Source organism: Hemitrygon akajei, unplaced genomic scaffold (assembly GCF_048418815.1).
Source record: "Hemitrygon akajei unplaced genomic scaffold, sHemAka1.3 Scf000047, whole genome shotgun sequence".
Classification (NCBI taxonomy): Eukaryota; Metazoa; Chordata; class Chondrichthyes; order Myliobatiformes; family Dasyatidae; genus Hemitrygon; species Hemitrygon akajei.
Window position 1 is genome coordinate 5,562,307 of NW_027331933.1, and position 144,179 is coordinate 5,706,485.

Sequence of the window (144,179 nt, forward strand, 5' to 3'; positions counted from 1 at the left end):
CTGATCACCTGAACCAGTGTTCACGGCTCTGCTAGCGTGTGTGTCGAATTGAACTGCCCTATCGAATTAATCAATGAACGGGGGCAACTCAACCTTTGGTTACTGAATTGTACCTGCTTTCCCTTTGAGACCCGTCGTAAAATGGAGCACAGCTTCGACCTGGAGAAAGGTCTCGACCCGAAACGTTTTGTTAATCTCCATGGATGCTGCCTGATCTGCCGAGATCCTCCAGCATTTTACCTGCTTTGGTTCCCTTTGGACGTGGATCGCTCCTCGGCCCCGTCAGATGTTGAGTTTCCAGATGCCTGGTCAGTCACGGTTAAATCAGTGAAACCGGTTCCACCAGTGACTGGAATGGGATTAGCGCCGATCATTGTTGTCCATGCGGTTTATTTTTATCCCTGATGATCCCCCACACATCATCTTATCTGCACACTGAAAACGGCAGGTCAGTGACAGTGCGACCCGTGTCAGACGTTGCATTAGCAGCCGTTCACCGGCTCCAGCACTGCTGATCTTTAGCTGAAACCCGATCCCGTGTTAACTCCCTGAAGATATGTTCGGTATGTCCAGTGTGTGTACTCCTCTCTCTATCTCTTACCAGTGAACTTCGTGGCGATTGTGATCCTGTCCCGGGGAAAGTGCGGCCTCTCCACCTGCACCACTCGCTACCTGGTAGCCATGGCAGCGGCGGATCTATCGACCATTGTCACCGAGGTGATTTTTGTTCCTATCAAATACTATTACTTTCTGTGGAGCTTTGTGAGCGTTACCCCCGCTTGTAAGACTATCGAGGTACTGAGGTACACAGCCACAGACTGTTCTGTCTGGTTCACCGTCACTTTCACCTTCGATCGGTTTGTCGCCATTTGCTGCCGGAATCTGAAAACAAAATATTGCACCGGGAAAACTGCGGCTGTGATTCTAACGATAACCTGCGTACTGTCGTGTCTGAAAAACCTTGCCCGCTACTTCGCCCAAGAACCCTTAGTGATCATCGACAATATACCATGGCTCTGCAAACCTATAGACAATTATTTCACTGACCCAGAGTGGGTAGGATATGATTGGCTCGATACCGTTTTGACTCCGTTCCTCCCTTTCACTGTGATTCTGCTGCTCAACGCTCTGACGGTCAGGCACATTGTTGTGGCCAGTCGTGTCCGTAAGGGCCTGAAGGGTCAGAGCAAAGCGGAGAACCGCAGTGACCCGGAGATGGAGAGCAGGAGGAGGTCTGTGATTTTACTCTTCACCCTCTCCGGCAGCTTCATCCTCCTGTGGATGACAATGGTTGTTAACGTCATATATTATCAGGTCACAGGAGAAGGATTCGATTTCAATGATTCTGAATGGATCTTTCACTACGTCGGGTATTTGCTGAGGAATTTCAGCTGCTGCACAAACACATTTATTTACGCGGTGACTCAGTCGAAATTCAGGGAGCAGGTGATCAGCGCGGTGAAATATCCGGTCATCTCGGTGTTTCAGTTCATTAATAAAGCCACGGCCTGAGCATAACCCAGAGGCGACCACAGTGTCGCCATTCCGGGCTCCAGCTCCCTACATTCATCGCCTGATCTCCTGGGTATTCCCTGGTCGATTCTCCTATGGGCCCGGCATCTCCGGGACGATAAAAACAGCAGGGATGAGGACAGCAAGACGATAGACGATGGAGGATAGAGGATCGTGTGTGTGTGTATGCGCGTATGTGTGAGAGAGAGAGAGTGACAGAGAGCCATTGAGATAAAGAGAGAGACAGAGAGAAAGAGAAAGTGTGAGTGGCAAATTGCTTTCCGAAAAATGAGAATATCACGCCAAAGATTTATCTGAAGTAATGAAACAAGAAACAATGAGCAATCTGAAGCAATGAATCAATGGGCAATGTGGGCGGAAGATGGGCTGCGTTTACCAGTGTTCATCTGTGGGGAAGATAGCGCTGTCAGACTTACATGCCTATAACACTGTACTAAGCTCTCGGAACAGGACCTCTCGCACTTAATTGCCTACTCCTACAGACCTGCACCGTGAGCAAAACCCTCCAGAGCCCGATCAACTATGCACTTAACAAACCTCACTGAAATCCAGTTCGTGTACAGCACCTCTGCTCGCAGCTCGGTCACACTCTCACGACCCTCCGAGTGAAGAGGTTTCCCCTGATGCGCCCCTGAAACCTTTCAACTTTCACCTTTAACCCATGCCTCTGGTTGTAGTCCCACCAAACCTCAGTAGAAAAAGCCTGCTTGTATTTACCCTATCTAGATCCCTCATAGTCAAGTATGGTCCCATCAAATGTCCTCTCAACCTTCAGACAACACGAGTGAATCTGCAGATGCTGCAAATAAATAGAAACACAAAATGCTGACAGAACTCAGCAGGCCAGACAACATCTATGCGAGGAGGTAGTGACGAAGTTTCGGGCCCTTCATCAGGAGTGAAGTAACATGGGATGCGAGGCGGGATAAGAAGGGGGGGGAGGGATGAAGTAAAGAACTGGGAAGTGATAGGCTGACGGGAAATGGGCTAGGGGTATCAACGGAGGTCTGTGAGTTGAACGTTCATGCCGGCAGGTAGGAGGCTACCTAGGCGGGAGATAAGGTGCTGCTCCATTAACCTGCGTGTGGCCTCATCTTGACGGTGGAGGAGGCCATGGATAGACATATCGGAGTTGGAGTGGTCTGTGGAATTGAAGTGTGTGGCCACAGCCTATCCAGCCTATGTCAACTACAAACCTACAGACTCTCACAGCTACCTGGACTATTCCTCCTCCCACCCTGTCTCCTGCAAAAATGCTATCCGTTTCTCTCAATTCCTACGCCTCCGCCGCATCTGCTCTCAGGATGAGGCCTTTCATTCTAGGACAAAGCAGATGTCTTCCTTCTTTAAAGAAAGGGGCTTCCCTTCGTCCACTATCAACACTGCCCTCCATCGCATCTCCCGTATTTCACGCACCTCTGCCCTCACCCCCATCCCCCCGCCAGCCCACTAGGGATAGAGTCCCCCTAGTCCTCACCTATCACCCCACCAGCCTACAGCTCCAACGTATAATCCTCCGTAACTTCCGCCACCTCCTACGGGATCCCACCACAAGACACATCTTCCCCCCCCCCCCACTCTCGGCTTTCCGCAGGGATCGCTCCGTTTGAGGCTCCCTTGTCCATTCATCCCACCCCATCCCTCCCCACCGACCTCCCTCCAGGCACTTATCGCTGCAAACGGAAGAAGTGCTACACCTGCCCCCACACTTCTTCCCTCACCACCATCCTAGGCTCCAGGCAGTCCTTTCAGGTGAGGCACCACTTCACCTGCGAGTCAACTGGGGTGATATACTGTATCCGGTGCTCCCGATGTGGTCATTTATACATTGGGGAGACCCGCCGCAGACTGCGAGACCGTTTCGCTGAACACCGGCGCTCAGTCCTCCAGCAGTGGCGGGATCTCCCTGTGGCCACACACTTCAATTCCACAGACCACTCCCACTCCGATATGTCGGTCAATGGCCTCCTCCACCGTCAAGATGAGGCCACACGCAGGTTAATGGAGCAACATCTTATCTCCCCCCTAGGTAGCCTCCTACCTGCCGGCATGAACATTCAACTCACAGACCTCCGTTGATACCCCTGCCCCCCCTTACCCCATCCCTATCTATAATTTTAGTCTGGTTCTCTTTCTCTCTCTCTTTTTCTCCCCTCACTATAATCTCCCCCAGGCCTACCTTTCTTTCTCGTTTATTTCCCATAATTCTCCACCTTCCCCCTAGCCCATTTCCCTTCAGCCTACCACTTCCCAACTCTCTACTTCATTCCTCCCCCCACTTCTTATCCCCCCTCAATCATCCCATATTACTTCACTCCTGATGAAGGGCTTTAGCCCGAAACGTCCTCAGTACCTCTTCGCATAGATGCCGTCTGGCCTGCTGAGTTCTGCCAGCATTTTCTGTTTTTATTTACTGTTCTCAATCTTGTTCGCTCGAAGCACTACAGTCCGAACCTATTCAATCTTCCCTTGATACTCGGGTCCTCCGGAGCCTGTATTATCCTTCTGAATTTTCTCTGTCCTCTTTAAAACATAATATCCCATCTCTTGCACTCAGTATTTTGATTGAGGGAGGCCAATGTGCCAAATAAAAAAATATTTCTGACTCCATTTACCTGTGACACACTTTAGCGCATTATGCACCTGTATCCCCAGGTCTCTTTGTTCTACTACACTTCTCAACACCCTACCGTTGACTGTGTAAGACCTAGCCTACTTGCTCCTACCTAACTGAAAATCGTCGTTTTCGTCTGCATTAAATTCCGTCTTCCCCTTTTCAACCCATTTTCCAGTTTTATCCCGATCCCTTCATTTGCATTTAAAACACGTGAAGTCAAGAAACGACTCTGGGCACGAAGCAGAATAAAGTTAATGGGAACGAAACAAATGCGGGTGTGGACAAGAATTTCTTCCATCTAACTTCCTCAATACAGATACAGTACTGGCTTCTTGTCAGTAATATATACATTGCCCTAGTGGAACGAACATGAGCAAAGTAATTTGACTGATGAAAAACAAAGATTTTCTGATTTGAATAGGCAGCGACGGGTTTGAAGGCGTCTTCAGCTGTGTTATCAGCAACAGATGACCTGAAACGCCCCAGTGCCGATACGACCGGGACCACTCGGCTTCAGTCCTCATCACAGCGATGGTCTGAACATGAACGACAACGTTGAAATCCCCCTTTGCAGAGATAGTCACCGGCTCTGAGAACATCCCAGCCACTGTAACGTTGATCAGCACATTCTACTGGCTGTCTTAGTGCAGGGGCGCTTCAGTCTGCTTCCCCACAGTCTGAGAATGTTGGAATCTGAGCTCTGAAAGTGATTGACAGCACACTCGGCAATGACAACCAAAGCCTTCATAAAATGTACCTTCAACTTCTCTTCCCTTACACAGAATAGATTCTTATCAACTGGATCGCGGCAAAGGTGCAGCGCGGAAGAAGGCCATTCGGCTGTTCCACCGTTCTGCTGCATAGCAGTTTTCTATAAGATAAGTCATGTACTTGGATTATTGCGTGCTGTTCTCGGGCTCTTATATGAGAAATCACCTGTGGCATTGGATGAGGTCTGAAGGAGCTTCACCAGGAATGTTCCCGGGAATAAAAAGGTTACCATACATTGAGTGTTTTATGGCTCTAGGAATGTATTCATTCGAGTTTAGTACAGTGTAAATGGGGAGGGGGTTAATCTCAATGAAACATATCGACTCTTGAAAGGCCTACATAGAGTGGACGTGGAGCACGTTTCGATAGTTGCACTCGAGTAACAGAGGTCGCAGCCTCAGAATTCAAGGACGGAGTTTGGGACTGAAATGAGGAAGAGTGTCATTAGCCGGAAGGTGATGGATTTGAGAAATCCATTGCCAGAAACGGCTATGGGAGCCAAGTCTTTGGGTCCATTGAAAGCGGTGATTGGTATGTGCTTGATTAGTCATCTGGCTAATGGTTATAGGGGGAACACATGGAAATGAGATGGAGACGCATATTAAGATCGGCCATGATTGAAGGGAAGTCCGCCATGCACGGTTCTAAGCCAGGCTGCAAAAAGAGGAGAGTTGGGCATGGAGATATCAACGCAATCCTGTTCGAAACAGAGCCAATGAAACGTCAAAGGAAATCACTAAGATGTTCTTCCCCTGGAAAAGAAGAATCATTGAAGATGGGTTGCAGATGAGTACAATTTGAAAGGAGGAAGAGGAAGAAGAAGAGGAAGGAGGGTGACGGAACAACTCTGGAGGCCGAATGGATTCATTCTTCTCATGGTATCGTCTTACAGTCTATAAGGGCCTACACTGTGCTATAATCCTCTAGGTGGCGGTCTGAGATGAATGGTGTTCCGCAGGGATCTCTACCGGGGTCTCTGCAGTTTGTCTTAAATGACGTGGTGAAGACGCAGACGGCTGGTTTAACGCTGGTGGAGTGAACAGCACAGAAGACTAGCAAGGAAAACACTGGGATACCCTGTCAATCATTTGCAGATATGGGCGGAGAAATAGCAGATGGAGTTTAACCATGCCAAATGTGAGGTGTTGCAACTTGGCAGGTCAAATGTAGAGAGGAAGTACATTGTTAAATGCAAAACCCTGAACAGTGTTAATGAGCAGAACGATCTTGGGGTCAAAGCTCACAGCGCCCTAAAAGTGTCTCTGCAGGATTATTGGGTGGTTGAGATGGCAAATGGCACGTTTTCCCTTATTAGTTAGAAACATAGACATAGAAACATAGACAATAGGTGCAGGAGTAGGCCATTGGGCGCTTCGAGCCTGCACCGCCATTCAGTATGATCATGGCTGATCATCCAACACAGAACCCTGTACCTGCTTTCTCTCCATATCCCCGATCCCTTTAGCCACAAGGGCCATATCTAACTCCCTCTTAAATATAGCCAATGAACCGTCCTCAACTGTTTCCTGTGGCAGAGAATTCCACAGATTCACCACTCTCTGTGTGAAGAGGTTTTTCCTCATCTCGGATCTAAAAGGCCTCCGCTTTATCCTTAAACAGTGACCCCTCGTTCTGGACTCCCCCAACATCGGAAACAATCTTCCTGCATCTAGCCATTCCAATCCCTTTAGAATTTTATACGTTTCAATAAGATTCCCCTTCAATCTTCTAAATTCCAGCCAGTATAAGCCTAGTCGATCCAGCCTTTCTTAATATGAAAGTCCTGCCATCCCAGGAATCAATCTGGTGAACCTTCTTTGTACTCCCTTTATGGCAAGAATGTTTTTCCTCAGATTACGGGACCAAAACAGCACACATTATACTAGGTGCGGTCTCACCAAGGTCTTGTACAACTGCAGTAGAACCTCCCTGCACCTGTCATTCAAATCCTTTTGCTATGAATGCCAACATACCATTTGCCTTTTTCACCACCTGTTGTACCTGCATGCCCACCTTCAATGACTGGTGTACAATGACACCTAGTTGAAGCATTGAATCCAAAAGTCAGGAGGTTATGTTGCAGCTTTATAAAACTCTAGCGAGGCCTCATCTGGAGAATTGTATACAACTGTATTAACCCTATTATATATATATGTGTGTGTGTGTGTGTGTGTGTGTGTGTGTGTGTGTGTGTGTGTGTGTGTGTGTGTGTGTGTGTGTGTGTGTGTGTGTGTGTGTGTGTGTGTGTGTGTGTGTGTGTGTACACGATAAGGATCTGGAGAGGGTGCAGAAGAGGATCACCAGGGCATCGACTGGATTAGAGTGCACGTGATATAATGAGTGGTTGGCCAAACTTGTTATTAACTGGGGAGAGGCGGAGGCTGAGGGTAGATCTGATAGGGGTTTATAAGATTATAGGAGGCATAGGGAGATTGGACACACAGTATCATTTTCCCAGTGTTGAAATACAGTATCTAACACCAGAGGCCATGCATTTACTGTGAGAGCAGATCAGCTCAAAGGAAATTTGCCAGGCAAGTTCTTTCACAAAGAGTGTTGGGTAGCAGGAATGCGTATCTGTGGCGGTGGTAGAGGCAGATACATCAGAGACTTTTAAGAAGTGCTTAGATAGACAGATGATTCTGAAGAGACGGGAGGGATATGGACATTATGTAGTTATAAGGGATCAGTTTAGTAGCCATTGGTTACTAATTTATTTGGTTCAGCACAACATTTTGTGTCGAAGACTCTGTTCCTGTGCTCTACATTCTATGTTCTCTGTCTATGTTCTATGTCTATGTTCTACGTCTATGTTCTGTCTATGTTCTCTGTCTATGTTCTATGTCTATGTTCTACGTCTATGTTCTGTCTATGTTCTCTGTCTATGCTTTACAACATTGTTAAGCCCACAATATTTCAAAGTGATTTCCAATTTAGAGTCTTGCTTTACCATACCGAGCACCAAAACTTCTTTCAGCATTTTGTCCAACTTTTTCTACCCATTCCTCATTTTCACAAAGGATTCCCATATTGCTCACTGGGACTGCGAGCCTTTGCCCATCACCAGGCTGAGGAAGAGCGGGGAATCCACTGACGGGGTTCTCTTCTCTGTGAGTTCTGTGATGTCTTGTAGACAATGAATTTGTTGAGTGGCCGACTGAGTGAAAAAGAATGGGAAGACAATGCCGGCTCAGTGGTGGGTCGTCCCAGCGACTTTGAGCACAGGAACAGTCACTGGGCAGCCACTTCTCCCATTCCGTAAATTTCTGGACTCAGTCATTAGCAGAAAAGCACTGACTGTGGAAATTACAAATCAGAATATGATGAATTAATTATTAATAGTATAAATTGGTCAGTTCTGCTAAACCAATGGCAATTGATGAAGTTCCAGTGCCTTCTTTAATTAATCTTGCTACCTTACGCCAAAGCTAACCCTCTCACTGTTTCAGAATCGCTGATTAAATCCGGCGCAAAAACGCTGTTCTTTTATCCCTGCGCATTGTAACTTGAAGCATCTCACTGAGGGTCTGATGGAGACACAACCCCTGTCCTCTGCACATGGGATCACATCTCCCCTGCGTCTGACATTTCAAGTACCCTCAGAATGGTTTTCTGATTCAGTCTGAAGGTTATGGTACATTCAGCTCGTCGTCAGACCTGACAAACCATGTCTTCCCACAGCTGGTTCCACCTGTTGGTGTGTCCTCTTTCCTCCACCTCCAGGGAAGCTGCATCTCCACACAAACTCCTCACTTGCAAAGATTGCTTATACTCTTAACCATATCATTGTCACTTTCCCGTTACCTTGTCTGACTTGCTCATCTCCGGATGTTCTCCCGCTCACTCTCCTCCTCAACACGCCTCTGTCCTCAGTCACCATCTATAGAAGGAATAATAGAAAATCAGATCATTATTTAAATGGTGAAATATTTCACCATACTTTTGTGCAGCGGGACTTTGGAGTGTTTGGTCATGAAAAGCAAAAAGTTGGCTTGAAGTTACTACAGTTTATTAAGAAGACAAACGGAATGTTGATCTTCATTGCTCGAGGGATTGAATTCAGGAGCAGGAAGGTCATGCTGCAACTATACAGGGTACTGGTGAGGCCGCGCCTGGAGTACTGTGTGCAGTTCTAGTGTCCATACTTGACGAAGCATATACTGGCTTTGGAGGCAGTGCAGAGAAGGATCACCAGGTTGATTCCAGGGATGAAGGGGTTAACCTATGAGGAGCGATTGAGTCCCCTGATACTATACTCTCTGGAGTTCAGAAGAATGAGAGGCGATCTTATAGAAACAGACAGAATTTAGAAAGGGATAGATAAGATAGAAGTAGGAAAGTTGCATCCATTGGTAGGTGAGCCTAGAAGTAGGAGACATCGTCTCAAGGTTCAGGGGAAAAGATTTAGGGCGCAGGTGAGGAGAAACTGTTGTTTGCCAGAGAGTGTCTATGGACTCTGTGGAATTCTCTGCCCAGGGAAGCAGTTGAGGCTTCCTCACTAAATATGTTTAGTTAAGGTTAGATAGTTTTTTACATAGTAAGGGAATTAAGGGTTATGGGGGAAAGGCAGGTAGATGGAGCTGAGTTTACGGACAGATCGTCCATGATCTTATTGAATGGCGGGACAGTCGCAGCATTTGGTCTCAATGGGCGACTTTGTATTCTGACAGGATCTTTTTGTTCCGGTTTCCCAGCGCCTGCCGCCTATTCAGCATCGCAGCACTAGCGGTTCGATTACTGTCATGCCCAGCCCGAGCTCCAGACACCCCCTGGCGATCCCCAGGCAGCGGCCGTGTCAGTCTGCTCCATTGACATCCCTCCATTTCTAAAGCCAAAGGGTATTCCCTTTTATACCGACAGACGGGATTTAGTTTCAGCCACCCCGAACATGGAGAACAGACGCTGACCGGAGCACCGCCTAATCTGGGGACATACGGGTCTGGATTTGCTTCAGGACCGGAGGGATGGTAGTGGAGGTGGAGGGGTGCCGGGCTGGATTTACCCCAGTGGATATCTTCTCCCCGGACCCGATGCCCCTGAACCCAGACCTCACTGCAGAGCTGGAAACCGAGCCCCGGCTCCTCACCTGTCCTCAGAGTCGATGCGGCTGAGAGGCTCACCGTCCGAAAACTGCCTCCGGATGCCGTTCCCAGTCTTTGTCACTTCGGCTGTTTATTCGTCTGTTCTTTTTGTTCTTATTGATTCTGTTATAATTCTTTGTATCTACTGTGAGTGGCCGGAAGATAATGAACCGGAGACTCATATTGCGGTGATATAGACGTACTTTGATGGAGAATTGATTCTGACCTTTGAAGTCTGAACATGATTTCCCTTTAGTCTTCCCCTCACTCGGCAGATCAAGCGGACACCCTCCCGCATACAAAAACCCTACCCGTGAACTCCAGTTCGTCCAACTGACGAGCACAATCCATCCTCCGTCTCTTCAGGCTCCCCCTTGAATCTTCGTGTTGGTGGTAAACCGAATCCATCTAAACAAGCGAATGCCGGACCGCTCCACGTCATCATTCCCAGCGATTTATTCCTTTATCTTTCCCGTCAGTCTGTGCGACTCAGCGCACCACACGCAGGGGAACGGGTTATTGGTCGGACAATGAGAAGAATGGGATAGACCTATGGGGGCGGGCAGCAGGCCGGTGGGGGAAATGCCCACATCTGTGCGGTAACAATTCGTGGATGTGAAAGGAAACAGTTCAGCCAGGAGAGTCTGCGCACAATGCAGACGGGAGCCGGCACGGACCAAACAGGACAGTGGGACCAGCAATGACAGAATTCCTATGAGAGAGAGAAAAAGAATGACTGGATCATAGAGTACTTTCTGTTTAAGATATCCATTTCCCTGACTTGGGTGTCATTGCTGAGGCCCGTGTATATTCACCTTAACTAAGCCTGAGCCGTTCTGCTAGATTTATGAAGCAGGCCAGCCCTACTGAAAGGGGAAGGCTCCATCGCTGTCCAGCCGATAACTCTCTGAATCTAAAGTAGTGATGACAAAATAATGCGAACGTAGTCTGTTCTGTGAGATTGGGGGGAGCCCAGTAGATGGAGGAGTTCTCATGAAACTTCAGCGCGCTGGAGGCTGCGGATAAGGGAGGCGTTGTCTGACCAGTCGGGGTTTAGCGCTGGAGTCTGCAGATACTGGAGGCGTTGGGTGAGCTATGGGAGCCAAGATCTGGAGGCTGCAGATACTGGAGGCGTTGTCTGAGCAGTCGGTGCTGGAGTCTGCAGATACTGGAGGCGTTGTCTGAGCAGTCGGTGCTGGAGTCTGCAGATACTGGAGGCGTTGGCTGAGCAGTCGGTGCTGGAGTCTGCAGATACTGGAGGCATTGGCTGAGCTATGGGAGCCAAGATCTGGAGGCTGCGGATTTGGGAGGCTTTGTCTGAGCAGTCGTTGCTGGAGTCTGCAGATACTGGAGGCGTTGGCTGAGCAGTCGGTGCTGGAGTCTGCAGATACTGGAGGCATTGGCTGAGCTATGGGAGCCATGATCTGGAGGCTGCAGATACTGGAGGCGTTGGGTGAGCAGTCGGTGCTGGAGTCTGCAGATACTGGAGGCGTTGGGTGAGCTATGGGAGCCAAGATCTGGAGGCTGCAGATACTGGAGGCGTTGTCTGAGCAGTCGGTGCTGGAGTCTGCAGATACTGGAGGCGTTGGCTGAGCTGTGGAAGCCCCGAGCGTGAAGCTGCCGATATGGGAGGCGCCTGAGCAGTCTGGACGCCGTTTTACCGAATCAATTGGACGGAAGTCAGAAAAAAGCGAAGTAGAAAATAGACGAAAGCCTGAGGCCGGTGGCGCACGCAATGGGCGGCCGTGAGACTCAGCGGCCAGAAAACCCGGGTGAGGCGAGCAGCAAAGTACGTGGCGCTTCGATCCCACTGACTCCAATGATGCGATCCGAAGGAAGTCAACAGCTTGAAGGACGAGACAAATGATTGGGAGGCAAATTTAGCAATCCAGCGGGCGGCCGAGTGGGGTTAATAATAATTTTTGTGTTTTTAAGAATTTATTCTAAGACTGTAAGCTGCTCTTTCGACCAAAGTAACAGAGAGTCAGACGGCAGGAAAAGTGATGTATTTTTGGCTCAGTGTCAGTGACGGCCGATACTGCGGGCATTGTCTCCATGGCGACAGACGTTAAGAGTTGACATCAGATGAAATAAACAAGGACAAGCCTCTGTCAGAAACAGTATATGAAGCGTCACATCCACAGGGAGGAGTGGATGGAGCGTCACGGCCACCGGGAACAACTGATGAAAGGTCAAATCCTGCAGGAGCAATGGATGTAGGGACACACAACAGGGAGACAAGGATGGTTAGTAACCACACATCCCCCCCCCCCTCCCCGGGTTCAATGGATGGAGGGGTAACTTCCATCGGCAACAATAGATGTCCGGTCACCCCACCCCCTCCACAGGGATCAATGACGTTGGGTCTTCCCCACCGGGTACTTTGGATGGACGCTTAACAAATATCCGGCACCGGCGAAAATAATTTCCGAGTCATTCCCCTGTGTCCCTATCCCCGTGATGTGATAGTACATACATTCTGTAACATTCGTCAGCCACAGGAGGATGAAGCTACCGGAGAGGGTGAAGAGCAAAACCACAGACCTCTTCCGGCTCTCCATCTTCGGGTCACTGCTGTTTCCCCACTTGCTCTGACCCCTCAGCCCCCTACGGACCCGACTGGCCACTAAAATGTGCCTGACTGTCAGATCGTTCAGCAGCAGAATTACGCCGAATGGGAGGAGCGGAGTCAAAACGATGTCAAACCAGTCATACGCCACCCACGCCGGTTCAGTGAAGTAATTTGGCTTCGGATAACAGAACCATTGTACATTGTTAATAATCTTTCTGTAAGTGAAGTAGAGTGAGCCGTTTTGCAGACAGAGCAGACCGCTAGATGGCGCTAGAACCACGGCCGCCGTTCTCCCCGTGCAGTACTTTGTTTTCGGTTTCTGACAGTAAATGGCAACAAACCGATCGAAGGTGAAAGTGACGGTGAACCAGACGGAACAGTTCACGGCAATGCGGGGCAGGACACGGACAACAGTGCACACAGAGGTGACGTTCAGGAAACAAACGGGAAAATAATGATAATGGAGTTGATACAAAACGACATCAGTGATAATGACCAGTAGATCCGCCGCTGCCATGGCCACCAGGTACCGCGTGTTTCAGAAGAGGCCGCACTTTCCCAGGGACAGGATGACAATCGCCACTAAATTCACTGGAGAAAGAGAACGGAATGACTTTTAATAATATGATTCGCAATCAGGCACCCGCTACTTAATCGCCCTCCACTACCCATAAAGGGTAAGGTTGAGTTACAGTTAACCTCAGATTCACTGCTATCGGATTCCAATGATTCTCCACTCACGAGCGGTAAAGAATTTCATTTGATATCCGTTGTGAAGAGTGTATTCATTCTTCTGAAATTTTGCCTCCTAGGCCTCGACTGGACGGTACAGGATACATATTCCCTGCACCCAGACTGTCAATCATAGAATCATAGAAATCTACAGCGCATTACAGGCCCTTCGGCCCACAATGTTGTGCCGACCATGTAAACTCAGACAGAGATTATTGGCTAATTTTGCAAATATTTTATCTTGCTCAGTGTGAATGAATGCACAAGTCATTGTTTGAAAAAGGAAGCTCGGTGACAGAGCGTCCAGTCCACGTAATCCAATCCCCGTCACTGTACAGCCACGTCAGAAGCCAAGATGGTGAACCTACTCTATTGAGAGTAGGTATCTCTTAAGCAAGGAGCACAGGCTGCATGCGACACAAGAATTTTTATCTCATAAGGTCGAGACTAAGTTGGAGTAGGAAAACATGTCTCTGACAGGGGGATAAAAGTTAGTTGGATACATTTATCCACGTTATTATTTTTTTAATTGTCATGGATTTTTGCACACATCGAGATTCACTAAATGGCACTGAATCATCCCGGCGTCCTCATAATTCTCCACATCGTCCAATTTCACATCGCCGGAAATGCCAGACAAATATATATATATATATATATTCTGACCTCATAATTCCCCACATCGCCTAAGTTCACATCGCCAGAAACGCCAGTAAAAATAAAAACCGTCCTCATAATTCTCACATCGCCCAATTTCACCTCGCCGGGAACAATAAAACCCGTCCTCATAATTCTCACATCGCCCAATTTCACCTCGCCGGGAACAATAAAACCTGTCCTCATAATTCCCCACATCGCCCAATTTCACCTCGCCGGGAACAATAAAATACGTCCTCATAATTCTCACATCACCCAATTTCACCTCGCCGGGAACAATAAAACCCGTCCTCATAATTCCCCACATCACCCAATTTCAACTCGCCGGGAACAATAAAACCCGTCCTCATAATTCCCCACATCACCCAATTTCACCTCGCCGGGAACAATAAAACCCGTCCTCATAATTCCCCACATCACCCAATTTCACCTCGCCGGGAACAATAAAACCCGTCCTCATAATTCCCCACATCACCCAATTTCACCTCGGCGGGAACAATAAAACCCGTCCTCATAATTCTCACATCGCCCAATTTCACCTCACCGGGAACAATAAAACCCGTCCTCATGATTCTCACATCACCCAATTTCACCTCGGCGGGAACAATAAAACCCGTCCTCATAATTCTCACATCGCCCAATTTCACCTCGCCGGGAACAATAAAACCCGTCCTCCTAACTCTCCACATCATCCAATTTCACCTCGCCGGGAACAATAAAACCCGTCCTCATAATTCCCCACATCGCCCAATTTCACCTCGCCGGGAACAATGAAACCCGTCCTCATAATTCTCCACATCGCCCAATTTCACCTCACCGGGAACAATAAAACCCGTCCTCATAATTCTCACATCGCCCAATTTCACCTCACCGGGAACAATAAAACCCGTCCTCATAATTCCCCACATCGCCCAATTTCACCTCGCCGGGAACAATAAAACCCGTCCTCATAATTCCCCACATCGCCCAATTTCACCTCGCCGGGAACAATAAAACCCGTCCTCATAATTCTCACATCGCCCAATTTCACCTCACCGGGAACAATAAAACCCGTCCTCATAATTCCCCACATCGCCCAATTTCACCTCGCCGGGAACAATAAAACCCGTCCTCATAATTCCCCACATCGCCCAATTTCACCTCGCCGGGAACAATAAAACCCGTCCTCATAATTCTCACATCGCCCAATTTCACATCGCCGGGAACAATAAAACCCGTCCTCATAATTCCCCACATCACCCAATTTCACCTCGCCGGGAACAATAAAACCCGTCCTCATAATTCTCACATCGCCCAATTTCACCTCACCGGGAACAATAAAACCCGTCCTCATAATTCTCACATCGCTCAATTTCACATCGCTGCGAACGCCAGAAAAGAATAAAACGCCCGGTCCCGACTTAATTGACACAATCGATCCAGTCTATATCATGACAGACGGGTTCCATTCTGTCCGGTACCGCACATGTGATTGCCTGCTACCCTAAAACGGAATAATTTATTGCCAACATCTGTATTTTTCGTCTGACAACGATTGTTCAAATGCAAACTGGCACATCACTGTCTTTTCCACGGGGGAATTTATCGGAGATAATACTTATAATTTCATACTTTATAGGGGATTAGAGAATCGTTCCTGTTATTGCTGATGGAATAGACAGTTCAGAGAGATGGGGCAGAAAAGGAATAAAAGGGTGAGGAGAGGGGTGGAGAGAGGAGGATAGGGTGGGGAGAGAGAGCTGGGGGAAAGAGATGGAGAGAGAAGAGGGGACAGAGGGAGGGAGAGAGCGGACTGGGGGAGAGACAAGTTCAGGGAGTGGGTAGTAATTCTCGTCTCCGTTCCTCACCTCTTTAACCCCTCCCCTCCTCAATCTGATTCACAACTCACGAGCGGTAAAGAATTTCATCTGATATCCGTCGTGAACAGTGAATTCATTCTTCTGAAATTTTGCCTCCTCGGCCTCGACGGCACGGTGCAGGATACATATTCCTTGCAACCAGACTGTCAATCACAAAACCATAGAAATCTGCAGCGCATTACAGGTCCTTCGGCTCGCAATGTTGTGCCGAGCATGTAAACTCAGACAGAGATTATTGGCTATTTTTGCAAATATTTTATCTTGCTCAGTGTGACTGAATGCACAGGTCATTGTTTGAAAGAGGAAGCTTGGTGACAGAGCGTCCAGTCCACGTAATCCAATCACAGTCCCAGTACAGCCACGTCAGAAGCCAACACCCTTCACCAACCCCTGCAGAAAATGGTGGTGATCCACGCCAACCAGCACCGCCAGACCTCACCTCCGTCTTCTCCGGCAAGCCGGCGCCCACTTCTGCCTTTGACGGGCCCCAGTGACGACAGGTCCCACTACTCCATGGGACAGCCTGAAGGATTCGGGCCGAGCGAACTGAGGCTCGGCCTGAAAGAAAAATCAAGGCGGGATTTTGGAGACGGAGGGGGAAGGAGTATAACGGTGCTAGTCACATTCCTCTCTGTGGGAACCCCCCAGTTCCAGCTCCCTTGTTACGAGTGGCACCCTCCCACCCTCCGCTCCCGTCACTCCTGAAACACTCCGCTCCCTGTCCCCTCGCTCTCCCCTCTATCACCGCACATCGTACCCAGGCTGGCGGCCATTTTGTGATGGTTACCATTGACAACCGCTCTCCACGCATCATAGAATGGGGCAAACCCTTTTCCTCATTTTCCACTCACTTCCGTCCCTGTTTATCCAATCTGAACTCCTCATCCCTCCTCTCAATTCTCCCTCCTCGCTCTCCCAACTCTCCATTTAACCTTCTGCCGACAGCCATTTTGTGATAGTGTAAGCACACCCCTCCCCTTTCTTGCCGTCCGTCTTATTTACGAAGGAAATGTCACCACCCACCCTTCCTCCTCTATTGATTAAGTATTCCCCCACACTTCCCATCCTGTTCCTCCCCACCCTGTCCCATTATTCTCCCTCCCTCCCCGTCCCATCACTTCCCCTCCCTCCCCATCCCATCACTCCTGCTCCGTTTCTCTCGTTACACTTTTTCCTCACCCCGTCTTTATCTTCTCCATGTCGGCCGCCAGTTTGTGACAGGAACTTCCGCCCCTCCCCTTTTCGTCCCCTATTGAGTCAGTGACTTCGCCACGCTCACCGTCTCATCAGTCCACTCCTCGTCCCGTCACTCCTCTTCCTCCCAAACCCCTCACCCCTCCTCCCCAAAACCCACATGTATATGTGTATGTGTGAATATCTGAGATATATACATTAGTTTATTCAATGAAAAATTATTAGAATTAAAACATATATACAATACGCAAGACTATATAAAACACAAATTAAAATACTGTTATTACAATCAATAACACACTCGATCCCGGGATTATATCCATGGGCACCGCATGTTCCTTCGCCATAGATTCTGTGTGCGACAGTGGCCATTGTAAGTCAGTGTCTCACTCCATCCCTGGCGGCCACATTAACCAAGGATTCCCCCATTTTAAATCCGCGCGTCCCTCCCTCTCTTGTGCTCACTTCTACCAAAGCCGTCACTCCCTCCCCAGCGGCCATTTCAAGTGAAGCGTCTGATATCCCACCTCTCCCGGAAATTCCGCGAGTCTCCCCCATAATGATAGCGGCTCCCTGAAGCCCGCGAATTATATACAATATGCCGGAAATCGATTTTTTGAGAACGAGAGCGAGAGAGAGACGGAGAGGGAGAGGGAGAGGGAGAGGGAGAGGGAGAGGGAGAGGGAGAGGGAGAGAGAGAGAGAGAGAGAGAGAGAGAGAGAGAGAGAGAGAGAGAGAGAGAGAGAGAGAGAGAGAGAGAGAGAGAGAGAGAGAGAGAGAGAGAGACATGGTAGATTGTTCCAAAAAAGAAATACAAAACGTACTTCACCCCAGACTACACTGAAGTGTTCCCCTGCCTAATAGGGGTCAGGAATACTGACAGTGTTGCTCGCTGCACTGTTTGCAACAGTGACTTTTCTATTGCCGATGGGGGGTTAAATCACTATTGAGGTGAGTTTAACGGGTGTCATTCGTTCATTAGCATAGCTAATGCTATTTATACTAGCTGGCTGGTTGCTAAGGAGCTACTCTATTGCAGACATCCCACCTCTCCCGAGAGTTCCGGGAGTCTCCCGAAAATTGATGGTGCTACCTCCCTTAAATGAGTTTTTGCAGGGTGGGATTAATTGAATTAAACGTGTTCTTCACTCCTTCTCTGCCGTTCATTTTATCCACGGCGTCGCTCCCTCCTTGGTCCCGTTTCAACCTGGCCGAATGGGGTCTCCTCCAGTCGATACATCTCTCCCTTTTTATCAACAAAAATAACGATGCTGACGGCCGTATTTAATCGCCGTCTCAACCCCTCCCTTCCCGGCGCTCACTTTAACCAAGATATCACATGCGGAAACTGCCCCGTCAGACAGTTTAAGCGAAGCAGCGGCCATTTTATGTCAGAGCAATAGGTCATTTTACATCGACCCATTACCCCCTCTCTCTTCTCAATGTGCCACTGTCTCCATTTCGGCCATTTTACCCGGTGCGTCTCTTCCTCTCTGTTGTCTGTTCATCGCTCTCTCTCCCTGTCGGCCATTGTAACACAGGTATCAGGGACTATTTCAGATCTGCCCGCCACTCACTGATTTGTCACCTCCTGGCGTCCATTTTCTGTCAATGCCTCCCTCCCTTCCTCTCTGGAAACCATTTTCAAAGCGCGAGTCACTCCCTCCTTATTGGCAATGTTATACTGGCGCGTCACTTTTTCCCTGGTATTAATTTTATATTCTGGTTTTAATGCAAAATCCTATATTCAATCAGCACATAACTACCCTCCCCCGTGATAATCTTCAATCAGCGCCTCATCCCCACCCTGTCGGTCATTTTAACTCTGCCTGTCACTCCCACTCTCTTGTCAGTGTATCACACCCTCCCCGCCGGCCATGAGGAACAAGGTGACCACGGCCATCTTAATTCCGCCCATCGCCCCCTCCCTGGCGCCCATTGTCACTCAGTCCAATACTTTCTCCCTGGAGACCATTTTCAGTCAACCTTTCACTCCCTCGCTCGTGACCACTTGATGTGAATGGGAAAGTCTGGGAGTGCGGAAGATGGGAGGGAACGAGAAGGGGTGGGGACCATTGGGAATTCAGGCGACGGGAATGAATGGGAAAGGTTGGAGATTGATTCGGAGCGGCCCGGGAAGGGACGGCGTTCTCTCAAGAGTGCCGACGCTGGGATGAGGAGTCCCGTTTTTGCAAGATTATCCTCATCTTCGATTTCATCCTTGGCTGCTTCCCGATCAAAGAAATCAATTGTGCGCCCTCCCACCCTGGCCCACTCTGTGCATCTTGTAACACTCTACGTCGTTCCACTACTTTTCTCCATGTCTCTTTGATCTCCTCTACAGAGATTCAACTCGTGCCTCTGTGTGTGTGGGGGGGTGGGGGGGGGGCTGGCTGTGCTACAGCTTCAACTCGAGAATTTAGCTACAGACACATTTTCTCCGGGTCTGGGCACGAGACGGCTTGATTGGGCAGCGCAGAGGGAGATTCTCTCTGTGTCTGACTCGCGGAGTGTGTGATGGGACAGTGTGGAGGGTGCTTCACTCTCTGTGTAACGTCATATTCCATCGCCCAACCCTCGAATACTCGGGACCTCCGTGGACTGACGTGTGATATTACAGTCGATTTTAACCGTCTTCGGGGGGGGGGGGGGGGAGGAGAGGAGGGTGTCATTTAGCCAGGAAGGGGCTTTGGTGGAGATGAGATCCTGGGCATCCGACCTCGCTCAGCCTGGAGCTGAGACGCTACTGTGTCAGTGTGAGGAGCTCCGACCCACTGTTGCAGTGCACAGTGTGCGGGGGGCAGCAGAAACCTCAAATAAAACTCGAGTCCGGCACCAGGGCAGGAAGTTACAGCGGTTTATTGATTTCGTCAAGACAAATGTATATTAAACAATCAGTGAGCTGCTCACATGCGGAATAAATAAACTGCTCTCGACTCACTCACAGTCACACACAATTAACTGACCGGCGACAACGAGTGACCGGTTGAATAATCAGTCCCGTTTCTCACCGTCACTCTGCATCGGGGAACCGATGGTTATAAAATCACACTTCAGGGTCGTGCCCGAGATCGCTGCAGATCCAGGGTCACTGCCGAGGGATTTGTCAATTTAACATCATTATATCGGCCAGACTGCCGAATGCGCCGTCCTCAGCAAAGGGAGCAAAAGGATTATCTCCCGGGATACTGGTGTCCCAGACTGTGCCCTGGACCCCGGGCTTTTCATGTCTGTGTAATTCCCCGGGGTTTCACGTGGGGGAGTCTCGGACCCGCACAGCCAGTGGAGCTGCGCCGCTGGACAACAGGCGGAAATTGGAGCAACACACACAAAATGCTGGTGGAACACAGCAGGCCAGGCAGCATCTATAGGGAGAGCACTTTCGACGTTTCGGGCCGAGACCCTTCGTCAGGACTAACAGAAAGGAAAGATACTAAGAGATTTGAAAGTAGGAGGGGCATATTATTCCTATGCGAATTGATAGGAGACGACCGGAGGGTGTGGAATGAAGCTGAGCTGGAAAAGTGATTCGCAAAAGGGATACCGAGCTGGAGAAGGGAAAGAAGCAAGGGGAGGGTGGGGAGTCGGCCAAATGACCCATCCCGAGGGCGGGGATTTCCACACATTCAGATGTTCACACGGTCACTGTCAGTCCGGGTCTGGGTTCCTGCAGAGATCTCAGTTCCTTCCTCCCGGTCTCACTGAAGTGATTCCCCCCCAGCCTGAAACAGATGAGAGAATCAAGATGAAATAAACAGATTACACAACAGTGTCAGTAACAGGGGACTGCGGTTAATGAGATGAACATTCACAGACAAATATCACCAGTAAACCCGCGGGTCCGCTGATATTTTATTGCATTGAACATTAACACAAACACTCACCAGATCCGCTTCAGACTCGGGAGGGTCAGTATGAGGCGGCGGAGAGCGGGGACAGATCGATCCGTCAGCGGGTTTAATGCCAGGTTCAGCACCGTCAGTGATGGGTTTGTACTGAGAGCGGAGACGAGATCCTCGGCACCAGAATCTGTGAGACCGACACCCCTCAGCCTGAAGATGAGAGAGAGTGAAGGTGAAGTACACAGAGAGACAGGAGACAGAACAAATCCCCAGTGTTTATCAGTAACACAATTACTAATCACATTAATGTTCAGTGTCAGGAACCCAGTGACTGTAAACACAGTCTCCTACAGTCTAGTACTTACCCCAGTTCCTGCATTTTACACTCCGGATTCCTCAGAGCCGCAGACACCAGTTTCACTCCTGAATCTCCCAGTTCATTACCACTCAGGTCCAGCTCCGTCAGTGATGGGTTTGTGCTGAGAGCGGAGACGAGATCCTCGGCACCAGAATCTGTGAGACCGACATTGTCCAGCCTGGAGATGAGAGAGAGGGAGGGTGAAGGACACAGAGAGACAGGAGACGGTACAAATCCCCAGTGTTTATCAGTAACACAATTACTGATTTTTTTTCAGCACGACTGCGCAAGTCGGACAGTGAGAACAGCGAGAAGAGTTTAAAAGGAAGACAGATTTACAGAGCGAGCATCAGAGGAGCGGGAGACAGAGTAGGAAGGCTTTTGCTCAACGGGGCTTCGGTGATAAAGGGTCGAGGCGAGGTAGGTTATCTGTTTACAACACAGACAGAGAGTATGTGTGTGAGGCTGGTTTTCAGTGCTCGGTGTCAGATGTGGGAAATCCTGGAGACTCCCAGCCTCCTGGACGGCAACATCTGCACCCGGTGTGTCGAGCTGCAGCTCCTTAGGGACCGAGTTAGGGAACTGGAGATACAGCTCGATGACCTTCCTCTCGTCAGGGAGAGGGAGGAGGTGATAGAGAGGAGTTACAGGCAGGTGGTCACACCGGGGCCACGGGAGGCTGAAGAAGTGGGTCACAGTCAGGAGAGGGAAGGGCAAGAAGCAGGCACTAGTGAGTACCCCTTGACAATAAGTACTCCTGTTCGAGTACAGCTGGAGGGGGGACGGCCTGGGTGGAGGGGGAGGTGGTGGAGAACAGCAGTGGCCGTGCCTCTGGCACAGTCGGGTTCAGAAGGGCAGGGAAAGGAAGCGTATGGCATTAGTGATAGGGGACTCTATAGTTAGGGGGTCAGACAGACGATTCTGTGGACGCAGGTAAGGAACTCGGATGGTAGTTTGCCTCCCAGGTGCCGGAGTCCGGGATATTTCAGATGCGTGCAAGATATCCTGCAGTGAGATGGAGAACAGCCAGAGGTCGTGGTACATATTGGTACTAATAACATCGGTCAGAAAAGGGAAGAGGTCCTAAAAACAGACTACATGGAGTTAGGAAGGAAGCTGACGAGCAGGAACGCAAAGGAAGTCATCTCGGGATTATTGCCTGTGCCACGCGACAGTGAGAATAGGAATAGGATGAGGTCGAGGATAAATGCGTGGCTCAGGGATTGGAGCAGGTGACACGGATTCAGATTTCTGGATCATTGGAACCTCCTCTGGAGCAGGTGTGACCTGTACAAAAAGGACGGGTTGCACTTGAATCCCAGGGGACAATATCCTGGCGGGGATGTTTGCTAAAGCTACTGGGAAGAGTTTAAACTAGGATTGCTGAGGGGTGGTAACTGAACTGATGTGACAGAGGAACGGGAGGTTGGCTCACAAATAGAGAAAATTTGGAGAAAGGGAGGATAGACAGGTGATAGAGAATGTATGCGCTCAGTCCGATGGTTTGAGATGTGTCTATTTTAATGAGAGGAGTATTATGAATAAAGCGGATGAGCTTAGAGCATGGATCACTACTTGGAGATATGATAATGTGGCCATTACAGAGACTTGGATGGTGCAGGGGCAGGAGTGGCTACTTCAAGTTCCAGGCTTTAGATGTTTCAGAAAGGACAGGGAGGGAGGCAAAAGAGGTGGGGGTGTGGAACTGTTGATCAGAGATAGTGTCACGGCTGCAGAAAAGGAGGAAGTCATGGAGGGATTGTCTGTGGAGTCTCTGTGGGTGGAAGTTAAGAACAGGAAGGGGTCAATAACTCCACTGGCTGTTTTTCTAGAACATCCAACAGTAACAGCGACATTGAAGAGCAGATAGGTAGACATATTCTGGAAAGGAGTAATAATAACAGGTTTGTTGAAGTGTGAGATTTTAATTTCTCAAGTATTGATTAGCATCTCCCTTGAGTGAGGGTTTAGATGGGGTAGAGTCTGTTAGGTGTTTTCAGGAAGGTTTCTTGACACAATATGTTGATAAGCCTACAGAAGGAGAGGTTGTACTTGATCTGGTATTGGGAAATGAACTTGCTCAGGTGTCAGCTCTCTGTGGGAGGGCATTTTGGAGATAGTGATCACAATTCTATCTCTTTTACCATAGCATTAGAGAGGGATAGGAACAGGGAAGTTAGGGAAACCTTTAATTGCAGTAAGGGGAAGCATGAGCCTATCAGGCTGGAACTTGTAAGCATAAATTGGAAACAGATGTTCTCGGAAACGTGCTGAAGAAATGTAGAAAATGTTCAGGGGATATTTGTGTGGGGTTCTGAGTAGGTTCATTACAAAGAGACATGGAAAGGATGGTAGGGTACAAGATCCGTGCACAAAGGCTGTTGTAAATCTAGTCAAGAAGAAAAGCAAAGCTTAGGAAAGGTTAAAAAAAAACTAGGTAATGATATGGATCTGGAAGATTATAAGTCTTGCAGGAAGGAACTTACGAATGAAATTAGGAGAGCTAGAAAGGGCCACGAGAAGGCCTTGTTGGACAGGATTAAGAAAAACCCCAAGGCATTCTGTAAGTATGTGAAGAGCAAGAGGATAAGACGTGAGAGAATAGGACCAATCAAGTGTGATAATGGAAAAGTGCGTATGGAACCGGAGGAAATAGCGGAGGTATTTACTGAAATATTTGCTTCAGTACTCATGACGGAAAAGGATTTTAACGATTGTAGGGATGGGTTGCAGTGGACTGAAAAGCTTGAGAATGTAGATATTAAGAAAGAGGATGTGCTGGATGTTTTGGAAAGCATCCAGTTGGATAAGTCACCGGGACATGATGGGATGTATCCCAGGCTACTGTGGGAAGCGAGTGAGGAGATTGCTGAGCCTCTGGAAATGATCTTTGCATCATCAGTGAGGATGGGAGAGGTTGCAGAGGATTGGAGGGTTGCGGATGTGTTGTTATTCAAGAAAGGGAGTAGGGATAGCCTAGGAAATTATAGGCTAGTGAATCTTACTTCAGTGGTTGGTAAGTTGATGGAGAAGACGCTGAGATGTAGGATTTATGAACATCTGGAGAGGCAAAATATGATTAGGAATAGTCAGCATGGCTTTGTCAAAGGCAGGTCGTGCCTTTCGAGCCTGTTTGAATTTTTTGAGAATGTGACTAAGCACATTGATGAACGTAGAGCAGTAGATGTCGTGTATATCGAGTTCAGCAAGGCATTTGATAAGGTACCCCATATAAGGTTTATTGAAAAAGTAAGGAGGCATGGGATCCAAGGGGACATTGCTTTGTGGATCTAGAACTGGCTTGCCCACAGAAGGCAAAGAGTGGTTGTAGTTGGGTCTTATTCTGCATGGAGGCCGGTGACCAGTGGTGTGCCTCAGGGAAACCTCGTCTTTATGATTTTTATAAATGACCTGGATGAGGAGATGGAGGGATGGGTTAGTCAATTTGCTGATGACACAAAGGCTGGGGGTGTTGTGGATAGTGTGGAGGGCTGTCAGAGGTTACAACGGGACATTAATAGAATGCAAAACTGAGCTGAGAAATGGCAGATGGAGTTCAACCCAAATAAGTGTGAGGTGTTTCAATTTGGTAGGTCAAATATGATGGCAGAATATAGTATTAATGGTATGACTTGGAGGATCAGAGGGTTCTTGCGGTCCGAGTCCGTAGGACACTCAAAGATCCTACGCATGTCTATACTGTGTTTAAGAAGGCATACAGTGTATTGGCCTTCATCAGCCGTGGGATTGAGTTTAAGAGCCGAGTGGTAATGTTGCAGCTATACAGGACCCCGGCCAGACCCCACTTGGAGTACTGTGCTCAATTCTGGTCGCCTGACTATAGGATTGATGTGGAAACTATAGAAAGGGTGCAGAGGAGATTTTCAAGGATCTTGTCTGGATTGGGGAGCATGCCTTATGAGAATAGGTTGAGTGAACTCAGCCTTTTCTCCTTGGAGCAACGGAGGATGAGAGGTGACCTGATAGAGGTGTACAAGATAATGAGAGCCATTGATTGTGTGGATAGTCAGAAGCTTTTTCCCAGGGCTGAAATGGCTAGCACGAGGAGGCATATTTTTAAGGTGCTTGGGAGTAGGTACAGAGGAGTAAGTTTCTTTACAGAGAGAGTGGTAAGTGTGTGGGTTGGGTTGCCGGCAAAGATACGACAGGGTCTTTAAGAGACTCCTGGATGGCTGCGTTGAGCTCAGAAAAATAGAGGGCTAAGGTTATAGCCTAGGTATTCTAAGGCACGGACATGTTCGGCACAGGTTTGTGGGCCGAAGGGCCTGCATTGTGCTGTGGGTTTTCTATGTTTCTTTGTTTCTACAGATCACATTAATGTTCAGTGTCAGACACCCAGTGACTGTAAACACAATCTCCCTCAGTCTGGTACTTACCACAGTTTCTGTATTTTACACTCCGGGTTCCTCAGAGCCGCAGACACCAGTTTCACTCCTGAATCTCCCAGTTTATTACTACTCAGGTGCAGCTCCGTCAGTGATGGGTTTGTACTGAGAGCGGAGGCGAGATCCTCGGCACCAAAATCTGTAAGACCGACACGGTACAGCCTGGAAATGAGAGAGTGAGGGTGAAGGACACAGAGAGACAGGAGACGGTACAAATCCCCAGTGTTTATCAGTAACACAATTACTGATCACATTAGTGTTCAGTGTCAGACACCAGTGACTGTAAACACAATCTCCCACAGTCTGGTACTTACTCCAGTTTCTGTATTTTACACTCTGGATTCCTCAGAGCTGCAGACACCAGTTTCACTCCTGAATCTTGTAGTTCATTACCACTCAGTCTAAACACAAACAGACAAATTGATGAACAAAGTGATTCAAACCGTGCGTCTGAGGGAATTTCTCTCACTCGGATATTTCGGGAAACATTAAACCCTTCAGTAAATCACTGATCTGAGTTCCCATCACTGTCAATGTCCCTCACTGCCCAGCTCCAGGGTATTCGCCGAATGTCAGTAATTTAGTCTGTCGGTGGGGCCCTGTAAACTCGACATATTCTGTCTCATTCCCCGTTGGTTAGAAAGGTGTTCCTGACGTGAAATGGTCGGAAGAGGCAGTGATGAAGGATGAGAAACTCCCACAGTAAGGAAGATTTGTGAATGGGGAAATGTCGATGGGAGACAGTGGAAGAGACTTCACCTGAGGAAAAGGGATAGGAAGACAGAATCTGAAGGGGAAGAGAGATCCCTCAGTATGAAGGGGAATGGGGATGAGAAGTCCCACAGCAGTATACCGATGGAAAAAAATAGACCAATAAGATGAAATGATCCAGAAATGCACTGTACGGGAACTGAGGCCCACAATTGGAAGAGGATGTGGGGGTTTGGGTAACTGGTAGAGAGCACAGTCACACAGGTGGACTGATGGTGATAGTCACAGACGGGGAAGGGGAGGACAATCTCACAATGGTATTTCTTTCCTTCTGCTGATGGTTTCTTTTCCCTCACCGGGAAGGGGATGTGAATCACTGACACACCTGCTGCTGTCAATGTCGGTCTGGGTGTCAGTAACAGTGAGAAGTAACGTTGTTAATGGACGTGTCACAGGCGGTGAGAACCACAGAACCCTCCTGTCCTTGGGAATTACTGTCACAATTCTTCACAATCCGATTTACTACAGTTTTCCCCAAACTCCTTTACATTGAAACAACGCAATGGAACAGTTCCAAAGTTCAGAGTGAGAGATAAATCAAGTTACCTCAACTCCTGGCACTTGTGCAGCCCGGGTCCCAGCCGCTGGATCCCTTCACACTGAATGTGGCAGTTCTCCAGGTTGAGGTGTTTTATAGTATCACAGAGTCCGATGACATGAGACAGGACCGCGCAGTCAATCGGGGTCAGTGGTATGTAACTGAATGAAAGTGTTTCCAATGATCCCAGTGCGGCCTGAGCCAGTCCACGATTCTGAGACTCAAACAGGTAGTGCAATGTGTTCAGGAGGCTCCTTTTACCAGCTTCATTCCATGTGTTTCCACTCTGGCGTTTAACCTTTTCCTTCACCCAGTCAATCACCCGGCAGGTTGTTTGATGAGGAAATGGACCCAGAAACTCCTCCAGGCTCCGAGCTGTCATTGGGGAGGAGAGACCAGCAACAAAACGGAGAAATACCTCAAATCGCCCATCTGTCGTGTTGTGGGCTTCAGTGAGGAATTTCAGGATATCCCCGGGATGTGGATTCTGGAATTGTGCGACTGCAGCTACAAACTCTTGGATGGTGAGGTGTGGGAATGTGTACACCACGCTCCGGGCAGATTTCTCTCTCTCCAAAAGCTCCATCAGGAACCCGGACAGGAACTGGGAAGGCTGCAGATTGTACTTGATCAAATCTCCATCTGTAAACACAATCTTCCTCTCGGACACTCCTCTGAAGGCCATCTGACCAACCCTGAGTAACACATCACGGGGGTTCTCAATCTCACGGCCGTGGTTTTTCAGGATGTTGTAAATATAGTAGGAGTAGAGTTGGGTGACGGTCTTGGGAACTCGCTGTGTGTCACTGACCCTTTGTGTGAAGAAGGGGCCCAGTGCCAGAGCGAGGATCCAGCAGTAGGAGGGGTTGTAGCTCATGGTGTACAGGATCTCGTTCTCCTTCACGTGTTTGAAAACAGCTTCCGCCACCGTCTGATCTTCAAAATACCTGATGAAATATTCCTTCCGTTCATCACCAACAAATCCCAGGATTTCAGCCCAGACACTGATGTCTGCCCTTTCCAATAAATGTAACGCAGTGGGACGGGTGGTCACCAGCACTGAACACCCTGGGAGCAGCTTGCCCTGGATTAAACTGTACACAATGTCAGACACTTCACACCACCATTCGGGATCTGGGCACTGGTGCTTGGGTTCTGTATCTCTCCGACTGTCAGCAAAATCGATTCTGTGTTTGAATTCATCTAAACTATCGAATATAAACAGCAATCCCTCTGGGTTCTTCCAGACCTCTCTCAGTAAAATCCCAAAGTAAGGATATTGATCCAGAATCAGTTCCCTCAGGCTTATTCTGCAGTTAATGGAGTTTAAATCCCGGAACTTGAAACTGAAGACAAATTGGAATTGTTGGTATATCTTCCCAGTGGCCCAGTCATAAACAATCTTTTGTACCATTGTAGTTTTCCCGATCCCTGGGACTCCAGCCACTGCTGCCGACATCCCGGATTTGTTTCCAAAGACAGATCTTTTCAATTTTTGAACAAAACTCCTCTTCAATAACTGATCAGTCCGAATTTTTTCCAGCTTACCCCGGAGATGTTTTTCTCTCCACTCCTCGTGGTCTCTGCCTCTTGCCAGCAGCTCATGTTCCACCAGTCTCCGATCACGAACAGTAGAAATGACCGTGAGCTCAGCGTATCGATCAACCAACTGGAAAACCTTCACCTTCTCCCTCATCAGGATCGTGTTCACTCTCAGTTTTTCAGTCTGTGTCCGCAGAGTCTCCTTGTGTTTCCTTCGAACATCTTTGGACATACAGAAATAGGTTGTCAATGTCTGATCTGATGAACATGGATCTCACGACATATTTTCTTTAATACAAAAAAATACTTGTCAAAGACATTGTTTGGGTGAAATCGGGAGATCAGAGATAAGAATGTCTGAAAATGAACGATGGCCCAGAAACATTTCTGATCTGATTCAGATCCGCTGTTAAAGTCTCCACTCTCCCCTCTGTCGGTAGTTTGCAGATTCCCCGGTGTTCCAGCGAGCACCGAGTGCTCACGTGATTCTGGAGAGGAGAGTGTTGTGTGGAGCGGGTGGTTTCACTGCTTTCACTGCTCAGCTTCTGCTGAACTGTGCAACCCTGCAGAGGGTAACAGTGGGGGGGTGAGGGGGCATTTACTTGCTCTACTGACTTTTACTTCTCTCACAATGGACCCCATGTTCTTGACATTCCTTTAGGATTAAGCTGTCGGTACTGAGCCACAGAAAAGGAACATAATTTCAGTTTCCTTTTGCAGGCTGAGCCAGTCACGATGTAACACACCCCGCACTGGTCTACAGTCTCTTATTCTCCGAGGAGCCGGTACATGAACCCAGGCAATTCCCCGATGATACGCGGAAGAGCAGGAAGCTGAAGAGGACGGCAGCGGTAATAGGGAACTCTAAAGTCAGGAGGACAGGTAGCCGATTCTGTGGACACCGATGGTACTTTGCCTCTCAGGTGCCATTGACTGAAATGTTTCTGGTCGCGTCCACAATATCCTGAAAAGGGAGGTTGAGCAGCCGGAAGTCGTGGCAAACATTGGTAACAACGACATAGGAAAAGCAAAGGGAGGAGGTCTGGAAAACAGAACGCAGGAGGTTAGGAAAAAAGCTGAGGAACAGGGCCTCAAAAGTAGTGATCTCAGGATTGCTGCCTGTGCCACCCGACAGTGGCAATAGGAGTAGAATGAGGTGGCAGAGAAATGAAGGGACAGGCAGGAAGGCATAGGCGGTGGTGGTGTGGCTGTGCTGGTACCAGATGGAATCAAATCTTGATAAAGATGTTACATAGGGTTAGAGAATGTTGAATCTTTGTGGGTGGAGATAAGAAACTACAGGGGTTAAAAAAAGCTTTATGGGAATCTTATATTGGCCTGCAAATAGCAGCGAAGGTGTTGGGTTGAGATTGCAAAGTGAGCTGGGAAAGGCGTGTCATCAAGGTGATGACATAATTCAATTTGCACGGGGAATTAGAAAATCAAACAAACTTCAGGAGTCGGATCGCAAGAGAGGGAATTTATTGAATACCTACGAGAGAGCGTTTTAGAGCAGCTTGTGCTTGAGACAACTCATGAAAATTATATCTTTGATTGAGTGTTATGTAATAGCCCGGATCTTATAAGGAAGCTTAATGCAAAAGAACCCTCAGCTGGTAGTGATCATAATATGAGTTAATTCATACTGCAGTTTCAGATGGAGAAGCATAACTTAACGTATCAGTATCGTAATGGAATAAAGTGAATTACAGAGACACCAGAGAGAAGCTTTCCCAGGTAGATTGGAGAAGGATACCAGTGGAGATGACGGCACAGCAGAGATGGCTGAAGCTTCCGGGAATGGGGCACAAGTGGAAGGATAGATACGGCCCACGGAGGATTAAGTTCTCAAGTGTCACGTGCAGGCAACCATGGTTGACAAAGGAAGTTAAGGATTGCATAAAATCCAAGGAACGGGCTTACAAGATAACAAAAGTGAGGGGAAATTAGATGAATATAAAACTTATATAATCCAACAAAAGGCAACTAAAAAAGCTATAAGAAGGGAAAAGATGAAATATGAGGGCAGAAAAGCCAATAATATAAAGCAGGATAATAAACACTTTTTTCAGTTATATGAAGAGTTGAAGGGAGGTGAGAGTTGATACTGGAACACTGGAAAATGATGTTGGTGAGATAGTAATGGTGGACAAACAACTGGCAGAATAACCTAATGTGTACTTTGCGTATATCTTCACTGTGAAAGACGCTAGCAGCATGCAGTGGTCTGCGAGTGACAGGCAGTAGGAGAGAGTGCCTTTGCTATTTCCAAAGAAAAAGTTCTTAGCATACTGAACACTCCTAAGTTGATAAATCTCCTAGGCCAGATGGACTACATCCCAGAGTCCTGAGAGAGGTTGCTGAAGAGATGACGGATGGATTGGTCATGATCTTTGAAGAATCACTTGATTCGGTCATGGTCCCAGAGGACTGGAAGATTGCAATTCTCACTCTGCTCTTTAGGAAGGGAGGAAGGCAAAGAAGGAAAATTATAGGTCAGTTAGCCAAACCTCAGTGATTGGGAAAGAATTGGAGTATCTTATTAAGGTTGAGATATCAAGGTACTGCGAGACTAATGACCAAACAAGTTAACATGGTTTCTGTTAGAATTCATCGTGGGAGTAAGAAGCAGGGCGGACAACGGAGTCAGTGGATACCATTTACTTGGATTTTCAGAAGGCATTTGATAAGGTGCCGCACATGAGTCTGTTTAACCAGATAAAGGTGTAGATACTGACACGTGTAACGGAATGGCTGACAGGCAGCAGGCAGCGAGTGGGAATAAAAGGGGCCTTTTCTGATTGGCTCCCAGTGACTGGTGGTGTTCCGCAGGGATCAGTATTGGGACCACTGACTTTCAGATTGTTTGTCAATGATTTAGATGATGGAATGAAAGTATTTTTGGCAAAGTTTGCAGATTATACAAAGATAGGTAGTGAGATTGCAACAGGACTGAGACAAATTGGAAGAATGGGCAATAAAGTGGTAGATGGAATATAGTGTTGGAAATGTATGATAATGCATTTTGGTAAAAGGAGCAGAATATTATCTAAACGGGAAGACGGTCCAAGAATCAGAGGTGCAGAGGGACTTCGGAGTCTCGAGCAAGACTCCCAGAATATTAATTTAAAGGTTGATTCTGTGGTAAAGGCGGCAAATGCAACGTTGGCATTTATTTAGAAGAGAATTGAATATAGATAGATAGATAGATAGATAGATAGATAGATAGATAGATAGATAGATAGATAGATAGATAGATAGATAGATAGATAGATAGATAGATACTTTATTCATCCCCATGGGGAAATTCAACTTTTTTTTCCAATGTCCCATACACTTGTTGTAGCAAAACTAATTACATACAATACTTAACTCAGTAAAAATATGATCTGCATCTAAATCACTATCTCAAAAAGCATTAATAATAGCTTTTAAAAGTTCTTAAGTCCTGGCGGTTGAATTGTAAAGCCTAATGGCATTGGGGAGTATTGACCTCTTCATCCTGTCTGAGGTGCATTGCATCGATAGTAACCTGTCGCTGAAACTGCTTCTCTGTCTCTGGATGGTGCTATGTAGAGGATGTTCAGAGTTTTCCATAATTGACCGTAGCCTACTCAGCGCCCTTCGCTCAGCTACCGATGTTAAACTCTCCAGTACTTTGCCCACGACAGAGCCCGCCTTCCTTACCAGCTTATTAAGACGTGAGGCGTCCCTCTTCTTAATGCTTCCTCCCCAACACGCCACCACAAAGAAGAGGGCGCTCTCCACAACTGACCTATAGAACATCTTCAGCATCTCACTACAGACATTGAATGACGCCAACCTTCTAAGGAAGTACAGTCGACTCTGTGCCTTCCTGCACAAGGCATCTGTGTTGGCAGTCCAGTCTAGCTTCTCGTCTAACTGTACTCCCAGATACTTGTAGGTCTTAACCTGCTCCACACATTCTCCATTAATGATCACTGGCTCCATATGAGGCCTAGATCTCCTAAAGTCCACCGCCATCTCCTTGGTCTTGGTGATATTGAGACGCAGGTAGTTTGAGTTGCACCATATCACAAAGTCCTGTATCAGTTTCCTATACTCCTCCTCCTGTCCATTCTTGACACACCCCACTATGGCCGTGTCATCAGCGAACTTCTGCACATGGCAGGACTCCGAGTTATATTGGAAGTCTGATGTGTACAGGGTGAACAGGACCGGAGAGAGTACGGTTCCCTGCAGCGCTCCTGTGCTGCTGACCACCGTGTCAGACCTACAGTCTCCCAACTAGTCAGGCCGCACTTGAAGTATTGTCAACAGTTTTGCATCGCGCACCTCTGAAAAGATATGTTGTCATTTGAGATAATCCAAAGGAGATTCAAGAGGATGATTCCAGGAATGAAGGGGTTAACATACGAGGTGCGTCTTGGCAACTTTGAGCCTATACTCACTGGAATTCTGAGGAATGCGAGGGAATCTTTGAAAAATAACGAATGTTGAAAGGACCAGATAGAGTGGATGTAGAAACGATGTTTCCCATGGTGGGTGTATCCAGAACTTGAGGACACAGCCTCAGGATTTAGGGTCGATCCTTTAGAACAGGTAAGGAGGATTTTATTTAGCTAGAGAGTAGTGAATCTCTGGAATGCTCTGTCACAGACTGCAGTGGAGGCCAAATCCATGGGTATATTTAAGGCAAATCTCATGATCTGTCAGGGCATCAAATGATATGGCGGGAAGGTAGGTGTATGGGGCTGAGTGGGATCCGGAATCAGAAATGATGGAATGGCGGAGCAGACCTGATGGGCTGAATGGCCAAATTCTGCTCCCATGTCTTGTGGTCTTATGGAGGAATAACAATGAATCGCAGCTCCACTTTGGATCGGAGGTGTGAGATTTCCCTTGCTGAAGTTGGATGTTACAGTTGGAATGGTTTGGCTTGTTTTGTTAGTGTGGTAAACTATGTATACCTGTCTGGACACGCCCCTCTGCTGACTGCTCCTGTGGCTCCTGCCACAGACCTCTGTATAAAGGCGATTGGAGGCACTGTTCCTCTCTCAGTCTCCGAGATGTCGTGCTCCCTTTTTGCTGCTAATAAAAGCCTATCGTTCACTTCCAGTCTCCGAGACTTATTGATGGTGCATCAATTTTATTAGCAGCAATTTTAAAACATGTAGAGCATTTTACGACCCGACAGATTGGATCTCGACCCTCAATCCCAGGAAGCCAGCGACGCTTTCGGACTCTGGCTAATATGCTTCGAATCGTACCTGCAGGAGATTCATGTGACTGACCAGGCCACGATCAGCAGGGTTCTCCTCTCCAAGTCAGTGCAAGGGTCTATTCCATGATCAGAGACCAAACGGACTACCGGGGTGCGATGGGTGCCCTGAAAAGGTAATACCGGCGGCCGGTGAACACCGTCTACGCAAGACATCGCTTAGCGACACGGCGGCAGCGGGCTGGAGAGTCGAGCGCTGAGTTTCTCCGGGCCCTTACAGACACTCGTGCGGGCCTGTGACTGCAGGGTACTGTCGGCGGAACATCATGCGGAGCTTCTAGTAGAGACGCCATTGTTACGGGATCAGGTCAGTGTACGTGCGCCAACGGCTGCTGGAACACGCCGATCTTACCTTACATTCGGCGATTGAGCTGGCCGACACGCTGGAGGCCGCTCCGCACAACGCTGACGCTGTGCAGGCGCGCGATCTCCCGCCGGCCCCGTGGACGCTGCAAACCCCGCAACCCGCCGGCAAATCGACCTCGGCTGCTGCCAGTCGCGAGTCCGTGATGTTCCCGCAACCCGCCGGTGAGTCGACCACGGCTGCTGCCAGTCGCGAGTCCGTGATGTTCCCGCAACCCGCCGGAGAGTCGACCACGGCTGCTGCCAGTCGCGAGTCCGTGATGTTCCCGCAAACCGCCGGCGAGTCAACCACGGCTGCTGCCAGTCGCGAGTCTGTGATGTTCCCGCAACTTGCCGGCTAGTCGACCACGGCTGCTGCCAGCCACAAGTCCGCGCAGTGTTACTTCTGCGGACTTGAAAAGCACCCCCGAAACCGCTGCCCGGCCTGAGACGCGACCTGCTCCAGCTGCGGAAAGAAGGGCCACTTCGCCAAGGCTTGTATGTCCAAACTGCGAGCGGGGTCAAGCAGTGCCGCATGCGAGGCATGGCGGTCGCCATCTTGGTCGCCGCCATCTTGCCTGTCCGACGCGTGCGAGGCATGGGGGCGGCCATCTTTGTCGGCGCCACTTCGCCGGCCTCCGACCCAACGGTGCTTACCAGGCACCAAGACAGCGATTCAACTCTGGCCTCCGTAACCCTCAAACAAAGCGCTCCACACCAGCTCACAAGGTCAATGATGGACATCCTGGTGGAGGGGATCAGGACTAGCTGCCTGTTCGACCGGGTAGCACTGAGAGTTTTATTCACCCGGACACAGTGCAACGCTGTGGACTCGTGACACAGCCGGTAAGCCAGAGGGTCACCATGGCTTCTGGATCGCATTCCACAGACATCCGGGGGGGGGGGGGGGAGGTTTGTGAAGCGACACTGGTGGTGCAGTGCACAGAATATTGGGACTTTGCGTCACTGGTCATGCCTCAACTGTGTGCCCCTGTGCTATTGGGGCTCGACTTCCAGAGCCACCTGAAAAGCGTGACAATGGAGTATGATGGGCCCCTCCCACCAATCTCTGTCAGAAATCTTCAGTTCTGTGGGACTTCGTCACATGCCCCGCTACTGACCACACACACACACCGACCCGCACATCCCACCCAGCACCATGCCTACAGCCGCGCTACAGACACCACTTGCAGCCTCTCCACCCTCAAGATCCCTCCCCCACCGCTGTTCGCCAACCTGACCCCCAACTGTAAACCTGTGGCAACTAAAAGCAGGAGGTACAGCGCGGGGGACAGGGCCTTCATTCTGTCGGAGGTGCAGCGGCTGCTCAGGGAGGGGATCATTGAACCAAGACAAGTCCTTGGAGGGCCCAGATGGTCATTGTTCGGACCGGGCAGAAAAACAGGATGGTCATGGACTATAGTCAAACCATCAATAGGTTCACGCAGCTTGATGCGTACCCGCTACCCCGCATCGCGGATATGGTCAATCAGATAGCTCAGTATAAGGTGTACTCGACCATAGATCTGAAATCAACTTATCACCAGCTCCCCATCCACCCAGAGGACCGCCCCTACACCGCCTTCGAGGCGGGCGAAAGGCTCTATCACTTTCTGCGCGTCCCCTTCGGAGTCACGAATGGTGTCTCAGTCTTCCAGAGGGAAATGGACCGGATGGTGGACCAGTGCCAACTGAAGGCCACGTTCCCATATCTGGATAACATCACCATCTGCGGTCACGACTGGCAGGATCACAACACCAACCTCCAACGATTTTTCCAAGCGGCCAAAGCTCTTAACCTTACCTATAACAGGGACAACTGTGTGTTCGGTACCACCCCGAATTGCTATCCATGGGTATTTCGTGGAGAACGGAGTCATTGGCCCCGACCCCGACCGTATGCGCCCCCTGTTGGAACCCTCTTCCCACCACCCTCAGAGTCCTCAAACAGTGCCTGGGCTCCTTTTCCTATTACGCCCAAGGGGTCCCTCACTACGCAGACAAGGCCCGCCACCGGTCAAATCCACCGCATTTCCCCTCTCAGCTGAGGCCCGCGAGGCCTTCAGCCGCATTAAAATCAACGATGCGTGTGGTGGACGAGACCATTCCCTTCCAAGTAGAGAGTGATGCCTCCCACATTGCGCTGGCTGCTACACTCAATCAGGCAGGAAGGCCGGTAGCATTCTTCTCTCGTACCCTTCAAGGCCCTGAAATTCGGCACTCCGCGGTGGAGAAAGAAGCCCAGGCCATAGTGGAAGCTATTAGGCACTGAAGGCACTATCTCACCGGCAATAGGTTCACCTTGCTGACTGACCAGCGCTCGGTTGCGTTCATGTTCAGCAACCAACAGCGGGGCAAAATCAAAAATGATAACATTTTGAGGTGAAGAATAGAACTCTCCACCTACAACTATGACATCCTGTACCGGCCTGGAAGGCTCAATGAGCCCCCTGATGCCCTATCCCGGGGAACATGTGCCAGCGCACAGCTCGACCGTCTATACGCCCTCCATGCAGATCTTTGCCACCCAGGGCTCACCTGGCTTTTCCATTTCGTGAAAGCCCGGATCCTGCCTTACTCCCTTGAGGTGATCAGGACGATGACCAGGGACTGTCAAACCGCACATCTACCGTCCTGAAAAGGCACAACTTATCAAGGCCACCCCTTTGAGCGACTGACTGTCGACTTTAAGGGCCCCCTTTCCTCCACCAACCGCAATGTGTACTTTCCTAACATAATCGACGAGTACTCGCGGGTCCCTTTTGCCATCCCCTGCCCCGATATTACTGCTTCATCCATCATAAAAGCCTTGTGCCAGCTCTTCACTCTGTTCGGATATCACTGCTATATCCACAGTGATAGAGGGTCCTCGTTTATGAGTAATGAGCTGTGCCAGTACCTACTGACTAGGGGTATTGCTACTAGTAGGACCACGAGCTATAATCCCCGGGAGAATGGACAGGTGGAGAGGGAGAATGCCACGGTGTGGAAGGCCACACTCTTAGCCCTTAGGTCAAAGGGGTTGCCGATCTCTCGCTGGCAGGAGGTTATCCCCGAGGCGCTCCACTCCATCCGCTCCCTGTTATGCACGTCCACCAATGCCACCCCTCATGAGCGACTCTTTTCTTTTCCCAGGAAGTCTGCCACTGGGACCACCCTATTGGCCTGGCTGAAGTCCCCAGGACCGGTGCAGCCCTGGCAACATGCGAGGAGCAATAAATAGTCCCCGCTGGTCAAGAGAGTTGACCTGCTTCATGCGAAACCCCAGTATGCCTACGTGGTCTTACATGATGGGTGGGAGGACATGGTCTCCGTCAGCAACCTGGCGCCTGCAGGAGCACCAGACCCCTACCCCGAACCCTCCACGGTGACTATGAACCCCGTACCCACCATTGACACCCAAAGACACCACGCACGCCAAGCCCTACACAGACTCCTCACGACATTCCCATACCAGGCGCCGCGCACACGCATGAGGGATTACTGATGCCTAACGGGTTGACACCTCAAGTCAGGCCAGAGCCAGCACAACCACCATCACTGGTGTAATCACCACCGGTGCTACATAGATCGCAGCGACAGACTTGACCGCCAGATAGACTTGACCTGTAAATATACTTGTAAGAACCGTCGCCCGTGGGGACTCTGTTTTAAAAGAAAGGGGGGAAGGTGGATGTGTCCTGTCAGGACACACCCCTCTGCTGACTGCTCCTGTGGGGGCTCCTCCCACAGACCTCTGTATAAAGGCAATTGGAGGCACTGCTCCGCCCTCAGTCTCCGAGATGTCGTGCTCCCTTTTTGCTGCTAATAAAAGCTTATCGTTCACTTCCTGTCTCCGAGAGCTATTGACGGTGCATCAGTCAGATCTCCAGATATTCGGCCCTACAGAAAGGAGAACAACGAGGCTTCTTCTCTGAGCGACGTGAATGTCTGTTTATCAAACTCATAGAGGTCGCTGGCTACACAGCCCGAGAGCCGGAAGGTGCATGGGGTTGTGACGAACGCAAATTGCTTCCTGTCCTCCAGCCACAACAAAAAAAAACCTATCTCCCAAACTCTGACAGTCTCTAAACAGTCGGCCAAAGACAGGTATTCAGACTCTCAGAGTGAAATAAAGACATTCAAGATTTCTGTTCCATCGCTTACCTTGCAGATGCGCGGGCACTTCAGATAAACCCCGCTCAGTGTCCATGTAGGCGAACTGGCCGTCACCTGTTCAAACAGATTAACCTGCATGAAGTCTGTTCTGTGTAATACTGTAAATTCATCAGCAATTACATCTGTAACACATAGTGTATTGTTCACCGTACCTCGTTCCCGTATTTCATTCAATATTCTGCTCAGCTTTGGTAAATGGTGATGTAGTTTCACAAAGGATTCCCACATCACCCTCCGGGCCCCGGAGCCCTTCTCCATCACCAGATCCAGGAGGAGTTTGGAAGCGCCCGCTCGGTTTCCCTTCTCCGCGAGCTCAGTCACGCTCTGTAATGAACAATGGGGAATATATTGAGGAGCGGAGGGATGGGTACAAATCTACCCTGAACATGGACTGACCCAGCACGTTCTGCTCGCCACAGATCACTAACAGCCATTGAAGTGTTCTTAGGAGCAGAGAAATTAACAAAAAAGTGAGTAGCGTCAGTCACGACCTTCTGAACGCCACGGCCTTTGGGGCAATTATCCACTTGACAAGCATTAAGTGCAGCACACATCGTGTGAGTGAGCCAGAGATAGAGTGGGGAGTTGAGGCTTTGTGTCAGAGAGAGGCGAAGGTTTTAGTTGGATTTTGGGTAATATTTTCCCTCTCTTTTCCACAGTTAGAACAGGAATGCTAAGCAGTATAGTGGAATTTTCTTCCTACGGGGTATGGCAAGACAGGGTCCCTGGCATCTGCACATTCCAGAATTGCATCCAACTGCAGATAAGACTGTTCTAAGGAATTGGAACTGGAGCTGGAGCTGGATGAATTTGGGATTATTCAGGAGGCTGAGAGGTTGACTGACAGGCTGTACAGGGAGGGAATGTACACAAAGTGCAGGACACAGAAAACTGGGTCACCGTCAGCGAGGGGTAGAGTAGATAGGCAGCCACTGCAGGAAACTCCTCTATAGCAGGTATATGGCTTTCAGTTTCAGCGTGTGACCTAGCAGAGTAAAACCACAGCGATTATGGCTCTGCCACTGAGACTCGTTTTGTGACTCAGAGGGGGTGTGAGAGTGAACTGCACTGACAGGGGTATTTCAATGGCTAGAAAAACAGACAGGAGATTCTGTTGACGAGAACAAGGTTTCTGGATGGTATATTGCCAAGGTCAGGATATCTCACATCGAGATTGAAATATTCTCAGGGCAGGGGGGTCAGTCAGATGTCGTGGTCCACGTTGATACCAATGACAAGAGAGGGAAGTGTGATGAGGTCCTGCAAAGTAAGTTCACGGAGCTGGATAATAAACTAAAAGGCAGGACCTCCAGGGTTGTGTTCTCAGGATTGGTTCCCATACCACGTGCTAGTGAGACCTCAAATAGGACGTTAATAGAGTTTAATGTGTGGCTGATGAAACGGTGCATGACCGAGGACTTCAGACGTTTAGATGATTGGGCTCTCTTCTGAAGAAGATGGGACCTGGACGGACATGATTGTTTTCCACCCGAACAAGAGAGGGACTGATACCCTTGGGGGGAATGGTTATTAGCGCTGCATGGGGAAAGGGAATGTGTTAAACTTGAGTTGCAGGAGGATGAAGAACTAGAGTGGATAATAGAGTGGTTGTGTGTGAAAGACGTTGTTAAGCCGACATACAAAGTCAGAAAACTAAAGGATTAGTTTCATGGTGAAACTAATGATTCAAAATGCGTATTATGTCAATGGAAGGAGTATTGTAGGAAAGGTAGATGAGCTTAGAGCATGGATCAGTTACCTGAATCAGCATTGTAACCAATAATGTGATTTGGTTGGAAGACGTGACAATAGACTTTAGACTAGACAGTAGGTGCAGGAGTAGGCCATTCGGCCCTTCTAGCCAGCACCGCCATCCACTGTGATCATGGCTGATCATACACAATCAGTACCCTGTTCCATATAACCATATAACATATAACAATCACAACACGGAAACAGGCCATTCCGGCTCTCCTAGTCCGCGCCGAACTCTTAATCTCGCCTAGTCCCTCCTACCCGCACTCAGCCCATAACCCTCCATTCCTTTCCTGTCCATATACCAATCCAATTTTACCTTAAATGACACAACTGAACTGGCCTCTACTACTTCTACAGGAAGCTCATTCCACACAGCTATCACTCTCTGAGTAAATAAATACCCGCTCGTGTTTCCCTTAAACTTTTGCGCCCTAACTCTCAAATCATGTCCTCTCGTTTGAATCTCCCCTACTCTCAATGGAAACAGCCTATTCACGTCAACTCTATCTATCCCTCTCAAAATTTTAAATACCTCGATCAAATCCCCCCTCAACCTTCTACGCTCCAATGAACAGAGGCCTAACTTGTTCAACCTTTCTCTGTAACTTAAGTGCTGAAACCCAGGTAACATCCTAGTAAATCGTCTCTGCACTCTCTCTAATTTGTTGATATCTTTCCTATAATTCGGTGACCAGAACTGTACACAATATTCCAAATTTGGCCTTACCAATGCCTTGCACAATTTTAACATTACATCCCAACTTCTGTATTCAATGCTCTGATTTATAAAGGCCAGCGTTCCAAAAGCCTTCTTCACCACCCTATCTACATGAGACTCCACCTTCAGGGAACTATGCACTGTTATTCCTAGATCTCTCTGTTCCACTGCATTCCTCAATGCCCTACCATTTACCCTGTATGTTCTATTTGGATTATTCCTGCCAAAATGTAGAACAACACACTTCTCAGCATTAAACTCCATCTGCCAAAGTTCAGCCCATTCTTCTAACCGGCATAAATCTCCCTGCAAGCTTTGAAAACCCACCTCATTATCCACAACACCTCCTACCTTAGTATCATCAGCATACATACTAATCCAATTTACCACCCCATCATCCAGATCATTTATGTATATTACAAACAACATTGGGCCCAAAACAAATCTTTGAGGCACCCCGCTAGTCACCGGCCTCCATCCCGATAAACAATTATCCACCACTACACTCTGGCATCGCCCATCTAGCCACTGTTGAATCCATTTTATTACTCCAGCATTAATACCTAACGACTGAACCTTCTTAACTAACCTTCCATGTGGAACTTTGTCAAAGGCCTTGCTGAAGTCCATATAGACTACATCCACTGCCTTACCCTTGTCAACATTCCTCGTAACTTCTTCAAAAAATTCAATAAGGTTTGTCAAACATGACCTTCCACGCACAAATCCATGCTGGCTACTCCTAATCAGATCCTGTCTATCCAGATAATTATAAATACTACCTGTAAGAATACTTTCCATTAATTTACCCACCACTGATGTCAAACTGACAGGTCTATAATTGCCAGGCTTACTTCTAGAACCCTTTTTAAACAATGGAACAAGATCTCCGTCAGAGCTCCTGCTATCTCTACACAAACTTCCCTCAAAGTCCTGGGGAATATCCTGTCAGGATCCGGAGATTTATCCACTTTTAAATTTCTTAAAAGCGCCAGTACTTCCACCACTTTAATTGTCATAGGTTCCATAACTTCCTTACTTGTTTCCCACACCTTACACCATTCAATATCCTTCTCCTTAGTGAATACCGAAGAGAAGAAATCGTTCAAAATCTCTCCCATCTCCCTCGGCTCCACACATAGCTGACCACCCTGATTCTCTAAGGGACCAATTTTATCCCTCACTATCCTCTTGCTTTTAATGTAACTGTAGAAGCCTTTCGGATTTACTTCCACCTTATTTGCCAAACCAAACTCGTAACTTCTTTTAGCTTTTCTAATCTCTTTCTTAAGATTCCTTTTACATTCTTTATATTCCTCGAGCAATTCCTTTACTCCATGCTGCCTATATCTATCGTACACATCCCTCTTTTTACGAACCAAGTTTCTAATATCCCTTGAAAACCATGGCGCTTTCAAACCTTTAACCTTTCCTTTCAACCTAACAGGAACATAAAGATTCTGCACCCTCATAATTTCACCCTTAAATGACCTCCATTTCTCTGTTACATCCTTCCCATAAAACAACTTGACCCAATCCACTCTCTCTAAATCCCTGCGCATCTCCTCAAAGTTAGCCTTTCTCCAATCAAAAATCTCAACTCTAGGTCCAGTCCTGTCCTTCTCCATAATTATATTGAATCTAATGCTATTGTGATCACTGGACCCGAAGTGCTCACCAACACATACATCTGTCAGCTGACCTATCGCATTCCCTAACAGGAGATCCAACACTGCCCCATCTGTAGTTGGTACTTCTATGTATTGTTGCAAAAAACTATCCTGCACACATTTCACAAACTCTAAACCATCCAGCCCTTTTACAGAATGAGCTTCCCAATCTATGTGTGGAAAGTTAAAATCTCCCACAATCACCACCTTGTGTTTACTACAAATATCTGCTATCTCCTTACACATTTGCTCTTCCAACTCAAGCTCCCCATTAGGTGGCCTATAATACACTCCTATCAGTGTTACTACACCTTTCCCATTCCTCAATTCCATCAAATAGCCTCCCTAGAGGAGCTCTCTAATCTATCCTTCCAAAGCACCGCTATAAGATTTTCTCGGACAAGCAATGCAACACCTCATCCGCTGGCCCCTCCTACTCTATCACACCTGAAGCAACTAAATCCAGGAATATTTAGTTGCCAATCACACACCTCCCGCAACCACGTCTCACTAACAGCTACAACATCACAATTCCAGGTATCAATCCACGCTTTAAGCTCATTCACCTTTCTTACAATGCTCCTAGCATTAAAATAGATACATTTAAGATACTCTCCACCTCCTCCTCTCTTTTCATCCCTAGCAATGCATTCAAATTTATTATCCTTTTCTTTCTTCTCCCCTACATCTTCGGGCTGACCGCATCCCTTCTCCATCACCTGCCTTTCCTCCCTCACACACTGTCTACTTACTTGCTCTACTGGTGAACTAACCTCCTCTCTCATAGTTTCCTCAAATTGATTTCCGCCCCCCCCCCATCTTTAAAGTCTGCCCTGTAGCCCTAGCAAACCTCCCCGCTAGGATATTGGTCCCCCCAGGATTCAAGTGTAACCCGTCCTTCTTGACCAGGTCACGCCTGCCCCAGAAGAGGTCCCAATGATCCAGAAACTTGAATCCCTGCCCCCTGCTCCAATCCCTCAGCCACGCATTCATCCTCCACCTAATTCCATTCCTACTCTCACTGTCGCATGGCACAGGCAGTAATCCCGAGATTACTACCTTTGCGGTCCTTCTTCTTAACTGCCTTCCTAACTCCCTATACTCTCGTTTCAGGAACTCTTCCTCTTTCCTACCTATGTCATTGGTACCTACATGTACCAAGACCTCTGGCTCCTCACCGTCCCACTTCAGGATATCTTGGACGCGATCAGAAACGTCCCGGACCCTGGCACCAGGGAGGCAAACTACCATCCGGGACTCCCGATCACCTCCACAGAACCGCCTGTCTGAACCCCTGACTATCGAGTCCCCTATTACTATGGTCCTCTTTCTTCTATCCCTACCCTTCTGAGCTACAGGACCGTCCTCTGTGCCGGAGGCCCAGCCACTGTCACTTCCTCCAGGTAGGCTGTCCCCCCTAACAGTACTCAAACATGAGTACTTATTGTCAAGGGGTACAGCCACTGGGGTACTCTCTAGTACCTGCCCCTTCCCCTTCCTGACCGTGACCCACCTATCTGCCTCCCGTGGCCCCGGAGTGACCACCTGCCTATAACTCCTCTCTATCACCTCCTCACTCTCCCTGACCAGGCGAAGGTCATCGAGCTGCAGCTCCAGTTCCTTAACTCGGTCCCTCAGGAGCTGCAGTTCGGCGCACCTGGCGCAGATGTGGACGTCCGGGAGGCTTGGAGACTCCAGGATCTCCCACATCCGACACCGAGAACAACAAGCTGCCCTCACACTCATACTTCCTGAATAACTGAAAATAACAAGGAGAACTAAAAGATAAGCCTACTGTGCCCTCTTCCGCCTAAGCCCTCTGAGCCCAAGCCCTACACTCTGCTCCCGGCTCACTCCGCTGCCCGCAAACGAAGCTGCCCGCTGCTTAATGCTGCGTTCTTTTTATATCTTCCCTCCTTCCCAGGCCTCCTTCACGCGCCTGCGCAGTCCCGCCTCTCAGAACTCCGATCTGAGAAGCAATTTGAAAATGGCCGCCGCCGCACTTCTTCTCAAAGCCTCGCTGTCCTCTTCCAAAAGAGAACTACCTCACTCTTTCTCTCCTTTTTATATCTTCCCTCCTTCCCAGGCCTCCTTCACGCGCCTGCGCAGTCCCGCCTCTCAGAACTCCGATCTGAGAAGCAATTTCAAAATGGCCGCCGCCTCACTTCTTCTCAAAGCCTCGTTGTCCTCTTCCAAAAGAGAACTACCTCACTCTTTCTCTCCTTTTTATATCTTCCCTCCTTCCCAGGCCTCCTTCACGCGCCTGCGCAGTCCCGCCTCTCAGAACTCCGATCTGAGAAGCAATTTGAAAATGGCCGCCGCCGCACTTCTTCTCAAAGCCTCGTTGTCCTCTTCCAAAAGAGCTGTTCCTGCCCTCTCCCCATATCCCTTGTCCCAGCTATCTATAAGAGCTCTATCTACCTCTCTCTTGAATACATCCAGAGACTTGGCCTCCACTGCCTTCTGGGGCAGAGCATTCCACATATCCACCACTCTCTGGGTGAAAAGGTTTTTCCGCATCTCTATTCAAAATGGCCTACCCCTTATTCTTAAACTGTGGCCTTTAGTTCTGGACTCGCCCATCAGCGGGAACATGCTTCCTGCCTCCAGTGTGTCCAATCCCTTAATAATCTTATGTTTCAATCAGATCCCCTCTCATCCTAAATTCCTGTATATACAAGCCCAGTTGCTCCAATCTTTCAACATATGACAGTCCCGCCATTCTGGGAATTAACCTTGTGAACCTACGCTGCAGTCCCTCAATAGCAAGAATGTCCTTCCTCAAATTTGGAGATCAGAACTGCACACAATACTCCAGGTGGGGTCTCACCAGGGCCCAGTACAGCTGCAGAAGGACCTCTTTACTCCTATATTCAATTCCTCTTGTTATAAAGGCCAGCATGCCATTAGCTTTCTTCACTGCCTGCTGTACCTGCATGCTTGCTTTCATTGACTAATGTAGAAGAACACCTAGATCTCTTTGTAATTCCCCTTTTCCTAACTTGACTCCATTTAGATAGTAATCTCCCTTCCTGTTCTTGCCACCAAAGTGGATAACCTCACATTTATCCACATTAAACTGCATCTGCGATACATTTGCCCACGCACCCAACCTGTTCAAGTCACCCTGCATTCTCATAACATCCTCCTGACATTTCACACTGTCACCCAGCTTTGTGTCATCAGCAAATTTGCTAATGTTACTTTTAATCCCTTCATCTAAATCATTAATGTATATTATAAACAGCTGTGATCCCAGCACCGAACCTTGCGGTACCCCACTGGTCTCAGCCTACCATTCTGAAATGGACCCGTTAATCACTACTCTTTGTTTCCTGTCAGCCAGCCAATTTTCAATCCATGTCAGTACTCTGGCCCCCATACCATGTGCCCTAATTTTGCCCACTAATCTCCAATGTGGGATTTTATTAAAAGCTTTCTGGAAGTCCAGGTACACTACATCCACTGGCTCTCCCATGTCCATATTCATAGGTGCTGGACTGGCAGCTCAATCTTCTAGGGTTCCATTGCGTTAGACACGATTCGATAGAGCGGCAGGGATTACAGAAGGAGGGTTGGCATAACTATTCATAAAAAATGTCACTGCATTGCTCATACAGGACAAACTGGATAGCTGGTCCAATGAGACGCCATGGGTGAAACTACAGAATAAGTAATGGATGACCATGATTATGGGATTATATTATAGAGCACCAAATAGCCAATGGGATTTAGAGGATTAAATTTGTTGAAAGTTCATAGACAGTTGCAAAATACACAAGGTTTTCATGGTACACAATTCTAACTTTCCTTTTATTGACTGGGTGGGAGCGTGATGGTCAAAGATGTCCAGGGAGGTTTCTGTAATCAATATATTGAAGTCATAACTATGGGCAGTGCGTACTGGAATTCTATTAAGGAACAAGACAGGGCAGGTGACAGATATATGTGCACGGGAGCACTTTGGAACTATAGTCATTAGTTTGACGATCATTATGGAAAAGGATAGGTATGGTCCTCAGGTTAAGATTCTTAATTGGAGAAATGTCAATTTTAATGGCATCAGAAAGGATCTGCCGAAAGTGGATTGGGACAGGTTGTTTCCTGGTACAGATGTACTCGGTAAGTGTGCGACATCCAAAACTGAAATTTTGAGAGCACAGAGTTCGAATGCATAAATGAACACAAGTACAGAGTTTGAATGTTCCTGAAAGAATAAAAGGCAAGGGTAAGATCTTTAGGGAACCTTGGGTTTTGAGAGATATTGACGCCCTTATCACAAGGCCAGTACAAGGTCGAAGGATCAATTTGATGAGGACAAGATATGCATGAGTTACTAAAGGGGGAAATCAGACAAGGAAAAGGAGAACCCCAAACTCTTCATCAAATATATATGTATACCAATGGATAAAACTTGTACTGTTGAGGTTCAGAGTGGGCCTTTATGCATGAAGCTGAAAACGGTGTGGTAGATTTTAAATGGATTTATTTGCATTTATATTTACTGAGGACACATGCAGAGTATTTAAAGTGAGGCAAAATAGCAGTGAGATCATGGACTCTATGCAAAGTACAGAGGAGGAGGTGTTTGCTGTCTTGAAGCAGATTCGTGAGGGTAAAACCCCAGGGTTTCCTTAATATGTTTTTTGAGGCTAGTTCAGAGATTGCAGATGATACAGTAAAGATATTTAAAATGTTAGATGTGTTGGTATTGGATGGGAGCTAATGTTGATCTGCTGTTTGAAAAGTATGTAAGAATAAACCAGGGAATTACAGGTCCGTGAGCCTGACACCAGTGGTGGTAAAGTTATTGAATGGTGTTTTAAGGAACTGGGTATGAGTATATGGACGGACAAGGATTGATCAGGTATAGTGAACATTGATCTGAGCCTGGTAGATCCTGTCCAGCCAATCTTACAGTGTCTCGAAGAAGTTCTCAAGCAAGTCCCCAAGCAAGTAATGACAACAAGTGGATGTCAGTGGATGTTGTCTTCAGCAAGGCCATTGACACGATCCCTCATGGATCGATGGATCAATCTCTTATTCGCTTGGTTTATGGTGATTGATTTATTGGTGATTAATTCGCTTGGCTTTCATGACATTGTAGTAACCATATAACCCTACAACAATTACAGCACAGAATCTTGGCCCTTCTAGTTGTGCCGAACGCTTACTCTCACCTAGTCCCACTGACTCGCACTCAGCCCATAACCATCCATTCCTTTCCTGCCAAAATACCTATCCAATTTTACTTTAAATGACAATACCGAACCTGCCTCTACCACTTCCACTGGAAGATCGTTCCACGCAGCTACCACTCTCTGAGTAAAGAAATTACCCCTCGTGTTACCCTTAAACCTTTGCCCCCTAACTCCTGCATCCTAAGTAAGTTAGATTACATATTGCATTTGTGAGAGAAGGTAAGAGAGGTAGTACAGGTTTACTTGTCAGTGTTGTACTGCAGCGATCTGTACTGGGTCTGATTTTGTATGTCATATGTATCAACGCTCTGGATGATAATGTGGTAAACAAGGTCAGCGGATCTGTGGATGACACCAAGGTATTGGGATTGGGTAAGTTTATCAGAACTTGCACCGCGAGTTGGAACAGCTGGAAAAAGGTGGAATGGAATTCAATGAAGACAAGTGTGAGGTGTTGCACTTTTTGAGGACAAACCTCGATAGAGTGGTAGGGCATTGAGCAGTGCGGTAAAAACAAAATATCAGGGAATAAAGATCTAAAATTTCTTGAAAGCGTTGTCAAAGGCAGATGTCCTGGTAAACCTTTTAGGACATGAGCCTTCGTAAATCTAAATATTGAACACAGAAGTTGGTATATTATGTCGAAATTGATGTTGCAAAGGACTAATTTGGAGCTATGTGTGCACCTTCCTCGCAAAAAGATAATAAGATTGAATGAGTGCAGAAAAAAAAAACAAATCAAGGTGTTGCCTGGACTTGAGGACCTGAGATATAATGAACGTTTGAATAGGTTAGGACTATCATAGAGTAGAGGAGGACCAGGAGAGATGTGACAAAGGTATAAAAGTTTATAAAAGGTATAGGTAAGGTAGATGCGAACAGGCATCTATTACTGAGGTTGTGTGAGATCTGAATTAGAGGACATGGATTAAAGATAACCATATAACCACATAACAATTACAGCACGAAAGCAGGCCATCTCGGCCCTTCTGTTCCGTACCGAACGCTTACTCTCACCTAGTTCCATTGACCCGCACTCAGCCCATAACCTCCATTCCGTTACTGTCCATATACCTATCCAATTTTATTTTAAATGACAATACCGAACCTGCCTCTACTACTACTACTACTTCTACAGGAAGCTCGTTCCACACAGCTTCCACTCTCTGAGTAAAGAAATTTCCCCTCTTGTTACCCCTAAACTTTTGCCCACTAGCTCTCAACTCATGTCATCTTGTTTGAATCTTCCCTGCATCCAATGGAAAAAGCCTATCCACATCAACTCAATCTATCCCCCTCATAATTTTAAATACCTCTATCAAGTCCCCTCTCAACCTCCTATGCTCCAAAGAATAAAGACCTATCTTGTTAAACCTTTCTCTGTAACTTAGGTGCTGAAAACCAGGTAACATTCCAGTAAATTTCCTCTATACTCTCTCTATTTTGTTGACATCTTTCCTATAATTCGGTGACCAGAACTGTACACAATACTCCAAATTCGGCCTTACCAATGCCTTGTACAATTTTTTACATTACATCCCAACTCCTATAATCAATGGTCTTATTTATAAAGGCCAACATACTAAAAGCTATCTGCACCACCCTACCCACATGTAATTCCATCTTCAGAGAACTATGCACCATTATTCCCAGATCACTCTGTTCTACTGCATTCTTCAATGTCCTACCGTTTACCATGTATGTCCTATTTGGATTAATCCTACCAAAGAGTAGCACCCCACACTTATCAGCATTAAACTCCATCTGCCTTCCTTCAGCCCACTCTTCTAACTGGCCTAAATCTCTCTGCAAGCTTTGAAAACCTACTTCATTATCCACAACGCCACCTACTTCAGTATCACCTGCATACTTACTAATCCAATTTACCACCCCATCATCCAGATCATTAATGTATATGACAAACAACATTGGACCCAATACAAATCCCTGAAGCACACCATTAGTCACCGGCCTCCAACCTGACAAACAGTTATCCACCACTACTCTCTGGCATCTCCCATCTAGCCACTGTTGAATCCATTTTACTACTTTAATATTAATACCTAACGATTGAACATTCCTAACTAAACTTCCGTGCGGAACCTTGTCAAAGGCCTTACTGAAGTCCATATAGACAACATCCGCTGCTTTACCCTCGTCAACTTTCCTCGTAGGCTCTTCAAAAAATTCAATAAGATTAGTCAAACATGACCTCCCACGCACAAATCCATGCTGTCTGTTCCTAATCAGACCCTGTCTATCCAGACATTTATATATACCATCTCTAAGAATACTTTAAATTAATTTACCCACTACTGACGTCAAATTGACAGACCTATAATTGTTAGGTTTACTTTTAAAGCCCTTTTTAAACAATGGAACCACATGAGCAATACGCCAACCCTCCGGCACCATCCCCGTTTCTAATGACATTTGAAATAATTCTGTCAGATCCCCTGCTATTTCTACACTAACTTCCCTCAAGGTCCTAGGGAATATCCTGTCAGGACCCGGGGATTTTTCCACTTTTATATTTCTTAAAAGCTCCAGTACTTCCTCCTCTTTAATCGTCATAGTTTCCACAACTTCCCTACTTGTTTCCCTTACCTTACATAATTCAATATCCTTCTCCTCAGTGAATACCGAAGAAAAGAAATTGTTCAAAATCTCCCCCATCTCTTTCGGCTCCACGTATAGCTGTCCACTCTGATTCTCTAAGGGACCAATTTTATCCCTCACTATCTTTTTGCTATTAATATAACTGTAGAAATCCTTCGGATTTACTTTCACTTTACTTGCCAAAACAAATTCGTATCTAAGATGAAAGATGAAAGGGAACATGAGGGGTAACCTTTTCACTCAGAGGCTACCGAGAGTGCAGAAGGAGCTGCCATCGGAATCGTATATGTGCATTCGATTTGAACATTTAAAAACAATTTGGATACGCACATAAATGTCTCTCGGCCGTGTGCAGATGACTGGTTTTTAGGCATATAATATGTCAGTGTGGACTTGATGAGCCGAAGAGCCTGTTACTGTACTGTAGATATAGATGACTATGACTAGGTTAAACTATGACAGGGTCACTGTTGATTTTCCCCGGGCTACTCCCTGGTGAACCGCAGCAGGTTCACACTTCACTGCCAGGCTTCCTGAGTGGTCCAGTGTCAGGAACTGACAGTGAGGAGCTGCACGATTTCAGGGCGTTTATACATGTGTGAAAGACCAAAGTCAAACGGCAGTAATTCAGCGAAGGAAGTTTGGATAGAAATTGTCAGCTGCCTCATGTGGAATGTTAAGATTAGGACTAATGTTTGGCTCTTCACTAAAGTTCAGTCTGGTGAGCAATAGGTGACTGTGTCCCAGTAACACGAGGATCATTATAAAAGTGTTTCTTGGCAAATCTGTGTTAGCTGCAGATGCTTGGAATATTTCTAATTGTATTATTTTGCAGTTCTCTGTGTTGTGGTAATTACAAACTCCAAATGGAGCAGTCACAAGGAACAAGGAAATTTGTAACAAGGAACAGAAGGTAACTGAACCGTGAGGCATGTTGGGATATTTGATCAAATGCAAGAGGGTCAGCAATTGAAAACAGAGACGATATTCAGTACTGCCTGTTCAATTGACGATGGGGTTGAAGGTAGACACAAGAAATGAGCTGAGAATTAACACTATATATTTGACTTTTGGGAATCCCGGGGTAATCAAGAGTCTGGTGATGGCCATTAAGGTCGAACATTGGGAACATGATGAGATGTCAGACTGAGTGGTGTAAAGTGGTTCTCTGTCCACTTGCAATGTCCGGCAAGTGTCACATCACTAAATTCACCCTTCAATCATTGTCTGTAATTTTGTCAGTCTAAAAGAGAATCCGTTCAGAAATATGGACAGAGGCTTGTATTGGTTAAAAAAAAGTTCAGGGTTTCTGTAAACGAAAATTCTTTTCTTGATGTTGACCACAAACATTGCAGGATTTTCACAGCCCAGAGATGCCGTTACACCGGTTCTGTTGGTCTGTGATTGATTCAGTAGAATCTACACTCAGTCTATATTCTTCCACTTACGTGATACTCGGGCCCGGTGAAGTGATCCTCGCCCATTAACATGAAGCTGACTCCCTCCACACCCTGCTCAATCGCCTGCTCCAGTCGCTCCATGTAGAATCTCGTCAACTGGAACAGGAGGTGATCCTCACAATTTGACAGAAAGGCGGAGATTGCGGAGTTCAGATCTGTAGTCGGTCATAGAACATAAAATAGTAGAGTGTACCATGCACATGCGGACACAATGCCAATTTAAACCAATCCCATCTTCAGGAACATGGTGAATATCCCTCCGATCCCGGCCTACTCATGAGTTCAAACGCCTCTCAGATGCTGCTGAGCATCTGTTTCCAGTCTCTCCCTCGGCAGCTCATTCCAGACACCGATCACTCTCTGTGGAAAACCTGCATCCTAAATCCCCTTGAAACTTTACCCTCTAATCTTAAACCTATTCACTCCAGTACTTGATATTTGCACCCTCACAGACTATCGAACTGTGCTATGTCTTTCATAAATTTATGAATTCTCTGAGATTGAGGCCTCAGTCTCTGTCACTCCAGATAAAGCAATCCAAGCTTGATCGACCTCTCCTGGACGCCAATATTCTCTAATTTGTGTAACCGTGTATATTCTGTAATCGTGATGAACTCGTTTGCACCCTCGCCAGAGCCTCCACATCATCCTTGTGATATGGCTACCAGACTTGTGCACAATACTGGGATTGTCTCTTAACCAAAGTTCATCCAGTTACAGCACAACTTTGAAAAAATACAGACTTACACATCAACTTGTTGTTAGCACGCTGTGAATTGCGTTGCCACTTTCAGGGAGCTATGCACCACCATCACAACACCCGTCCGTACACCAGCTTTCCTAACGTTCCCGGCATTCGCTGCGCACATTGCTCGTAAACTTGACCTCCCAAGGTGCAACTCCTCACATTTGCCCGAATTAACTGTACTTGGTGACTATCTGTTCATATCTCTAATTGGATGCTGAATATTTTGACAACAGTCGAAAATTTACACAACTCGGCCGAGTCTGTAAATCGATGAATCAGTCCACCAATGTTATTCTTTCTATATTATCATTTTGAGTAATACATAGTTTATTATTAAGTTATTTACATCACACACGACGCATAGTGAGCCATGTATCCTTGTGGAGACTACTGGTCACAGACCTTGACCCAGAAGAATGATCCTCTAGTCCTGACTCTATTTTATGTGACCAAGACAACACTGAAATCAGTGTACAAAGGCTCTGATGAAGATTCCTCAACCCGCAACGTTGATTGTTCATTTCCCTCTTTAGATGCTGCCTGACCTGCTGAGCTCCTCCACCATTTTGTGTGTTGCCCTTTCTGCTTACCCTCTTGTTTTACTTTAATCTTATTCGCCAGGGACATTCATTGTCTCGGCAGCCCACTCGATTCTCTGTTTAAAATTTCTCCTGTTCACTGTCTCCAGCACCCAGCCTTTTCTCCCACAGTATAACGTTCCGTTACTCGGCCACAGAAAACAGACACCGGGAAACTCCCCTCACCTCCACTGAGCAACAACCCGAAAATCCAGGGAGATTTCACCACTGACCTTCCAAAAGATAAAACAACATCTGTTTCTCTCACTGGCTGTCGGAGCCATTTCCCACATCAGGATTGTACCAAGTACTGACAGAGATTCTGTCTGGTCCCTCGACTGTTACATTGCTCGCTCTTGTATTCCTATCTGAGTTTCATTCACACCCACTGTATTTTCAGAAGTTCCTTCCCATTCACTCAGGTGAAGATTTGCATGGTGAGCGGATTGATTTGACCATTCCCGCTGTTAGGCCCCTGCAATGGAGCTGGTAAATTGTTCCAGTGCTCAAGGTCACTTTACCAGTAGAATCAATGATGGCAGTTTTGCAGTGCCCCTTTATCGCCCAATTCTTTGTTCCCTCAGAATTATTGATGATTTGACTACACGTGTACCATAAGGACAGAGTTTTAATGAGAAAGAGCCCAATGAGCATACCTGCGTCCATTCTGACTCTGACTGGGGTTGGTTGATTGTTGTCTGCTTGTCTGCCGTCCGGGTGGAATTAAGCACCTCCTGCTGGCGATAATCTGAATTACACAAACAAAAAAAAATATGATTCAGTTACTCTGTCCTTCAAATTTAAAAAACTTTTGTAAGGTCGCTGCTCAGTCTCCTACATTCCTGGGAGTAAAGACATAGAATGGCATCCTCTCCCCAGAACTGAGGCCTTCTGGCCCTGACAACACGCTCGCAAATCTCTGTACTCTTTCCACTTTAACCATGCCTTTTCAAACATACAGCGGTTAGAACTATACTTTCTACTACAAACGCACTATCACCAACGCCTTGGACAATGGCCCCATAGCGGTTAACACAACTTTTTACAGTTGGAACAACCCGGTTGAAAATTGTCCTGTGACAAGACTAGGGTCAGATTGGAGGACTTATTGGGCAGCGCAGCTCGCTGTATCTGAATAAAAAAATAAATAAAATAATGTCCCAACTCCTGCACTCAGTACCCTGACTGTTGAAGAATGGTGTGGTAAACACCTCCTCACCACCCCGTGTCGCTGCATTGAGCGAACTGTACACTGAATCTCTTCACTCCCTCTGTTCTACAACAATCTCAGACCATGAGCTGTTTGTGGCAATAATCAGAATGAAACTGAAGAGCACGGGGAAAACCAATGTACCAGAGAAGTTTGACGTTGACAGTATCCCTCAGGAATATGCCGTAGAGGTGAAGAACAGATTCATGGATTAAAGCTGGTAGAGAGAAAGCCAGAAGAGCTATAGATAGAAGTAAGGAGCTTTATACAAGAGGTGCCAACAAAAACTATTGCAAACAGAACGAAGACCTGGAAAGCAAAATGGATTTCTCCGGAAGCTGAGCAGCGAAGGGGAGTGACGGTCAACGGAGATTGGAATGAATACCTCCAAATGAACACAACGTTCAAGCAGATAGATAGGAGAGATAAGGAAGCTTACTTAAAGGAAAGATGCAAAGAAGCTGAAAAAAAACAACGGAACTGGAAAAACAAGAGATCTATTCAAGAAGTTTGGAGAATTCAAAGGAACAATTCATGCAAAAATAAGTATAGCAAAAGACAAAGAAGGGGAGGTCCTTACAGAAGCATGATACATCAAAAAGAGATGGCAGAAATACATAGAGCAATTGTACAGGAAATAGCCGAACAGCGAAGACACCTGCAGTGACTCCCTCGTCGATCTAGAGCCGGGCGTTCTGGAAAGTGAAGTGGAATGGGCGATGGAAAACATTGCCAATAATAAGGCTGCAGGATGTGACAGGAGTCCAGTTGAATTGTTTCAAACATTAAAAGGTGATGATGTTAAAGTGTTGCATGCAATTTGCCAGCAAATCTGGTAAACCTGACAACAGCCTTTAGACTAGAAAAAATTAACATTTATATCCCAATTCCCAAAGAACAACAGGCTCGGGAAAGCTTCTTCCACCAGGCCATCAGACTAATTAACTCACGCTGATTTGAGTATACACTATATTATATGGACTGATCAATTTATTATAAATTATTATAAATTTCTTTGATTGCTCATTAGACATTTAGACCGAAACGTAACATAAAGATTTTTACTCCTCATGTATGTGAAGGATGAAATAAATCGATACAATTTAATTCAATCCAATTCAAACTTGCTAATCGTGCCATGTACATCCATATACAAATCAATGGCATGAATAATGAACCACAGAGGTTTAGACACTGACCCACACATCCCACTTGTCACAGGCTTCCATTAGCTAAAACCATCTTCAATCAACTCCCTCTGCTTCTTGTTCTCGAACCAGGAGTGAATCCATCTCGCCAGCTCCCCATAAATGCGACGTTATCAAACCTTCCCGATCAGCTGCCATGCAGAATCTTGTTACAGACTTTTCTAAAGTCCATGTGGACACATCACTGCCCAAATTCACCTAACTCCCTTGTTAACTCTTAACTAATCTCCAAAATACTTGGCAGATATGATGTCCTATTGGGCAGTGTAGACGGTGATTTCCCCATAACGAATGTCCAACCGCCCAAGACTTCAGCATCACTGCAGACTGAGAAAATTCCGATCCCAGCTGCAGAATTACCAACCTGGACTGAAGCCCGTATACTGCCGGTTCAATATCCTCTGAGTCACCAGCCCAATATTATCACCCACACAAAGACGCTTTGGTGCCGGCGATTTGCCGTGGTGTTCCTGCCATTTCCGATTCACAAACTAAGGAGGAATTGGAACCTAATGACCCTCTGCCGGGGCCGGTGCTCCGGCTGGTTCCCCGGTCTGTATAGAGGATGCGGATACACTTCAGCCTGACCCCAGCAGCCAAACCGAGCACATTTGATCACAATCTTACTGCTGTTAGGGATCTGGCCCAGCTCACCTGGCTGCCATGTTTCCTGCAGTGTAGCAGGAACAAAATGTGAAATTATAAAGTAGAAAATGCTGGGAACTCAGTACATCAGACTACATCTCTGAAAGGACAAATGGTGGAAGACCCAGTTCCAGAGCTCAGACTGTCCAAGATGCTGCCGATCTGCTGAGCGTCTCCAGTATTATCTCCTCCTTATTTAAACTTCCTGTAACTGTAGTATTTTCTGCATTTTCATTTTAATGCACAGATAGTAACTGATTGCCACCCTAAACTGTAAATGCCACCCCACCCCAACCACTCTGTTAATTCAGAGTTCATTCTGACCCTGGTGTAACACATCCCATTCAGTCAATTCTCACAGCATCCTTTCCTCCCACTATCATTCTGTTACATTTGCTCCCGAGGCCACTGACTCTAGGCTGAGAGGCGGTGACCACAGAGCGATAAAAACTGCAACACTTGCTGCAGCTCTGACGGGCTGTTACCCTGGAAACGGAGGAAATGGCTCACTGAAAATAACCGAAAAAGGAAACAACAAACTCAACATCAGATGCTATGACTTCCATTATGACAAAGATTAACACTACAGCCATTTTGTAACGCTGAAACTAAAATTGAAATGGCTGCATTTACCCTGCCACAAGCTGTGTTCAATTAAATCTCGGGTAGTCCTAGCTATATAAAAAGACAACAACAACCCTGGAAAAGATGAAAAACAAATCTTCACAATGAAGACAAAGTTTGAAAGAGAGATTGCTGAAATATTTCATTGCAGCAATGGCAGAGGTGGAAAACGATGGTAGATATATATCATTGATGTGGTGGGATACAGACTGGACAGAGATCGAACAAGATAGTTTATATATATAGATATAGTTGAACAATGTTGTTGATATATACCACCGAGGTGGTGGGTTGCAGGCTGGACAGAGGTTGAACCAAATGGGCAGAGGATGAGCAGATGGAACCAGATGGAAGAAAGGTATCAAGGGCGACCTCTGATTACCCTCCCACAATACACAGATCCTGAAGTAATAGTACGCTCTAGTAGGTAACAGATTTCAATATAACAAAGCCAGAAAAAAAAGAAGAATTTTGGTATATACCCTTTTCTACTCTACACACTTTATCAATACTTCACATCTTCATACGGCTACTGCTCTTCCTTTAACTGAATGAAATTGCGGGGAACTGTGCACACAGCTGAGAACATCATAGAAATCAACCTCCCCTCCATGGACTTTGTCTACACTTCCCACTGCCTCAATAAAGCAGCCAACATAATGAAAGATCCCCACAACCCTGAACATTCTCACTTCTCACCCTCCCATCGGGGCGAAGAAAAAATAAAACAGAAACACTCAAGGACGGTGTCCATTCTGCTGTTGGAAGCGAACAGCGTGATGAGTGGACTCCTGACCTCACAGTCTAAATCGATGTGACCTTGCACCACATATCTACCTGCACTGCACTTTCTCTGTAACCAGAATGATTTGTTTTACCTCAATGTACTGCTGCAATGTATTGATCTGTGTGGACAATAACGGAGACACGAATTTCACTCAACCTCTGTACATGGAAAACAAAATAAAGATTCCCCGTTTCAATCGTGTGGGAATATCAGACAGCCTGGGTTGCTCCTTTGGAAATTCCGGAGGGAGTGTACACATTTCCGAGAAATCCAGATAAATGAACAAGACTTAATTCTCGCATTAATAGGACTAGATATCGGGAAACACTGTCAGCATTTCGGCAAGTCGTAGTCACGGAAAGAAGATGGAAATAAACTTCCCAGTCCCCTGAGAGGACGAGAGATCTGGATCTCACTGTCCTGTCTAAATGGGGAAAGATGAAACTACTCTTACACGTGGTGCAGTGTCCCGAGGGTACGAATACTCTGTTTAACCCTCTGTCTGCAAGAACACAACGGGCCGAACAGCCGCTTCCACTGTGCTGGAAATATGTAAAACAATTATCGAACCCAGGCGTCGATCCAGGTGAAGTGTAGGTCTGACAGTGGGCCTTGTGATGGAGGTAAAGTTTCCCAGCTACAACTGAACAGATGGATTTGGTCCCGGCAACACCACCTCATCCCGCCCCTGGGACCCGAGCAACAGGGACTGAGCAGCAGCTCATCTCAGACTGTACGGTGTGAAGGACCCCCGACCCGGGCTGGATGTGCCCAGGAATCCGGTCGAGACCGCCAGTTGAGGAAGTTAACGAGACTCACTGAACAACATGAGGTTTTTCCCGCTCGGCATCGGCTTCAGTACTCACCGATGGGAAATTGTCGGTCCCGTTCCTTCTCAGGACCGGCCTCAATATTCACCGATAGGAACTTGATCAATTTGCCCCGCAGACAGTGATCCGACCCCCGGCTCCCCGCCGACGATCCGCTTCGACACAAAAGAAAAAAAACCCATCGCCCATCCGGAGACTGTGAGAGCGGGGGCAGGGCTTCGGATCTGCGTTTGCAATTGGAGCGAGAAGTAGATCACGTGACGGGGGAGGTTTTCCCATCTGAACCGGTGTCATACGCTGCCCGACATTCCTGCCGCTTTTTACACGTTATTTCATAATTACATCAGCTTATCTTTTTCCCTCAGAACCTTTGCCGTCCCCTTAGCTCCACCTTCCAGTTCTCAGAGTTACAGGTTTGTTTCCCATCCAGGACCCATTCACAATTCAGACCCAAACCCGTTTTGTGCTGTTTACATTCAAATCACTTCTATATTTACAAAAACAAATTTCTATTAACATTCCTCCGGGATTTCACTGGACAGGAACACTGAAACATCAAGTGAGAAACAGCAAGAAGTGGCCATTCAGCCCCTCTAACGATCAACAAGATGGCGGCTGCTCTCCCATCTCAGCCACATCTTCCTGCCCGATCCTCATTTCCTCGATCCCCTCAGGCTCCACACATCTGCCGGCCTCTGTTTTATGTGAAGATGATCACTGACCGTCATCATCCTTCAGGAATCAGTCTGGTAAATCCCTAAAATTGATACACTCTCCAACCTCTCAGCCAATAATCCATGGAATTAAATACCATCTTCTGCAGCCCCGTGTTGCCCCAAACACTCACCGCCCAACCCTGTCACTAGTTCCACCTTCCCACCTCCCCCTCACCTGGATCCACCTCTCTCTCCCCAGCTCTTGCCCCATCCCCACCCCTCACCTCTTTTCTCTGACTATTTCCCGTCCACTCTCAGTCCAGAGGGAGGGTCTCGGCCCGAAATGTTGACGGTCCATTTCCCTCCACAGATGCTGCCCGACCCACTGAGTTCCTCCGGCAGTTTGTTCTTTGGTCTGTATAACCCGTGTTAGTATGGGGAGCGGGATTTTACACCATATTCCAGGTACAATCACAACAAAGCCCAAGTAATTACCTCAAACAGTAGAAAGCTTGCAGATGCTGGAAATCCAAAGCAACACACACACAATACTGGAGAAACTCAGCACATCAGGCAGTATCTTTGAAAAAGAGTAAACAGTCGGCATTTTGGGCAAAGAGTCTACTTCATTACAGAGGAGGGTTGAAGATATCTGAATAAAAATGCTGGAGGAGAAAGAGGCGAGCTGAAGGTTATAGGTGAAGTCAAATGAGACATGACAAGGGCTGGAGAATAAAGAATCGGAGAGTTGTCAATAGGGGAAAGGGAAGGAGGGTCCTAGGGGGAAATAATAGGCTGGTGAGGAGAGATGAAAGTTCAGCTTTGGGAATTAGTTGGGGGTGGGGTTTGTTTATTGGAAGGAGAATACAATATTCATACAATCAGGTGGGAGGGAACCCAGATTCAATACAAGGTGTTGCTCCTCCACCCTAATGGCGGTCTCATCTTGGCACAAGAGGAGGCCCTAGCTCGACACGTTGGAATCGGAATCAGAATTATAATCTTTGGCCACTGTGAAGTCCCCCTTGTGGCAGGTGATACAGAGATGCTCAACAAAACTGTTCCCCAGTTTATGGTGTAATGTAAAGGAGGCCGCATCGGGAGCACGGGACACAACAGATGGCCTCAGCAGATTCGCAGGTGAGGTGTTGCTGAAAGGACTGTTTTGTGTCTGAGTGGAGATGAGGGAGGAGGTGTATGGGCAGGAGTAGCAATTAGGCCGCTTGCTGGGATAAGTGGCTGGAGGGAGATTAGTGAAGAGGGATGAATGAACAAGGGAGTTATAGAAGGAGTGATCCTGTTGAAAGAAGAGGGCAGGGGTGGAGCGAGGAAGGTTCAGTTTTAAGATCTCTTTGGATATGACGGAAGTTGCAGAGGCTGAAGGACAAGAGGAACTCTATTATTCTCTGCTACATTTCATTGAGCCCGCTGTGAATCTACCTCTCCAGCTCCCCGTGAATCCCACGTGACCAAAACTTGTTGGTCAGCTGCCATGCGGGTTCTTGTTCGAGGCTTTACCAAAGTCCTTATAGACAGCATCATCTTCATCTATCACCATAGTTACCTCCTCAGAAATCTCCAGACTACTTGCCAGGTAATTTCGATCCCCGCTGTGTAATTACCAAACTGGACTGAAGGCCGTATATTGCCAATTCAATCTTCTCAGATAGTCCATCCTCATATTATAACCCACTCACAGACGTCTTGTTGTCGGCGATTTTCCATGATGTTCCTGCCAATTTCAATTCTCAAACTGAGGAGGAACTGGAATCTAATGACCCTCTGCCTGCGCCGGTGTTCTGGCTGGTTAACCAGGCTGGAGCTTGTGAGAGGATACGGACACACTTCAGCTTGTCTCCAGAAGCAAAGCTGAGCACGTTTAATCACTATTGTATCGCCGTGAGAGAGGGTAGCAGAAGCAAAATGTAAAAGAGTAGAAGAAGGGTGAGCCGCGGTCCAAATCTTGCAGCATTTGGATCCGCGACCTCAAATATGCACCTCGGGACTGCTGAAGCTACAGATTCCTTCGTGCGTCCTTCTTCTCCTGGTATTCCTGCCACAGTTGTTGGTCTCCACTGGTCGGACCAATTCGGGACTCTAGGTCAAGCAACGCTCTCTCAAGCCGCTCAATCTCAGAACTCCACCTCTTTGTCGACCCCCTAGTGTACTCCCGACATAAAAACCAAGCAGCCGACTAGCTCCTTTAACTTTTTTGCCGATGCTGGGTCGTGTTGGAGGTCCGAGCGGTCCTCCACCTCGAGAGTACAGTTGAAGTCTCCCCCGAGGATGACACAGTCCCCAGGATCGATGGAACTCAGCAAGGTGGACGGCTGACAGAATAGGCGCGTCTGCATCACCCCGCGCCTCGGAGCATACACGTTGACAAAATGCAGCAGTACTCCATTGAGGCGCACAGCCAGGTGGAGCATCCGGCCGGGCACAACATCTTGGACTCCTACGATTTCTGGACGAAAGGTTGGGGCCAACAGGATCGCCACCCCGCTAGAGTTGGAGCTAAGGTGACTCATGTAGACCCCGCCCTGCCACTCCAGGAGCCAAGCGGACTCGTCCCCCGGGTTGGTATGGGTTTCCTGCAGGAAACTCACCGCATATCTCCCATCCCTGAGGACTGAGAGATTGTTATATCTGCGGAGAGAGCCCCTGCTGCCGTTTACATTAAGACTAGCTATGGTAAGTTTCATGTCGGGAGTAGAGTCGGCCTCAGCAACAGTACCCTTCCCACTGAGAGCGGTGGCGTCCTCAGCCGCACTATCCCGAAGAAAACCAAGAATATTCTTCGCTTTCCGGGCCCGACTGCTACCATCGCTACCCTGTGACCCACCATCTCCCGAAGGAGCGAGGCTGCTTTTCACCCTGATGTCCCTCACCAGGTCATCCAGGAAGAATTTCAGCTGCCATCTGTCATTCCCCGACACAGCATTCCCCTTCCACTTCCCCTTCCGTCCGAGGATGACTCGCAGGGACTTCACCAGCCTCGGCATGCTAGGCCAGCGAAGCGAGGCTAGTTTAGACCGATGCTTTGCACCCACAGATGAATGAATAAACTCTCTGATCTCCTCCGCAGGTATCAATGGGGATTTCACAGGAGGGGTGAGGATGTCCATTGTCTCGCTATCAATAGAGTCTCCCTCCAACCCCTCACTGCAGACAGATCCCCCATCTTCCTCCTCATGTGGTGTATAAGGTGGCTGCCCCTGTAACCCACACTGCACAGCGGGTAGCTCCCTCATACCTTTCCGCTCCACCATCGCATCAGTCTTATCCACAGTTACGACGATGGAGGGAAAATCCCCAGGGACTCCCTGCAGGCCATTAGTTGATGGGGTCGGCATGCAGGTTATATCACCCTCCCCAGGAGACAGGTATGAAGGGGACCCCAGCAGCTCTGGTCCAAGGAATACACTGGCAGCCTGATGCTGACAGTGAGAGAGCTTGGTCTCCTCTCCGCTCATACTGTTTAATACACTTGCCTCCAGCGAGGCGCTTACTGCTAAGTCCTGGGTGGAGGGCTCCAGGTCTGTTTTAGTTGTGCAAACAGGCCTAGCACTAGTTTCCTGCACAACCACACCACCTACCACAGGACTGGTGACTACATCTGGGGATTCTCTGAGTCTTACCCCGGGTATTCGTATAGGGACGATGTGGAGGTAGCTTCATACTGTCTCTGTCCCCGGGAGTGTGCGATGGGACCGTGGGGGGGGGGGGGTGGGGGCGAGATTCACTATGTGTGTGACCCTGGGAGGGTGTTATGGGAGAAGTGGAAGGAAGGTCTCTCTGAGTCTGATCCCTGATGTGTGTGATGGGAGAATGCAGAGGGAGATTCACTCTGTGTCTGACCCCAACAGTGTGTAATGGGACACTCCGGAGGGAGACTCAATCTGTGTGTAACCCCGGGAGTGTCTAATGGGAGAAGTGGTGGGAACTTCTATCTGAATCTTATGCCAGTTGTTTGTATTTGGCCGATGTGGAGGTAACTTCATACTGCCTCTGTCCCCGGGAGTGTGTGATGGGACCGTGAGGGGGGCGATTCAGTAGGTGTCTGACTCCGGAAGTGTGTGATGGGACAGAGGGGAGGGAGATTCACACTGTCTCTGACTCGGAGCGAATGTGATGGGGCCGTGTGGAGGGAGATTCACTGTGTGTCTGATCCAGAGTGAGTGTCATGGGACGATGTGGAGGTGCCTTCACACTGTGTCTGACCCCCGGGTGTGTCTGATTAACGGTGTGGAGGGAGCTTCATTCTGTGTCAAACAACAGGAGTGTGTAATGGTACGATGCAGAGAGAGATTCCCTCTGTGTCTCACCATGGAATTGTGTGATGGGACAGTGTGGAGGGAGATTCAATCTGTGTGTGTCCCCGAGAGTGTGTGATGGGACAGTGTGGAGGGAGATTCAATCTGTGTCTGACCCCGGGAGTGTGTGTTGTTACGGTGTAGAGGGAGATTTACTCTATGTCTGACCCCGGAATTGTGTGATGGGATGGTTTTGACGGATGTTCACTCTGTGTCTGACACCAGAATTGTGAGATGGTACGATGCAGAGGGAGATTCACTTTGTGTCTCACCCTGGGTGTCTGTGATAGGACGGTGTGTTGAGAGTTTCACTCCGTTTCTCAACCCGGGAGTGTGTGATGGGATGGTTTCGAGGGAGCTTCACTCTGTGTCTGACCCCAGGAATGTGTGATGGGACAGTGTGGATGGAGATTCAATCTGTGTGTGACCCTGGGACTGTGTTATGGGAGACGTGGAAGGAAGTTCTCTCTGAGTCTGACCCCGGGAGTGTGTAATGGGACGATGTGGAGGTAGCTTCATTCTGTCTCTGACCCTGGGAGTGTGTAATGGGACTGTGGGAGGGAGATTCACTCTGTGTCTGACCCCGGGAGTGTGTGATTGGTCGGTCTGGAGGGATATTCACTGTGTCTGCCCCGGGAGTTTGTGATGGGATGGTTTTGAGGGAGCTTTACTCTGAGTCTGAGCCCAGGTGTGTGTGATGGGACGGTGTGGAGGGAGATTCACTGTCTGTCTGACCCCGGGAGTGTGTGATGGGCTGGTATCGAGGGAGCTTCACTCTGTGTCTCATCCCGGGAGTGTGTGTTGTGACTGTGTGGAGGGACATTCACTCTTTGTCTCATCCCGGGAGTGTGTAATGGGACAGTGTGGAGGGAGATTAACTGTGTCTGACTCCGTGAGTTTGTGATGAGACGGTGGGAAGGGAGCTTCACTCTGTATCTCACCCCAGGAGTGTGTGATGGGACAGTGTGGAGGGACATTCAGTCTGTGTCTGAACCTGGGTGTGTGTGATGGAACGATGTGGGGGTAGCTTCACTCTGTGACTGTGCCGGGGGAGTGTCTGATGGACGGTGTAGACGGAGCTTCACTCTGTGTCTGACCCCAGGAGTGTGAGCTTTAAGATTACCTGTTTACTCTGTACCAAATGGAAGTTGGCGTTTTAACTTATCATTGTTATCTGATAAAAATGTTCTGATGTTTTTGGAAAACCATATTACTTTTTTCTTTAAAGAAAATTTTAAAGGAGATGGTGCTGGTACTATAGTCTGGGATACTTTTAAAGCACATATTCGTGGATGAATTATCTTTTACTCTACCTATATAAAGAAAACAGCTGACAAAGAAAGGTCTGACCTAGCAGCGATATTAAAAGATCTTGATCGAAAGTATCCCCTATCTCCAGATCCAAGTATATATAATAAGCGTATTGAAATCCAATCCAAGTATAATCTTCTGCTGACTTACCCAATTGAACAACAGCTGTTGAGAGATAAAACTCAATTTTACATTCACGGGGATAGAACAGGTAGTTTATTAGCCAATCGCTTAAAATCTTTCACAGTTAATCGTCAAATCACAGAAATTTTTAAAGATAATGGTACTAAGATATCTGACCATTCTGAAATTAACAACGTATTTAAAGTCTTTTACCTTACGTTGTATCAGTCTGACTCTTCTTTGGATGATACCTATATGAATGCTTGTTTCCAGCAATATCAACATTCCTACATTGTCTGCTGATAGTATAACACAGTTAGATCAGCCTATTTCCAATGAAGAAGTGGCTGAGGCTATACATGCTTTACATTCTGGTAAGACCCCCGGGACCTGATGGCTTTCCTGGGGAGTTTTGTAACACTTTCACTACGTTACTTACACCTTATTTATCATCTGTTTTATCAGAGTCCTTTAAGTCAGGTAAACTCCCTCAATCTTTTTATGAAGCTTTTATTTCTCTTATTCTTAAAAAAATATAAAAATCCAGCTGAATGTTCTTCATACAGACGGATCTCTTTATTAAATGTTGATGCAAAAATCTTATCCAAAATCCTAGCTCAGAGACCTGAAAATATTTTACCATCTATCACATGACCAGACAGGATTTATTAAAAATCGTTACTCACATTTTAATATACGTCAGTTATTGAATGTGATATATTCACCATCCAAAAAAATATCAGAGTGTATATTATCCTTAGATGCAGAAAAAACCTTTGATAGGATTGAGTGGAATTATCTTTTTAAGACCTTAGAAAAGTTTAATTTTGGGCCTAATTTTACTCGTTGGGTTAAATTAATTTACTTGTCTCCTACTGCTCAGGTTATTACTAACTCTCAAATTTCTAGGCCCTTTAAATTACAGCGGGGAACTAGACAAGTTTGGCCTCTTAGTCTTTTACTTTTTGCTTTAGCTATAGAACCCTTAGCAATACCATTTTGAGAATCTAAGGACATTTCTGGTATACTGAGGGAAGGTACGACTAATAAAATCTCATTATATGCTGATGATATTTTACTTTTCATCTCTAACACTGAAACTTCTTTACCTTCGGTTCTTTCTTTAATTTTCCAGTTTAGTTCTTTTTCAGGATATAAGCTGAACTTACATAAAAGTGAGCTATTTCCTTTAAATAACCTAATGTCATCAAATGCCAAATTTCCATTCTAAGTTGTTACAAGTCAATTTACATATCCAGGTGTAACAATTACTAAAAACTTCAAGAATTTATTTAAAGAAAACTTAAACCTCTTATTGAATTATGTGAAAAAGATGCTTTCTAAATGGTCTCCTCTTTCTTTATCCCTAATTGGCCGAAGTAATTCGATTAAAATGAAGATTCTTCCTAAATTTTTATAACTTTTTCAGGCCTTACCTATTTTTATTCCTAAGACCTACTTTGATTCTATAGATTCAATTTTAACATCTTATATTTGGAATAATAAGCAAGCTCGTTTAAGTAAAGTTTACCTACAAATAAATAAAGAGATGGGTGGATTAGCCCTATACCCAATGTTAGGTTTTACTATTGGGCTGCCAAAAAAAGAATATTACTTTCTGGTCTTATTTATTGTAAAGATTGCCCATCATGGGTCTCCTTAGAAGTTAATTCTGTAAAAAATTCCTCTATTGTCTCTCTTCTTGGATCATACTCTTCTTTTTCAGCAAATAAAATAACAGATAACATAATTGTTAAGCAAACTTTAAGGATTTGGTCTCAATTTAGGAAATTTTTTAGTTTAGCGAATTTTTCATTATCATCTCCCATTCTTCTTAATTATTTTTTATCCCATCCATGACTGACAAAGTCTTTAAGGATTGGGATGAACTAGGTATTAAGTGTTTTTGGGACCTGTTTATCTCAGGATATCTTGCTTCATTTGACCAATTGTCAACTAAATTTGCACTCCCAAAAACACATTTTTACAGATACCTTCAAATTAGAGATTTCTTACGTTTCAAATTAACTACTTTTCCGAAAGGTCCTGATAAAAATTTACTGGATGATCTTTTAAATTTAAAACCTTTTGTTAATGTTTCTATTACCGGTATCTATAACTTGCTGATTGATTCTGGACAAGACTTTTTAGATAAAATAAAAAAGCTTGGGAGGATGACCGAAATTGTCAGATTTCTGATGATAGATGGAATAAAATTCTTGGTTAATAAATCATCTTTCTGTGCTCGTCATTCTCTTCTACAATTTAAAGTGGTTCATAGAGCTTACATTTCTAAACAGAAGCTGTCCAGTTTTTATCTGAATGTTTCTCCACTTTGTAATAAATGCAACTCTGCTGATGCTTCTTTAATTCATATTTTTTGGTTTTGCCCTAAAATTGAAACGTTTTGGCGGGAAGTATTCCATACCTTCTCACAACTTTTTAGTGTCCAATTTGACCCAAATCCCCTTACTGCCTTGTTTGGTATTGTTGCAGATGAAGATATAACTTTAAATATTTCTAACCTACAGGTTTTAGTTTTTCCCTCTCTTTTAGCAAGGAGAGCAATCTTGCTTAAATGGAAGGAGTCTACCCCCCTACACATCTTCAATGACTACGCGATATTATGTCTTATTTAAATTTAGAAAAGATCCGCTGCTGAGTCTTAAATTCGAAACAATCTTTTTATGGTATCTGGGGACCTTTCCTAAATTACTTTTCCAATTTATAAAGTTTAACAGTGCACAGACTTTTATGTATATTTTTATCTTCTCTTCTCTTCTTATCGGTTATGTTTTCTTTTCTAATTTATCCATTATCATCCATCAGCTTTTTTTTTTGGTAGTTGGTAGGGGGTTGACTTTTTTATATAGAACATTTCTTTTATGCTGTATGACCTATCTTTAAATTTTTGATTACAGAGTGGTATACCTTTATGTGATGTGCTATAACATTTTGATCAATTTTATTACAATATATGAATGTACACACTTTATGTTGAGATGTGTTGCACTCTGTAAATCTTGATTTTTTCTTCTGAATAAAAATATTGTAAAAAAAGAGTGTGTGCTGGTACAATGCAGAGGGAGATTCACTGTGTCTGACCCTGGGAGTTTGTGATGGGATGGTTTTGAGGGAGCTTCACTCGAGTCCGACACCAGGAGTGTGTGATGGTATAGTGCAGAGGGAGATTCACTCTGCGTCTCATCCCGGGAGTGTGCAATGGGACGGTGTGGAGGGTCATTCAGTCTGTGTGTGACCCCGTGAGTGTCTGATGGGACAGGCCATCTTGGCCCTTCTCGTCCGTGCTAAACGCTCTCTCTCTACCATGTCTCATCGACCTGCACTCACCCCATAACCATCCATTCCTCTCCTGTCCATATACCTATCCAATTTTTTTTTTAATGACAAAATCAAATCTGACTCTGCCACTTCTACTGGAAGCTCATTCCACACAGCTACCACTCTCTGAGTAAAGTTGTTCTCCATCGTGTTACCCCTAAACTTTTGCCCCCTAACGCTCAACTCATGTCCTCTTGTTTGAATCCCCCCTACTTTCAATGGAAAAAGCCTATCTACGTCAACTCTATCTATCCCCCTCATAATTTTAAATACCTCTATTAAGTCCCCCCTCAACCTTCTACGCTCCAAAGAATAAAGACCTAACTTGTTCAATCTTTCCCTGTAACTTAGGTGCTGAAACCCAGGTAACATTCTAGTAAATCTCCTCTGTACTCTCTCTGTTTTCGTGACATCTTTCCTATAATTCGGTGACCAGAACTGTACACACTACTCCAAATTTGGCCTGACCAATGCCTTGTACAATTGTAACATTACATCCCAACTCCTCTACTCAATGCTCTGATTTTTAAAGGCTAGCATACCAAAAGCTTTCTTCACCACCCAATCCACATGAGATTCCACCTTCAGGGAACTATGCACCATTGTTCATAGATCACTCGGTTCTACTGCATTCTTCAATTCCCTACAATTTACCATGTATGTCCTATTTGGATTATTCCTACTAAAATGTAGTACCTCACACTTATCAGCATTAAACTCCATCTGCCATCTTTCAGCCCACTCCTCTAACTGGTCTAAATCTCTCTGCAAACTTTTAAAACCTACTTCATTATCCACAACGCCACCTACCTTAATATCATCTGCATACTTACTAATCCAATTTACCACCCCATCATCCAGATCATTAATGTATATGACAAACAACATTGGACCCAATACAGATCCCTGTGGCACACCACAGGGAACTATGCACCATTCCCCAATGCCCTACCATTTACCATGTATTATTTCAGTTCACCGGGTGCTGGGGGCAGCAGTAACCCCAGGTCACTGTTTCTCCTCTAATGAGACTAAAGTCTGACACCAAGACGGGAAGTTACAGCGGTTTATTGATTTAATCATGACAAATGTAAATCGACTCACTCACAGTCACACACAATTAACTGACCGGCGACAACGAGTGACCGGTTGAATAATCAGTCCCGTTTCTCACCATCACTCTGCATCGGGGAACCGATGATTATAAAATCACACTTCAGGGCCGTGTCCGGGATCGCTGCAGATCCAGGGTCACTGCCGAGGGATTTGTCAATTTAACATCATTATATCGGCCAGGCTGCCGAATGCACCATCCTCAGCAAAGGGAGCAAAAGGATTCTCCCCCGGGATAATCCCACCCTGGGACACCGGTGTCCCAGACTGAGCCCCGGCCCCTGGGCTCTTCTTCCTGTCTGGGTAATTCCCCGGGGTGTCACTTGGGAGTCTCGCCCACGCACATCCGGCGGAAGCTGCCCCGGCGGACAACAGGCGGAAACACGTCACTGCGGGACTGCTCCGAGCGATACACAGCTCGAGGCCTGAGCCGGTTCCGTTAAAACCGTTGGGAATCACCCCCGGCGCGCGGCCGTTAAAGGTAAGGGCGGGAGTTAAAGGGGAGGGCGGGGAATCGGCTAAAATATCCACATCCCACGGGCGGGGATGTTCACACATTCAGATGTTCACAGATCCACTCTCAGTCCAGGTCTGGGTTCCTGCAGAGATCTCAGTTCCTCCTCCCCGGTCCCACTGAACCGATTCCTCACCAGCCTAAAACAGATGGGAGAATAAAGATGAAATAACAGATTACACAACAGTGTCAGTAACAGGGGACTGGGGTTAATATTTCAACAACACTCACAGACAAATATCACCAGAATACCCACGGATCCGCTGATATTTTATCACATTGAACATTAACACAAACACTCACCCGATCCACTCCAGACTCGGGAGGGTCAGTATGAGGCGGCGGAGTGCGGGGACAGATCCGTCTGTCAGCGAATTTGATGTCAGGTACAGATCCATCAGTGATGGGTTTGCACTGAGAGCGGAGACGAGATTGTCGACACCAGAATCTGTGAGACTGACATTTTCCAGCCTGGAGATGAGAGAGAGTGAGGGTGAAGGACACAGAGAGACAGGAGACGGTACAAATCCCCAGTGTTTATCAGTAACACAATTACTGATCACATTAATGTTCAGTGTCAGACACCCAGTGACTGTAAACACAATCTCCCACAGTCTGGTACTTACACCAGTTTCTGTATTTCACACTTCGGGTTCCTCAGAGCCGCAGACACCAGTTTGACTCCTGAATCTCCCAGTTTATTATCACTCAGGTCCAGCTCCGTCAGTGATGGGTTTGTACTGAGAGCAGAGGCGAGATCCTTGGCACCAGAATCTGTGAGACCGACATTGTGCAGCCTGGAGATGAGAGAAAGTGAGGGTGAAGGACACAGAGAGACAGGAGACGGTACAAATTCCCAGTGTTTATCAGTAACACAATTACTGATCACATTAATGTTCAGTGTCAGACACCCAGTGACTGTAAACACAATCTCCCATAGTCTGGTACTTACCACAGTTTCTGTATTTTACACTCCGGGCTCCTCAGAGCCGCAGACACCAGTTTGACTCCTGAATCTCCCAGTTTATTAGCACTCAGGTCCAGCTTCGTCAGTGATGGGTTTGTACTGAGAGCGGAGGCGAGATCCTTGGCACCAGAATCTGTGAGACCGACATCCCTTAGCCTGGAGATGAGAGAGAGTGAGGGTGAAGGACACAGAGAGAAAGGGGACGGTACAAATCCCCAGTGTTTATCAGTAACACAATCACTGATCACATTAATGTTCAGTGTCAGACACCCAGTGACTGTAAACACAATCTCCCACAGTCTGGTACTTACTGCAGTTTCTGTATTTTACACTCTGGGTTCCTCACAGCCGCAGACACCAGTTTCACTCCTGAATCGCCCAGTTCAGTTCCCCCAAGGCTAAATACAAACAGATAAATTGATGAACAATGTGATTCAAACCATGGGCTTGAGGGAATTTCTCTCACTCGGCTGTTTCAGGAAACATTAAATCTTTCAGTAAATCACTGATCGGAGTTCCCATCACTGCCCAGCTCCAGGGCATTCACGGAATGTCAGTCATTTAGACTGTCGATGGGAGCCTGTAAACTCCAGATATTCTGTCTCATTCCCCAATGGTTAGAAAGTGTTTCTGACATGAGAGGGTCAGAAAAGGCAGGGGTGAAGCATGGGAAAAGTCCCAAAAGATGAGATGGGGAAGAGCGATCCCACAGGAGGAAGGGGGATGGGAAAATATAATCCCAAAAGATGAAAGGATGCAGAAAGGGAAGGGTTTGTCTGAACTGAGGCCCGTAATCGGGAGAGGAGATGCGCCCATGGGGTCTGGGTATCTGGAAGTGAACACAGTCACACAGGTGGACTGATGATGATAATCACACATGGGGAAGATCAGGAGAGGACAATCTCACAATGGTATTTCTCCCCTTCTCACTGGGACAGTCTGCTGACAATCCCTCGTCCCTCACCGGGAAGGGGGTGTGAATCTCTGACCCACCTGCTGCAGTCAGTGTCGGTCTGGGTGTCAGTAACAGTGAGAAGGAACATTGTCAATGGACGTGTCACAGGCACCGAGAAACACGGTCATTCCTGTGATTTACTACCATTAAACCAATGGCCGTTGTTCACTGATCTGATGAAGTCTCCAACATCCCTTCACAAGGATCCACAACACCCTCCCATCCTTGGGGAATTACTGACCGAACCCCTGGTTATTTGTTACAATACTTCACAATCTGATTTACGACAGTTATAGCCAAATCCTTTTACATTGAAAAACACAATGGAACAGTTTCCCAGTTCAGAGTGAGAGATAAATCAAGTTACCTCAACTCCTGGCACTTGTGCAGCCCGGGTCCCAGCCGTTCGATTCCTTCACACTGAATGTGGCAATTCCCCAGGTTGAGGTGTTTTATTGTATCACAGAGTCCGATGACATGAGACAGGACAGCGCAGTCAATCGGGGTCAATGTCTCTCCACTGAATGGAAGTGTTTCCACAGATCCCAGTGTTTCCTGAGCCAGTCCACGATTCTGAGACTCAAACAGGTAGTGCAAGGTGTTCAGGAGGCTCCTTTTACCACTCTGCCGTTTAACCTCCTCCTTCACCCAGTCAATCACCTGGCAGGTTGTCTCATGAGGAAATGGACCCAGAAACTCCTCCAGGCCCCGAGCTGTCATTGGGGAGGAGAGACCAACAACAAAACGGAGAAATATCTCAAATCGCCCATCTGTCGTGTTGTGGGCTTCATTGAGGAATTTCAGGAGTTCCCTTGGATGCAGAGTCAGGAATTTTGCGACTGCAGCTACAAACTCTTGGATGGTGAGGTGTGGGAATGTGTACACCACGCTCCGGGCAGAATCCTCTCTCTCCAAAAGCTCTATCAGGAACCCGGACAGAAACTGGGAATGCTGCAGATTGTAGTTGATCAAATCTCCATCTGTAAACACAATCTTCCTCCCGGCCACTCCTCTGAAGGCCATCTGACCAACCCCGAGTAACACATCACGGGGGTTCTCAATCTCACGGCCGTGGTTTTTCAGAATGTTGTAAATATAGTAGGAGTACAGTTGGGTGATGGTCTTGGGAACTCGCTGCGGGCCCCTGACTCTTTGTGTGAAGAAGGGGCCCAGTACCAGAGCGAGGATCCAGCAGTAGGAGGGGTTGTAGCTCATGGTGTACAGGATCTCATTCTCCTTCACGTGTTTGAAAACAGCTTCCGCCACTGTCCGATCTTCAAAATGCCTGATGAAATATTCCTTCCGTTCTTCACCAACAAATCCCAGAATTTCAGCCCAGACACTGATCTCTGCCTTTTCCAATAAATGTAACGCAGTGGGGCGGGTGGTCACCAGCACTGAACACCCTGGGAGCAGCTTCTGTTGGATTAAACTGTACACAATGTCAGACACCTTGCATTTGAATTCAGGATCTGTGTACTGTGTTTCTGTGTCTCTCCGACCATCAACAAAGCTGATTGTGTCATTGAATTCATCCAAACTATCGAATATAAACAACAATCCCTCTGGGTTCTTCCAGACCTCTTTCAGGATATTCCCAAAGTAAGGATACTGATCCAGAATCAGTTCTTTCAGGTTTATTCTGCAGTTAATGGCATTTAAATCCCGGAATTTGAAACTGAAGACAAACTGGAACTGTTGGTATATCTTACCCGTGGCCCAATCATAAACAATCTTTTGTACCATTGTTGTTTTCCCAATACCTGGGACTCCGGCCACTGCTGCGGACATCCCGGATTTGTTTCTAAAGACAGATCTTTTCAATTTTTGAACAAAGCTCTTCTTGAATAACTGATCAGTCCGGATTTTTTCCAGCTCTCTGCGGAGATGTTTCTCTCTCCACTCCTCGTGGTCTCTGCCTCTTGCCAGCAGCTCATGTTCCACCATTCTCCGATCTCGAACAGTAGAAATGACCGTGAGCTCAGCGTATCGATCACCCAGCTGGAAAACCTTCACCTTCTCCCTCATCAGGATAGTGTTCACTCTCAGTGTTTCAGTTTGTGTCCGCAGAGTCTCCTTGTGTTTCTGTTGAACATCTTAGGACGGACAGAAATAGGTTGTCAATGCCTGAGCTGATGAACATGGACCATATAACATATTTTCTTTAATAAAAAAAAAATTACTGGTTAAAGACATTGTTTGGGTGAAATCGGGAGATTAGAGATAATAGAGTCTGAAAGTGAACGAAGGCTCAGAAACATTTCTGATCTGATTCAGATTCGCTGTTAAAGGCTCCATTCTCCCCTCTGTTGGTAGTTTGCAGATTCCCCGGTGTTCCAGCGAGCACCAAATGCACACGTGATTCTGGAGAGGAGAGTGTTGTGTGGAGCGGGTGGTTTCACTGCTTTCACTGCTCAGCTTCTGCTCAACTGTGCAACACCGCAGAGGGTGACAATGGTGGGGGGGGGGGGGGGGCAGGGCATTTACTTGCTCTACTGACTTTTACTTCTCTCACAATGGACCCCATGTTCTTGACACTCCTTTAGGATGAAGCTGTCAGTACTGAGCCACAGAAAAGGAACATAATTTCTGTTCCCTTTTCCAGGCTGAGCCAGTCACGATGTAACACACCCTGCACTGGTCTACAGTCTCTTATTCTCCGAGGAGCCGGTACATGAACTCAGGCAATTCCCCAGTGATGCGTGGAAGAGCAGGAAGCTGAAGAGGACGGCAGCGGTAATAGGGAACTCTAAAGTCAGGAGGGCAGGTAGGCGATTCTGTGGACACCGATGGTACTTTGCCTCTCAGGTGCCATTGCCCGAAATGTTTCTGGACGCGCCAACAATATCCTGAAAACGGAGGTTGAGCAGCCTGAAGTCTTGGCAAACGTTCGTACCAACGATGTAGGAAGAGAAAAGGGAGGAGTCCTGAAAACAGAACACGGGGAGTTAGGAAAAAAAGCTGAGAAGCAGGAGCTCAAAAGTAGTGTGTTACGTACCCGTGGGATAGAGAGGAGGAAGGAAGATGCGGGGGAAGAGAGTGGGAAAGGGAGTGAAAGAACAGGAAGAAAAGGGAGAAAAGAGGGGGAAATGGGGGAAGGAGGAGGGAGTGATATTGCACAAGGAGTATGGACTTGGGCTTGATTTGGGCACAGAGCCTAGACTTAGACTTGAGTTGGACACGGAGCCAGGACTCGAATTTGTTCAGGGAGCCGGGACTCGAACTTGGACATGGAACATCCAAACGAAGCAACAACAGACAATTTGTATCATGGCTCGGAGTAGCGGCAATCGACCTGCAATCCTCAGCTGAACACGAGACGACAACCAAGCAACGACAGACAATTCGTATCATGGCTCGGAGTAGCGGCAAACGGCCAGCACTACTCAGCTGAACACTGTTACGTACCCGTGGGTATCTTGTACTTCTCACGTGACAGTGGTGTTGAAGCTATACTGGACTTAAGATAATGGTCTTGTGATGGTGGAGTGATGTCATTTTCCCGCCAGTAGAGGTCATGTGACAGTTTTTTTTCAGGGTATAAAATGAGGACCCCTCTGTGTGAGGAGGGGCAGTTCGTGGCTGGATTTGCCATTTTGACTCCATGCCACTGCGTGGTCCAATATTATGATGCAGTTTGGTTGAAAGGTTGAGGTTTATTTAATGCCTAAAGTTTAAAAGGTCATTGCCGGCAGTTTCTTTATAATACTGCCCGTTAAAAATCAGTGGAGAGTGAAGATCGGAGTTCGGGAGTTAAAAGATCAAGGAAAGTCGATTTCGACAGTGAAACAGGTTTGACCTTGTTTGATCCTCATTTGGAAGGAATTTGTTGGCTGTGCCCACGTTAGCCCCTGTGCTGAGAGCAGAAAGGGTTTGGTGCACAGTTTCATCAAGGAAAGGTCAGTGCCTTTAAGCCGTTTCATTTTCATCTTCGTAAATTCTCTGGGAAAAGTATAGTTCGACTAAACATGACGTGAAAGCAACACGACGTGAAACAGAATTTAAATCGTCTAAAAGAGTCTCTCCTTGAATGGACTGTAAGCATTTTGAACTTTTGCAGTACTACTTTGAAGAACCGTTTTTGCAACATCGCTTTAAGAACTGTTTTCACTTTATTCCTTTAAGAACTGTTTAAGCTGCCGCACAGCAGCTGATTCCCGGTTGCGTTAGCTGTTTGTTTACTTTTCGGGTTTGTTTTTCAGTGTTTAATAACTGTTTTATTTGTTATAAAAAACCCGGCCTCACTTATAGATTTATTGTTGCTGATCTCAGGATTGCTGCCTGTGCCACAAAACAGTGGCAATAGGAATAGAATGAGGTGACAGAGAAAGGTGTGGCTGAAGATTTGGAGCAGGGGGCAGTGATTCAGATTTCTGGATAATTGGGACCACTTCCGGGGCAGGTAGGACATGTACAAAAGGGACTTGTTGCACGTGAATCCAATGAGGACCAATATTCTTACAGGTAGATTTACTGGAGCTGTTGGGAGTGTTTTAACCTAAAATGGCAGGGGGATTGGAACTAGGACGATAGAGCTGTGGATGAACCAGCAAGTTTACAAGTGGGTGTAACATGAATGTAAGGAAGGACAAGCCAATGATTGGATTTAAATACAGACAGAGCAACGTTTTAAATTGTACCACATAGACAAAATTCAAAAGGGCGGAGATGCAGGACAAACGCATTGTATTTAAATGCACGCAACATTCAGAATAAGATGGACGAACTTTTGGTGCAATTAGAGATTGGTCGGTATGATGTTGTGGGCATCACTGAGTCATGGCTGAAAGAAGACCATATTTGGGAGCTTAACGTTAAAGGATATACGTCTTATCGAAAGGCCAGGCAAGAAGGCGTAGGCGGTGTTGGTGTGGCTGTGTTGGTTCAAGATGGAATCACATATTTAGAAAGAGGTGACATAGTGTCAGAGAATGTTAAATCTTTGTGGGTGGAGATAAGAAACTGCAAGGGTTAAAAACAAGCTTTACGGGAACCCTATATTGGCCTGCAAATAGTAGCGAAGGTGTGGGGTTGAGATTGCAAAGGGAGCTGGGAAAGGCGTGTGATAAAGGTAATGACGTAATTGTAATGGGGAACTTCAATATGCACGGGGAAATAAGAAAATCAAACAAGCTTCAGGAGTCGGATCGCAAGAGGAATTTATTGAACACCGATGAGTTAGTGTTTTAGAGCAGCTTGTGCTTGAGACTACTCAGGGGAGGGCTATCTTTGATTGGGTGTTGTGTAATAACCCCGATCCTATGAGGGAGCTTAATGTAAAATAACCATTAAGAGGTAGTGATCATAATATGAGTGAATTCATAATACAGTTTGAGAGGGAGAAGCATAATTTACAGTATCAGTATCGCAATGGAATAAAGCAAACTACAGAGGCACGAGAGAGAAGCTTTCCCAGGGAGATTGGAGAAGGATACTAGCGGAGATGATCGCAATGGAATAAAGCGAATTACAGAGGCACGAGAGAGAAGCTATCCCAGGTAGATTGGAGAAGGATACTAGCGGAGATGATGGCAATGGAATAAAGCGAATTACGGAGGCACGAGAGAGAAGCTTTCCCAGGTAGATTGTAGAAGGATACTAGCGGAGATGGTCGCAATGGAATAAAGCGAATTACAGAGACACGAGAGAGAAGCTTTCCCTGGTAGATTGGAGAAGGATACCAGCGGAGATGATCGCAATGGAATAAAGTGAATTACAGAGGCACGAGAGAGAAGCTTTCACAGGTAGATTGGAGAAGGATACTAGCGAAGATGATCGCAATGGAATAAAGCGAATTACAGAGGCACGAGAGAGAAGCTTTCCCAGGTAGATTGGAGAAGGATACTAGCGGAGATGATCGCAATGGAATAAAGCGAATTACAGAGGCACGAGAGAGAAGCTTTCCCAGGTAGATTGGAGAAGGATACTAGCGGAGATGATCGCAATGGAATAAAGCGAATTACAGAGACACCAGAGAGAAGCTTTCCCAGGTAGATTGGAGAAGGATACCAGTGGAGATGACAGCACAGGGGAGATGGCTGAAGCTTCTGGGAATAGGTCACAAGTTGCAGGATAGATATGGCCCACGGAGGAAGAAGTTCTCAAGTGGCACTTGTAGATTGACAAAGGAAGTTAAGGATGGCATACAAGCCAAGGAAAGGGCATAGAAGATAACAAACATGAGGGAAAGTTGGATGAATAGAAAACTTTTAACATCCAACAAAAGACAACTAAAAAAGCTAAAAGGGAATAGATTAAACATGAGGGCAGAAAAGCCAGTAATATAAAGCAGGGTAATAAACACTTTTTTTCAGTTATATGAAGAGTAAAAGGGAGGTGAGGGTTGATACTGGAACACTGGAAAATGATGGTGGTGAGAGAGTAATGGTGGACAAGCAAATGTCAGAATAACTTAATGTGTACTTTGCATATATCTTCTCTGTGAAAGACGCTAGCAGCATGCAGTGGTCTGCAAGTGACAGGCAGTAGGAGTGAGTGTCATTGCTATTTCAAAAGAAAAAAAAGTTCTCGGCATACTGAACGCTCTTAAGATGGATAAGTCACCTGGGCCAGATGAAGTACATCCCAGAGTCCTGAGAGAGGTTGCTGAAGAGATGACGGATGGATTGGTCATGATCTTTGAAGAATCCCTTGATTCGGGCATGGTCCCGGTGGACTGGAAGATTGCTATTGTCACTCTACTCTTTAGGAAGTGAGGAAGGCAAAAGAGGGAAAATTATAGGCCTGTCAGCCAACCCTCAGCGATTGGGAAAGAGTTCGAGTCTCTTATTAACTTTGAGGTTTCGAGGTACTTGGAGACTAAAGACAAGATAAGTTGTCATGGTTTCTGTTGGAATTCATCGTGGAAGTAAGAAGCAGGGTGGACAAAGGAGAGTCAGTGGATGCCATTTACTTGGATTTTCAGAAGATATTTGATAAGGTGCAGCATGTGCGTCTGCTTAACCAGATAAAAATCTATGACGTCACAGGAAAGATACTGGCACGTGTAGCGGAATTGCTGACAGCCAGCCGGCAGCGAGTGGGAATTAAAGGGACCTTTTCTGATTGGCTGCCAGTGACTGGTGGTGTTCCGCACGGATCAGTATTGGGACCACTGCTTTTCAGATTGTTTTTCAATGATTTAGATGATGGATTTGTGGCAAGGTTTGCGGATGATACAAAGATAGGTGGAGAAGTCAGTAGAGCGATTGCAACAGGACTGAGACAAATTGGAAGAATGGGCTAAGAAGTGGCAGATGGAATACAGTGTTGGAAATGTATAATAATGCATTTTGGTAAAAGGAGCCAACTATTATCTAAATCAGAAGAAGGTCCAAGCATTAGAGGTGCAGAGGGACTTTGGAGTCCCAAGCAAGATTCCCAGAAGATTAATTTAAAGATCGAGTCTGTGGTAAAGGCAGCAGATGCAACGTTGACATTTATTCCCCCTCAGTTAAAGAATATGAATGTATTGTAACTCTGACTGCAGAGAAAGCCCTTGATAGGGTGGAGTGGCCTTATTTATTTCAAGTTCTGAAGAGGTTTAATTTTGGTCCGGGATTTATTTCCTGGATTAAATTGAATTACCATACCCCGGTGGCTGCAGTTATAACTAATAATCAAAAGTCTCCTTACTTTAAATTAAATAGAGGAACCCGTCAGGGATGTCCTCTTAGTCCTTTATTGTTTAATTTGGTTTTAGAGCCAATTGCTCTTGCCCTTAGGGATTCTAATGCCGTGCAGGGTAAATTACATAAGGTTTCATTGTATGTGGATGATTTATTAGTTTACATTTCAAACCCTAGGAAATCTATTCCTTTTATGCTATCTATATTCATGGAATTTAGTAGTTTCTCTGGATATAAACTTAATTTACATAAAAGTGAATTGTTTCCTCTTAATAATTATTCTGATTATTATGATCAAATACCTTTTAATATTGCTAAAAATTATTTCACCTTCCTTAATATCACAATTACTAAAATTTTAAAGACCTGTATAAGTATAATTTTTCCCCTCTAATTGAATATACTCAACATGCGCTTTCTAAATGATCGCTTATGTCAATGTCATTGATAGGTCGAATTAATGCTATAAAAATGGTTATTTTACCGAAATTTTTATATATATTTCAAGCAGTTCCCTCTTTCGTTCCAAAAATAATTTCTGATAAAATAGATTCTATGATCTTGTTTTATGTTTGGAATAACAAAAGCTCTAGAGTGAATAAACTTTTATTGCAAAAATCAAAAAAAGATGGAGGACTGGTCCTACCAAATTTTAGATGTTATTATTGGGCAATCAATATTCATTATGGTACTTTTTGGATATATAATACAGATAACTAGGATCACCCTCCATGGTTACATTTGGAGGAAAATTCGGTAACGGAGTTTTCTTTAGCTTCTTTCTTAGGAGCTCCCCTACCTTTTTCGCTCTCCAGAATATGTAGACAAACTCTCAACCCTATCGTTAAACATCCTTTAAAAATCTGGTTTCAGTTTCGTAGGTTTTTTGAATTAAATGATTTTTTACTTTCCAGTAATACTTATTCTATTTTTTTAAACCATCATTTCTGGAGAAGGCTTTTTTAACATGGAAAACTAAGGGAATAAAAACTTTTTTAGATTTGTTCTTACTGGATTGTTTAATGTCTTTTTACCAGTTAATGGATAAATATGATATCTCTAATACACATTTTTTAAAAGATATTTACAGGTTAGAAATTTTTTATGTGAGCTTTTACCGAATTATCCCTTGGCCTATTCCTCAATTTTGGCCTACGTTATTTTTCAGCTTAAACCATTTCAAAAACGATTAATAGCTATCATTTATAAACAGTTAATGAATGCTCACTTGTCGCCTAATGATAAGGTTCAACACACTTGGGGAACAGAACTTTAACATTCACTTTCAGAAGATCAATGGAGTAAAATTTATTATCTAGTTAATAATTCATCTATCTGTGCACACCATTCCTCAATTCAGTTTAAGATAGTACATAGTATGTTTAAAGATAAATTGGCGCATGTATTTCCTAATATAAGCCCTATTTGTGACAGATGTAACGTAGAGGTGGCTACTTTAACTCATATGTTTTGGTCCTGTGTAAGCTTAAATAATTTTTGGAGAGATGTATTTAGAACACATTTTTAGATGTATTTAAAGTTATAGTTGTGGATGTTCAACCCATTTCACTTACGGCAATTTTTGGGATTATCCCAGAGGAAGTAGGTAGAGTATCTGCTTCCGCTCAACATGTGATAGCCTTTTCAACTTTACTAGCTAGGAGAACTATCTTGTTACACTGGAAATAATTTAATCCGCCTACTGTTTTCTATTGGCTCTTCTCCATTATCTCATGTTTAAGCTTGGAGAAAATTAGAAGCCAGACCTTTGATACATTTTTTAATTTTGAGCAAGTTTGGCGACCCTTTATTCAATATTTTCATATGATTCAATTTAATGTATTTATTTATTTTTCTTTATTCTCTTTGGGGAAAATCCTTATCCATGAAGGTTCGGAGGTGATTGGAAGGATGTTCTTTCTTTTTCCTTTTTTTAAATTTTTTTCCTCAAATGGACTGCCCAATTTTTCTTTTCTTTTTTCCGTTTTTTTGTTTTTATTTAGTTTAGCGGGATTTTTTCCCCTTATATAAATAAAATTTTCCAATTTTTTTTTTACGATCTGTTAAGTGGAGTTTTTTTTTGGTTATACTGTATATATAACAGCGTAACATTATATCTATTTGATTTTGACAATATATACTTTTCTTTATTGCTTTTTATATGTCCTTTGCATTATGTTTGCTGAATTTCTCCTCTGATTTGTATATTTTTTTACTGGAAATCAATGAAAAGTTTGAAAAATGAAATGACATTTATTTTAAAAAGAATCGAATATAAACGCAAGGAGAAAATGCTGAGCTGTTACAAGACTGTAGTCAGGCCGCACTTGGAGTATTGTCAACAGTTTTGCATCCAGTACCTATGAATAGATGTGTTGTCATTAGAGAGAGTCCAGAGGAGATTCAAGAGGACTATTCTGGGATTGAAGGGCTTAACGTATGAGCTGCGTTTTGGCAACTTTGGGCCTGTACTCACTGGAATTTTGAGGAATGCGAGGAAATCTCTTTGAAACTTACCGGATGTTGAAAGGACCAGATAGGGTGGATATGGAGAGGATGTTTCGCATGATGGTTGTATCCAGAACTAGAGGGTACAGCCTCAAAATTGAGGGGTGATACTTTAGAACAGGTAAGGACGATTTTTGAGCCAGTGAGTCGTGAATCTCTGGAAGTATCTGCCACAAACTGCAAAGGAGGCCACGTCCATGGGTATTTTATAAAACTCATAGAGGCCTCTGGGTAAAGATCCCGAGACCGGGAAGGTGCCAGGTGTTGTGACAAATGCAAATCGCTTCCTGTCCTCTAGCCACAACAAAAAAAAGTCTCCCAGATCCAGACAGTCTCTAAACAGTCCTCTAAAGACAGGTATTCAGACTCTCAGAGTGAAAAAACAACAAAAACCTGTCTCCCAGACTCTGACAGTTTCTAAACAGGCCTCTAAAGAGACATATTCAGACTCTCAGAGTGAAATACAGACTTTGAGATTTCCATTCCATTGCTTACCTTTCAGATGCGCGGGCACTTCAGATAATCCCCGCTCAGTGTCCATGTAGGCGAACTGGCCGTCACCTGTTCAAACAGATTAACCTGCATGAAGTCTGTTCTGTGTAATACTGTAAATTCATCTGCATTTACATCTGTAACACACAGTGTATTGTTCACCGTACCACGTTCCCGTATTTCATTCAGTATTCTGCTAAGCTTCGGTAAGTGGTGATGTAGTTTCACAAAGGATTCCCACATCACTCTCTGGGCCCCGGAGCCCTTCTCCATTACCAGATCCAGGAGGAGTTTGGAAGCGCCCGCTCGGTTTCCGTTCTCCGCGAGCTCAGTCACGCTCTGTAATGAACAATGGGGAATATATTGAGGAGCGGAGGGATGGGCACAAATCTACCCTGAACATGGACTGACCCAGCACATTCTGCAGGACAAAGATCACTGAGAGCCATTGAAGTGTTTGTTGCAGGAAAGAGATTTTAAAAGAAGTTAGCGTGGTCAGTCATGACTTTCTGAATACCACAGATTGCAGTGTACTTACCCATTTGGCAAGGTTTAAAAGGAGCAGACATAGTGTGAGTGAGCCAGAGATAGAGTAGGTTATTGAGGCTTTGTGTCAGAGAGGGATCAGTGAGGAGAGGCGGAGGATTTAGGTAGATCTTGGGTAATGTTTCCCTTCTCTTTTTCACAGTTAGAACAGTGGGAATGCCAGGCAGAATAGTGGGATGCTCTTCCTACTGGGTGCAGCATGACAGCGAGACCTCTAGTGTCCCTGACATCTGCACCTTCTGGAATTGCATTCAGCTACAGCTTCTTGCAGTCTGTGCTCAGGAATTGGAGCTGGAGCTGGATGAACCCGGAATCACTCGGGAGGCTGAGAGGTTGACTGACAGTCTGTACGGGGAGGGAGATCTATCCAAGGCGCAGGACACAGGTAACTGGGACACCATCAGGAGGGGTAAAGGGGATAGACAGCCACTGCAGGAAACTCCTCTGTAACAGGTATACAGCTTTCTGTTTCGAGGTATGACATAGCAGAGTAAAACCACAGCGATTATGCCTCTGGCTCTGAGTTTGGCTTTGTGACTCGGAAGGGGTGAGAAGAGCGGACTGCACTAAGAGTGGGAATTCAATGGTTAGGAGAACAGACTGGAGATTCTGTTGACGAGAACAAGATTTCTAGATGGTATATTGCCAAGGGCAGGATATCTCGCATCGAAATTGAAATATTTTCAGGGCAGGGGGGAGCAGCCAGAGATTGTGGTCCACGTTGATACCAATGACAAGAGAAGGAAGAGTGCTGAGATCCTGCAAAGTAAGTTCATGGAGTTGGATAATAAGCTAAAGGCAGGACCTCCAGGGTTGTGTTCTCAGGATTGTTTCCCATACCACGTGCTAGCGAGACCTCAAATAGGACGTTAATAGAGTTTAATGTGTGGCTGATGAAACGGTGCATGACCGAGGACTTCAGATGTTTAGATGATTGGGCTCTCTTCTGAAGAAGATGGGACCTGGACAGACGTGATTGTTTTCCACCCAAACAAGAGAGGGACTGATACCCTTGGGGGGAATGGTTATTAGCGCTGCATGGGGAAAGGGAATGTGTTAAACTTGAGTTGCAGGAGGATGAAGAACTAGAGTGGATAATAGAGTGGTTGTGTGTGAAAGATGTTGGCAAGCCGACATATAAAGTCTGGAAACTAAAGGATTAGTTTCACGGTAAAACTAATGAATCGAAATGCGTATTATGTCAATGCAAGGAGTATTGTAGGAAAGGCAGATGAGCTTAGAGCATGGATCAGTTACCTGAATCAGCATTGTAACCAATAATGTGATTTGGTTGGAAGAGGTGCTGGACTGGCAGCTCAGTCTTCCAGGGTTCCATTGCATTAGACACGATTTGATAGAGCGGGAGGGATTACAGAAGGAGGGGTGGCATAACTATTCAGAAAAAAATGTCACTGCATTACTCAGACAAGAAAAACTGGATAGCTGGTCCAATGAGACTCCATGGGTGAAACTACCGGATAAGAAATGGATGACCATGATTATGGGATTATACTATAGAGCACTGAATAGCCAATGGGATTTAGAGGATTAAATTTGTTGAAAGTTCATAGTTGCAAAAAACACAAGGTTTTCATGGTAGACAATTCTAGCTTTCCTTTTATTGACTGGGTCACCCATATTTTAAGGACTGGATGGGAGCGTGATGGTCAAAGATATCCAGGGAAGTTTCCGTAATCAATATATTGAGGTCATAACTATGGGCAGTGCGTATTGGAATTCCATTAAGGAACAAGACAGGGCAGATGACAGATGTGTGTGCACAGGAACACTTTGGAACTATAGTCATTAGTTTGACAATCATTATGGAAAAGTATAGGTATGGTCCTCAGGTTAAGATTCTTAACTGGAGAAAGATCAATTTTAATGGTATCAGAAAGGATCTGTCAAAAGTGGATTGGGACAGGTTGTTTCCTGGTACAGATGTGATTGGTAAGTGTGAGACCTCCAAAACTGAAATTTTGAGAGCACAGAGTTCGATTGCATAAATGAACCCAAGTACAGAGTTTGAATGTTCCTGAAAGAATAAAAGGCAAGGGTAAGATCTTCAGGGAACCTTGGGTTTTGAGAGATATTGATGCCCTGAGCACATAGCCAGTACAAGGTCGAAGAATCAATTTGATGAGTACAGATATGCAAGAGTTACTAAAGGAGGAAATCAGGAGGGATAGAGTATGGCATGAGTTTGCTCTAGCAGACAAGGAAAAGGAGAACCCCAAACTCTTCATCAAATATATTTAGAACAATTGTATACCAATGGATAAAACTTGTCCTGTTGAGGTTCAGAGTGGGCCTTTATGCATGAAGCTGAAAACGGTGTGGTAGATTTTAAATGGATTTATTTGCATTTATATTTACTGAGGAGGCATACAGAGTATTTACAGAGAGGCAAAATAGCAGTGAGATCATGGACTCTATGCAAAGTACAGAGGAGGAGGCGTTTGCTGTCTTGAAGCAGATTAGTGAGGGTAAAACCTCAGGGTTTCCTTCGTACCTTTTTTGTGGCTAGTTCAGAGATTGCAGGTGATCCAGTAAAGATATTTAAAATGTTAGATGCGTTGGTATTGGATGGTAGCGAATGTTGATTTGCTGTTTGAAAAGGATGTAAGAATAAAACAAGGAAATAACAGGTCCGTGAGCCTGACACAAGTGGTGGTAAAGTTATTGTATTGTAAGGAACTGGGTATGAGTATATGGACGGACAAGTACGTGGTATCAGTACAAGTACAAGTATCAGGTACGGTGAACACTGATCTGAGCCTGGTAGATCCTGTCCAGCCAATCTTACAGTGTCTCGAAGAAGTTCTCAAGCAAGTTCCCAAACAAGTAATGACAACAATTGGATGTCAGTGGATGTTGTCTTCAGCAAGGCCATTGACACGATCCCTCATGGATCGATGGATCAATCCCTTATTCGCTTGGTTAATGGTGATTGATTAACTGGTGATTAATTCGCTTGGCATTCATGACATTGTAGTAACCATATAACCATATAACAGTTACAGCACGGGATCAGGCCATCTCGACCCTTCTAGTCCATGCCGATGCTTACTCTCACCTAGTCCCACTGACCCGCACTCAGCCCATAACCCTCCATTCCTTTCCTGTCTATTTACCTATCCAATTTTGCTTTAAATTACAATACCAAACCTGCCTCTACCACTTCTACTGGAAGCACATTCCACACAGCTACCACTCTCTGAGTAAAGAAATTCCCCCTCATGTTACCCTTAAACCTTTGCCCCCTAACTCTTGCCTCCTAAGTAAGTTAGATTACATATTGCATTTGTGAGAGAAGGTAAGAGAGGTAGTAGAGGTTTACTTGTCAGAATGGAGGTCAGAGACTAGTGTTGTGCTGCAGGGATCTGTACTGGGTCTGATTTGGTCTGTCATATGTATCAACGCTCCGGATGATAATGTGGTAAACAAGGTCAGCGGATCTGTGGATGACACCAAGGTAGTGAGATTGGGTAAGTTTATCAGAACTTGCACCGCGAGTTGGAACAGCTGGAAAAAGGTGGGATGGAGATTGGGAGATAGAATTCAATGAAGACAAGTGTGAGGTGTTGCACTTTTTGAGGACAAACCACAATAGGGCATTGAGCAGTGCGGTAAAAACAAAATATCAGGGAATACAGATCTAAAATTTCTTGAAAGCGTTGTCAAAGGCAGATGTCCTGGTAAACCTTTTAGGACATGAGCCTTCGTAAATCTAAATATTGAACACAGAAGTTGGTATATTATGTCGAAATTGATGTTGCAAAGGACTAATTTGGAGCTATGTGTGCAGCTTCCTCGCAAAAAGATAATAAGATTGAATGAGTGCAGAAAAAAAAACAAATCAAGGTGTTGCCTGGACTTGAGGACCTGAGATATAATGAACGTTTGAATAGGTTAGGACTATCATAGAGTATAGGAGGACCAGGAGAGATGTGACAAGGGTATAAAAGTTTATAAAAGGTATAGGTAAGGTAGATGCGAACAGGCATCTATTACTGAGGTTGTGTGAGATCTGAATTAGAGGACATGGATTAAAGATAACCATATAACAATTACAGCACGGAAGCAGGCCATCTCGGCCCTTCTGTTCCGTACCAAACGCTTACTCTCACCTAGTTCCATTGACCCGCACTCAGCCCATAACCTCCATTCCGTTACTGTCCATATACCTATCCAATTTTATTTTAAATGACAACACCGAACCTGCCTCTACTACTTCTACAGGAAGCTCGTTCCACACAGCTACCACTCTCTGAGTAAAGAAATTTCCCCTCTTGTTACCCCTAAACTTTTGCCCACTAGCTCTCAACTCATGTCCTCTTGTTTGAATCTTCCCTGCATTCAATGGAAAAAGCCTATCCACATCAACTCAATCTATCCCCCTCATAATTTTAAATACCTCTATCAAGTCCCCTCTCAACCTCCTACGCTCCAAAGAATAAAGACCTTTCTTGTTAAACCTTTCTCTGTAACTTAGGTGCTGAAAACCAGGTAACATTCCAGTAAATTTCCTCTATACTCTCACTATTTTGTTGACATCTTTCCTATAATTCGGTGACCAGAACTGTACACAATACTCCAAATCCGGCCTTACCAATGCCTTGTACAATTTTTTACATTACATCCCAATTCCTATAATCAATGGTCTTATTTATAAAGGCCAACATACTAAAAGCTATCTGCTCCACCCTACTCACATGTAATTCCATCTTCAGAGAACTATGCACCATTATTCCCAGATCACTCTGTTCTACTGCATTCTTCAATGTCCTACCGTTTACCATGTATGTCCTATTTGGATTAATCCTACCAAAGAGTAGCACCCCACACTTATCAGCATTAAACTCCATCTGCCTTCCTTCAGCCCACTCTTCTAACTGGCCTAAATCTCTCTGCAAGCTTTGAAAACCTACTTCATTATCCACAATGCCACCTACTTCAGTATCACCTGCATACTTACTAATCCAATTTACCACCCCATCATCCAGATCATTCATGTATATGACAAACAACATTGGACCCAATACAAATCCCTGAAGCACACCATTAGTCACCGGCCTCCAACCTGACAAACAGTTATCCACCACTACTCTCTGGCATCTCCAATCCAGCCACTGTTGAATCCATTTTACTACTTTAATATTAATACCTAACGATTGAACATTCCTAACTAAACTTCCATGCGGAACCTTGTCAAAGGCCTTACTGAAGTCCATATAGACAACATCCGCTGCTTTACCCTCGTCAACTTTCCTCGTAGGCTCTTCAAAAAATTCAATAAGATTAGTCAAACATGACCTCCCACGCACAAATCCATGCTGTCTGTTCCTAATCAGACCCAGTCTATCCAGACATGTATATATACCATCTCTAAGAATACTTTAAATTAATTTACCCACCACTGACGTCAAACTGACAGACCTATAATTGTTAGGTTTACTTTTAAAGCCCTTTTTAAACAATGGAACCACATGAGCAATACGCCAACCCTCCGGCACCATCCCCGTTTCTAATGACATTTGAAATAATTCTGTCAGAGCCCCTGCTATTTCTACACTAACTTCCCTCAAGGTTCTAGGGAATATCCTGTCAGGACCCGGGGATTTTTCCACTTTTGTATTTCTTAAAAGCTCCAGTACTTCCTCCTCTTTAATCGTCATAGTTTCCACAACTTCCCTACTTGTTTCCCTTACCTTACATAATTCAATATCCTTCTCCTCAGTGAATACCGAAGAAAAGAAATTGTTCAAAATCTCCCCCATCTCTTTCGGCTCCACGCATAGCTGTCCACTCTGATTCTCTAAGGGACCAATTTTATCCCTCACTATCTTTTTGCTATTAATATAACTGTAGAAATCCTTCGGATTTACTTTCACTTTACTTGCCAAAACAACTTCGTATCTAAGATGAAAGATGAAAGGGAACATGAGGGGTAACTTTTTCACTTAGAGGCTACCGAGAGTGCGGAAGGAGCTGCCATCGGAATCGTATATGTGCATTCGATTTGAGCATTTAAAAACAATTTGGATGCGCACATAAATGGAAGGGGTATGGCTGTCTCTAGGCGGTGTGCAGATGACTGGTTTTTAGGCATATAATATGTCAGTGTGGACTTGATGAGCCGAAGAGCCTGTTACTGTACTGCAGATATAGATGATTATGACTAGGTCAAACTATGACAGGGTCACTGTTGATTTTCCCCGGGCTACTCCCTGGTGAACCGCAGCAGGTTCACACTTCACAGCCAGGCTTCATGAGTGGTCCAGTGTCAGGAATTGACAGTGAGGAGCTGCACGATTTCAAGGCGTTTATGCATGTGTGAAAGACCAAAGTCAAACGGCAGTAATTCAGCGAAGGAAGTTTGGATAGAAATTGTCAGCTCCCTCATGTGGAATGTTAGGATTAGGACTAATGTTTGGCTCTTCACTAAAGTTCAGTCTGGTGAGCAATAGGTGACTGTGTCCCAGTAACACGAGGATCATTATAAAGGTGTTTCTTGGCAAATCTGTGTTAGTTGCAGATGCTTGGAATATTTCTAATTGTATTATTTTGCAGTTCTCTGTGTTGTGGTAATTACAAACTCCAAATGGAGCAGTCACAAGGAACAAGGAAATTTGTAACAAGGAACAGAAGGTAACTGAACCGTGAGGCATGTTGGGATATTTGATCAAATGCAAGAGGGTCAGCAATTGAAAACAGAGACGATATTCAGTACTGCCTGTTCAATTGGCGATGGGGTTGAAGGTAGACACAAGAAATGAGCTGAGAATTAACACTATATATTTGACTTTTGGGAATCCTGGGGTAATCAAGAGTCTGGTGATGGCCATTAAGGTCGAACATTGGGAACATGATGCGATGTCAGACTGAGTGGTGTAAAGTGGTTCTCTGTCCACTTGCAATGTCCGGCAAGTGTCACATCACTAAATTCACCCCTCAATCATTGTCTGTAATTTAGTCAATCTAAAAGAGAATCTGTTCAGAAATATGGACAGAGGCTTGTATTGGTTAATAAAAGTTCAGGGTTTCTGTAAACGAAAATTCTTTTCTTGATGTTGACCACAAACATTGCAGGATTTTCACAGCCCAGAGATGCCGTTACACCGGTTCTGTTGGTCTGTGATTGATTCAGTAGAATCTACACTCAGTCTATGTTCTTCCACTTACGTGATACTCGGGCCCGGTGAAGTGATCCTCTCCCATTAACATGAAGCCGACTCCCTCCACACCCTCCTCAATCGCCTGCTCCAGTCGCTCCATGTAGAATCTCGTCAACCGGAACAGTTGCTGATCCTCACAATTTGACAGAAAGGCGGAGATTGCAGAGTTCAGATCTGTAGTCGGTCATAGAACATAAAATAGTAGAGTGTACCATGCACATGCGGACACAATGCCAATTTAAACCAATCCCATCTTCAGGAACATGGTGAATATCCCTCTGATCCCGGCCTACTCATGAGTTCAAACACCTCTCAGATGCTGCTGAGCATCTGTTTCCAGTCTCTCCCTCGGCAGCTCATTCCAGACACCGATCACTCTCTGTGGAAAACCTGCATCCTAAATCCCCTTTAAACTTTACCCTCTAATCTTAAACTTATTCACTCCAGTACTTGATATTTGCACCATCACAGACTATCGAACTGTGCAATGACTTTCATAAATTTATGAAATCTCTGAGATTGAGGCCTCAGTCTCCGTCACTCCAGATAAAGCAATCCAAGCTTGATCGACCTCTCCTGGACGCCAATATTCTCTAATTTGTGTAACCGTGTATATTCTGTAATCGTGATGAACTTGTTTGCACCCTCGCCAGAGCCTCCACATCATCCTTGTGATATGGCTACCAGACTTGTGCACAATACTGGGATTGTCTCTTAACCAAACTTTGAAAAAATACTGACTTACACATCAACTTGTTGTTAGCACGCTGTGAATTGCGTTGCCACTTTCAGGGAGCTATGCACCTCCATCACAACACCCGTCTGTACACCAGCTTTCCTAACGTTCCCAGCATTCACTGCGCACATTGCTCGTAAACTTGACCTCCCAAGGTGCAACTCCTCACATTTGCCCGAATTAACTGTACTTGGTGACTATCTGTTCATATCTCTAATTGGATGCTGAATATTTTGACAACAGTCGAAAATTTACACAACTCGGCCGAGTCTGTAAATCGATGAATCAGTCCACCAATGTTATTCTTTCTATATTATCATTTTGAGTAATACATAGTTTATTATTAAGTTATTTACATCACACACGACGCATAGTGAGCCATGGATTCTTGTGGAGACTACTGGTCACAGACCTTCACCCAGAAGAATGATCCTCTAGTCCTGACTCTATTTTATGTGACCAAGACAACACTGAAATCAGTGTACAAAGGCTCTGATGAAGATTCCTCAACCCGCAACGTTGATTGTTCATTTCCCTCTTTAGATGCTGCCTGACCTGCTGAGCTCCTCCACCATTTTGTGTGTTGCCCTTTCTGCTTACCCTCTTGTTTTACTTTAATCTTATTCGCCAGGGACATTCATTGTCTCGGCAGCCCACTCGATTCTCTGTTTAAAATTTCTCCTGTTCACTGTCTCCAGCACCCAGCCTGTTCTCCCACAGTATAACGTTCCGTTACTCGGCCACAGAAAACAGACACCGGGAAACTCCCCTCACCTCCACTGAGCAACAACCCGAAAATCCAGGGAGATTTCACCACTGACCTTCCAAAAGATAAAACAACATCTGTTTCTCTCACTGGCTGTCGGAGCCATTTCCCACATCAGGATTGTACCAAGTACTGACAGAGATTCTGTCTGGTCCCTCGACTGTTACATTGCTCGCTCTTGTATTCCTATCTGAGTTTCATTCACACCCTCTTTATTTTCAGAAGTTCCTTCCCATTCACTCAGGTGAAGATTTGCATGGTGAGCGGATTGATTTGACCATTCCCGCTGTTAGGCCCCTGCAATGGAGCTGGTAAATTGTTCCAGTGCTCAAGGTCACTTTACCAGTAGAATCAATGATGGCAGTTTTGCAGTGCCCCTTTATCGCCCAATTCTTTGTTCCCTCAGAATTATTGATGATTTGACTACACATGTACCAGAAGGACAGGGTTTTAATGAGAAAGAGCCCAACGAGCATACCTGTGTCCATTCTGACTCTGACTGGGGTTGGTTGATTGTTGTCTGCTTGTCTGCCGTCCGGGTGGAATTAAACACCTCCTGCTGGCGATAATCTGAATTACACAAACAAAAAAAAATATGATTCAGTTACTCTGTCCTTCAAATTTAAAACACTTTTGTAAGGTCGCTGCTCAGTCTCCTACATTCCTGGGAGTAAAGACATAGAATGGCATCCTCTCCCCAGAACTGAGGCCTTCTGGCCCTGACAACACGCTCGCAAATCTCTGTACTCTTTCCACTTTAACCATGCCTTTTCAAACATACAGCGGCTAGAACTGTACTTTCTACTACAAACGCACTATCACCAACGCCTTGGACAATGGCCCCATAGCGGTTAACACAACTTTTTACAGTTGGAACAACCCGGTTGAAAATTGTCCTGTGACAAGACTAGGGTCAGATTGGAGGACTTATTGGGCAGCGCAGCTCGCTGTATCTGAATAAAAAAATAAATAAAATAATGTCCCAACTCCTGCACTCAGTACCCTGACTGTTGAAGGACAGAGTAATAAACACACCTTCACCACCCCGTGTCGCCGCATTGAACTACTGTGCACTTTAACTCCTCGGTCCCTCTGGTCTCTGACAATCTCAGACCATGAGCTGATTGTGACAATATTCAGAATGAGACTGAAGAGCACCAGGAAAACCAACGTGCCGGGAAAGTTTGATGTTGAGAGCATCCCTCTAGAATATGCCGTTGAGGTGAAGAACAGATTCATGGATTAAAGCTGGTGGAGAGCAATGCCAGAAGAACTATGGATAACAATAAGGAGCATTATACAAGAGGTACCAACAAAAAATATTACAAACAAAAAGAAGACCAGGAAAGCAAAATGGATTTCTGCGGAAGCTGAACAGTGAAGAGAAGTGAAGGCCAATGGAGATTGGAACAAATACCTCCAAATGAACACAACGTTCAAGAAGATAGCAAGGAGACGTAAGGAAGCTTACTTAAAGGAGCGATGCAAAGAAGGAAGTAAACAACAGAATTGGAAAAAACAAGAAACCTATTCAAATGAAAGGATCATTTCATGCAAAATTAAGTACAGTAAAAGAGAATTGAGGGGAGGCCCTTACAGAAGCAAATACATCAAAAAGTGATGGCAGGCATACAAAGAAGTGGAAATATCCCAACAAAGTACAGGAAATATCCCAACAGCCAAGATACTTGCAATGACTCCCTTCTCGATCTAGAGCCGGAAATTCTGGAAAGTGAATTCGAATGGGCAATAGAAAATATCGCCAATAATAAGGCTGCACGATGTGACTGGAGTCCAGTTGAATTGTTTCAAACTTTAAAATGTGTTGCTGTAAAAGTGTTGCATGCAATTTTCCAGCAGATCTGGAAAACCTAACAATGACATTTAAAATGAAAAAAAAAATTATATCCCAATTTCCAAAAAGGGAAATGTAAAGGAATGTTCAAATTACCGAACAATTTCCACATGGTAGCAAGGTATTACCAACGATCATGCAAGCAAGACTCCAGCAATATACCAAATGAGAATAGCCGGATGTACAAGCTGGTTTTGGAAGAGGCAGAGGCATCAGGCACCAAATTGTTAACTTATGCTTGATAATAGAGAAAAAAAAAACACCTCCTCACCACCCCGTGTCGCTGCATTGAGTGAACTGTGCTCTGAATCTCTTCACTCCCTCTTTTCTACAACAATCTCAGACCATGAGCTGTTTGTGGCAATAATCAGAATGAAACTGAAGAGCACCGGAAAACCAATGTACCAGAGAAGTTTGACGTTGACAGTATCCCTCAGGAATATGCCGTAGAGGTGAAGAACAGATTCATGGATTAAAGCTGGTAGAGAGAAAGCCAGAAGAGCTATAGATAGAAGTAAGGAGCTTTATACAAGAGGTGCCAACAAAAACTATTGCAAACAGAACGAAGACCTGGAAAGCAAAATGGATTTCTCCGGAAGCTGAGCAGCGAAGGGGAGTGACGGTCAACGGAGATTGGAATGAATACCTCCAAATGAACAGAACGTTCAAGCAGATAGATAGGAGAGATAAGGAAGCTTATTTAAAGGAGCGATGCAAAGAAGCTGAAAAAAAAACAACGGAACTGGAAAAACAAGAGATCTATTCAAGAAGTTTGGAGAATTCAAAGGAACAATTCATGCAAAAATAAAGTATAGTAAAAGACAAAGAAGGGGAGGCCCTTACAGAAGATGGAAGAAATACATAGAGCAATTGTACAGGAAATAGCCGAACAGCGAAGACACCTGCAGTGACTCCCTCGTCGATCTAGAGCTGGACGTTCTGGAAAGTGAAGTTGAATGGGCGATGGAAAACATTGCCAATAATAAGGCTGCAGGATGTGACAGGAGTCCAGTTGAATTGTTTCAAACATTAAAAGGTGATGATGTAAAAGTGTTGCATGCAATTTGCCAGCAAATCTGGTAAACCTGACAACAGCCTTTAGACTAGAAAAAATAACATTTATATCCCAATTCCCAAGGACCAACAGGCTCGGGAAAGCTTCTTCCACCAGGCCATCAGACTAATTAACTCACGCTGATTTGAGTATACACTATATTATATGGACTGATCAATTTATTATAAATTATTATAAATTTCTTTGATTGCGCATTAGACATTTAGACCGAAATGTAACATAAAGATTTTTACTCCTCATGTATGTGAAGCATGAAATAAATCGATACAATTTAATTCAATCCAATTCAAACTTGCTAATCGTGCCATGTACATCCATATACAAATCAATGGCATGAATAATGAACCACAGAGGTTTAGACACTGACCCACACATCCCACTTGTCACAGGCTTCCATCCGCTAAAACCATCTTCAGTCAACTCCCTCTGCTTCTTGTTCTCGAGCCAGGAGTGAATCCACCTCGCCAGCTCCCCGTGACTCCCACGTGACCGAACCTTCCCGATCAGCTGCCATGCAGAATCTTGTTACAGACTTTTCTAAAGTCCATGTGGACACATCACTGCCCAAATTCACCTAACTCCCTTGTTAACTCTTAACTAATCTCCAAACTACTTGGCAGATATGATGTCCTATTGGGCAGTGTAGACGGTGATTTCCCCATAACGAAAGCCCAAGACTTCAGCTTCACTGCAGACTGATAAAATTCCGATCCCAGCTGCAGAATTATCAACCTGGACTGAAGCCCGTATTCTGCCGGTTCAATATCCTCTGAGTCACCAGCCCAATATTATCACCCACACAAAGACGCTTTGGTGCCGGTGATTTGCCATGGTATTCCTGCCATTTCCGATTCACAGACTAAGGGGGAATTGGAACCTAATGACCCTCTGCCGGGGCCGGTGCTCCGGCTGGTTCCCCAGTCTGTATAGAGGATGCGGATACACTTCAGCCTGACCCCAGCAGCCAAACCGAGCACATTTGATCACAATCTTCCTGCTGTTTGGGATCTTGCCCAGCACAGCTGGCTGCCATGTTTCCTGCAGTGTAGCAGGAACAAAATGTGAAATTATGAAGTAGAAAATGCCGGGAACTCAGTACATCAGACTACATCTCTGAAAGGACAAATGGTGGAAGACCCAGTTCCAGAACTCAGACTGTCCAAGATGCTGCCGATCTGCTGAGTGTCTCCAGTATTATCACCTCCTTATTTAAACTTCCTGTAACTGTAGTATTTTCTGCATTTTCACTTTAATGCACAGATAGTAACTCATTGCTACCCTAAATTGTAAATGCCACCCCACCCCAACCACTCTGTTAGATCTGAGTTCATTCTGACTCTGGTGTAACACATTCCATACAGTCAATGCTCACAGCATCCTTTCCTCCCACTATCACTCTGTTACATTTGCTCCCGAGGCCACTGTCTCGACACTGAGAGGCGGTGACCACAGAGCGATAAAAACTGCAACACTTGCTGCAGCTCTGACGGGCCGTTACCCTGGAAACAGAGGAAGTGGTTTACTGGAAATAACCGAAAAAGGAAACAACAAACTCAGAATCAGATGCTATGAGTTCCATTATGACAAAGATTAACACTACAGCCATTTTGTAACGCTGAAACTAAAATTGAAATGGCTGCATTTACCCTGATGTGTTCAATTAAATCTCAGGTAATCCTAGCTATAAAAAAAGACAACAACAACCCTGGAAAAGATGAAAAACAAAACTTCACAATGAAGACAAAGTTTGAAAGAGAGATTGCTGAAATATTTCATTGCAGCAATGGCAGAGGTGGAAAACGATGGTAGATATATATCATTGATGTGGTGGGATACAGACTGGACAGAGATCAAACAAGATAGTTTATATATATAGATATAGTTGAACAATGTTGTTGATATATACCACCGAGGTGGTGGGTTGCAGGCTGGACAGAGGTTGAACCAGATGGGCAGAGGATGAGCAGATGGAACCAGATGGAGGGAAGGTATCAAGGGCGACCTCTGATTATCCTCCCGCAATACACAGATCCTGAAGTAATAGTACGCTCTAGTAGGCAACAGATTCCAATATAACAAAGCCAGAAAAAAAAGAAGAATTTTGGTATATACCCTTTTCTACTCTACACACTTTATCAATACTTCACATCTTCATACGGCTACTGCTCTTCCTTTAACTGAATGAAATTGCGGGGAACTGTGCACACAGCTGAGAACATCATAGAAACAAACCTCCCCTCCATGGACTTTGTCTACACATCCCACTGCCTCAATAAAGCAGCCAACATAATGAAAGATCCCCACAACCCTGGGGGCGAAGATAAAATAAAACAGAAACATTCCACCGGGCTCAAGGACGGTGTCCATTCTGCTGTTGGAAGCGAACAGCGTGATGAGTGGACTCCTGACCTCACAGTCTAAATCGATGTGACCTTGCACCACATATCTACCTGCACTGCACTTTCTCTGTAACCAGAATGATTTGTTTTACCTCAATGTACTGCTGCAATGTATTGATCTGTGTGGAGAATACCGGAGACACGATTTTCACTCTACCTCTGTACAAAATAAAGATTCCCCATTTCAACCGTGTGGAAATATTAGACAGCCTGAGTTGCTCCTTTGGAAATTCTGGAGGGAGTGTACACATTTCCGGGAAACCCAGATAAATGAACAAGACTTAATTCTCGCATTAATAGGACTAGATATCGGGAAACACTGTCAGCATTTCGGCAAGTCGTAGTCATGGAAAGAAGATGGAAATAAACTTCCCAGCCCCCCGGGAGGACGAGAGATCTGGATCTCACTGTCCTGTCTAAATGGGGAAAGATTAAACTACTCTTACACGTGGTGCAGTGTCCCGAGGGTGCGATTACTCTGTTTAACCCTCTGTCTGCAAGAACACAACGGGCCGAACAGCCGCTTCCACTGTGCTGGAAATATGTAAAACAATTATCGAACCCAGGCGTCGATCCAGGTGAAGTGTAGGTCTGACACCGGGCCTTGTGATGGAGGTAAAGTTTCCCAGCTACAACTGAACAGATGGATTTTGTCCCGGCAACACCACCTCATCCCGCCCCTGGGACCCGAGCAACAGGGACTGAGCAGCAGCTCATCTCAGACTGTCCGGTGTGAAGGACCCCCGACCCGGGCTGGATGTGCCCAGGAAGCCGGTCGAGACCACCAGTTCGAGGAAGTTAACGAGACTCACCGAACAACATGAGGTTTTCCCCGCTCGGCATCGGTTTCAGTACTCACCGATGGGAAATTGTCGGTCCCGTTCCTTCTCACTGATAGGAACTTGATCAATTTGCCCCGCAGACAGTGATCCGACCCCCCGGCTCCCCGCCGACGATCCGCTTCGACACAAAAGAAAAAAAACCCATCGCCCATCCGGGGACTGTGAGAGCGGGGGCGGGGCTTCGGATCTGCGTTTGCAATTGGAGCGAGAAGTAGATCACATGACGGGGGAGGTTCTCCCATCTGAAACGGTGTCATACGCTGCCCGACATTCCTGCCGCTTTTTACACGTTATTTCATAATTACATCAGCTTATCTTTTTCCCTCAGAACCTTCGCCGTCCCCTTAGCTCCACCTTCCGGTTCTCAGAGTTACAGGTTTGTTTCCCATCCAGGACCCATTCACAATTCAGACCCAAACCCGTTTTGTGCTGTTTTCATTCAAATCACTTCTATATTTACAAAAACAAATTTCTATTAACAGTCCTCCGGGACTTCGCAGGGCAGGAACACTGAAGCATCAAGTGAGAAACAGCAAGAAGTGGCCATTCAGCCCCTCAGACGATCAACAAGATGGCGACTGCTCTCCCATCTCAGCCACATCTTCCTGCCCGATCCTCATTTCCTCGATCCCCTCAGTCTCCACACATCTGCCGACCTCTGTTTTATGTGAAGACGATCACTGACCGTCATCGTCATCGTCCTTCAGGAATCAGTCTGGTAAATCTCTAAAATTGATACACTCTCCAACCTCTCAGATAATAATCCATGGAATTAAATACCATCTTCTGCAGCCCCATGTTGCCCTAAACACTCACTGCCCAACCCTGTCACTAGTTTCACCTTCCCACCTCCCCCTCACCTGGATCCACCTCTCTCTCCCCAACTCTTGCCCCATCCCCACCCCTCACCTCTTTTCTCTGACTATTTTCCGTCCACTCTCAGTCCAGAGGGAGGGCCTCGGCCCGAAATGTTGACGGTCCATTTCCCACCACAGATGCTGCCCGACCCACTGAGTTCCTCCGGCAGTTTGTTCTTTGGTCTGTATAACCCGTGTTAGTATGGGGAGCGGGATTTTACACCATATTCCAGGTACAATCTCAACAAAGCCCAAGTAATTACCTCAAACATGATAAAGCTTGCAGATGCTGGAAATCCAAAGCAACACACACACAATGCTGGAGAAACTCAGCACACCAGGCAGTATCTTTGAAAAAGAGTAAACAGTCGACATTTTGGGCAAAGAGTCTACTTCATTACAGGGGAGGGGTGAAGATATCTGAATAAAAATGCTGGAGGAGAGAGAGGCGAGCTGAAGGTTATAGGTGAAGTCAAATGATAGACATGACAAGGGCTGGAGAATAAAGAATCGGAGAGTTGTCAATTGGGGAAAGGGAAGGAGGGTCTTAGGGGGAAATAATAGGCTGGTGAGGAGAGATGAAAGTTCAGCTTTGGGAATTAGTTGGGGGTGGGATTTGTTTATTGGAAGGAGAATACAATATTCATACAATCAGGTGGGAGGGTACCCAGATTCAATATAAGGTGTTGCTCCTCCACCCTAATGGCGGTCTCATCTTGGCACAAGAGGAAGCCATAGCTCGAGACGTTGGAATCGGAATCAGAATTAAAATCTTTGGCCACTGTGAAGTCTCCCTTGTGGCAGGTGATACAGAGATGCTCAACAAAACTGTTCCCCAGTTTATGGTGTACTGTAAAGGAGGCCGCATCGGGAGCACGGGACACAACAGATGGCCTCAGTAGATTCGCAGGTGAGGTGTTGCTGAAAGGACTGTTTTGTGTCTGAGTGGAGATGAGGGAGGAGGTGTATGGGCAGGAGTAGCAATTAGGCCGCTTGCTGGGATAAGTGGCTGGAGGGAGATTAGTGAAGAGGTATGAATGAACAAGGGAGTTATAGAAGGAGTGATCCTGTTGAAAGAAGAGGCCGGGGGTGGAGCGAGGAAGGTTCAGTTTTAAGATTTCTTTGGATATGATGGAAGTTGCAGAGGCTGAAGGACAAGAGGAACTCTATTATTCTCTGCTACATTTCATTGAGCCCGCTGTGAATCTACCTCTCTAGCTCCCCGTGAATCCCACATGACCAAAGCGTGCTGATCAGCTGCCATGCGGGTTCTTGTTCGAGGCTTTACCAAAGTCCTTATAGACAGCATCATCTTCATCTATCACCATAGTTACCTCCTCAGAAATCTCCAGAATACTTGCCAGGTAATTTCGATCCCCGCTGTAGAATTACCAACCTGGACTGAAGGCCATATATTGCCAATTCAATCTTCTCAGATACTCCATCCTCATATTATAACCCACTCACAGACGCCTTGTTGTCGGCGATTTTCCATCATGTTCTTGCCATTTTCAATTCTCAAACTGAGGCGGAACTGGAACCTAATGACCCTCTGCCTGCGCCGGTGTTCTGGCTGGTTAACCAGGCTGGAGCTTGTGAGAGGATACGGACACACTTCAGCTTGTCTCCAGAAGCAAAGCTGAGCACGTTTAATCACTGTTCTATCGCCGTGAGAGAGGGTAGCAGAAGCAAAATGTAAAATTATAAAATAGAAAATTCTGGGAACTCAGTATATCAGGCTACATACGTGAAAGGGGAAACGGTGGAAGTGCCATTAGATCTGGGACTGTCCAAGATGCTGCCGATCTGCTGAGCGTTTCCAGATTCCTCTCTTTTCTTTTACAAAGTGTACTTTAAATTTCCGGTAACAGCAGTTTTTTAAATATATTTTTAATTCACAGATAGTAGCTGTTTGCAAAATGTTTGGGACACCCCAAAATGTTCAAACCATTTGTGTAAATGCCACCCTCATCCCTCCAATTTGTTAGTTCTGAGTTCATTCTGACCCTGGTGTAATACATCCCACACAGTCAATGCTCACAGCATCCTTTCCTCCCGCCATCACTCTGTTACATTTGCTCCCGAGGCTGCTGTCTCTACGCTGACAGGCGGTGACCACAGAGTGATTAAATGTGCGACACCTCTTGCAGCTCTGACGGTCGTTGCCATGGTAACGGAGGAAGTGGCTCACTAAAAGTAACTGAGAAAGGAAATAACAAACTTAGTATAATCTGCTATGAGTTTCATTGTGACAAGGATCAACACTCCAGCCATTGTGTAACGGTGAAACTAAAATTGTAATTCCTGCGTTTACCCCACCTCGTACTGTATTCAACTAGACCATCGGTAGTTCCAGCTAACATAGGAAAAAAGCAACAAGAACACACAGGAAAAAATAAAACAAATGAAACAGTAATGATTCCTGGAAATTTCAATGAGGTAAAAGGTGAAAGAGAAGACTTTACAATGAAGACGTAGGTCAGAAGAAAGATTGCTGATACTTTTGCATCGTAAAATGACAAAGCAAGAACAAACAATAAGGAATTTGGCAGATGCCCTTTGCCCCTTACCAAACTTTATCAATGCATCATGGAAAGTAACCGATCGGAATGATTCCCGCCTTCGTACGGCTACCGTTCTGCCCATGACTACATGAAACAGCAGAGAACCATGGACACAGCTGAGAACAACATAGAAACAGGCCTCTCCCCCATGGACTGGGTCTATATTTCCCACTGCCCTGCCCATGACTACATGAAACAGCAGAGAACCGTTGACACAGCTGAGAACAACATAGACACAGGCCTCTCCTCCAAGGACTGGGTCTATATTTCCCACTGCCCTGCCCATGTCTACATGAAACAGCACAGAACCATGGACACGGCTGACACAACATAGAAACAGGCCTCTCCTCCATGGACTGGGTCTATATTTCCCAGTGCCCTGCCCATGTTTACATGAAACAGCAGAGAACCGTGGACACAGCTGAGCACAACATAGAAACAGGCCTCTCCTCCATGGACTGTGTCTATATTTCCCACTGCCCTGCCCATGTCTACACGAAACAGCAGAGAACCGTGGACACAGCTGAGCACAACATAGAAACAGGCCTCTCCTCCATGGACTGTGTCTATATTTCCCACTGCCCAGCCCATGACTACATGAAACAGCAGAGAACCGTGGACACGGCTGAAAACAACATAGAAACAGGCCTCTCCTCCATGGACTGGGTCTATATTTCCCACTGCCCTGCCCATGACTACATGAAACAGCAGAGAACCATGGACACAGCTGAGAACAACATAGACACAGGCCTCTCCTCCAAGGACTGGATCTATATTTCCCACTGCCCTGCCCATGTCTACATGAAACAGCACAGAACCGTGGACACGGCTGACACAACATAGAAACAGGCCTCTCCTCCATGGACTGGGTCTATATTTCCCAGTGCCCTGCCCATGTTTACATGAAACAGCAGAGAACCGTGGACACAGCTGAGCACAACATAGAAACAGGCCTCTCCTCCATGGACTGTGTCTATATTTCCCACTGCCCTGCCCATGTCTACACGAAACAGCAGAGAACCGTGGACACAGCTGAGCACAACATAGAAACAGGCCTCTCCTCCATGGACTGTGTCTATATTTCCCACTGCCCAGCCCATGACTACATGAAACAGCAGAGAACCGTGGACACGGCTGAAAACAACATAGAAACAGGCCTCTCCTCCATGGACTGGGTCTATATTTCCCACTGCCCTGCCCATGACTACATGAAACAGCAGAGAACCATGGACACAGCTGAGAACAACATAGACACAGGCCTCTCCTCCAAGGACTGGATCTATATTTCCCACTGCCCTGCCCATGTCTACATGAAACAGCACAGAACCGTGGACACGGCTGACACAACATAGAAACAGGCCTCTCCTCCATGGACTGGGTCTATATTTCCCACTGCCCTGCCCATGTTTACATGAAACAGCAGAGAACCGTGGACACAGCTGACACAACATAGAAACAGGCCTCTCCTCCATGGACTGGATCTATATTTCCCACTGCCCTGCCCATGTCTACATGAAACAGCACAGAACCGTGGACACGGCTGAACACAACATAGACACAGGCCTCTCCTCCATGGACTGTGTCTATATTTCCCACTGCCCTGCCCATGTCTGCATGAAACAGCAGAGAACCGTGGACACGGCTGAACACAACATAGAAACAGGCCTCTCCTCCATGGACTGTGTCTATATTTCCCACTGCCCTGCCCATATCTACATGAAACAGCAGAGAACCGTGGACACAGCTGACACAACATAGAAACAGGCCTCTCCTCCATGGACTGGGTCTATATTTCCCACTGCCCTGCCCATGTCTACATGATACAGCAGAGAACCATGGACACAGCTGGCACAACATAGAAACAGGCCTCTCCTCCATGGACTGGGTCTATATTTCCCACTGCCCTGCCCATGTCTACATGAAACAGCAGAGAACCGTGGACACAGCTGACACAACATAGAAACAGGCCTCTCCTCCATGGACTGGGTCTATATTTTTCATTGCCCTACCCATGTCTACATGAATCAGCAGAGAACCGTGGACACGGCTGAACACAACGTAGAAACTGGCCTCTCCTCCATGGACTGGGTCTATATTTTTCATTGCCCTACCCATGTCTACATGAATCAGCAGAGAACCGTGGACACGGCTGAGCACAACATAGAAACAGGCCTCTCCTCCATGGACTTGGTCTATATTTCCCACTGCCCTGCCCATGTCTACATGAAACAGCAGAGAACCGTGGACACAGCTGACACAACATAGAAACAGGCCTCTCCTCCATGGACTGTGTCTATATTTCCCACTGCCCTGCCCATGACTACATGAAACAGCAGAGAACTGTGGACACAGCTGACACAACATAGAAACAGGTCTCTCCTCCATGGACTGTGTCTATATTTCCCACTGCCCTGCCCATGTCTGCATGAAACAGCAGAGAACCGTGGACACGGCTGACACAACATAGAAACTGGCCGCCTCTCTATGGACTGGGTGTATATTTCCCGCTGCCTCAGCAAAGCAGGCAACACAGTTAAAATTCCCCTCAAACCTAAACATTCTCACCTCCCATGCGCCCATTTGGTCGAAGACAAAAAAAAATACAAAACATACCACTGGGCTCAAAGATGGCCTCTATTTTGCTGTTATAGCAAATTGAATGTTCCCAGTACAATAAGACACAGCTTAATAAGATGGACTCTGGACCTCGCTATCTAACTCAATGTGACCTTGTACCATATGTCTACCTGCACCGCACTTTCTCTGTAACCATAGTGATTTGTTACCTTCTGTTATTGTTTTACTTTCTGCTCCGAGAGACGCAGGCTCGTTTACTGTGAGTGTTACTTTAAGAGCGCCTGAGTGAGGCGGGACTATGACGTCGGTCACAGGCTGTGACTGCTTGCTGTGGAGAGAGAGAGAGAGAGAGAGAGAGAGAGAGAGAGAGAGAGAGAGAGAGAGAGAGAGAGAGAGAGAGAGAGAGAGAGAGAGAGAGAGAGAGAGAGAGAGAGAGAGGGAGAGAGAGAGAATGTGAGAGGGCCGGGGGTGGGAAGCCAGTGGCACTACAGCTGGTCACTGTGGTTTGGAACTCTCCTATGCCCAAAGGTTTGGGTTGATCATCGGCACACAGTGCACAGAGGATGTGTGACTGTCACTTCGTATAATCCACATTTGTGAATCCGCTGGAGTATCCTGTGGTATCGCTTTTGTTGACACTACTCTGGAATCGGGGTGTTCTGTGGTAACCACTTGAAGACGATATTCCTGTCACTGTCACCTGGTGATATTTCCAAGTGGATTTCGGAACTATTCGACGGCCGAGATCTTCGAATTCTGGTATTTTGTTTTACCAGAGTGGAACCTGTAAATCTTCGTATTGCCCTCACTCTACCTACTTCTATGCGGATTACAAATCTCTCTCCCATCATTTATTCCGTGGATCACTGAACCGTACTAACTTGCCAACAAGATTTTAGTAACTATTCCTAAACTTGATGGTTTGGGGAGACACACACACCCATATAACACTGTTAACTTCTTATTTATCTCGTTTAAACTACTATAGTAAAGTAGGTACTAATAAATATAGTAGTTTTAACGTTAAAAGCTGAAACAGTGTGAAATCCCTCGCTGCTGGTACGTTACAAATCGTAATATTCCTATCACCTCAATGTTCTGTTGTAATATATTGATTACTATGGATGGTTCCCAAGACTAGTTTATCAATATACCTCGGTACATGACAGTAATAAACGAATCCGCACTTTAATTGAGTGGTAATATGAGACAGACTGAGCTTCTGCTCTGGAGCATCTGGAGAGAGGCTTCACTGAAGTGTACGCTCTTTTGAGATACCCACATATGTGGAATACGCTTAATTCTCGCATTAATAGGGCTAGATACCCTGACACATTGGCTGTACTTCGGCAAGTCATTACAGGGTAATGGAATCAAGATCAAAATGTCCAGACAAAAAGAGGGGACGTCCCAGATCTCGATCTCACCATTGGTCTCAAAGGGCGAAAGATAAAACTGCTCATACACGTGGGGTAATGTCTCGACCGTGGTGTTACTGCCATTAGTCTTCTCTGTCTGTAAGAACACAACAGGCCGAACAGCCGCTTCCCGTGTACTGGAACGATATAAAACAATCGTCGACCCCAGGCATCGATCCAAGTGAAGTTTGGATCCGCTGCCGGGCCGGGTGATGGCCGTAAAGTTCCCCGGGTACATAGAAACTTAGAAAAGATACAGCACAACACAGGCCCTTCGGCCCTCAAAGCAGTGCCGAACATGTCTCTACCTTAGAACTACCTAGGCCTTACCCTTAGCCCTCTTATTTTTTTCTGAGCTCCATGTAGCCATCCAGGAGTCTCTTAAAGACCCTAGCGTTTCCATCTCCACCAGCACCGCCGGCAGCCCATTCCACGCACTCACCACTCTCTGCGTTAAAACCTTACCCACAGATGGGAGTAGTTCCGGCATCCATGCCTCATCAGGCTCCTCGGAGTAGAGCAGCAGGGGCTGAGCGGAGGCTCATCTCAAGCGGCTCGGTGAGATTGTTCCAGAAACCAGATCGACCCCGGCAGGTTTTGGCCAACAACCTGGACCTAACCTCCAGTTCGGGTGAGTTAACGGGACTCTGTACCCATCGTCAGACTTGCCCACTCGGGACAGGGCTCAATACTCACCGATGGGAGTTTTCCCCGCAGACAGTAAATCTTCCCCCGGCTCCCCGCCGACGATCGGATCAACACGGTAGGAAAGAAAACTACCGACTATCGAGACTGAACATGCGCAGTCTGAGCTCCGCGTCTCCAGAGCTGCGGTGGGCGAAGGGAAACAAACCTGCAGATGCTGCAGCTCCGCGATAAACGGGATTGGTGAGTCTCTCATGTCAATATTATAATCAGGTTCAATATCACCGGCATGTGTCATAAAAATCTAATGGCTTTACAGCAGCAGTAATAAGTAATACATAACAATAGAGAAAAACTGTGAAATTCAATAAGTACGTGTGTGTATGTGCTAAATGACCATTGCAAAAATAAAAATAAAAAATCCAAGTAATAAACCGATTCCTTACCTCAACTGTGCGGAAATATTAGACAAACCGGGTTGCTGATTTGAAATATCTGCACGGAGGCTTAACTGAAGTGTACACATTTTTGAGAAGTACAGATGAATGGAGAAGGCTCAATTCTCCCATAAATAGGGTCATACATCGGGAAAGTATGGCTGCACTACGGCAGATCGTAACAGTGGAATGGAAGCTAATGCCCACCCACAACGAGAGGAGGTGACTGATCTGGACCCCACCGCCTTGTCTTAACGGGAGAAAGATGAAAGATGGGTCTAGTCCCAGCATCACCACCTCATTCCTTACCTACCGCTCAGGACGAGAACAACAGGGACTGAGCGAGGCTCAGTTCAGACGGTTCGCTGTGAAAGTCCCACAACCCGGACCGACGATGGCTGGTTCTGCTCCAGGAACGGGACGAAACCGCCGATTCTGGGAAGTTAACGGGGCTGACTGCCCAACATCAGCCCTCCTCGCTTGGTACCGGCCTCAAAACTCAGCGATGTGAACGTGATGTCTTCACCCTGTAGTCAGCGTTATCCCTTCCTCGGCTCAGTAAAGCAGAAAGGTCAACAGGGCTTCGGAAACAAACCTGCAACTGCTTCATCGTCATCATCATCATCATCATCATCATCATCATCATCATGTGCCAGAGCATCGGCGACCACTTTCTTCCACTGCGATCTGTGGGCAGTCAAACCTCTTGCATCTCTGGCGGTGAGGCTGGTCCACTTCTTGATGATGTCGATCCAGATGGTCCTCTGTCTGCCTCGGGAGCGGGCTCCTTCTGCTCTGCCTCCAAGCACAATGCGTTCCAGTGTGTCATCAGTTCTCCAGATGTGTCCAAAATAACATTCCGGCAAATGTCACGGAACGTCTGATCTTTACGGCAGCAGTGCAATATAATGCATCATAGACGACAAAAGTGAATTTATCTGTGTGTGTGTGTGTGTGTGTGTGTGTGTGTGTGTGTGTGTGTGTGTGTGTGTGTGTGTGTGTGTGTGTGTGTGTGTGTGTGTGTGTGTGTGTGTGTGTGTGTGTGTAGCCGATTCTCCGTTTTACTTGTGTGGAAATATTAGTCAGTTTGAGTTGTTGGTCTGGATCATCCGCAAGGAGGTTTAAAAGTATTGTACACATTTTTCAGAAACCCAAATAAATGGAAAAGTTGTTAAATCTCGGAAAGATACGGTCATATACCTGGAAATATTGCCTGTGCTTCGGCAAAGGAGTCAGGAAAAAAATTCCCACCCACAATGAGAGGACGTGTCAGATTTTGAAAAGGAGACTGATTAAACTACAGACACACGAGAAACACACCCGCAAATGCTGCAGATCTGCGTTCAAGCGGGAGCGGGGAGCGGTATCACGTGACCGGTTTACAGACTCCCACCTGACTCGGTGACTCTTCTGTTCGCCCCTCACACGCTGCCCGGCTCACCTGCGGCATTTTCTATATTATTTCATATTTACAGCAACTATATTTTAAATTTTTCTTCGGTATCTTCCCCTTCCGTCCTCTCTCGTGTCACACAGTCACAAGGCTGATCCTCATACTATTCCGACATATAATTTACACCCAAATCGGAAATGTCTCTTTTAAGTTACTTCTGTGTTTATAAACTCTGACTTCTATTCACATTCCTCAGGGCTCACTGGATAGGAACACAGACACATCAGCAATTGAGAAGCAGAAGGAGCTGGCCATTTTGCCTCACCAACCATCAACAAGATGACGGCTGCTCTCCCATCTCAGCCACATGTTTCTGCCCGATCCTCATTTCCTCGATCCCTTCGGACTCGACACATCTGCCGGCCTCTGTTTTATGTGAGGACGATCGCCTAGTCTTCATCGTCCTCTGAGGTGGGGATTTACAGACATTCACCACCCTCGGAGTGGAGACATTTCCCCTCATCTCAGTCCCGGACAGTCCACCCCCTTTTTTCAGAGACTGGGATCCCTTGTTCAACCGGTAATGATGTTGTGAATTTCAATGTGTTCACCCCTCAGTCCTCGATTCCCTAAATGAAAGGGTTATCAGATTTGATCTTTCTGCAAATGATACAGGGATCAATCTGGTCAATCTTTATTGCACCCTCCCTAATAAATACTCTCAAACCTCTTTCTTAATCCTCCACAAAGTTAACACTCACTAAATGCTGGAAGAACTCAGCCGGTTAGGTAGTATCTGCGGAAAACAGTCGACATTTCGGGCCGAGGCCCCTCTTCAGGACTGAAGGAAGTGGTGGGTGTGGAGGGAGACACCTGAATTAAAATGTGGCGGGTGGGGAAAGAGGCGATATGGGCTTTCTCAAACTATGTTATGTTTAAATTTAGAAAAAAATTGAAGTGGTGTATTCGATACCTCTATTAAATTTGAAGAGATATGGAGACCATTTATTCAATACTTTCATATGATGTAATATGACCCTGTTCCAAGCTTATTGGATTTTCCAGCTTTAATCTTATTTATGTTGAGAGGATCGGAGTTGACGACACTGATGATTATGTATTCTTGTGAGATATTATAAACAACCCTTTTTTTTCCTTTTTAGTTTTTCTTTTTTTTCTTTTTTTGCTTCTTTTTTCTTCTTCATTAGTTATTAGATTAGTAGTTTAGTCAATTTTGCAATCATTTGTTTTCTTTTTTTCTTTTTTCTGTTTTTTTAATATCATATATTATGTAATACCTAGATTTACCTTGTTCATACATATACTGTATGGTCCATGTTTTGGGAAAACTCATTTATACTGTAATCATTGCTTATGTATTCTTTCATGTGTAATGGGAATTTGTATGTTTGTAATCCCTTTATTAATATATCAATTGTATTTTGTTCATAATATTATTATTAATAATAATAAAGAGATTGAGAAAGGAAAGAGGCGATATGGAAAGTGACAGGTGACAGGTGGCTGGGAAAGTGCTGTAGAAGAAAGAATGTGACAGGAAGGGAAAGTGGACGGTCGGTGAAAGGGAAGGAGGAGGGACCCAAGGAGAAATCATAGGTAGGTGGGAGGAAGTAAAATGCCAGAGTGTGAGATAGGATAAGGTGGGGGGTGGAAATTTTGATCACCGGAAGGAGAAATCGAGATTCGTACAATCAGATGAGGGCACTAGACTTCTCCAATCTTCATTTCTTCACCTTTCAGATTTTGCAATTTCGTGTCAATCTATCCATACCTCATCACAACTGGGATTTTACTTTAATATCATCATGTTTATTTTTATCCCAGCTGTTGGAAGACACGTCAGCCTTGTGTGGTATTGAATATTCAGCGTGCGGGATAGAGTATAAATGAATGACCGTGGAGATTCATCAGCACAGAGTTTCTTCAGCGAGATCGCGGGCAGCTGGAAGACAGGCTGGATATCACACAGCATAAGAGAAACATTTTACACCGTGAGAAAGACATATTACATGATCATTGCCGTTATTGGCGTTCCTGGTAAGAACAGAGGCGAAATTTGATGTTCTCTGTGCGCGGTCTTTGGACTCGTTCCGTTACCGACAGGGTTGAGGTGCCGGTGTATCAGTGCAGACATTGTATCAAAACTCTGTGCTCGGTCAGAAGCTCCTTTGCAGTTTAATCAGTTGCGTCGACTGAAACTAAACTCGCAATTAAAACAGATGCAGAGTGAAGATCGGGGAGATGGGTTCATTTTGTGGAATCATGGCAGTCAGTTGTGACTTTTCAATGTGAACTCCGATACTGCAGCCCGCTCGGAGCCCTTTCGGGCTACTTGGTGTTATTTCATATCAGCAGGGTAATATATTTTAAATCCAAGCTATTGCTGTAGGTTTACAGGCGACGCTGGAAACGATTCACCGGTGAGATTCAAGCGGGAGCGGCAGACATCACTTGTGAGTGAGTCTCCGAACCATCGGGAGTTTTGACAATTGAAGTAAGGGTCTCTGTGCAATTTCGAGTCCCAGGGTTTGCTTCCACGCCCTGAGTGAAGAGAGGGATGAGCAAACCCAGAGCTGCATGTTAGGGGCCAGACCGGGTACGTTTCGTGTACCAGGGTTTGCTTCCATGCCCTGAGTGAAGAGGGGGTTAGGAGAAAACCCAGAGGTGCATGATAGGGGTCAGACCGGGTACGTTTCGTGTACCAGGGTTTGCTTCCATGCCCTGAGTGAAGAGGGGGTTAGGAGAAAACCCAGAGGTGCATGATAGGGGTCAGACCGGGTACGTTTCATGGGATACTCAGCTCTGGAACGAGAAACTGGACGAAGCATCGACTCATTCTGAATAACGCTGCAGTGGCTTGGAGCAATTCCAGAAGATGCAAATGCTTGAAGAACCTATATTGTTCTCCCTTTGGAAATCGAATGGTTTCAGCACTAAAGTCGAGAATACCCGAAACATTCGGCGGATCAGGCAAAATCTTAATAAGCGAAAATTTAAACTGATCGGATACCTTTAACAAAGTGAAGGAACCGCGGCCAAGTGCAGTAGCAGAATTTAAAATGAGGGAGCCAAGCGAGGACCCTGAACGCGAATGGTAAACGGGAGTTGAGATGGCAACGAAGAAATGCGAATGACAGAAATATTTTTTCTCCGAAATTTGTAAGCGGAGGAAGCGGCGTTTCACACTATGGAGAGATTCCAGAACTTCGGTGATAGTAACGCGGCAATGACGATCGCTGAGACCCTTGCCGACCTACATTAGTCGAAATCCTAATGGTGTAAGATTTATGTTGATTTCTCCAAATTGCTTTCGATGATCAGTTGACAATGCCTCATTCCCGAACCCTGCTCCTGTTCCAATATCAAGTACCGTACACTACGCGTGTGGGACATCTGCGACTCCCGCTTTACACCTTTTAATCCTCTAGAATTAAGTTGTCTACAAAGTTGGACTCCTCTTAATTTCAAGCTTAACAGCGAGACAGTAATGATCTCATTCTTTTGCTGTTCTCCCAGTGAATTTAGTGGCGTTGGTGATCCTGTCCCGGGGAAAGTGCGGTCTCTCCACCTGCACCACTCGCTATCTGGTGGCCATGGCAACGGCGGATCTACTAACCATCATCTTTCAGGTCATATTGTGGCGTGTCAGTTATTATTACTTCCCCGGGACTTTCCTGGACATCACCCCCGTGTGCAGTGTGATCTCTGTCCTGGGAGAGGCATCAACAAACTGTTCTGTCTGGTTCACCGTCACTTTCACGTTTGATCGGTTTGTCGCCATCTGTTGTCAGAAGCGGAAAGCAAAGTATTGCACCGGGAAAACTGCGGCTGTGGTTCTGACAGCAGCCGGCGTTCTGCTCTATTTTAAAAATGTGCCCTTTCTCTTTATATATCATCCAGTGAAAGTGATTGACAATATACCCTGGGACTGTATTGTAAAGCCCGGCACCTATACGGATCCCGGGTGGGTGGGATATGACTGGCTTTCTATCATTCTAGCGCCATTACTCCCGTTCGTGTTAATATTACTGTTCAACGCTCTGACAGTCAGACACATTTTAGTGACTAGCCGCGTCCGTAAGGGGCTGAGGGGTCAGAGCAAGGCGGAGAACCGCAGTGACCCGGAGATGGAGAGCAGGAGGAGGTCTGTGATCTTACTTCTCACCATCTCCGGGAGCTTCATCATACTGTGGTCGGTGAGTGTTGCCGAATTCCTTTATTACACCATTGGCGGACTGGATCACAGTAACTATACCGATTCGGAATACATATTTAACCAATCCGGATACATGCTGTTGATATTAAGTTGCTGCACAAACACGTTTATTTATGGGGTAACTCAGTCCAAGTTCAGAGAGCAGTTCATCAGCGCAGTGAGATATCCGCTCATATCAATTACTCAACTAATTAATAAACACACTACAGAACTGGCTGTCGTCGCAGAATGTAGAAGCGGGGGAGATTAAAATCTGGTTTGGTGCCCTACAGAGATACAACTGGCGAACAGACCCTTCGCACCCACGGTCCCCGACGTCCACCTCCTACCATTTATTAAGCTCAAGCTGCCCTGTATTTTCTGTCACATTTCCGTTCTTGTCACTGCCGACCCTTTCCGATAGTGAATCCCGCACCTCAGCGTAATTCCCATTGGTCCCGTAGCCTACAAAGCTGTTGCTTCCCGGTGACGGTGAGAAAACGGAGAAGCTTGTGGAAAACTGGCGTCACGAGGAGAAACCGGAAGTTTATTCATTTCCAAAGAAACTGTTTGACCTGTTGAGTTCTGCCAGCATTTTATACCATAACATACAGGAGCCGAATTAGGCATTTGGCCATTTCAGTATAGTCGAAACAATTTTCCTCTCAGTACCAATCTCCTGCCTTCTCCCTGTATCCCTTCATGCCCTGACCAATTAGGAATCTATCAACCTCTCTCGTATAATGACTTTTCATCCACAGTCAAGTCACGTCACGTAAGTTGGTTTTATTGTCATTTCAACCATAACTGCTGGTACAGTACACAATAAAAACGAAACAACGTTCCTCCAGGACCATCGTGCTACATGAAACAACACAAAACTGCGTTAGACTTCAGACCTACACGGGACAACATAAAGTACACAGACAGTAAAATAATTAAGAAACAAGACAATAGTCACAGTAGAGGACCAATTACAATATAATAAAAATTATGTAAATGCAAATGTAAACAATGTCGACAATGCTATACAATCGAGTCTGCTCCGCCATTATAATTCTCAAGCAAGGTTTTTCCTTGATAAAACCATCCTGAATACGGTCTGTTTTATCATGTGCCTCCATGTACGGTGAGACATCATCATTAATTATGGACACCAATACCTTCCCATTCACTGCCAGACTAACTGGCCTATAGGTTGTGTTGTCCCTTTTTGAAGAGTGCAGTGACATTTGCAATGTTCCGGTCTTTCAGAACCATTCTAGAACCTACTCTCTGTTTTGACAGATCATTACCAATGCCTCGAAGATCTCTTCAGCTACCACATTCAGAGTAATAGAGTGTGGACTATCTGGTCCAGGTGACTTACCTACTTCCAGATCTTTCAGGTTCCAAAAGAACTTCTCATTAGTTGTACTATCTCTTTAGTTATGCACCATGGGTGGTTCTGCGGCACAGAAGGAAATGAAAAGGTGTGGGAGAGCTATAGTGATAGGGGATTCGATTGTAAGGGGAACAGATAGGCGTTTCTGCGGCCGCGAACGAGACTCCAGGATGGTATGTCGCCTCCCTGGTGCAAGGGTCAAAGATGTTTCTGAGCGGCTGCAGGACATTCTGGAATGGGAGGTTGAACAGCCAGTGGTCGTGGTGCACATAGGTACCAACGATATAATCAAAAAAAAAGGAATGAGGTCCTACAAGGTGAATTTAGGGTGTTACGAGATAAACTAAAAAGTAGGACCACAAAGGTAATAATCTCTGGATTACTACCTGTGCCACGTGCGAGTCAGAGTAGAAATAGGAGAATATTTCAGATGAATACGTGGCTTGAAAAATGGTGCAAGGGGGAGGGATTCAAATTCCTGTGGCATTGGAACCAGTTCTGGGGGAGGTGGGACCGATGCACACAGGACGATCTGCACTTGGGCTGGACTGGAACCAATGTCCTAGGGGGAGCTTTTGCTACTGCTGTTCAGGAGGATTTAAGCTAATGTGGCAGGGGGATGGGAACAAGTGCAGAGAGACAGAGGGCTGTAAAATGAGGGTAGAAGCAAAAAGTAGCAAGGTGAAAAGTAAAAGTGGCAGGCAGACAAATCCAGGGCAAAAAGCAAAAAGAGACACTTTTCAACATAATTGTATAAGGGCTAAGAGTGTTGTAAAAACAAGCCTGAAGGCTTTGTGTGTCAATGCAAGGAGCATTCGTAACGAGGTGGATGAATTGAATGTGCAGATAGTCATTAAGGAATATGATATAGTTGGGATCACAGAGACATGGCTTCAGGGTGACCAAGGATGGGAGTTCAACATCCAGGGATATTCAATATTCAGGAGGGATGGACAGGAAAGAAAAGGAGGTGCGGTAGCGTTGCTGGTTAGAGAGGGGATTAACGCAATAGAAAGGAAGGACATTAGCCTGGAGGATGTGGAATGGATATGGGTAGAGCTGCATAACACTAAGGGGTAGAAAACGCAGGTGGGAGTTGTGTACAGGCCACCTAAGAGCAGTAATGCGGTTGGAGATGGCATTAAACAGGAAATTAGCAATGCGTGCAATAAAGGAACAGTAGTTAATATGGGTGACTTCAATCTACATATAGATTGGGTGAACCAAATTGGTAAGGGTACTGAGGAAAAGGATTTCTTGGAATGTATACGGGATGGTTTTCTGAAACAACGTGTCGAGGAACCAAATTAGAGAGCAGGCCATTCTAGATTGGGTATTGAGCAATGAGGAACGGTTAGTTAGCAATCTTGTCGTGCGAGGCCCCTTAGGTAAGAGTGACAATAATATGGTGGAATTCTTCATTAATATGTAGGGTGACATAGTTAATTCAGAAAGGTTCTGAACTTAAAGAAGGGTAACTTTGAAGGTATGAGATGTGGATTAGCTAAGATAGACTGGCAAATAATACTTAAAGGGTTGACGGCGGATATGCAACGGCAATCATTTAAAGATCGCATGGATGAACTACAACTAGTGGGGTACCACAAGGATCAGTGCTGGGACACCAGTTGTTTACAATATATATTAATGATTTAAACGAGGGAATTAAATGCAGCATCTCCAAGTTTGTGGATGACACGAAGCTAGGCGACGCTGCTAGCTGTGAGGAGGATACTAAGAGGATGCAGGGTGACTTGGATAGGTTAGGTGAGTGGGCAAATACATGGCAGATGCAATTTAATGTGGATAAGTGTGAGGTTATCCACTTTGGTTGCAGGAACAGGAAAACAGATTATTATCTAAACGGTGGCCGATTAGGAAAAGGGGAGGTGTAACGAGACCTGGGTGTCATTGAACACCAGTCATTGAAGGTGGGCATGCAGGTACAGCAGGCGGTGGAAAAGGCAAATGGTATGTTGTCATTCATAGCAAAAGGATTTGAGTACAGGAGCAGGGAGGTTCTACTGCATTTGTACAAGGCCTTGCTGAAACCGCACCTAGAGTATTGTGTGCAGTTCTGGTCCCCTAATCTGAGGAAAGACATTCTTGCCATAAAGCGAGTACAGAGAAGGTTCACCAGATTGATTCCTGGGATGGCAGGAATTTCATATGAAGAAAGAATGGATCGACTAGGCTTATACTCACTGGAATTTAGAAGATTCGGGGGAGATCTTATTGAAACGTATAAAATTCTAAAGGGATTGGACAGGCTAGATGCAGGAAGATTGTTTCCTATGGTGAGGAAGTCCAGAACGAGGGGGTCACAGTTTAAGGATAAAGGGGAAGCCTTTTAGGACCGAGATGAGGAAAAACTTCGCACAGAGAGTGATGAATCTGTGGAATTCTCTGCCACAGGTAACAGTTGAGGCCGGTTCATTGGCTTAACTTAAGATGAAGTTAGATATGACCCTTGTGGCTAAAGGGATCAGGGGGTATGGAGAGAAAGCAGGTACAGGGTTCTGAGTTGGATGATCAGCCATGATCATACAGAATGGCGATGCAGGCTCGAAGGGCCGAATGGCCTACTCCTGCACCTATTTTCTATGTTTCTGTGTTTCTACTAACTTCACACACTTCATGACCACTGCATGACCAATCCATGAGGAGGAGGAGAAAATGTTGGCGCGACGCAGCGCACGCGGCCTCACTGGACATGGATATCTGTTACTTGTTAAGTAGGGATCCGTGCACAATCCTGATCTGATGGCGACAGACGTGAGAGCGTGGAGGAACATCTGGAGAAACTTCTGAAATGCCCGCTTCGCTGCCGCTGCTACTGTGCGGTCCGAAATCTCCGGAGGAGAAGGCCTCTGAGTCCGCAGCTTTGCTTGTTTCGGCGGCCGGGACGAGGTCGTAGGCGCTCAGCGGAGGATGGCGCTCGGGAGGCTGTATCGGAGGGGCTGGTCGGAGGCTCGAAGCTTTCAGACGGACTCAGAGTCTGCTGTCGCCGGGTACATCCGAGGCATTAATTGGCAGTGCCTGGAAGTTTATGGCAGGGAGAGTTTTTCCCTTTTACTGCCAGATATCGGGACTATTGGAGTCGATCAGGACTTGAGACTTTCTCTTAAACCGTGCCCATGGTCTGCTTTTATCAAAGTATGCTATCGCTTTGCACCGCTGTTACTACATGCTATAATTATGTGGTTTTGTCAGTGTGAGTCTTTGGTTTGTCCTTTTTTATTTTGTGATATCACTCTGGAGGAACATTGTATCATTTCTTAATGCATGCAGGCATTTCTAAATGAAAATAAACGAGGACTGAGTGTCCTCATAATCTAAAAAAAAAACCTGGAACCTCGGTCATAGTGCTAGTCTCTTTCGCAGTGAAGACTGACACAAAACACTTATTCAGTTCGTCCACTATTTCGTTGCCCGCTGATACTAAATCCACTGCCCATTTTTCCAGCGGCCCGACATCCATTGTCGCGCCTACTTTATACTTTAGCTGTGAGAAATAAAATGATCTCTTATTGAATATAATTGGCTAGCTTACTTTCATATTCCACCTTTACCTTTTAATGACCTTTTAGTTGCTTCTTGTTGGCTTTAAAGTTTTCCAAATTGACAAACTTCGCAAGCGTTGGCACTATTTTTTGTCCTCCCTTCGGCTTTTATGTTGGCTTTGACTTCTCTTGTCATCTTTCCTTTAGAATACTTCTTTCTCTTTAGTATGCACATAACCCGTGACTTCCAATTTGCTTCTAGAAATTTCAGTCATTGCCCTCTACCGGTACCCCTGCCAGTGTTCTTTTAATGAGCTGCATTTAATGTCAATGTATACAATATACGTGTTGGCGCGTGGCCTAGTGGGCAACGCATCAGACGAGTAACCTGAAGGTCACTGGTTCGAGCCTCAGCTGAAGCAGTGTGTTGTGTCCTTGAGCACTTAACAACACATCGCTCTGCGACGACACCGGTGCCAAGCTGCATGGGTCCTAGTGCCCTTCCCTTGGACAACATCGGTGGCGTAGAGAGGGGAGGGCAACTGCCGGTCTCCCATACAACCCTGCCCAGGCCTGTGCCCTGGAAATTCCAGGCACATATCCATGGTCTCTCGAGACCGACGGATGCCACACAATACAATATACATCCTGAAATTATTCTTCTTCGCAAACATCGGCGAAAACAAAGGATTGCCCCAAGGAATGAATGACAGTAAAATCGTTGGAACATCAGTAAAGACACAGAGTTGCAATACACTAATAACCACTCGTTCAGCCAGTATTTCGACATACCACAGGCTCTCCCTCTCCCTAATAAGGGAAAAGGAGGTGTTATCATTCACTGCGAGAGCGGAGACGTAACAAACAGCTCGCTGATTTAAGATGTTAAAAGTCTGTTGAGTCACTTTCCGAGTTCCGCGCCCAGAGAGTCGGCTTCTGTCAAGGGCACTGGCCTAGAATCAGCACGTCTCCGGACCCACGGAACTGCAGAACCCTGAAGGTGCGCTCTCCTCCCAGTCCGCGTCACTGGGATATCAAAAAGCGACCGGTGGAGGGGCCCTGAAGGCGGGTTCCATTCCCGCAAAGAACTGAAGTCAGTCTAACTCCTGATTAGCTTCTTCAAAAGAAACTTGAAAAAGGAAAATGGACATCAAATATAGAAATAGTTGTTTGTTAAAATGCAGACATAGGAGTCGCTATTTACCACCATTCTGACGTCGCTCCGCCACTCAATCGATTCTGCCCAACTGCATTCTCTTATCTCTGTAAATTCCTTTACTCCACTTTAGCACTGACACATCTGATTTTTTGGTTCATCTTCTCATATTTTAGGGTGAATCTGATCATATTATGATCACTGGTTACTAAGGATTGGAGGAGAAAATGGCGGCGCGACGCAGCGCACGCAGCCTCTCCGGACATGGATATCTGTTACTTGTTAAGTAGGAATCCGTGCACAATTCTGATTTGATGGAGACAGACGTGAGAGCGTGGAGCAACATCTGCAGAAACTTCTGAAATGCTCGCTTCGCTGCCGCTACTGCTGTGCGGTCCGGAATCTCCGGAGGAGAAGGCCTCCGAGACCTCGGCTTTGCTTGTTTCGGCGGCCGGGACGAGGTCGAAGGCGCTCGGCAGAGGATGGCGCGCGCGAGGCTGTATCGGAGGGGCTGGTCGGAGGCTCGAAGTTTTCGAACGGACTCAGGGTCTGCTGTCGTCGGTGCTTCCAAGGCATCAGTTTGTCGGTGCCTGGGAGTTTATGGCAGGGAGAATTTATCCCTTTTGCTGCCTGATATAGGGACTATTGGAGTCGATCGGGACTTGAGACTTTTTTTAACCGTGCCCATGGTCTGCTTTTATCAAATTATGGTATCGCTTTGCACTGCTGTTACTACATGTTATGATGATGTGGTTTGTCAGTGTGAGTCGTTGCTTTGTCCTTTTTTTTATTTTGTGATATCACTCCGGAGGAACATTGTATCATTTCTTAATGCATGCATGTTTTTGTAAATGACAATAAACGAGTACTGAGTGTCTTCATAATCTAAAAAATATATATTTTAAAATTTGAAACAAGGATTACGAATCTTGTGTCCGCAGATCTCTCGGTTAATCGTGAAACCCTTTTCTATTGGACGCCTCTGGAAATGCGCTCGCCGGCCCCTCTCAAGCAGCAACTGGGCTACGCAGCGAGAAACCCAACCTTATCACGCTTCGTACGTCTAGGGTGTATGCGACTTAGATCCCGCCAAACTCCTGAGGTCGAGATGTCTCGCCCACCTACATCCCGGATAGTTTCAATGCTGTGTGACCTTATGGCTGTGGCAATCGACCGTCTGCAGGAAATAACAATTACAAAGAAGCCCATTTAATGATATCTCAAGCAAACAATAAGTAAAGGAAAGAGAGAAAAAAACATCAAAGGCCGGTTATTCTGAAACAGTCAATTGTGCGCTTAAGTTAGAGCTCATCTTGAACTTGTCTGTCACTCTCCGCCTGCGCGAAAGCGCACACCACGTTCTGAATGTCCCTTGAAATCCACCTGGAACAGGCGGGTCTCCCACGGGAGGATTGGTCCTTCCTCCATGAAGCCAATCATCTGCACAAAACAACTTCTGCATCTTCACTCCCGTCTTCTCCCAGCTCCCGTCAAAACAGACCCCTCCGCTCCGGGTTCTCCAGAAATTTCTCCCAAATTTACCATCCTAATTAGACCGTAAAACCATAAGACATAGCAGCAGAATTAGGCCATCTGGCCAATCGAGTCTGCTGCACCATTTTATCTCGTCCTCAGCCCCAGTTCCCAGCCTTCTCCTCGTAACCTTTGATGCTATCTCTAAAACTTGGCTGCCACTGGAGACTAAACGTCCAAGGGTATACGATGCATCCGAAAGATGGGTTATTTGGCAGAGGGGGTGGTGTGGCTCTGCGTATAAGATATAATATTAAATCACTGGAAAGAGATGACAGAGGATTAGAAGGTGTAGAGTCTCAATGGGTTGCGTTTAAAAAAGCACGGATAAAAGGACATAATGACAGTTGTATACAGGCTTACAAACAGCAGCCGGGATGTGGATTACAAAATATAGCAGGCGATAGAAAAGGCTTATCAGAAGGCAATGCCATGATTGTCATTGGGGATTTTAATATGGAAGTGGAATGGGAAAACCAGACCAGTACTGGACCTCAAGAGAGAGAATTTCGAGAATGTCTAAGGGATGGCTTTTTAGAACAGCTTGTTGCTGAGACCACTGGGGGATCGGCTGTGTTGTATTGGGTGTTGTGCAATTATCCGGAGTTGATAAGAGAGCTTAAGGGTAAGGAACGCTTAAGACACAGTGATCACAATATGATCGACTTTGAAATTTGAGAGGGAAAAAATAAAATCCAGCGTGTCGGTATTTCAGTGGAATAAAGGAAATTATAATGACATGAGAGGGGAACCGGCTGAAGTTGACTGGAAAGAGCCATTTACAGGAAGGACAGCAGAGCAGAAATGGCTGGAATTTCTGCGAAAAATGAGGGAAGTGCAAGAAAGATATATTCCAAATAAGAATAAATTTTCAAAGGGAAGAAGGACACTAACGTGGCTGATAGATGAAGTCACAGCCAATGGAAAAGCAAAAGAGACGGCATACAAGGAAGCCAGAGGTGGAGGGAAGTAGAGGATCAGGGAGCTTTTAAAAACTTGCAGAAGGAAACTGAGAAGGTCATTCGGAAGGAAAGGATGAATTATGAGAGGAAGCTGACGACTAATATCAAAGAAGATACTGAAAGCTTTTTAATATTCATATTCTATACCTTCATAGTATAGTCCGGGTCAATTTAGACCAGGCCCAAGAATCCCCTCATAACAAGTCTCTATAAACCACTGTAGAGTTTATTATATAACCATTTATAACCATTACAGCCAGCAAACACTGTCCTTACTGCTATATCATAAAAAATCTACATAACTACAATCTAATTATAACTATTAACTATTAATTCAACATTAACTAACATGTAGCAAACAAACAAAACGAAAAAAATGTTATTTGCGAACTACTCTTCGCATTCAAAGCAGTGGTAGGAAACCTTGCCTGTGTGGCCCTTGCATATGTGTTTCTCAAATTTGCAGCAAGCTGTGCCTGTTTCGCAGTCCGTTTTTGCAGAGCAGAAGTCACATCTCCTTCTCTTCTGCCCCCTTGTGTTGGCTTCTTGTGTGACTTGTTGTTCATCAGGGCCGGGATCAGATCGCGGCACTGCCCTTACCACTGCTGCTGAGGCAGCTGTGCGGGGAAGATGGTGTCGCCTTTGCATAAAAGGAGTCGCAAAGGCCTTTCCAATCTCCTCCAGAAAGAACCTCCTCTAGTTCCTCTTGCTTGCTCTCCAGGTAAGGTTCAGCTCACTCCACATGACAGAGGCATTGTAGGTCGAAATATCAATGATGCTATGGAATACGGCGAGAGGTCAGCGGGCTAATCTCCTCCTGCAGTTGTATGTGCCTGTTACTTTGTCAACTTCCTTTGTTGACATTGTAGTCCAGGATGATGGCTACTTCTCTGTCCTCCTGAGCGCTGACCTCTGCAACCTTATGTAATGTGCGCATAATGATGGCATTCTTGTTCTTCTTCTGCAAATACCAGACAACTGTGGTGTGATGTGTGAAAGCAAACTTAGAAGACAAGACGTCTCCCTCACTTGCTGCAAACAGAGCAGGTGGCAGCTCACGATTGTTCCGCCTCACAGCGCCCACCAATGTAATTTTCTTCTTCAGCAGCGCCTGACCAAGCTCATGAGACGTGAAGAAGTTGTCACAGGTCACGTTGTGTCCTCTCAGTCCTTTCGTCCTCTCCAACACGACACTCATGACTTGTTTTCTCTCCGGGGGTCCTCTAGCTGGCTTCCCAGTATAGGATTGCATATTCCGAGCATAACTGGAACGTGCATCACGGGCTGCCCATAACCGGCATGCTAGGCATGTACTGGCGGAAAGGTCAGCGAACTGCAAAAACACAAAAAGGGGAACAATCATTTGATATCACAACTAATAGCATGTGTATATTGAAGCAGTGACTGACTAGTCTAACGATAAAAGGGCAGGCATTTATTACCTCTGAATGGAGCCAATCTTTCATCCGCTGTTACCTCAGGACCAGGGTTGTACATCAGAGGCAGCCGTTCCATTCACTTTCCAAGGCATCCTAGATTGCTGCCCATTTGTCAGTGACACGCTACCCAGGTCTTGTCTCACGGTTCTCAAATCTGAGCACTGCCAATATGGTACCGAACATTTCCAGGGAGACAGTGGCACGAAAAAATTGGTCTTCCCGTCTCAGTACTCCAGAGGCTAGAAGCAACCTCACCTCGGGACCTATACACACCAGCCAGTTGGCATGTAGGTCAGTCACATTCATGGTCTTCAATTTTTGACAATGCCGTTTAATCTCCTCCATGTTTGCCATTTCAATGACAAATGGCTGGAGGGAGGAAAATCTGGGAAGTTGATAAATGGTCAGATGCATGGGAAGTAGCCAGTCCTGTGGGTCCTGGAGTCATTCCAATGACATTTCCCGTTGCCATCCTGCCTGCAACCTGATATGGAAATGAGAGCCAACTGATTGTGTTATCCTTGCACATAAATGTCTCCCTTGCTGCCTGCTCCTCTCTCTCTCTCTCAGAGTCACCTTCATCTAAGGGGCTGCAATCAGAGTTTTCCTCAGCGTTGTCCTCCTGTTCTGACACTGCCAAATTCACTGTCTGCTTAGTCATTTTGGAAGACCAGATCAATAACCTCTTGGACACTTACGTCTGGCATCCATAACCTCAGTCACTTAAATGGCAGCTCCGGTACCTCGAGACGGGCAGTTCTCGTGACAGTGTCAAGGTCCCCCTTGAGCTCTGTCACTACTGTCCCATAACAACTATACACAGACATGGTATGTACAGTTTCATGATTCCCTGAAACCACCATTTTCCTTGATTTGATCCACACTGGGACCCGTATCTATTGAAATTCCATTTCAATAGATACTGGTCAAATTTGACCCGGAACAGCCTCAGTGTACACAAATTTGTAGCACCTGTACAGAAGTTTAACATTTTTAAATACTTTCATTTTTGCGCATTTTGTGTCACAGTCGGAAATGTCATCAAATTTCTTCTAAAGAATTGGCATTTTGAGTGTTTTCACTGCTGTCAAGTGTCAAAACGGGTCACATTTGACCCGAACAGTATGTAAGGGTTAGGTAAACACCAACCTAACGATTCCACCGTCTGATGTGATCATACACGATATAAACAGAAAAACAAAGATGTCTTGTTTTAAATATCCTCGTTTCGACTGCGACTGGAGGTCTCCACACTGCTCTTTTCGACAGGCTGCATGTTCATGTGAGGAATTACGGTACTACAATGGTGGTGAAGAGGTTGAAGAATATATTGATGGAATGGCAGTTGACAGCTAAAGTGTGGAACGGGCTTCCAACGGAAATGGCGGATGCGTGAACGATTTGAACATTGAAGTGGAAATTGGACCCGACATGAATGGGAGGGTTATGGACGGCATGGTCCAGGTGCAATGTCCACGGGACTAAGGAGAGGATCAGTTCGGCGCTGGAGGATGAGCAGAAGAGCCTGTTTCAGTGCCGTACTGCTCGATGACTCTGTGACCAAATGCCACTGCGGGATGTTCCCCAGCGAGGTAAGGGTACTCCCGTCAGGCTGGATGTGGCGAGGCATCAATATGGGACCGCTGACCATTTCTCTCATAGTCTGCTGTAGGCAGAAATAATTACCGCACTTTTGCGCAATTCTAGTCAGTCAGTTAAGCAATAATTTGCCAGAACAATATATGATATTCCAGAAAGCAACTTGGAATTAACTTCTGAATTTGGCGGCTCTTGATTTGGCCTTGAGTAAGCTCAGAAACTCCGGTGACTGAATCTCTGAGCGACCGGCACGATGGTGAAAGAACTTATCATGTAGGCAGCATCAGGAAAGGAATATGGACAGTTGCCTTTTCGGGTCCGGACACTTTATCTCGACTCTTCATAGAATCCATGGTGTACAGATCTTCGAGGAGGGGATCGCTGCGCACAATTAACCATTTTATTCTCATGCACATAGAAAGGGGTTGGACAATTAATGCCAGAATCCTCTCCGATTTACCATCAGTCCGCTTTCCCCGGCACTCAGATATTTGCGCAGCTCTAATCTGAAGCCAGTGCACGCCCGGAAGCTCAGTTACTGATGCTGGTTCATAATGCTGCGTTCTTTCCAATGCGTCTCTCCTTGGACCGTCACTCTGTTCCTGATGTGCTGTAGCGGAAGTGACGCAATTGGCCTGTTGTAAATGATGTTTTATGAAATGTCAAAGAGCCCCCGGCCCCCTGCTTCTCCATGTTTCTCTATCTAAATACGAGAACAGCGTGCTTCAGGAATAGCTCGGTTTAATTATCCCGATGATTTACTGTGTCCGTGTATTTATGCCCCATTACGCAGTTCATCTATGTTTAGCAGCTTATTACGCACTTTTACCCTGAATCAATTTCTTTCTGAAATTCAACTTCGAAAATCATCTAATGACTCTGTAACCTATTTAATATCGTTACTGCTACATATTTGCATTAAAAACGGTGTTGATACAATATTTTCTGTTGTTCTCTGTCTGGTACAGCAGCGGACAATGTCTGTAATGCTGGGGTCTTTGGTTTGCATTTCGCGCCACATATTTGCCGAGATCTGTGTTTGCGACTGACTCCGGTAACAGTGCAAACAGTGAGGGTTTGCGCCAGAAATCATTCATGTTAATGTCCAGTAAAAAATAAATCACGGCAAGCAAAGTGGCAGTGAATCACATGAAAGGTGCGTCATCACGGGGAAGTGACAAGACAGAGACTCCACTGGCAATGTGAGAGTGGAATCAGCGCTGATGAGGTGGACTCACCCACAGGATTACAGACTACTGTCGTCACCAGCGATGCGCAGATAATGTCCTGTCATTACACGGAGTAGTTTGACAACATCGCATCTGGTGTTGCCATCCCAGCATCGGCCGTCTCTTGAGGCTTCATGACAGGTGTTGCGTTCAGTTCAATGAAATCAGGCGTGTTATTTCCCCACTGGCATTACGGTTCGTTAGAGCAGAGATATTTTTACCAACTAGCGGTAATTAGCACCAGTGACTGTACAAGTTGTTTTCATTGTTGGTGACCGATTTTTCTATAAAAGTACGTCATTCTGTGCTTCAGCTACATTGAGGACGGAAGCATCCAGACGCGGTGGACTCTCAACAACGTGTGATCGGTGAAGAGTTTTACCCAGTAGGCGCGAAAGAAATTTGCTCTCTGGGTGTTGTTATAACTGTCTGAGTTTATTTACTGGCTATTTACAACTTTTATGAAATTTAGAAATTGATAACATTGCAAACAGAACAGCCTTGGATTAACAATGTTTCCAGACAGGGAGATTTGTTACACAGTCATTGTAATTGTCGGTATCCCGGGTAAGTACCTTTCGATTACTTATACGGAAGCAGAGACCTCACGCCGCTCTCAGCTACTGATGAGTGAGTGAGTGAGTGAGTGTGTGTGCCTGTCTGTGAGTTGCTGATTGTGCATCGGAGAACAGTGGCAGGCATGCAATGATGTTTGTCCAACGGAGCAAATTATAGGAGGTTAACGCGACGTGCTGGGGAATTAGCTCAAATGGTAGAGCGCTCGCTTAGCATGCGAGAGGTAGCGAGATCGATGCTCGCATTCTCCACTGACATTTTGCATTCAGAGGATTCGTCGCATCAAATCCCTGAACTTGGAATGCACAAAAGATGCGGTTGGCAAAGAGCGAGCGGAAAGTGTCTCAGTGAAAGGGCCGGGAGAAAATGTCGTAGGTTTGCTGCGTTGAAAGCCGATAGGAGGGAAAGCTGGCTGGCAGCTGGTGTTTCAGTAATGCGTGAGCTGCAGGCGACGATTCAGGCAGAAATCAGGTGAGTGGTTAGAAGGACATTGCCCTGGTTACTGAGTGAAAAGAGAAAGCTGAGTAACCTTTGATTTGAACGGGCGAGGCTGATCACAGAGCTGTGTTGGAATCGTAGTGTCCCTAGAATTGTCAGAAGCGCGGTGATACGCGTCATCCCGTGGCCTGTGGCCCCCAGTGCTGGAAGGACGAGATAGTTGCCATAGGCAGGCTTTTGCCATCGGTCGACAGATGCCAGGCTGAAATCTGCATAATGATTGTCGGTAGGAGCCAACGTGGAGAAACTTGGTGTCGCTTTTCCTTCGATAGCTCAGTTGGTAGAGCGGAGGACTGTAGAGGAAATGGAGTCATCCTTAGGTGGCTGGTTTGATTCCGGCTCGAAGGATCAGGACTTCTTTTACCGCACCCATCATCAATTCCATACCACAGCCTCGCCATGATTGAAATTCTCCGCGAACGTGGCATTTGTGGACAAGCAGCTGGAATTTCTTTTACACCATGTTAACATCATTTTGAAAATATGCTAAAATCTTTCGAAGTCTTTGGTAATATAATGACGAATTTAACTGTATTAATGAATATAATCCATAAATGGCTAAACGCTAAACTAACCACATTTACACTGAAACATTTTAGCTTCAGCGTACGTGCATTGTCATTGTTTCAAGTTACAACACTGTCACAAATGGTCACAATGAAGACAGAATGGAAGTCGGTCGCTCACTGTTCAGAAACCTCCATCGCCGTCCCGTCAGAACATTTCACTGTTGCATCCTCCCTGTCAATTGTGACTGTCTGACAGTGTTTACGTGTGTTGTGTGTTATGTTTTGTCATCGTTTGACTTGCATATTACAGATTTTAAAAAAACATTATAAATGCACTTTTAAGACCGGGTAACAATGTTCTGCTCAGAGCAATGGTTTGTCCCCGAAGAAGTAAAATAAAACAGAGGGAAGGTTGCTGCGGTGCAAGATCTTGTTTACAGAATCTGACCTTGCAATCGAATAGTAACTCAGACTTTCGGAAAGAAGCGTAGACGCGCACTTCAATTACACTCCCCCTCTCCTTGGAGATACAGCGCTTGGAGTTCTGTGAACAGTCTTGGTCGCCCTGTTATAGGAAAGGCAGAAGTCCGCTGAAAAGAGTGCAGACAGTATTCAGAAAGACGCTGCAGGGACTCTCGGGGTTGAGTTACAGGGAGAGGTTCGGCCGAGTGGCATTTTATTGAGGGGTCGCCCTGTTATAGGAAAGGCAGAAGTCCGCTGAAAAGAGTGCAGACAGCATTCACAAAGACGCTGCAGGGACTCTCGGGGTTGAGTTACAGGGAGAGGTTCGGCCGAGGGCAGAAATGTAGCTGAATTGCGAGCGACGTTTCCTCACATAGAAGTTGCTCTGTGAATTGAACAGCCTGAGAAAGGAAATGGGAGCAACAGAGTCGTTAACAATATTTAAAGTGCACATGGACGGTTTGACGTGTCTGACCCAATCACGGACAACGGTATCAGATGGCCACGTCGGTCGGCATGGAGATATTTGGCCGAAGGACTCGTTTCTGTGACCTATCATTCTTCGACTCTACTCATCGCTGCTGCATCGGTGAACGTGAAGAGATTAATGTGAGCATGCGCTACTGTAAAACGTTTTATGCTGCGGTCACGTGATCAAACAAACAAAGTATCTTTTTACTTCCACTGATAATGTCCAGCAGATATTTAATTTCAAGAGAACAATTGACGGCTGTGTTTCTACAAAAAATACGTTTGAATTTCTTTATTCTTATTTTTTGTCATTTTTGTCTCACTGCAGTTAACCTTGTGGCGATCATCATTCTCAGCCGAGGAAACTGCGGTCTCTCCAAATGCGTCACGCGGTACCTGGTGGCGATGGCTGCGGCGGATCTAATGGTGGTGATTATCGAAGTCCTGTTCTACCAGATGGGTCGAGCATACAGATTTCATTACGGAATCCTGGACACTGCTCCGTTCTGCCTTGTCCACTACGTCCTGTGTCACGTGGCCGTTGACTGTTCCGTGTGGTTTACTGTCGCTTTCACTTTCGATCGCTTTGTGGCCATTTGCTCCGCTAAATTTAAAACGAAGTACTGCATCCCCAGAATTGCGGGTATAGTGATTGGCGCAGTATCTATCGGTTTCTGTTTAAAAAACATACCATTTTATGTCATATATATGGAAGGAACAGCGTTGTTGGTAAAGCGTAACTGGGTATGTTTCGGTAGGTCCGTACTTCTTATTTCGGGATCGTTTGAGGGGTTTTATTGGGTGGACCGTCTGTTGAATCCGCTACTTCCTTTCTTCCTCATTTTGACCCTCAATGCTCTGACCGTCAGACAGATACTGGCGGCGAGCAGAGTCCGCAGGGGGCTGAAGGGACGGGGAAATTGCGGGAAACAGCGAGATCCGGAGATGGAGAGTCGGAGACAATCCATCATTCTGCTCTTCAGCCTGTCGGCGAGTTTCCTTCTCTGTTGGGCGACAACCACTCTGGTCTTCATTCTCATGCGATGCCTCTACACAGACCTGGAAATGTCTATTCGGCTTTATCAGGCACCATTCTGGGGTTTTCTGATTCAGAATTTCAGCAGCTGCACGAATACATTTATCTACGGAGTGACCCAGACCAGATTCAGAGAGCAGTTGAAAGTTCTTCTCTACCCCGCTACCTCAGCTTTGAATTTTTTTAGAAGTCTGTACCGCTCAGATGAACGCGTCAAATAATGTTCCAATATCGGAAGTAATCCCACACTTGATTCACAAGGATGGTAATAAATTAAACTCCCTGAAAACGTTATTCTCAGTGATTACGTTTCTCCCCAGCAGGACTGCATCGCCTTTCATTCAGACTCTCCTTTCCCGTTATTGATAACGGCGTTTGATTACATCCCTCCCGTAGCAATGTATTTTACCTTGCAGATTAAATCACCCGGGTATCTAATATTGAAAACACATATATCCATTCTCGAGGTGTGTATTACCTAAACGTTTGCAGAGTGCTGGTCGTGGCTGCCGAACCGGACACCCACCGTTCATTCTCTCTCTCTCTTGTTCGGTGTTTTCGCTAAATTTATTTCTGCAGGGTGATTGTTTTTTTTCCTTTCTCTGTCTGACTGAAGCTCTCTAGTTTCGGCACAAGTCGAAGCCCACAGTATGAATGAGAAATCATTTTGCTTCGGCTCAACTTCGCTCTAATTTGACAACACATCGGGACACATTTCCCATTGGCCTGACAGTATTTCCATACAGTAAATACAGGCTGTCCTTGCTATAGCAGGTTTGCAGCACCGGCCCTTCACAGTAATGATGTCGAACATGGGGAACGATCAGAAGCAAGTTTAAAGACCTTACGCTTTGTTCCTTACACTGATTCTAAAATGTATACATTCACATTGAGTTCGAGCCATTACTGCCCGGATCATTCAAGCTAATGTCCTGCTTTATATATTCCGGGTTTCATTGTTTCCCAGGGCTGTTGGACTGTGATGATATTGAACTGTGACCTCTTTGCAGTGTCACGTGTCGCACGCAACTGGGTTGTAAACAATTCCTGTGAATTGATGGCTCCGAGTCTGTATTCGCGGGGATTCAGAAGAATGAGGCGGGATCTGATTGAAACATTTCGAATGTTGCAATGCCTCGATAGAATGGAGTTGAAAGGGCATTTTCCAGTAGTGGGGGAGATTAGGAGGGGAGGATACAGAATTGAGAGACGTCAATTTAGAACACGGATGAGGATTTTTTTCCTTTAGCCACGCACGGTAAATCTGTGAATCGATTGGCACAGTCGGCGGTGCAGGTCAAGACACTGGATGGATTTAAGGCAGAGTTTTATAGCTTCTTAGTTAATCAGGGCGTCAAAGGTTAGGGGCGCGAAGGCAGAAAAATAACTATAAATCAACCATAACGGAATGGCGGAGCGGATTCGACTGGCCGAATGTCTAATACTTTTCAAGGGTTTTATGGTCTTATTACATTTATTCTGATTCAAAGACACATCACACCGGTTTCTCAAGCCTTCAACGCCTGTTCTTAGATTTTAAAATGCAAGTTCAAAGTCAGAATCATCTGGCGACTTTCTGTCCGGTTTTCCTGCGGGACTGAATATATTCGTCATCATTCTCCAATTTCAAAAGAGCGCGATACGTCTGGAAATTCAGAGTCTGTCCTTGTCCCACTGACACGTTGGCAGCCGGTATATTAAAATAAGCACGAACAGTACAGATTATCTAATTAAGAGCGTTCAATTAACTATGTTTGACTCTACCTACCCGGGATTAACTCAATATAAAGCTGACGTGCTGATTTTGATCTCTGCCCGGTTTGCAGCATTTAAAGACACTCTCCGGAGAAACGTCCCAATCAGCGGAGCGACTTCATATCTCGATCGAGTCCCCGCCATTGAAATTGCTCCTTCGTCTGATTCGGGATTTCTGGAAACATACTACGCAATCCGAATTGGTGTATCACTGATAAAGCGTTAGGTCAATGAGAAGTCGTTTCTAATTACTGAAACATCAGAATTGTCCCGAAATTCCTGCACAGGTCGTGCCTCTTTGTTTCCCGTAACTTTTTCCGAGGAAAATTTTCAGAAAAGGTGGAGTTGCCGTATGTTCAGTTCAGTGATCCCCATTAGAATGTTTTAAACTTGATATGCAGCAAAATCCTGAATTCACTTCTACTCGCAGGTACCGACAGAGTCTGATTACTGATTTAAAATTCAGACCTATTCCTTTGCGTATTTCGTTCCTGACCTGAGTGACCCCGTGTTTTCATTGCTTAGGAAAATAATTCTGAAATGCCGAAGCTACTGGAAGATGCTGGGTCTCCTTTTCTGATTCTACCTGCATGATCAGACGGTAAAATGAGCCGAACACAATCGATTATGGTGCTGTGTAACGGCCCAGTGGGGTTAAATGTCTTTCAGTGAAGAAAGCGCATTCAATGTTACACAATTAGAGCAAATGATCGTTCAGTGGTGATGCAGCCCCGCTCTGTGAGTTTATCCGTAGGTGTAGTGTTTGGAATTAGGGAGTGTCAGTGCGATTCCAATAAATGTAAACTCATTTCATTTCAGTGTTTTCCGAGATTAAAACGGACGAAAGATAAAACTTGAAGAATGTAGAAGAATAATTAATAGCAATGGAGATCTGACGTCATAACCGGCATTGTGGACAGAGGAAATGAGTTAAATCCAAATTTTCCGGAGTTGCTCGCTCTCCTGCAGTTCCGTTTCCAGCCCCTCGCTCTCCAAAGCCATCGTTTAACCCCTTCACACATTTCCCCTATCGCGTGGTGCAGGGTCGCTGACACAGTCGGCAACAACCACAAATATCAATTGTAAATGAACGGAATAAATTGCTTGTACATGTCAGTGAGCAGTGAGAGCGGTCTCGTTGTTTTTGCTCAGGAACAGGCCGGACGCTAACGTTCTTAGGCTATGAATGCATTCCCCATGCTCAATGCTGACTATATGACGGGAAATCATTTCCACCAGATTTCACGAATACCGCGGTCAATGGCGATTTCTCGATGTTTATATTCAGTGCAGGGAAGGTTTTAGAAGGAAGTTCGTGCAGCTGATGCACTTCTTGTCGAATTACAGGTTCCACACACAAAATTCTGGAGGAACTCAGCAGGCCAGACAGCATCTATGGGAAAGAGTAGAGTCGACGTTCCGGGCCGGAAGCTCTTGCTGGTCTACTGAGGAATAAGACATGAAATGAATTGGACGAAAGGGCATGCGTTACTCCAACCATTCCTGAAGGGGGCAGTCACGAGTCATTTATTGTTATGAAGCTGCCTGATTTTCACCTTTGACATTATCTTCAGTCGGACTAATGTGTGTCCGGCCATTTTGCTTTAGTAAGGTCAATCACAGTATTTTTTTTATTATTTATGTTGTCTCCTTATCATGACAATCAAACGATAAACTTGCAACATAATTGCTAAGAGTGTTTGCTATCAGTGATACGGGTGATTTGCAGAGAGGGGTGAGATTATCCTTGGAAGACGGGAGGCTGTGATGGAATCTGCCAGGATGATATTGAGGTTTGAAGAGCAGTTAAATGCTAAGTACGTTGGCTTTCAGTTATATGGACGATTTGGAGAGTAGAACTGACAATAAATTATCCTTAGAAGAAAGAAGATGTGGGGCATCTGCCGGGATGATATGAGAATTTGGAAGGCAGAGTCAGAGCCGGAGTAAGGACTGTGGACGGTGGGTACCGGAAGAATACAGTGAATGTGTCTCGAAGAATCTAACCGGGAATCAAAACACATTCCACACAGAGGATGGAGATGCAGGGAAGGGGCTCAATTTGCATTCACGCGGACAATTGAGATATATGTTAGAACGAAGTTGTTAAAAATAATCGCTTCTTAGTTACACGGAAGAACCCTTCCGTGAAGCAGAAGATGCGCAAGCTAATGCAACGGGGCAGTTACTGACTCCCAAAAGCTGCTGGATAATCGGGTTGCCATGGAGATTTGATAACGTGCAATAACGGGGAGCGCGACTCCGCAGAATCAAGCCCTGAAATGTTGCTGTTTCTCCGGACCGGTGAAGGATTCACACTGGACTTCCTCAGATGTCAGTAGCATTTGCAAATTTTTATGATCACTAATGGAGAGCGGGAAAACTTTGGGAGAACATAACCGTGATATAGACTAGGAAGGTTAATGGGAAATATAGCAGATGAAATAAAATACTGAAGATAGTGACTCCCGATAATGAAACACGCCTTTTCCACGACACTCACTCACTGACTACGCGTCTCTCCAAGTAGCTACAGATACTGACCATCGGGATCGCTTAGCCCCCACAGACACCATAACTCCTCCTCTAACCTATTCCAATCACCCAGCGCCTTCTGTACAGGCTGTACCCACATCCCTCCACCAGAGACCATTCCCCCTCAGCTCGCCTGCTCATTAAACACACCTCCCAATAAACACACGTCTCCCCCAATACCCTGTCCGAATGAGCCCAGTCCTCCTACACAGAAACCCCCCGAGTCCATTCCATCAGCACAGGCCCTTCGCATTGAAATCACCGACACCCACCGCACACGTTTTACACATATCCAAAGACCACACACCACCTCACTGAACCCTACTTCTGAATCTTCTTCTTCGCCACCGACACCCGGCAATGTCTCTGATCCTCCCCATCAGCTTGTGCCAGTGGGTGTTCCACCCTCAGACTAATGGGCAGGCTGAGAGGACGGACCCGGACCTGGAGCGAGCCCTTCTCTGCCTTCTGTCCGGGAATCTGTCCTCTTGGAGTGACCATTTAATCCGGGCCGAGTCCGCCCACAATACCCTTCAGCATTCACCGCTGGCTATGACCCTATTCGAATGTCAAATTGAGTTTCTGCCCGCTCAGTCTCCTGATCAGGAATTAGATGTCGGGGTCCCCTCCGCCGAGTAATTTGTTCAAAGGTGTCTCAAGGACAGAGACTCGGAAAGGAAGTTTAGCCGGGCTGCAGGTCAAGGCCAACAGACACAGGCGGCTTGGCCCTTCTTTCAATATTGACAAGCGGGTCTCTGTTCAAGTAAAGATCGTCCACTCAAAGTGGAATGGCGGAAACTAGCCCCTCGCTTTATCCGTCTCTCTAAAGTCATGAGGGAAACTGCCCCGGCAACATACACATCACATGTTCCCCGTTCTCTAAAAATTCATCCCGCCTTACATGTATGGGGATTTAAACTTTTACGTTCTCCCTACTTGGCCCCGAATCGGACGCCACACATGCCTCTCCCTCCGCCCCTCACCACCGAGGATCATTTCACTAGTATGGGAGGGATGTGGTCCGGAGGAACCAGGGATATTTTGGATCCTGTCCTTTATTCAGAATTCCAGTGGACATTCCGGGCAGGACTGGGCCGTCAGATGCCGGCCATGGTGGTACGGGATTTGCCGCACCCTCGGGTCGGCGGTAGAGTATTCTCAGCTCTCTGTTTTTCCCTTTGCTGTTTTTGTAATCCTCTGCTTAGTTGCTGCCTGAACTGCAGAGTTCCTCCAGCATTTTGTGTGTGTGTGCGTCTCTGTATTTCCAGCAACTGCAGAATCTCCTGTGTTTTATATCTGCCTTTGTGGATTGGACTTGGGCATTAGATACACTTTGATAGTGAGTATATTGTTTATGGGAGCCGCTTTCTGCGTTAAAACAGCTCCTGAGTTTTCTATATACAAAAAAAAACTGAGGTTTGGAGATGGAACCGGAGCTTGCAGAAACTTTTAACGGCACCTTGATTACCGATAATGCCCTGCATTAAAAATTTCGCCGGCGCTGAAGCATCGATCACATGCGCAGGCGTCAAGATTGATGACGTTTGCGTATATCACGCATGCGCGCAGTTCACGAAAGGCCTCGGGAGCACGGCTTCTGGATCGGACTCAGTTAAGTGATTATCTCCGGGCGACTGTCCTAAACACCGACTGAGGGACCATTGCTGTGACCTTCCGACACTGCACCCCGCAATCCCGGGACAGTCCTGCTCACCTCCCTGTCTCTCAGCCCCACGATCCGTACACCGACTGTTGAGGGAATGGGACCCGATGGATCTCTCAGACAGAGCTGAGCTCCAGCTATCTAAATGCAAGGATTAGGAACTCGGAGAAAGGGAACAAATTCGGGTCTTTTACATAACCAGTTGAGAAAATCACCAGAAACTCAGCATTCGTACGCTTTTCCCTAGATGCTGCCTGGCCTGCTGAGTTCCTCCGGCATTTTGTGTGTGTTGCTTGAGCTAACTCCGTTTGTTCTGGACTTTTCTGCCCGTGACGACATGTTTTGACCCATTCTGTCTGGGAAGATAATGACATCAAAAACCTTTGTCCTTGGGCAACAAGTAGCTTTCACATCGCAAATGTGCCAGACTCCAATGAGACAGACTACTGCCCTTCCCTTCATATTCATTGGCATTGCCATCACTGAGTTCACCACTGTCAGTCACCTGAGGGAGGCTTCAGGGGAAATATTTATGTACAATACAGAAACTGATGTGTGTATTGTGGCGATGCAAACGTTGCTGGAGAATTTACAAGTGGGAAGAAGTGGAGTGATATTTGGAAATCTGTCTTTTTAAAGTGTAATTTAGCAGGCAAACCACATATAGGCAATGTGCAAATCCTTCATTACCCATTACAGGCCTGCTACATAGGTTCTGTGAGAGTGCAGATGAACTCGATCGAACCCAAAGGAGATCCAAGTTCCTACCTCTCCAGATAAAATTCACTGTGCACATGTTGTCACTGGGTGAAAGAATGCACATTACATGATTTATGTGCACAATGGTCATTAGAAATTTGAGGGGACACTGTGGAAGGGTGGGGAGACATCCAGTGTCCCTGATGCCCTCACCTACAGGATGTGTGTTCAGCTGCAATTTAAGGAGTTGGAGCTAGAAATGGATGAATGCTGGATCATCCAGGAGTTGGAGGGGGTGATAAATATGACATGAAGAGAGTTGAGTTACACCCAAGGTGCAGGACACAGGAAACTGGGTGAGAGTCAGGAAGGGGAATGAGGGTAAATAGCCAGTGCCGAGTACTCTTGTGGCCATCCCCAACAACAACAGGTGGACCACTTTAGAAACTGTTGGGGGGGGATTACCTGGCAGAGGAATGTCAAAGGGGTGATAGGGGATTCGATAGTTAGGGGAACAGAACAAGAGGGGACTAATATCCTAGTGGTAATGGTTGCTAGTGGTAGGGTGGGGGGTGAGGGGTAATGTGGTTAAAATAAGTTGTAGGGGGAATGGGAGCCAGAATGACAGAGCAGATAGTGGAGAGGGTGAATTGAATTGAATTGACTTTATTACATCGATCCTCCCTATACATTACGTCTCCATCTAAATGTGCAATGTGTAATATATAGTCATTTATGATAAATAGTTTGTACATAGGACAGTTAATATAACATACAAATGCAACTGTATCAGCAGGAATTAATCAGTCTGATGGCCTGGTAGAAGATGATGTCCAGGAGCCTGTTGGTCCTTTAGCTGTGGTACTGTTTCCTGGATGGTAGCAGCAGGAACAGTTTGTGGTTGTGGTGGAATTGGTCCCCGATATCCTTTGGGCCCTTTTTACACACCTGTCTCTGTAAATGTCCTGAATAATGGGAAGTTCACGTCTACAGATGTGCTGGGCTGTCTGCACCACTCTCTGCAGGTTCCTGCAATTAAGGGAAGTACAGTTCCCATACCAGGCAGTGATGCAGCCAGTCAGGGTGCTCTCAATTGTGTTCCTGTAGAAAGTTCTTAGTATTTGGGACCCCAAACTTCTTCAGCTGTCTGAGGTGACAGAGGTGCTGCTGTGCTTTTTTCACAACACAGCTGGTACGTTCACACGAGGAAATCTGCAGATGCTGGAAATTCAAGCAACACACACAAAATGCTGGTGGAACACAGCAGGCCAGGTAGCATCTATAGGGAGGAGCACTGTCGACGTTTCTGGCCGAGACCCTTCGTCAGGGCACCATGTGATATCCTCGGTGGTGTTTATGCCAAGGAACTTAAAGCTCTTCATCTTCTTAATCTCAGATTGATTAATGTCAATAGGGGTTAGCCTGTCTCCATTCCTCCTGTAGTCCACAATCAGCTCCTTTGTTTTTGTGACATTGAGAGAGAGTTTTTTTCTTGACACCAATCAGATGTTGTTCAGACCTCAGATAGAGTCAGCAATCAAATGGTTGAGCATGGTGCGATGAATGTGCTGAGCTGTGTATATCACAATGCACGAAGCATCATAGGAAAGCCAAATGAGCTCAGGACAGGGAATTATGATATTGTAGCCATTATTGGGACTTGTTTACACCCAACAGTCTGAGGGATTTAGAGGAACAAATTTGTAGAGAGATTGTAGACCATGTCAATAAACATAGGTTTATTCAGTAAGTGATTTTAACTTTACATATATTGACTGGGACTCTCATACTGTAAAAGGACTAGATGGGGTAAAGTTTGTCAAAAGTGCCTTTAATCGGTATGTAAAATTCCCGACGTAGAAGTGTGCAATAAGCTGTTAGGAAATGATCCAAGGCTGGTGACAGAAATTAGTGATCATAGTGCCATGAGATTCAAAGGATCTAACAAGTGTGGTTTGAGACAGGCTGTTTCCTGGCAACGGAGTACTTGTAAGTGGGAGGCCTTAAGAAGTGAAATTTTGAGGGTGTAGAGTTTGTATGTGCCTGCCAAAATAAAAGTTGAGAGATAACTGGTGCAGGGAACCTTGGTTTTCAAGAGATATCGAGGCCCCAGATATTTTGTTCTTCTAAATCCCTCAGACTGTTGGGTGCTACCAAGACCCATTAATGACTACAATACCAGGATTCTACACACTGAGCTCATCTGAGTTTTTTTAGTTGTCTGCTGTTGGTTTCTAAAAGTTTTTGCTCTATTATGTGCCCTCTCTCTGGTTTTATGTTGGCTTTGGCTTCTCATTTTAGCCACGGTTGTGTCCTCCTGTCTTTCTAATATTCCCACTTCTTTGGAATCACGCAGCTCCCGAATTGCTCCCAGACACTCCAGCCATTGCTGCTCTGTTGTCACTCCTATCTTGCCCTTCCAAACAAGTTTAGCCAGCTTCTCTGTCATAGAAACATGGAGAAGTTCAGTACGGAAATGGGCTATTTGGCCCATCTAGTAAATGCTGAAAAAAACATTTAAGCTGTCTAATGCAACTACCTGCACTGGGACCATCATGCTCCATACCCGTAACATCCAGGCGCCCATCCAAACTTCCTTTAAATGGTGAAACCGAGCTCATATTCACCACTTGTGCTAGCATCTCATTCCACACTCTCACAGCCATTACAGTGAAGAGCTTTTCCAAATGTTCCCATTAAATTTTCACTTCCCCACTTACCCATGACCACTGGTTGTGGTCCCACCCAACCTCAGTTGAAAAAGCTGCTTGCATTTACCCTATCTATACCCTCATAATTTTGTATACTTCTAACAAATCCTCAATCCAATGTATAATTTCCTTGTTTATGTTTAGAGCCTTTTTTAGGTGTATAAAATGATGAGGGGCATTGAGCATGTGGATAGCCAGAGGTTTTTTCCCAGGGTTGAAATGGTTAACACAAGGGGGCATAGTTTGAAGGTGCTTGGAAATAGATACTGAGGGATGTCAAGGGTAAAGTTTTTACACAGAGACTGGTGCGTGCGTGGAATGCACTGCCAGCAGTGGTGGTCCAGGCAGATACAATGGGGTCTTTTAACAGCCTCTTAGATAGGTACATGGAGCTTAGAAAAACAGAGGGTGTGTGCTAGGAAAATTCTCGGCAGTTACTCGGGTAGGTTACATGGTTGGCACAACATTTTAGGCTGAATGGCCTGGAATATGCTGTAAATTTCTATCTTCTATTTTGAACAGTGAGGTAACTACTCTTCTTTAATCTGTATAGGGTCTACGATTTTAATGCCGCTTTTCCACACTCCCATGGACTCTTTGTCCATCTCCTGAGTAAATAGAGATGGAAAAATATTTAAGAATTAAGATCTCCCCCATCTGCTTTGTTTCCACACATGGATTGCTATTCCGGTCTTCCAGAGGACCAACTTTGTGCCTTGCTATACTTTTGTTAATCCTACTCTAGTATCTCAGAGAATTATCCTTCATCTTTTCTGTGAGGGCAACCTTATGCCTTCTTTTAGCCATACTGCTTTATTTCTTATGTGTTATCTTGCATTTCTTATACTCCATAAGACTCTGCCGGCCTATACCTTTGCCATAAAGCAGACTGTCCCAATCCACAGTTGCCAGATCCTAGTGTTGATTCCAGGTGTTGATCCATGTCCTGAACACATCCGCCTTTCCTACACTGCTCCTTGTATTGAAATATACAAGGCTCAGCATATTCACTGAATCATCCTCAACTTTTCCATTCCTGACTTTGAGGACTGAACAACAACTATGTCCACAAACACTCCTCTCTCTGTTCAGTTATTCAGGCTCCCATTCCCCCTGCAACTTTCGTTTAACACCCCCCCTTACCCCCACCTCCCAGCATGCAGCTCTATCACCCCTTTGGCTTTCCTCTCCCAGATCTATAAAAAGGAGGTGCATACCAGGTACAGGCAGATAGGAACAAATGGGGTACTTATGAAATACAGGAAATTCAAGTGAACACTTATGAATGAAATAAAAGAAGGCATGAGGTTGCCCCAGCAGACAAGGTGAAGGAGAATCCTCAGGGAATCTGCAGATATGTTAAGAGTAAAAAAGATTACATGGCAAAAAATTAATCCTCTGCAAGATCAGAATGGTAATCCATATGAGGAAACAAAAAGGATGGGGAGGTCAAGGCAGTGGCTGTTCTCTACATGGACTTTAGCACGACACGACAAAGTCTCATAAGGGAGTTTGGTCAAGAAGGTTCAGTCACTCAGCATTCAAGATGAAATAGTAAATTGGATGGTCAAACCTTGGCAACTCAAGTAATCTCACTTGAAATGTTGTCCTACACCCATTGATGTATTTTGTAAATCTTTTTACAGGTTAAAAATGAGAAGAAATTTGTCTCCAGGGATCTCAAACACAGCATGCCAGTTTTGCTGTCTCTGTCTAGATATTTAAGAAGTGGAGCAAGGGTCCACTCGACCATCCTTCCTGCTCAGACTGTGGGGAGGGATTCAATCGTTCATTTGACCAACTGGCACGCCCTTCATTTTACACAGGAGAAAGGCCGTTCACCTGCTCAGACAGTGGGAATGGATTCACTCGGTCATCTCAACTGAAGGTAAGTTCACACTGGGCAAGGCCATTCACCTGTTCTGTGTGTGAGAAAGGATTCAGTCAGTCTTCCCACCTGTGGACACAACAGTCAGTTCACACCAGGCAGAGGCTGTCATCTGCTGAATTTCTGGGAAAGAATGCACTCAGTCATCTGACCTAATGGCACACCAGTGAGTTCACACTGGGGAAAAGCCATTCACATGCTCAGTCTGTGGGAAGGGATTCACACAGTCATCTACACTACCGAGACATCAGCGAGTTCACACTGGAGAGAGGCCTTCTCCTGCTCAGAGTGTTGGAAGGGATTCACTCGGTCATCCCAATTACTGGCACACCAGTTAGTTCACTCTGGGGAAAAGCAGTTCACCTGCTCAGAATGTGGGAAAGGATTCACTGAGTCATCCACCCTACAGATACACCAGTGAGCTCACACTGGAGAGAGGCCATTCACCTGCTCAAAATGTGGGACGAGATTCACTCATTCATCCACCCTACAGAGTCACCAGCAAGTTCACACTGGGGAGAAGCCATTCACCTGCTCAGAATGTGGGAAGGGATTCTCACTGGCATCCCACCTACAAAGACACCAATCAGTTCACACTGGGGAGAGGCCGTTCTTCTGCTCAGACTGTGGGAAGGGATTCACTAAATCATCTCATCTGAAGGTACATCAGCAAGTTCATGCTGGAGACAGGCTGTTCACCTGCTCAGACTGTGGGAAGACATTCACTCTGTCATCCCATCTGCAGAGACATCAGCAAGTTCACACTGGGGAGAGGCCATTCACCTGCTGAGACTGTGGGAAAGGATTCACTCAGTCATCCCACCTACTGGCACACCAGTCAGATAAACATTGGGGAGTGGCCGTTGTTTTGAATCCCTAGGTTTCGTTTGCTGTGGACTGTTATTTTGAGAGAGAGAGAGAGAGAGATTAAGAAGGCGAATCAGTCTGACTTGCAGCTTGTTTACATTGCTCGCAGCTTGTTTAGTTTTAACCGAGGACACAGACACTCAGAGTCAGACGGAGATGAAGGAGGAAAGATAGGATTGAACCCAGGGAACTAGTGGCCAAGGGTCACTGATTGCAACTTTCCTATGCCCATAGGGGTGGGTTAATTATCGATTCAGCATACATCGAATGTGTGGATGTCACCTCGTTTGATCCATAGGAGTGGATCTGATTTGGGGTATCCTGTGAAGACCACCGATGTGTTAACCCTTGCCTGAGTGTGGTGTGGTAATTCACTTCAAGACGATACCCCTTGTGAAAACACACTTTCGGTGATAATTTATATGTGGATTTGGAACGAAGACAGATAAAATCAACAGCAACTGTTGTCTTGTTTTACCACCATGAAACCTGTGGTATTCAACATAATTGCCTTCTCTCAACATTTACGCTGGATTACAAATATCTCTCTCATCACCTATTCCATGGTTGAACTGAACTTTCATATTTGCCATCTCAAGACTCCAAGCCTTGTTTCTCCTGAGCTCAATAGTTTTGGAGTTATATTTACATATATATATATATATACACACACACACACATATATATATATATATATATATATATATATATATATATACACACATAACAATGTTTACTTTTGTTTATCTTGCTTGTTACTATATTATAAGTAGATTCTAATAAAGATAGATTTAACTTCAAAAACAGACTCCAGGTGTAGTCTATTGCTGCTGGTTCATTTCTAAAGCGTTATGATTCATAACAAAATTGGGCCTGAGTCCGAGATATTAACAGTTTTGAGGGCATTGTCATTAATTATCGATTTCATTGAGGAAGTCCCTTTGATTTATTTGTGTGTGAGAAAAATTAAAGATAAAGGCTGCGGAAGGCAGAGGCAGTTTAAGGCTCGGGAGGCAGGAAAACAGAGGGAGGAAGCAGAAAGACAGAGGCTGTTCAAGCTGGAAAAGATAGAGAGATTGCAGCAAAGGGGTCTAGCGTTGGACTCTAGTGATAAGTTTGGGGCCCGTCGGGAAGTTAAATTGGTACCTCCATTTGATGAGGCAGAGGTTGATATATACTTTCAGCATTTTGTGGTTGCTCAGAGTTTAAAGTGGCCAGAAATGGGTTGGCCTTTTCTCTTACAAAGTGTAATTAAGGGGAAGGCTCAGCAAGCCTATTCTGCTTTGACAGTTGAAGAAGTAGCTGATTATGACATAGTGAAACAGTCTGTGCTCAAAGCTTACGAGTTGGTCCCAGAGTCATACAGGCAAAAGTTTGGAAATTTGAGGAAATCTTTGAAACAGACTTATATGGAACTTGCTTATGAGAAGTTTGTGTGTTTTGACCGCCGGTGCACATGTAAAAATATAAATGCTGATTGTACCAGCTTGAAAGTGTTGCTATTAATTGAAGAATTCAAAAGGTACATTCCTGATGACATAAAGACCTATTTAGATGAAAAGGATGCTGCCACTTCGCAGGAGTCTGATAGAATAGCAGATGAGTTTGTTTTTACTCATAAGGTTAAGATTATCCCGACTAAGAGCTTCCAAAAGAGTAGCAGGGATCACCAGGGTAAACCAGAAATTAAAGCTGGGACTAGTGACAAGAGTAAGGATGAAGGGAAGCAGTTGAAGGAGAAATATTCTGGTCTCACTTGTTACTATTGTAAGAAAGCTGGTTATATGATGGATAATTGTTCCATCCTGAAGAAGAAAAAGGAAAAGGAGTCAGTCGCAAATGCCTGTGGTCAGTATGTTGAAGCACCTATCAACCCACAGGGTTCTGAACATTCTGTTTCAGGCTCAGTTAAGGTCTGAGAGGTCTGACCGAGTTAAGAAGGGATTCGATCATTTTATGTCAGATGGGTTTGTATTAGTAAAGGAAGGGTCAACCCCGGTAGCAGTGAAAATTCTTTGAGTTACTGGGGCTTCTCAGTCATTTACATCAGACAGCGTTCTAAAGTTTGGTGATCGGACTAACACTGGTGAGGTAAATCTTATTAAATTCATTGGGGGGTGATATGGTTTCTGTGCCGTTGTACAAGGTAACTTTACAGTCAGTGTTGGTTTCGGGATCTGTTGAGATCGGATTGTGCTCCAGTTTACCGGTGGAAGATGTTACTTTGCTGTTAGGGAATGACCTGGCAGATAGTAAAGTTGTTCCTGCAGTGCAGTTAACAACTAACCCAACCACTGACGATCCACAGATGATTTTAACATTTATCCTTCCTGCACAGGAACTCGAAGTATGGCTAAAATGTCTGCTGACGCAGATGAGTTTATAGCAGAACAGAACCGAGACCCTGAGATTGAAGCTTAAAAAGAAACAGCTGTCTCAGATGATGAGATTAAGAAAGTGCCAGTAGGCTATTATCTCAAGGATGGAGTGTAAATGAGGAAGTGAAGGCCGCCTGCTATACCAGCGAGTGAGGAATGGGCAATTGTTCAGCAAGCTGTAGTTCCTAAAGTTTATCGGGCTGAAATTTTAACTTTGGCCCACAGTCTGCCCGCAGGTGGCCATTTTGGAGTGAATAAAACTAAACAGGATTATGAAATAAATCTACTGGCCTAATCTGATGAAAGATGTTGTGACCTTTTGCAGAACCTGTCACATTGGTCAAGTTGTGGGTAAACCTAAACAGGTCTCCACATTGCCCCACTGCAGACTCTCTATATATATATAAACTGCATTTGGTGAACCCTTTTCAAAATTTATAGTGGATTGTCTTGGCCCATTGCCAAAGACTAAAGCTGGCCATCAGTATCTGCTAACTATTACTTGTACTGCATCCAGATTCCCAGAGGCAATACCTCTCAGAAAAATTAAAGCTAAAACTGTCGCGAAGGCTCTTAACAAGTTTTTTTTTACTTTATCTGGTTTGCCTAGAGAAATCCAGTCTGATCAAGGAAGCAATTTTACATCTGGATTATTCCAGCAGGTAGATTATGAACTGGGAGCTAAACGAATTACATCGTCTGCGTACCATCCAGAATTACAATGGGTTCTAGAAATATTTCATTCTACCCTCAAAACAATGATTAAGACATAATGTGTTCCACACTGTCTCTCTCTCTCACTCCGTGCCTTGTAAAGGCTTGAAAAATACATCATCGGACGCACGCACGCACACGCCAAAAAACGACATTCTGTGTTGAAATGGAAAAGACTAGGATGAAGGAATATATTTGCTTTTGTTCGCAGTAAGAGAGTTGGTACAGGAATCATTGGCCTTTAGTCCATTTGAATTTGTATTTAGTCATAGAGTGAGGGAACGTTTGACCTTGTTAAAGGAGTAGTGGATTGATGGGGATGTGCATGTTAACTTGTTAGACAAAGTTTTGAAGTTCAACAATGAACTACTCCAGGCCTGTAGTCTAGCGAGACAAAACTTAATGATTTCTCAAAACAAAATGAAGTGTTGGTTTGATAAGTGGGCTTGCGAGAGAAAATACCAGGTGCGGGATAAGGTGCTTACCTTATCTCCAATGTTCACAAATCCACTTCAGGCGAAACTCAATGGACCGTATGAAATAGTCTCTCAAATTAATAATGTGAATTATGTTATCAAAACACCCGATCGATGTAAATTAACACAGGTGAAACAGATAAATATAATAAAGCCTTATTTTGACAAGCAGGCACCATCTGTGAGTGTTGTTTTCAAAACATATGAATCTGGTAACCCTGAGAATGAAACAAGTGACTCGTCTGAGACTTTTCACAAGCCAAACATTGTCCCAGTTAGGCTAATGAACTCGGTTGTTCTGGAAAACATTGATAACAAGTTGGGTCATCTGCAGCCAGAGAAACAACAACAGCTGATGGAATTAATTCTGAAGTTTAACGTGTAAATTGCCTGAGCAAGAAATTGAAAATATGCTGAA

At 45.7% G+C, this 144,179-nt stretch overlaps 1 protein-coding gene, 1 non-coding gene and 1 pseudogene across 3 annotated transcripts; 1 reads left to right on the plus strand and 2 right to left on the minus strand.

Moving 5' to 3' along the window:
* Positions 1–19,859: 19,859 nt before the first annotated feature.
* Positions 19,860–97,698, minus strand: LOC140720826 (NACHT, LRR and PYD domains-containing protein 3-like). Of its 2 annotated transcripts, XM_073035666.1 has the most exons (11): positions 97,629–97,698; positions 91,919–92,010; positions 89,946–90,112; positions 82,382–82,553; positions 82,218–82,283; positions 26,940–28,695; positions 25,937–26,023; positions 25,614–25,784; positions 21,224–21,394; positions 20,901–21,068; positions 19,860–20,738 (listed from the first exon to the last, which is right to left on the minus strand). In XM_073035666.1, exons 2-11 carry the CDS (start codon positions 91,926–91,928, stop codon positions 20,651–20,653), a joined length of 2,856 nt encoding a protein of 951 aa, XP_072891767.1. In that variant the 5' UTR covers positions 91,929–92,010; positions 97,629–97,698; the 3' UTR covers positions 19,860–20,650. The 2 variants fall into 2 exon arrangements, with proteins under 2 accessions (XP_072891767.1, XP_072891766.1); XM_073035665.1 differs by lacking the exons at positions 19,860–20,738; positions 20,901–21,068; positions 21,224–21,394; ... (2 more) ...; positions 26,940–28,695; positions 97,629–97,698 and adding exons at positions 69,090–69,804; positions 69,968–70,135; positions 70,291–70,461; ... (1 more) ...; positions 70,943–71,029; positions 71,954–73,682.
* Positions 97,699–120,646: 22,948 nt separating this feature from the next.
* On the minus strand, positions 120,647–121,981 carry LOC140720817 (uncharacterized; annotated as a pseudogene).
* Positions 121,982–125,277: 3,296 nt separating this feature from the next.
* Positions 125,278–125,350, plus strand: trnaa-agc (transfer RNA alanine (anticodon AGC)). The gene has a single exon. It is a non-coding gene; the product is annotated as a tRNA-Ala (tRNA).
* The last annotated feature ends 18,829 nt before the right edge of the window (positions 125,351–144,179 follow it).

Coding starts and splice junctions, on each gene's coding strand:
- LOC140720826 (XM_073035666.1), bottom strand. Junction 28,696..82,217: donor AGTGCCCGCGCATCTGAAAG/GTAAGCAATGGA, acceptor GTATGTCCAAAG/ATGTTCGAAGGAAACACAAG. Junction 26,024..26,939: donor CACAAGTGCCAGGAGTTGAG/GTAACTTGATTT, acceptor GTTTGTGTTTAG/ACTGAGTGGTAATGAACTAC.